The sequence below is a fragment of the Pipistrellus hanaki genome (assembly GCF_964339955.1).
Source record: "Pipistrellus hanaki genome assembly, chromosome: 17".
NCBI lineage: Eukaryota > Metazoa > Chordata > Mammalia > Chiroptera > Vespertilionidae > Pipistrellus > Pipistrellus hanaki.
The window spans coordinates 18,932,170-19,076,348 of NC_140519.1; the positions used below are offsets into that span (position 1 = coordinate 18,932,170).

The 144,179-nt window shown below is 39.9% G+C and overlaps 3 protein-coding genes across 9 annotated transcripts; 1 reads left to right on the forward strand and 2 right to left on the reverse strand.

Moving 5' to 3' along the window:
• The first annotated feature begins 2,039 nt into the window (after positions 1-2,039).
• On the forward strand, positions 2,040-3,615 carry CRH (corticotropin releasing hormone). The gene is made up of 2 exons (XM_084864805.1): positions 2,040-2,168; positions 2,997-3,615. The coding sequence occupies exon 2, from the start codon at positions 3,007-3,009 to the stop codon at positions 3,583-3,585; it is 579 nt and encodes a 192-aa protein (XP_084720931.1). The 5' UTR covers positions 2,040-2,168; positions 2,997-3,006; the 3' UTR covers positions 3,586-3,615.
• A 3,098-nt stretch (positions 3,616-6,713) lies between these two features.
• TRIM55 (tripartite motif containing 55) lies at positions 6,714-46,365 on the reverse strand. 7 transcript variants are annotated; one of them, XM_084864377.1, is made up of 11 exons: positions 46,032-46,365; positions 45,342-45,514; positions 41,318-41,483; positions 38,720-38,815; positions 28,384-28,617; positions 28,019-28,041; positions 27,788-27,912; positions 26,265-26,548; positions 24,700-24,952; positions 23,275-23,362; positions 6,714-7,488 (listed from the first exon to the last, which is right to left on the reverse strand). In XM_084864377.1, exons 1-11 carry the CDS (start codon positions 46,197-46,199, stop codon positions 7,383-7,385), a joined length of 1,716 nt encoding a protein of 571 aa, XP_084720503.1. In that variant the 5' UTR covers positions 46,200-46,365; the 3' UTR covers positions 6,714-7,382. The 7 variants fall into 7 exon arrangements, with proteins under 7 accessions (XP_084720503.1, XP_084720501.1, XP_084720498.1 ...); XM_084864375.1 differs by lacking the exon at positions 23,275-23,362; XM_084864372.1 differs by lacking the exon at positions 23,275-23,362 and having other exon boundaries at positions 24,665-24,952.
• Positions 46,366-65,907: 19,542 nt separating this feature from the next.
• Positions 65,908-99,441, reverse strand: DNAJC5B (DnaJ heat shock protein family (Hsp40) member C5 beta; the record flags this gene model as incomplete). Its single annotated transcript, XM_084864406.1, has 4 exons — positions 99,314-99,441; positions 77,570-77,783; positions 74,117-74,288; positions 65,908-66,002 (listed from the first exon to the last, which is right to left on the reverse strand). Exons 1-4 carry the CDS (start codon positions 99,430-99,432, stop codon positions 65,908-65,910), a joined length of 600 nt encoding a protein of 199 aa, XP_084720532.1. The 5' UTR covers positions 99,433-99,441.
• Positions 99,442-144,179: the final 44,738 nt, after the last annotated feature.

Below are 144,179 nucleotides of genomic sequence, written 5' to 3' on the forward strand. Positions count from 1 at the left end.
CAGAGAAGGGTTAATGAAAGACAGTCAGCAAAAAACTTGAGATTCATTTCAACTTGAAGCAAAAATTGTGGTTCTATATGCTCCCTACCAATATAAAACACAGCTTTTCTCTAAAATCTCAATTATTATTCATAATCCTAATCTTTTATTAACAATTCACATCTTTCCTGGAAACACATTTATTTCTCTGTTCTCTCATGTCAAAACTGCATTCCAGCCCAGCCAGGTGTGGCTCAGCAGTTGAGTGTCTAGCCAGGAACCAAGAGGTCACAAGAACCTTGATTCTTGGTCAAGGCATATGCCTAGGTTGCAGGCTTGATCCCCAGTAAGGGGCATGCAAGAGGTAGCCAATCAATGATTATCTCTCACCATCGATGTTTCTATTTCTCCCTTCCTCTCCCTGCCTCTCTGAAATCAATATTATATCTATCTATCTATCTATCTATCTATCATCTATCAATCTATCTATCATCATGTTCCTTAGTGCAATGATCCGACTATGGGCTGACTTCTCTGGAAACTGCCAGAATTTCTCTTTTTACCTTCCTTTTATTTCTAATAGCAGTTGTAGATTGGCATAGAGCCAAAGTGGGAGTTGAAATGTGCATTGCATCATTTGTCATGTTAGCTACAAAGGAAGCAGCAGAGGTACCAGAAATGAAAACGAGGAAATTTCTGATAAACAACTCTGATGGTTATCTAGAAGGTGAATTGAATCATAGATATCAGAATTTGACACTGCATTTTGAATTGCACTATTAGAGATAACTGCCTCCCACCTAGATAATGATATCAATTTAATTCCAAATGTGAGTGTGGGTTTATAGTCATTCCATTCTGTGGTAGTGTCAGAGAGCATTTATTTAACAGGCTCCCATGGAGCACATTTGAATTTGGAAAAAGAAATGATTAATTAAACATAACCTGGGTGCCCTTGATATGGATATTATCATAGTATTTGTAAGTAAAATGAATGAATTTACCTTTTAACAGGCTCAGTAGGCATCAGTGCAAACATGCCCTGTTATCAAGCAGTTTAAACCTTTTCTAATATAGAATAGGAAGTTAATCGATGCTTTTCTCATTGGGCTTGCAATTAAATAAAGATTGTTTAACTCAAGCACCACTTACTGGTCCTTTCTCTAATTTGGTAATTTAAAAAGTCCTCAATTACCGAGAGAGGAGACAGAGGAGGAACAGTAAGCTTCTGGAAAAACTTAAAATCTTTGCTGCACCCCAGACTGCCCCCGGTTTGTGCCCCTTCATCATGGGAGTAGCTCTTGCCATCATTTAAGAAGCTTGACCTGCATTTTAAGAGACTTACTGGTATTATTGGTTTTGCCTCTACAGACTTATAATTCCATTACCTGTTCTTAGGAGGAAAAAGTAAACAGAGGCTTAAAAGCTAAGTGCCTCTACACTCTCATCTTCTTGTTCTTCATTCTTATCCAGGCAGGAAGGCCATGGGATACTTTGTCTCTTAGCAAAGGAATATTTTCAGATATCGAGGTATTGCACAAGACAACTGGTCAGAGAAGTTAGGAGGGCAAGGGAAGAGGAGGATCAGGAGCCACCCCTTATAAGTGGTTGCTGCTTTCCCTGCAGGACTGTGCATTGATAGACTTCCCTTTCCCCCCCCTCTCCCTTCCTTCCCCCTCCCATTCTATGTCTCTTTTTCTGATCCTTAAATTGGCCTTTCCTAGTAAAAGGTCAATATGTTTTCACGCTTGAGAAATTTCATTCAAGAATTTTTGTCAATGGACAAGTCATAAGAAGCTCTTCCATTTTAGGGCTGGTTGACGTCACCAAGGAGGCGATAAATATCTGTTGATATAATTGGATGTGAGATTCAGTGTTGAGATAGCAAAAATTCTGCCCCTGGTTTCCTGGCAGGGCCCAATGATTTATGCAGGAGCAGAGGCAGCACGCAATCGAGCTGTCAAGAGAGCGTCAGCTTATTAGGCAAATGCTGCGTGATTTCAGAAGAGGGTCGACGCTATAAAATCCCACTCCAGGCTCTGGTGTGGAGAAACTCAGAGCCCAAGTCCGTTGAGAGACTGAAGAGGAAAAGAAGAGGGGAGAAAAAACCCACAGGGGAAACAAAGGAGAGAGAAAGAAAACCCCTGAAGAAACCGGGAGACATTAATCTGCAGCAGCTGCCTCAGAAGGTAGGAGCCTAGACGGAAACTTCGCACTGCCTGAGCTGCTACCGTGCGCTCTGCGGAGCCCTGCCCCTGCCCTTACCCTTCCAGTGGTGTGTGTGTGTGTGTGTGTGTGTGTGTGTGTGTGTGTGTGTGTGTGTTTGCTGACTGCCTGAAGATCCCGATAGTGGCTGGGATGTGGCAAAAGCAAACTTAGACGGCTACTTATCCTTACCCGAACTTCCAATTATTCCTTTCCGGCTGTGTAGAGGAGCACCCCATTGATCCCGATCCCCGAAAGAAGGGCGCTGGATCAGGGATGGATGAGGAGGAGGAGGACCAGGCGCAGCTTTTAATTTGGAGGGAAAGGCTGAAACATCCGAAAGGGAGTAGGAGTTAAGAGCGGCTGAGGTCTTCAATTTGTAGATCCTCTCTAGAGCTCGGGAAATCAGTTTTAGAGATCGTTAGGAAGGGGATTCGGGGACTGTGCCTTTGGGGGTTTCGGAAGGAGAGGGGCCATTCCAGCCTGGCGAGGCGAGGGGCTGAGCTTTGGTGCCTAACCCCGCAGGCGTTTGTTTTTCCTGCTCCCCCTTTCACTCCAGCTCTGTAAGTCCTACTTCGGGAGCTTCAGCACTGTGGACAGCGCCCGCCCGAGCCCAGCCAGGTCTGAGTGTCCGGTGGGAAGACGACAACCCGCCCCCCGCCGCCCCCCCCCCCTCCACACACACACACACACACACACACACACACACACACACACACACACACACACACACAAACAAACATACACACAGCGCACCTCCCAGTTGCGCTAAACTGTGACCAACTCTTTCTTTCTCTCTTCCCTTCTTCTAGTGCCTCTAACATGAGACTGCCGCTGCTGGTGACCGTGGGCGTCCTGCTCGTGGCTCTCCTGCCCTGCCCGCCAGGCAGGGCTCTCCTCATCAGGGGGCCCGTCCCAGGCGCCCGACAGGCCCCACAACTCCCCCAACCCCTAGATTTCTTCCAGCCGCCACCGACGCAGGTCCTTCCAGTTCGGCAGGTCCCGCTCATCCTGGGGGAAGAGTACTTCTTCCGCCAAGGTAGCCTCAATAAGAGCCCCGCTGCTCCCCTCTGGTCAGCCTCCTCGCCCCTCGCCGGCCGCAGCAGCAGCCAGCTTTCCCCTCAAGAGGTAGCCACCAACTTTTTCCGCGCGTTGAGGCAGCTGCGGTCGCTTCCCCGGCGTCCGCTCGAGAGACCTGCGGGTCCCGCTGAGCGCAGTGTTGAGAGCGCCCTCAGCGGTCCACAGGAGGCCCCGGAAAGGGAGAGGCGATCCGGGGAAACTACCACCTCACTGGATCTCACCTTCCACATCCTCCGAGAAGTCTTGAAAATGGCCAAGGCTGAGCAGTTAGCACAGCAAGCTGAAAGCAACAGGAAACTGATGGATTTTGTTGGGAAATGAAACGGTGCGTTTGGCCAAAGCGATTCTGCGTTTGGCCAAAGTGGTTCTGCATTTAGCACAAAAATAATAATAAAAATAATAATACAGTATTCTGTACCATAGTGTGGCTCTGATACCATTTGTTTATTTTTATATAGCTTGAAACGTAGAGGATGTATAGCAAGAGCGCCTGTTCTCCTTAATTAGAATGCACAAAGTATATTCATGTGAAGTAATAGCAACAAAATAGTATTTGTATTGTCTACTTTTAGTTTCTATTTCCAGGTGTCTTTAATGTGTTTAAAAGAGTATAGACCCAGGAGGAAACGTTTTTGAAGAAGAAGACAGAAATCACCCATATGATTCTGCTGTGGTCTGAATCAAATAGAATGTCATTCTCTTTGGTGGGTGAGATAAATCATGTAAGCTCTTTGAAATCAACTTTTTCTTGTAAATGTTTCAGTAATAAAACATCCTTACAATCCTTGGTCAATTTGTTTGTGTAAGAGAATGTTCAATAGTTATCCTATATAATAAAAGGCTAATATGCAAATTGACCAAACTGCAGAAGGACCTGTTGCTTATGATGCACACTGACCACCAGGGGGCAGACACTCAGCACAGGAGCTGCCCCCTGGTGGTCAGTGTGCTCCCACAGGGGGAGTGCTGCTAAGCCAGAAGCCAGGCAGCCTCTTCCACCTTCACACAAGTGCTAAGGACCCCTCTGGGGGGATATTTAACTGCCAGCAGGTGGATGTGGACATCCCTTGATGGGTCCCAGTCTGTGAGAGGGAGCAGGCTGGGCTGAGGGATATTTCTTCCCCCACCCCCACCCCAGTGCATGAATGTCATGCACTGGGCCTCTAGTATTTTTAATAAATGCTGCAAAGGTAATCCTGACTACTTTTCCTTTTCAATAATAGTAGTAGAAATAGTCTCAGCTATTGGACTCCTCCACACTTACTTAGAAACAAGTAAAGACAAAATCCCTTGCATTTTTTTTCTACTATAAATACAAAGATAAGCCATGGCTAACACAGATCCTGCAGTCTCCCTGGATTCATCTCTGTACTTCAGATTACTCTTCTAAGACTGAGTTAAAAATTTGAGAAGTTGCTTCCAGTCTAAGACTTGTTAATTCTATACATGGAAAATCTACTCATAATGGAAATAACATTTAGCCATGATTAACTATAAGATGTAAACTAATTGGGGAGAGTTGGGGAGGAGCAAAGGGAAAGAGGAGAATGGTTGAGGAAGGGCACTTTTACAAACTATAGAGCCAAATTTCTCATTTTTTTTTTTTCTATGAGAAAGTCTCATACATTATTCAGCCATTATTTTGCTATCATAAATAATTTTTCTAAGCTCTTTTCCAATGCCTACTTTTTTTAAAAAAAATATATATATTTTATTGATTTTTTACAGAGAGGAAGGGAGAGAGATAGTTAGAAACATCGATCAGCTGCCTCCTGTACACCCCCCACTGGGGATGTGCCTGCAACCAAGGTACATGCCCATGACTGGAATCAAACCTGGGACCTTTCAGTCCACAGGCTGGTGCTCTATCCACTGAGCCAAACTGGTTTTGGTCAATGCCTACTTTTAATAGGAGAAACTTGATAGCCTCTCTACTTAAAACAATTAAATTTAGTTGCTATGAAATGGCTCTTGAGACAATTCCTATGCATATTTTGGCTTTAATACCTCCACAAATACCTTCCTCATTATGTCTATGCCAATAGTAATCACTTTAATTTTAGTAATATAAACTATCTCTATTCACTTCTGAATTCAAACAACACATCTAGTTAGTTTTACAATGCATTCACCTTTGGTAGTTTAGTTACAACTTAAAAAATGCAATTGAGCCCTAGCTGTTTTTGCTCAGTGGATAGAGCATCGGCCTGTGGACTACTACTAGTGGTCCATGAGTTACAAAAGGTTGGCGACCACTGGTTTAAGGAAACCTTTGAAGCAGCAATTGCCAACTGGTGGTCCATGAGGTTTGAAAGGTTGGCAACCACTGGACTAAAGGGTCCTGTTTTCAATTCCAGTCAGGGTCACACACCAGGATCCAGGCTTGATCCCCAGTGGGGGGTGTACAGAAGGCAGCTGATCAATGATTCTCTCTCATCATTCATGTTTCTATCTCTTTCTCCCTCTCCCTTCCTCTCTGAAATCAATAAAAATATTTTTTCAAAAAAGAACCTCATCCAAAATTTAACATCTTACACAATTATTAACACAAAATTAACCATGGAGTTAATTGTAAAATATCTACACTAATAAAAGAGAAACATGCAAATTAACCATCACTCCATTATGCCCACCAGCCAATCAAAGCAAATATGCAAATTAACCCAACAAAGATGGCAGTTAATTTGCATACACAGAGGGAGTGAGGAGTGAAGACTGAAGACAGCATAGAAGGAAGAGGGAGGGAAAGTGAGGCTTTGGTGGCAGTGGGAGGGAAAGCAAGGGGGGTTGGGGAGATGCGGGGGTGGGAGGAAGTGCAGGGTGGTGGGAGAGAAAGCATGGGGCAGCAGTGGGGGCGGGAGGGAAAGTGCAGGGAGTAGAGCAGAGGTGGTGGGAGGGAAGGGAAAGTGGGGGGAGGGAAAGCAGCAGGAGGGAAAGTGCAGGGGGCAGAGGTGTGGTGGTGGCAGGAGGGAAGCCCTCTGGAAGCTCTGGTCTTGCAGGAATCTTCCTGCAACAGGCCTTTACTAAGACTATAAAACTCCTAGATAAAAAAAAAAAAATCAATTGATTGTTTAATACTTCAAAATTAATTTGGATGTATGAGATGCTTCTTCCTTGGGACCTTTTAAATACTTGACTAATGGATTAATAAGATAAAACACTGAATAAATCATTGTAAGACTAAGTTGTTAAAAACAGCATTTATTTAAGAGTTCATACAGAGTAAAGTATTTATGTTCTGAAGGAGGCATTATGGTGGCACAAATAAAACATGATTTAAATATATATATACATATATAATGTAGCGTATATATATGTATACATGTGAATATGTGTGTGTGTGTGTGTGTGTGTGTGTGTGTATACATACATACATATTTAAATACATGAAGTTGTGTCTCATTGGATACATGAGAAAGTAGATGGTTCCTGTAGAAAGGTTTTTCCCCCCCAATTAAAGTGCTTGTTATCTGCATATCTAAAACTAGATTAGAAAATTGTCACAAGAAATGTCCTAGGCCTTTAGCCTTCTGGACTACGAAAGTGTCAGAGTCAAAGAACATTTCTAGATATACATCCAGCAACATATATTATGGAAAAGAGGAAACCTTTATGAAACATATCATACCTTTGGTCAATGATTTACCTTTTGTTCACATATTGATAAATTAGTCATTTCTAAATTAATAGTGAATTTCACTGACCATCTGCATTGTTAACAAGGAAAGAGAAAAAGAGCTATTATATAATAACAAAAGCCAGTGCCTATTAGAGACAAGAGTGTAGTGCTCACTTTTTTCAACGCTTGCCACTTGTTACTGACACATGCTCACATATACCACACTGACACATTCTTTATACTGTTTCCCACACAATGAAAGATTTGCATAATATCAAGTTTCTTTTTCCCCAATGCTTTCTGCAGCTGTTTTCCCTTAATGTGTTAGATAAATCATCTGGAATTAAAGATTTTTCTTCTGTTGCAGAAATCTTGTTCTGAGGTCCCTTTCATCATTTACATCATAGTAATTTCATCTGGGTTCCCTGCTACTTGTGTGCATTTCAGCCAGGCAGACAGAGGGGCAGCAGTTGGAATGAACATCATTCATTCAGGGAGTTCAACCAGGAAAAGGAGAAGATATGGCGAGCTGGCTCAGAATCAGCTCCATTCCCACTCCCTGAAGCTGCAGCCTGTCCCTGGAGGGGAGGGTCCTCAAATCCAATCTGCAACAGAAGGAAATGTGAATGAGAGAAGGAAGAGGCTAGTCCTTTTTGGGTTGGTCCAGTCACTTTTCTACCGAGGAGAAAGGATCATCATAATAATAATTATATAGAACATAATTATTATTAGGGATGGGAAGCAAGCTCAGGTTATTTTGGCCATGGTCAAGAGCCATGAAAAATGCACACTCATGATCCAAAAAGGGGCAGCAGTAATGCATGCAGTGGGAAGTTCTTGGGAAAGAGTCCAGGCTATTCTATTTTTTTTCAAAGGCCACTTGTACATTATTTACTGAAAGGAAATTGTTATGAAGCTAATGGGAATTTGGATGTACAAAAATCTGTAGAATAAATAAAATCCCATTTTAAATGACATTGTTACATCACATGATATTGCAGGAGAAATCTCGGCACTGCTAAAGTAAGAATTTCTACTAGGATGTGAATATATATAGTATAATTTTTGCAAAAATGCAGGCTTAGTTTTGAACAAATCATGACTGAAAGGACTTTTTTTCTTTAGGCCATAAAATCTAATAACATCAATACTTCTAAAGAAATATTTGTCTTTTATAGCTACCACTATATAAAAAAAAACACTTCTCTTCTATAGATACATGACACATACAAGTTATAATTTTGAAGTAATTGTTCAATCTAATCTATAAGTGAAATTTATAGGGTAGGTCAAAAGTAAGTTTACAGTTATATGTATAGAAGATAATACAATAATCAAATAATAATAATACAAGAATAAACTCCATGTTTCACATATTTACAACTATAAACCTACTTTTGCCACACCCTATATTTATGTTGTTTTGAGTTTATAGAGAAGTCTTGTTGAAATGCAATTTGATGTATAAACTCAAACTCCTTATACTTAAAGGGACCATGACAAACACAGGTCTTCCTAGGAGAGCTACCAAAGACAGGCTAAGACATATTCTGATGACTTAGATTATCCCACTGGATTAAAACGCCATTGATTTCAAAGCAATGAGGTAGGCACATGCATTCAACTTAGATACTCCTTGTGAGTTTATGAAGCTGCTATATGAATGGACAATACCTATCACAGGCAAAGCAGAACTTGGATAAATACTAGTTTGCAGTAGTTTTGTTACCACTCAAAATAATTTCAAGTGAAAAATGAGTGCCTGTCCTGCACTTTACCAGATTTTACCCTAAATATACTGTGTTTCCCCGAAAATAAGACATCCTCTGAAAATAAGACCTACTTACAGGTTTCCTTCTCAGTGAAATATAAGGCATCCCCCTGAATATAAGGCCCCCTTAGGCTAAACATGAGAGATTTGGTCCACTGATTCTGAAAGAAATGGAGTCACAAGAAATTCACCAGGAAATTCAGGAATTGGATTGTTATGATGATGTTCCAGAAGATGAGGACATGATTGTCATTGAATAAATGAGTAAATTCTTGATACTGTAGGATTCGTCTGGTTTGTGTTGACAACTACCGTACTACCGTACCGTATACAGGTAATAAATTTCCTTTATTTTCATTTAACAATAAATGTGTACTGTATTCTTCTTCATGGAAAAATAAGACATGCCCTGAAAATAAGACCTTGCGCATCTTTGGGAGCAAAAATTAATATAAGACACTATCTTATTTTCGGGGAAACAGGGTATGTTTTGGGGTACTGTTTCAAGTTCAGCAAAATTATCCCAAGTCCTTATGACTTTGGAATTATCTCTCCATGGCTATGTTGTTCCCTAAGATGATGAAATCATATTAGCCACACTAGAACAAAACTGAGGCATGTGGTTTTCTATGAAGAAACAGTTGAGACATCAAGTGCAGTTGGGCTTTTTAAAAAAGGTTGCTATTGAATTCTGTTGGTAATGGCTTGGCTACCTCAATGTGTTTGAAGTTGAGGTGGAATGAACATAATTTTGACAAAATCCTGTGCCTATTTACATACATCAAATTTGTCTCCCCACCATAATCACCTTATTCTCACAAATCTTAAAACAACAACAACAACAACAACAACAACAACAACAACCACCACCACTAAGTAAACTGGGCATATAATTGACGTATAAAATAGTTTTTTCTAACCATTCTGAAGGAGTGAATATGAATTCTGCCTAGAGGTACAGACCAAATCCATTTTGTAGCTTCTTTTCCTTGAAGACAATTTCTAATTTTAAAAAACTACCACAGTAGCTGTTCTAAAATATCTAAAGGATGATGCTAGTTGGGTAACATATTTTCTGCAGAGAGATGTAGTCTGTGTGAAACTGCTGGTTGCTAACCATTTGAAACTGCTTTCAGAATTTCCATATATTTTTGTGGTTTTCTGTACTCGAGTTTAAAATCTTTCATTTTAAATGTTATTAGTTACTAATACCCTATAGTCTTCAAAACTTGATATTATACAGTCTGCTGCTTTCACACCCTCATGTTTTCAGTCAGTTATGAGATTTCCTTCCAAACAATATGGAACTTATCTTTCAGATAAGCTGTCTTTCAGAGAAGAAAGGCCAGTGCTAGAGTGGGGGTCCACAGCAGAGGTTATCCAGAATATCTTTAGAAGAAAAATATTTAAAAATCAGGGGCAAGGATGTGAAGAAAAAGAAACTCTTTTGCTGTTGATGGGAATGTAAAATGGTGTAACTGTGTGGAAAATAGTAAGATGGTTCCTCAAAAAATTCAACATGAAATGACCACATCACACAGCAATTCCGTTTTTGGTTATATACTTAAAAGAAATTAAAGCAGGGACTCACACAGGTTTTTGCACACTTGTGCTTATAGCAGCCCTATTTACTATAGTTAGGAGGTGGAAGCAACCCAAGTGTCCATCCCTGGATGAATAAACAAAACGTGGCATGTACATATAGTGCAATATTATTCAGCCTTAAAAAGAAGGGAAATTCTGGCACATGCTGAAGCATCCATCTTATATAAAAATGGTTGTTTGAAATTTTAACCCTGCTATTTGGCTTCTATAAATCCTTGCTTGCTAAGACTACTCCCTCTTCAGAGAGGCCATTAAACCTTCCCCAGACAAGGTTATCAGTGCCTCTGGTTGAGGTCTAAAGGCCCTAGTACATAGGAGCTCTTTAAGAATTTACAAAAGGGGGTGGAAAAAAACCATATTTGGGAGACAAAGAAGGTAAAAACATATAAATAGGGAGAATTCCTGCATTTTGGGGCCCAGAATTTGAGATACATTTTCCTCTGGACCTAGGCGTCATAAATAAAACTCCATCTCTCTAAATATTGCTTTGTTCTTCTCGGTTCTCTGTAACAATGCTACTGAAACAGGAATTTTTAGGGTTGAAAAAAGACAGGTTTAGGAAATTTTAGAAATTAAGAGGACCATGGAAGAACACAGGGCTGCAATAGGTAAATTTCCATAGAATGAGGGAGCTGGAAACAGCAGAAGATCTATATTTATAAAATAAAGGGAAGGAAGCTTCTCATCCAGAAGAAGAAAGCCCAAAGGAAATAAGAAAACAAGGGAAGAGGGGAGGAAAATCTCACATGTCCCATGTGAGGTTTGACCTTGAAGCTCAGAAGTTACTATAGTAACCATTCTAAGGGGAAAGTGACCAATCAGAGGGGATATCAAGGCACACAGATCTACAGCCTTTATAAACTGTGGAAACAGCGACTCAGTAGGACTCTTCCCCCTCCCCACATGGGAGTCTGTACTTGTTATTTAATAAATTTCCACCTTTGCTCTACCACCTTCCGTCTGTGGACAAAGAACCATCCTGACCAGAGGAACATCCATTTCACTACAACATGAATGAACCTTGAGGACACTGGCTAAATATATTAAGCCCATCAGAAAAGGACAAATACTGTATGATTCTACGTATATGAGCTATCTAAAGTAGCAAATTCATAGAAACAGAAAGTAGAATGGTGGTTGACATTGGCTAGGGGTAGAGGGCAATGGGGGTTGTTTTAGTTTGGGTACAGACTTTCAGTTTTGCAGCATGAAATGTTCTGGTGATTAGTCATACAACAAAGGGAATATACTTAACATCACTGAAATATAATTTAGAAATTGTTAAAATGATCTTTGTTATATATTTTTACCACATTTTTTTTTAAATTAGGAGACTTCACGTTAAAATCTGAATTTGTAAGTTCTCTTGACAAAATGGAAATATAGCACCCAGAAATAATCTGCATGGAGTGCTGAGAAGCGATGCTCCTTTGAACTGAGTTAGTGTGTTCGTTCCCCTTCTCCCCCCCCCCCCCCCCGCCCCTCTCTCTTTCTCTCTCTCTCTATCCTGCTTTGCTTTCCACAGTGCCCACAACCCCCTTTTGCCTCCCTGATGCAAGCCTGGTTTCAGTGGCTATTTATCATTGTGCTTGTACAATTGCTGTGCTTAGAACAGGGTTAAGAGGAAAGCAAATTATATCTTGTATTTATGCATCTGTCAACATTTTCTTTTACTTGACCTGCTTTTCCATTAATGTTACCTTCTTAGTCAGAAGGGCAACACCAGCTTGGTGCTCTTAATAGAAGGCTAGGTCTAGTAGGAAGGTGTCAAAGAAAAGAGAGTAAAATGCTCAGTGGAATATTTGACTTGATTTTCATGCTAAGTGTGATGAATTTTTTTTTTAAACCCAACATGTTTCTTGTGGCAAGATTCTTGAAAATCAAAGCATGAAACTGCTTTCGTTGTTCAACTGAGGCCAGATGTGTTCCTGGGCACTTAATATAGGAATATAACTGGGTGCAGATTGGTGAACATGCTCTTGCTTTGGCTTGTGGGCAATGTCAGCAACCCCTTTTTACCTAAATGGCCCACCAACTGAACAAAACTAAACAGATGCTTTTCTGACATTCTTTTTGGCACAAGTCTGGGTAGCCACATTTAGGAGGAGAATTATTATATTTTTGACTGACCCAAAGTAAAAGGGTGAGCTTTGCCAGGTCATTTTGATCAGTAATCAGTTCCCTCAGGCTGCCTTTAAGCTTTCCTAAGACTCCATGAGGTGCCAGCCTCAGCCCTTCCCCACATGATTATCCCCTATATCACCCACGATCCTGACCCATTAAAATTTATCAATCTTCTGTCCCCTTCCCTCCGGCTTATCCAAGCGATAGTAATTAATCCAATTAACTGAATTGCAAGTAATATATTAATGGGTGACAATGGCTTGATGTACACTCCTGCAAGATAACATTTTGCCTAGAAATGTCCATGTCTTATCCTATGACAGTCGTTCACTTTTTCTTAACCCAGGAGTAGATGTACAGTGTATTCTGTTTGGGTTGTTTGTGGACTTGTGCCATGACTGTTTTGGACATGTTAGCCACCATGCTAGGCCACTGACAGGGATTCTAGGGACAGTGAGGAAGTTTGTGTACAGACCCCTTATTCTTGGGCCTATGTCCCCTCTCTGTTGCTGTGTCAATCACAAATCCAACCTGACAGCAAGATTTGGTAACCACTGCATGTGAAATGCCAGCCTTTCTAGGCCAATTCAGAAGAAACCTTGCCTGTTTATAATGAAATACATTTGCCTTAAAGGAATGTGGACAGGAGGGATAAGGTTAGACTTAAGGCTTTTGAGTGGGCAAGCGCACTGCACCTGCTAGGCTGGGTCAGAGAATCAAAGCCAGATGCTGGAAACAGGTGTCAGTAGGAACTCTGAATGAGCCACATTTAGAATGCTCATTCAGAAAGACTAAACCCAAGCATTGGCCTGCTCCCCTACTTAGCATTCCTGAACCTCAGACCCTTGGATAGCTCAAGCATTATGAATTCCAGACTGGAAAAGAAAGCACAGCCAAGAGCTTGGGCCAGTTGTGATGTCTGAGAAGTAACTGAGGCAGCTCTGTGACTCACACAGGCAAGAGGCTAAGCCCTGGAAACTTTCAGGTCTGACATTGTGGGCATTTCTCTCACAGGAACGCAGACACTCCTGCTTGGTGGCAGAGCAACCAAGATATGTTAGGAATGAAGCACAGAACTGTGAAAATATAGCACAGTCTCCATGAAAGCTAGAGGAAGAAGAAAATAGGTATTCCCCTATTCCAAAAGGAGCTCTGGAAGGAAAACGCTCGCTAAAGAGCATTGTTTTTTTTCCTTTAGAGGATTTATAGCTATACATACTGAAGGGATGGGAGAAGGGAATTAATTTGGGAGCTTCATTGACATTAGTCACTTCCCTCTGCTAAGGGAAGAACTGAAGCCAGAGTAATTTCCTCAGGCTTATGAAACAAGCTCTTAACCCAGGGGAAGAAGTACGGTGTATTCTGTGTGGTTTGTTTTAAACATGGTGTCTAGGAATTGATGGGGTCAGGTGGGAAGCTGGAAGGAGGTAAAACACATGTGTCACAGCCTAGCAAAAACTTAAAGCCAGCTCTTTTCTCAGATATGGACCTGACCATCGTGTGTCCAGTGTAGAGTGTGTGTGTGTGTCCTCACTGTTTCTGAAAGAACTGAATTACAAAGAACTGCTAATTAGATCATTCTTCAGTCAAGGGCTTCTTTGTCTTGTGTTAGACAAATAGGTCAGACAGGTTCTCAAGAGCTATGGGAGGTTGATAGTATTATTATACCCAATTTACAGATGAGAAAACTCAGTCTCAGAAAGATTGAAGAACTTGCTCCAAGTAATTCTAAGATAAAGTGCTGAGAGTTGTTAATAGTGACCACAAATTCAAAGAGAAAAGGAGCAGCTCGTGTTGTTGAGCAGATGAGACTCAGGATGGCCCACTCCACCCTGGAAGCCAGCTAGAGAGGCAGGCTGGCCAGCAGCATGGGGTGCAACCACAGCATAGGAATGCTCTGATTTGCAATAGACAGTCTCATCCCTATAAGCAGTGGAGGCCAGAAATGACCTCTGCCCTCCGGAGGCTGTGCCAATATGTCATGAGTAGTGAATCAAACCAAGGGAACCTTTGGTCACACTATTTTTGCTTCAGTCACATCAGCCCAGGTGAAGTGAGGATTCACCCACTTTCCCTGGATGTGGGCTTGGCCTCTATTGTACTGTACACACACACTCCATAGGGAAAGATGAGGGATCATTGGGCACCAAGCTCGAACTGCTCTGTGATCTTGAGCAAGTCACTCATCCTCTATGATCCCTCAATATAAAGGGGGGAAGTTTAGCAATTCCTATGTACAGGGTGGTTGGGAGGTTTAAATGAGAGACTCTCTATGAAAGACTTTGTAAATGATAAAGCAATATGTACACATCAGTTACAGCCGTTGCCACATAGAATTGGGTTTTTTTAGATGCGTTAACATTATGGTGGATTAATTCTTATTTTTGTGGGCTGCAGTGGGGACAAAGGCATTTTGGAAATCACCGAGATACATAAATAAGGACAGGAAAAAAATCCACAGGATGTACAACACTGATATAGGTCTTAGATTTAATGAAAATAATAAAACAATTTAAAAACACAGGAAGCAAAACTCAATTAGCAATGTCATAACAACTTCCCCAGAGAACTCTCCCTGGTACCTGTGTTGCAGTTTTCATGGAATTGTAGAGCTGTAAGCACAGGTTGCCAGGGGAGATGAATTCATTACATTGCTCACAAATAATTTACATTATATTTTCCCTTTTAAAATGGATACATCCATTTAGCTTCCTATTAGAGTGACATTTTATTAAGGATGCTATTTGATCCTGAGAAATTTATTCTATATTTTCTAGTATAGTTTTTTTTCTGTCCTTCTATTGTAGAAAAGCCCCCAATTGACAATTATTAGAATGTCACTTTTCCAGCAAGACTAAAAAAAAAATCCCAGAAAAAGAAAATTGTAATTATAGGATATAAATGAAAGAGCATTAATAATGTTAATGTAATGGCCTCACTAATGCTTACTTGTTTAAGAAAAACCTTACTCTCTTCTATAATTTTTCTATGTAAAAATGCGTCTATTTCATTATTATAACATCTTATGATATCCAGGATTACTAAATCCTGGACAATGTTAAGCAGTAAATGCAGGCCAGTCCTGACCACTGGTTAGTTTTCTATCTATTTTTTATAATCTTTGAAATTCCAGCACAGTCAGGATACAGGGAGTATCAGTGATTTGTAAGCTCGAATCTCCTAATTCAATCACTCTCGGTAGGGATTTCTGTTAAAAAATAGTTCGACACCCTGAATCCCTCAATTAAATTTAGAGAACACAGTTACATTTTCATTCATTTCTGCTGTTCTGGAAAATTAAATAGATCATTTCAAAAAACACAGAACTTAGAGTCACACTCGTGGGAAATCATGTTTTTTATTTCCTGCTTTATTTTTTTTAATGTTCTTATAATAACTTGTGAAATTAATCTTGCTCAGAAAAGAAGCCTTCCAGCCCTCTAGCCTCAGGTATCTCCCACCTCTCAGTTTCTGGTCGCAGCTGGAATTGATATTTGCCCTTGAAATCAGAGTCAAAGACCTGGTCTCAAAGGTTATTTGCATGAAAATGGTTTTATTTGTGTGTGACACCTTGTGGAGACCCAGGGTTCCCCAAGGATACTTGGGCCTGTTGCTCATTCTAGTTTAGGAAAAAATGAATATTAGGATGATATAACATTTGATTAAGGTCTTAGGTCTCTGGACACATAGTTTCTGAGAGCCTAGGAACTAAACCCTGAGCTTCAAGACTAAAGAATCTTTGTTAGCTCCCAAGTGTCTTTTTAACTATTTAAACCATAGTTCTTTCTCTTTCCTTACCTTTCCTTTTCTTTCCTCCTTTCTTTCTCAATTGTTTAAAATTTTTTTCCTCTGGAAGTACCTTTATAGAGCCTGGGTTGGGAACTAAGATGGCCATGGGCTAGTTTTGTTGGTGACATTTTTCATACTGGCCTTGATTTCCACACATCCTTCTGCTATTTTAGAATGAAGAGCTCACAGGTTGGGGTGAACCACATTGTTCCTCAGGTTCTGTCTACACATCTTATGATATGTAGAAAGAAACACTTAGGACAGAAAGGACAAATTGTATTTCCTTAGATTTGGAATCTTGGACCTTCTTTTCTAAGAAAACAAGCCCTGTTTTGGAAATCCCTGGCTCTTGACAGGGTCACCTCTGTGGAAACAGGTTTAGACAGGATAAGGAGTGAACTAGAGTGCAGGTGTGTCATGAAAGTATACAGAGCCATTAGCTCATAAAGCAATTTACATCAAAGCTAAAAATATGAACCCACAGGCCAGTGACAACACCAGATTGTAAAGTTCAGCCTAATCACTTAAAAGCATCGGGAACCTCAGCCATCCCGGCCTTTGCTATATTTGACTTTGTGCCTGGCTGGAGAAGGAAGGGGAGACAGACTTGTTAGATTTAGGTCATGAGGCCTTCCCTATGGCCAACCATTTGGAATGCCTTAAGGATTGTCAGCACAAGTTCCTTCCCACCTGCATCCTCTCTTTTCTAAGCTGCCTTAAAAAATAGTATATTTTAGACCCCTCTTTATAGCCATTCAAGTAAGCAGACAGAAAAAGAAGAAAGATAGAAGTTATCTTGTTTTAAACACTTACCTTGGGATTAATTCTTCAAGAAAATGTAACAATATAGCAATGCTAAGTGTGAATACACCTTAACAGAATTCCAAAATTGATAGAACTTAGAAGATAATAGATAAATCCACAATTATATTCAGATATCTCAAAACCCCTCTCTCAGCAATTGATAAAATAAGTTAAATGGAAATTGGTAAGGTTATAATACACTTGAACAATACTACAAATCAACTGACCTAATTGATATTTGTAGAACACACCACCCAACAACAACAACAGAAAATACAATGTTTTCAATTGCACATGGAACATTCACTAAGTTAGATCATATTTTGGGCCATAAAACAAATCTTAATACATTTAAAAGGATTGGAATCATATAAAGAATACTCTTTCTTCACAACAGAATCAAACCAGAAATTAAGCAGAAATATGTCTAGAAAATTTCCCAATATCTAGAAATTAAATACTATTCATCTAAATAATGCAGGGGTCAAAGAAGAAAGCAGAAAGTAAAATAGAAAATATTTTGAATTAAATAAAAATACAACATATCAAATTTTGTGGGATGATCTAAGCAGTGATTAAATGAACATTTATAGCATTACGTGCTTTTATTAGAAAAAAATATATATTTAAAATCAATAATCCAAGCTTTAACCCTAAGGAACTAGAATGAGATGAAATAAATGAAGTCCAAAGTAAGCATAAGAATAAAAATAATGGCCGAAACTGGTTTGGCTCAGTGGTAGAGCGTTGGTCTGCTGACTGAAAGGTCCCAGGTTTGATTCCGGTCAAGGGCATGTACATTGGTTGCGGGCACATCCCCAGTAGGGGGTGTGCAAGAGGCAGCTGGTCGATGTTTCTCTCTCATTGACGTTTCTAGCTCTCTCTCTCTCTCCCTTCCTCTCTGTAAAAAATCAACAAAATATATATTTTTTAAAAAGAATAAAAATAATGAAGAGCAAAAATGAATGCAGTAGGAAATAGATCAAAAATAGAAGAAGAAAAAAAGTAAAATAAAACCAATAAAGTAGAGGACTTAAGAGACTTCTATAAAGTTATAGTATTCACAAAAGTGTGATATTGGTAGATAGACAAGCATACAGGTCAATTGTACAAAATAGAGAGTCAAGAAGTAGATCCACACATATGTGGTTATTTAAATTTCTACAATCATCAAGTGAGGAAAGGATAGTCTTTTCAACAAACAGTGCTGAAACAATGAATATCTATATGGAAAACAAACAAACACACAAAAACTAAAAACCTTTATTCTTACCCCACACATATAAAAATTAACTTAAAATGATCTTAGATCTAATTTAAGAGCTAAAACTATAAAAATTTCTAGGAGAAAATCTTTTGATTTTGAGGTAAGCCAAGATTTCTTAAATCTCAAATCAAAAGGAGAAAAATGACAAATTGGACTTCATTAAAACTAAAAATGTTTGATCTTCAAAATAAGAAAATTAAAAGGCAAGCCATAGACTGGGATAAAATATTGCAAAACATGAGTGATAAGAGTTTTATCCAAAATACATAGAGAATTTTATAATTCTCCAAGATGACAAACACTGAATAAAAGACATCAGCAAAATATGGGAACAAATAGTTCATTAAAGTAAAATTTTAAAATGACTAAGAAGCACATGAAAAAATGCTAAACATCATTAGTCATCTAGAAAATGCAAATTAAAACTACAAGAAGATACCATACAGATCCATTAGAATGGCAAAAATGTAAAAGATTAGCACAATACCAAGCTCTGTCTAGGATGTGGAGTAACTAGAACTCTCTTACATTGCTGGGAGAAACACAAAATTGAATAGCCAGTATGGAAAAGTTTGACCATTTCTAATGAAGTTAACCATGAATTTACCACATAATCCAGCAATTTTACTCCTTGGTATTTATTGAAAGACACATTCACAAAGACTTATATGTGAATATTCATAGAAGCTTTACTTATAAATAGCAAAAACTGCTAACAACACAACAATCATCCATCAAGTGATGAATAAATAAATTGTGGCATATCCATTCAATAGAATATTACTCGGGATAAAAAAAAAATGAGCTTCTGATATATGCAACAAAATAGAGAAATCTCAAAAGCATTATTCTAAGTGAAAGAAGCCAATCACAGAAGTCTACAGAACGCATCTTTTCATTTATATGACTTTCTAGAATTGGCAAAACTATAATGACAAGCAAAATATCAGCTGGGATACAGGGAGTTGACTTAACTGCAAAGACACATGAGGGAACTTTTTGGAATAACTGAAATATAATGTATCTTAATTGTGGTAGTGGCTATATAATGCTCCATATTTATAAAAAAGTTCTTGAATTTTACACATAAAATAGTAAAATTTTAAGAATCACATCTTTCATCTTTTCATTCACCTAATATTTTGTGACTGTCTCTAATGTGTACATTCTGTCTTTGCTCTTCTGGGCAATGGATTCTAAAAGTCTTTTGGTGGATTTCAGAGTTGAGTCATCATGGGCTTTTATGGAGTTTCTGGCATCTAAAGGGGTAGTAAGAGTTGTGTAAGCATTCCGTTAAATGGGTGTTGGAAAAACAGTTTGGGAAATGGGGATTTATATAAGAGATTCAAGATAAGAAATATATTTTGGAAAATGCAAGGGGCTATCAATTTTAGTGAGAATCTTTTGTTGTTATTGTGAGAGTGGTTTGTATCAGTCCTAAATTCATAAATCCTCCCAATGAAAACATCCTGAAACAATTTATTAAAATTTTAGTACTAACATTGGGTAAATAGATGAATCTTCTCATTGATAATTACTTTATTTTTCTAGTGAGCAAACTGAGGTTCAAAGAAATATCCCTAGAGTCAGGTGTAGAAGCAGAAAGACTGGAACCTAAATTCTTTCTCCTAATATCATTGATCTTTTCAGTGCCTCATATCTTAGGAGAATGTCTGACCAACTTATTTGTCTATTTTCAGACTTGAAGAATGGAATGTAACAAGTGGATATTCTATTATTGAAAACAACAAATAGCTATAAAGTTTTTTGGGTCTTATATAACTACAAATTCATGCTCTGGTAAAATATATGAGCTGTGGTTCTTGATAGAGGCAGAAATTTTAATGTCCAAGTCCCTATTAACAAAGTAATTAGCCGTTTGTGGAGTGTGTGTGTGTGGGGGGGGGGGGGGAGGGGGGGGTAGAGGATGAGATGGGGGAGATGGGGTGGTCTTCTGACCTTGAGGCAGCTGCCATGGACAAGATTAAGTATCAGCCAGAGCAGCTGCAAAGTTAATCTACCAAATAAGGAGACATTTATTTGGAAGTCCCTGTTCTCAGAACAGCTCCTATTAAATGGTTTGGACAAATTCTTTCACCCAAGGCCACTAAACCTCCCTGGGAAGAAAGAAAGGGGAACAGAAACATTACTGCTCCCACTTCTGAAAAAATCTAATTGCCACTGACATTCCCAATAAAAATACCCAATTGTCCATGGGGGTGTGATGGGAGTCGAGGCAATCCCTGTGTTAACCCCCAGGTGTAATTTTCATATAAGTAGTGTAGAAAGAGGAAGGGCAGCAGATGGAAGCAGATTGAATCAGGCATCCCCAGGAAGTGAGGCTCAAGAGACTGCTTTCTAAGGGAAGCCAACCTGTCTCACAAAGTCTTCCCCACCTTATTATTATCCTGTCTTCTGAGGTTAACTAGGCCCTGGTGTAATTTTTTCAAAATAAAATTTAAAATCAACACATGACATACATCAGTATCATGTCCACCAAACTCTTTGCGTTGACTGAGTATATAGCAGTCATGGCCTAGAATGGTGGAACTTAGAGGGCAATTTTGTAGCTAAAGACCAGTTCATGTATAGAGGCTTTGCATAGTTTGACCTGTGACCTCTTTCACAAGGTTTTCTGGGAGGAATGGGGTGTGAACAGTTTCAAAGTGTATCCTGCAGAAGGATGTCTTCTATGAGATCCAACTTGATATAGGGCTGAATTCAAACCTTGTTGAGAAATTATTTTTTCTTTGAGAATGAGGATGGGGAAGGCAACAGTGCTCTTCTGATCTATCAAAAAGCTAATCCCCATTCCCCACTCATGGAGGGAATTGATGTCTAGTTCTTGCCATGACCAGCTTCTAACACATAATCTGCCTATGTGATTAGGTGAAGAGAGAAGGTACATGATAAAGTAGAGATTGCATGAAATCACAGGCAGCAAAAGTAAAGGCAGGTGAATGGCCATGAGGAAAGCACCTGGTGATAGAATCTGGTCTTAAAAGATTTGCAGTCTGGCTGATGAAGTCTGAAGTGAGTTTACAGATGAGCAAGCGAGCTGAGATACTTCTGAGTTTCTGAGGCAACCTCCTTCCCTGACATGGGACCAGTGAATCAAGGAGAACTTTGTATCACACTCTAAATGTTCAGGGGAAGACTAATGATGAAGTATGAAATTCCAACAAGCTAACCTTGTATTGGACAAATACTCCATGACAGGAATCCTGCCTTTGCTGAGAAGACAGCTAATGAGGCAAAAGGGAACTGTATGATGGGGAGCTTCCAGAAGAGTTAGTGAGCTGGGTTCTGAGGTGATGAAGGTGAATCAGGCCTGCAAAAAGTTCAGAGGCCAGGAGTCTGATACTTTGGTGAGGTCTCTAGCTATCTGTCCATATTTTCTTTCATGGATCAAAGAATGATACTTCATCATAAACAGATTTTCTTCTCTATGTAAAAGGCCCTTTCTCAAACACCAAGAACTACACGAGCAGGGCTCTTTGCAAAGCTGAATGTCAATTCACCCTACCCCCTCTCGTCCCCACTTGTCTCACCCTCATCCCACCAAACAGACACATGAATGTCAGTGTACATGACATGGGCTCAGTGGATGGCAGACAAGAAGCGTGACTCTCCCCCTGCAGACTCAGAGAAGTATTACAAGGATGTATGGCAACCAAGCCCCAAATCTGACTTCTCAGAATGTAAGCTAGACTCTCCAGACAATTATTCAGATCCACATTAGATTATTCCAGTAATACATGGAGCGTTCTCTCTTCCCGTTTACCCCCACTGATTCCATGGCCAATACGTCCTCCCACTACACTTCCACATAAATAATGACAGCAGGAGGAGTTAAGCACCTGAGCAGACTATAAGGGCACTCAGAACATTCTAGGGGCACAGGTTTCTGGCTTACTATTAACCAGTGGGGGTAGGTCCCACTCACACACAGTTAAAGACATGACAGGAATCCTGCCTTTGCTGAGAAGACAGCTAATGAGGCAAAAGGGAACTGTATGATGGGGAGCTTCCAGAAGAGTTGATGTCAACCCTGGAAAAAGTCAACGAGCCAGAAATAGCTGAGGCTTTTCAGCACAGTCACCCTGAATTGCTTCTGGGTTATAGGCACAGGGAGCTGGGTCTAAGTTCAGCAGGGTCATTTACTAAAAGTTCATTGAATCTTTAAATTTTATTAATTAAACTGGTAACATTCAAAGGATTATTAAAGGAGTAAGATGTCAGTCCCTGAGCAAACCTCCCAACAGTAATCAAGAAAAGGATTGACTTCGAGAGAGGTGTCTTAAAAACATCCTGCTGTTTATTGGCTTTATGACTTTTTCTCTGGTTCTAATTCTTTATGGCTGGTAAGTGAACATTGATCTCTGACTCTTTACTCATTCAGAGCTCACTTGGCTGCAATCCCCCTAATATTGCTGTACCCAGGGCACCTTTCCCTCAGGGCCCCTCTTTCCCAGGAAAGACTGTAGAGTCTGAGGGTTCAAAGACAACTGAGAAATCACCTAGTCCAACTGCCCACTAGACCTAGAATTGCCTATGTATCCCCAACAGGAGTCATCGGGCCACCTCCTGGGCCCATCTGGTATAAGCAGATGAAATGCTGCTACTTAATCTATGGAAACCCTACAAAGTCCTTTGTTACTCCTCCCTGTATTTTAAGAGCAGTGAATTCCCACAGCATCATGGATGCCTTTTGAAACTGCCCCCCACCCCCTAATGGCCATTTGGAGGGTCCATTGTTACTGGATTACTGAATAATTGCCCACGGAGTCACTTCTGAATCAGGATCCCCTCCATGCAGGATTAGATAATGGAGCAATTCTCCTCAGGAAGGTGCCTTGAGGTGATTGCATTGTGGGAGCTCGATGCCACAGTATTGTCTAGGAACTTGGTTCTTTTTAGGTGGCTGAGCCTCAAGGTTGGGGAGACATTCATCTCTGGGCCTACAGAAGAGAAACATGATAAAAGAAACTACATGAGATGTTAGTCAAGGGGGAAAAAAATGTTTCCTACCCATTAAAGTAAAAATCAAGCACTGAATCTGACTCCAGATGTAGTGAAGTATAAGAAAAGCCAAAAGTGCTAGGCAGATTGCTAACTCCTGTGAGGAAACAAGAAGAAAACTTCACTGATATTATCACAAATCATTTTCCCAACATCATTCAGATGGACTTTTCATTTTGTTTCAGAGCCCTATTTTGTGCTTCTCACAGGGTCTGTTCAGAAAACAGCTCCTCCTCACTCAACTTCCACTAAAGCTGTAAGAATTCCCACATAGTTTCTAAGAATAATCAATGCCCACTCCATTTTTTTAACCTGAAATCCACTTCAAAAGTTTTCCTCAAGCCAAACATTTATTTTTGTCATTTTCATCTGTGAAAATAAACATATGGCACAAAAGCCTGTTGGTTACTTTTAATTTTCCAAAACTCACTTGGTTTTTTACCTCATGAAAAGAAGGTTCACTTGAGCAGATACAGTCAAGATAGTAACCAATTTTCTAATTTTTGAAAAAATGTTGTTTGTTGTTCGTAATCACCTGATGACCCAGGAGCATAAAACTAGAGTATTTGTTTGACAGCCCCCTTGAATGACACTCACACCCACACAGCATTTAAGAATGCTCAGGAGTATTGAGTAACCATGAACATTTTTCCTCAGGAAGAAATTGTAGATTTCTTCTGGGGAATCTTTGAGCCATGCAAACATCTATCAGTGTTAGGAGGAGACACTGATGTCAAACTTTCATTATAAGGAAAAGGAAAAAAAAATAAGTAAGTGTTCCTTTTTTAAAATTTGATGGAAGAAAACCTGTGCTTTTCTGTTCCCATGGGGCACATGCTTAGGAGAAGCACTTATTTAATCAAGCCAAGACTATCTTTGCCTAGCTGTAGCCAGCACACTCCCAGAATCCATGAATCACGGGTTATTTTCCAGAGCAGACTTAGAACTCAATTCAAACATACTCCTTGAGGATTGCTGGGAAGGGCACAAAAGCAGGTTATTAGTCTTTGGATGCCCAAGGCGGTCATAGAGTAGGCTGAGCAAGGGCAGGTGGCCTTGCAAAGGGGAACAGGGACACCAGCCAGTCACTTCAGGCAAAGCAGCTTTCAACTGCATGCCTATGGGCCAGGCTCTCTGGACCCCCTCCCCTGGGAAGCCAGGTGTGAGGTCACCACTCATGCACAGAGTGAGGTCAAATTGTTTCTTATTTTTTGTTTTATGTAAGGTTTAAGAAACAAGTCAACATAAGGCTTAAACAATAAGCCAGGGTTGGGGCTGAGCTGTTCCTAAGATTTTTACCAAGGCCATGGTTTCTGTCTGCCCCTTTGGAAGCCCTGATTACTAGCAGGACCCTGGGTGGCACAGGGGAGCATTCAGACACAAGAGCATCAACACTAACCTGAGAAGTAGCTGCAGATGAACTAGTTTCCTTACCACTCACTGCTGCCCTCTCACTGGCTGCAGCTTCTGCCACTTCTGCCTTCTGCACACTCGAATCCTCAGAACCAGGAGGCCCTATGTGCCCCAGACCTTCGCTCACTGGGATGGAAGGTGGGTTGGTGGTAGCTTTCCGGGTTTGGCCTTTATACCAACTAGGGTAAAGCAAGGGATCCGCAGTGTCCGTTGCTGTAGGGACTGGAGTTTCAGACTCTGTGGTCTGCAGAGAGCCAGTGGATACAACCTCCCCCTTAATCAGGACAGGTACATTCAAAAGTAAAACAAGAAAAAGAAGAAGAGGGGAAAAAAGGCAGTCGATTTTAGTTCCCTTCAGGTTTGACAATTGTGAGCTGTGTGTGCAGTGCCTACTTCAGTGCATGCTTAGTTCATCCCACCCTTGGCAAGCGCTAAGGGCAGAAATGCTAACAGTACCCTCTTTGTGGCCTCTGCAGTGACCCTTCTTCTTTTCTGGGCTTGTCTTCCACATGATGGTAGCCTGACCAGGAACCCTAAAATGAAGGTGACTTACAAAACATTTGATATGGGGAAAAGGTCAAACTATTGACCAAAATTAATTTTTAATATATGTGGGCCCCCAAAACCTCTTTTCTAAAACCAGCCATTGAGCTTATTCCCATTTAGTTATCATTCCTCTTTCAATTTCAGTGCAATTGGTATACTCAGATTTTCAAGATTTTAGGAACTGTAAATAACAGTATTTTAGCCTGGTTGTCTATGGAGGCAGAACATAGATTATATACTTCCATCCCCCAGTTCTTGCTCTGAGATTTTGTTTATATAGGTAATTTCAATCCACTTTGAAAGCAGGTGCAAAAACAGGGCTCTCTTGTGATGAGTCTGCATTGTCCACAAATTCAGCAGGTTGGGACCCATCTGCTGAAGGTGTCATGTAGTCAGCACAAAGGCTTGAAAACTGGTCAGTGACATCTTAGAAATGTAAGGTCAACCAATCAGGGTACAACATTTGGGATGAGCTAATTGGCTTACAAAATTTTTAAACAATTCTGTCAACACATAACCTTATCAAATGACATACACAGAAAATGAGGCTATATTTGCACACTGAATGAAAGTTGTGTTTCAGGGTAAGTAAGAGGGATGTAAATTACCATGGCTTCTCTATTCACTTTCTATATTATCTGTAGAAAATGCAGAGTTTCAAAAGTATATTCATTGTTATTTTTCATCCCAAATTGCATACTGTCACCATATACCATAAATCTGTATTCAGAGCAGACCTAATCTTCATGATATTGGCTCTCTATGAATATGTTACATATCCACAATTTCCAAAAGAAGATTGCCTCAAATTCGAGGGTATTATTAATGGAAAACCATGTCAAATCAGTTATAACAACTGATCTGTTGAATAACGTACAGGGACTTTTCTCCCAGACATTATGACTGCCCTGAAATCTTTTGTCTTTCACATACAAATGTCTGGCATATAGTAATCTTTTCCTCAAGGCAGAATAAATTGTTTAGGCTGTTGATCAAGGAAGCACACCAGCATGTCCTGTAGAAAACTCATGAACAGTTACCTGTGTCACTGGGGCATCTGCAGCAAGTGGCAGGGCTGGAGGTGGCTCTGGAGAGGAAACAAGAAGTGTTTCTGGGGCAGCCTGGACCTCTGAGGCCAGCTGAGAGGGCTCCAAGGCTTTCTCCAGACTTTCATCTTCTTCTGATGGCTCTGTTAGAACATGTTCTACCTCTTCAAATGTTACTTCTTCTTCTTCTTCTCCTTGCCCTTCTCCCTCTCTGTCTCCTCCTCCTTCCTCTTCTCCTTCTCCCTCTCCTTCTCCTTCTTCTTCTTCCTCTTCCTCTTCTGGTAAGGTAATGTATTTTTGAATGATTACAATGACCACTACTGCCATGGAAACAATTAATGGCCAGGGCTAGGGAAATCATCTCTAACAGAACTTGACTATCGCACAAGTACACCATCATGCTGGAGTTTTGCGCTTCTAGTTAAATGTGGACAGGACAAATGTGAAGGGTGTCAAATCATCACCATCCTCCTTGCTCCCCTCCCCAGTATGATGTCTAGGTCTCACCACAACCATGCACCATCTCCCTGACCCCCAGAGCCTGTTCACGTTATTACCACACACTGTCACATCCACAAGCTCCTGAAAGGTTAGGATTGTCACTTATTTATCTCCATGGAGTCAAATGAAAATGCAACTCTCTTTTTTATCTAGTCTTATTGTAATTTCTTACTTCCTTTGGTCAGTGAATGCTGACTTTTGCCACAATTAATGTCATCTTTTCCTAATCCATTACTCTTAATATACCCTCAGACAATACTAAGGAGAGACAATATTAATTTTTCAAAAGATCCATCCAGAAAATTTGCTTCTAAAGTTATATCTGTGGACACTAATACAGCTTCCTGGCATTAACAGTCATCTAACTGAGGTGCCTCATCACCTAAATGGGCAGGATGGATCAACATCATCAAAGACTTAGTCAGCTTTAAGGTTATTTTCCTCTTTTCAGTGATTTCATTAGGACAAATTTCCAGGAGTGGGATTTCTGGGCCAAATGGCAGAGATGCATTTATAACTCATGGAGTACATCTGGTCACATGGACCAAGTTTTATTATCAGGTTGTGACTTATTCTTGACTTGCTACTATTCTTGCCCTTGAAAGTTTGATTAAGTGGATGTGCTACACTATCTATCCAGATGTCTTCTATGTTTTATTTTTATCTCATCTCTAAACTTGCACCTGATGACATCTTACATCATTGTGGCTAACACCTTGTGTAGGGTTGAAGTTGAGATTTGATCATCACCATCAACTATTAAGTGTTTGACTACCCAGAGTCAAATGCCCAATAATGGCATTATAATGGGCACTGGTGATATGCAAAGCTAAATTAACAGTCAACAAACTGTATGATTTTGTAATGAAATAGAACTTCACATTAGATTATAATCCTTGTAAAATTGTCACCATCCATTCTAAAAGTGACTCTGAATCCACTTTTCCTCCCACTGAACTCCTCTGCAGCTTTCATGCACTTGCAATTTTGGCCAAATGGTCACAAGAATAACAAACCTCTGTAAAAATCAATTTCGCGTATTATCTTCTCTTCTCTATTGAGATTGACTGTGAAGTGGTTCATGTTCTCATAACCATGCTCTATTTTCTCCATCTGAAATGCTTTTGATGCTTCAGAAATTCTGCAACAAAGACAAGTTGCTACTTTCTGTCACTGTTTATAATTTGATAGCCTTGGATAGAAATGAAAAGTATTCCATTTTTTTCCATAAAATGAAAATTACTTACTTTTGTAACAGGGTTTTGGCATTCTGTGAAAGCAAACAAAAGAAAGCATACTTAAATTCTTTTCATCAAACATGATGTTGAGACTTAATTCTTTCCTTTGCTGACTCTGAAAATCTCATAGTTTAAATTTTAAATGCCATAAATAACTGCTCCTTTATACCAGAACCATCTTATATTTAAGCAATGTCATGGTCCCTTAAATTTATGCTCATGCTTAAGCAGATGGAGAATAAGCACATACTGAACTTACATTTTAGTTGGTAAAATCGATCAGAATGAGATGTACATAACAAAAATGTGATAACAACTACTTCTCCAACACCCATCTGCTTGGTAGTTTCCTCTGATGCCAAAAAGAGACTTACCTGCAGAAACACTGCCATTTCTGGCTCATCCATGAACTGGATTCCTGACTCGACCAACTTTGATACATTCTCCAAATGATCAGAATACTTTTTGATCAGAGCACGGACATGTTCCAGTTTTTCCCCTTGAGTTCGGGTAATGGCTTGGCTCATCTCATTCTTCCTCTCCTCCAGGATGCCATATAGGTAGTCAAACTTCTCACAAAGTTCCTGTTTCTGTTTTTTGCAGCATTCCTATTAGTTGGGTTAGCTAATGTTAGAGAGTGTTTGGAAAAATCACCTTTTTGGGGAGATAAGAAAATTTATTTATGTAGGATACTTTTCCCTTAAGCTATCACTGACAGATACCTACTATGTTAATACTTTGAAAATCCCACTTTTATCAAATTTGATACTTGGCCAATCCAAAAGCATACAAATAGGCTAAATAGATCAATTATTTGTCCAACTTCTGTTCTTTATAAATGGATAATTTCATACAAATTAAGACAGGTTTTATTTTAAATTATATATTGGTTATATAGCTTATAGGTTTATATTTTGCTTTGAAATGATTGTGTGTGTGTGTGTGTGTGTGTGTGTGTGTGTGTTTGTAAGGAAAAAAACTATGGTACTTCCTGGTTTGTACCCTCAATCTTTCTCTGTCCTGTCTATACCGCTACTGTTGTTGTTCAGTCATCCCATGTAGATTCTGAAGCTTCCAATGGCCTTGGCATCTGGGATGCCCCCTTCAAGCCAACAAACACACTGCTGCCAAATTCATTTTCCCGGGATACAGTGCTTTTTCTCTGTTATGACTCCCCATTGCCTAAAGAATAACACTTTAACTTTACAACCGGCTTTCAAATCTTTTTATGACCTGATTCCAGCTTTCCTTTGCCACATTTTACTCTTCTCCATCACATACCATACCTGTGTCCAGCAAAAATGAATCACTTACTTTCCTTTCTCATGTTCTCCCTCTATTTAGAATGTTCTTCCCCAATTCACAGCTGCAAACCCTACCAGGGGTCCTCAAACTTTTTAAAGTGGGGGCCAGATCACGGTCCCTCAGAGAGCTGGAGGGCCGGACTATATGAACTACTAATTCCTACTGTAACACCTCGGCTGCGTTCACTGCCCAAAAAACCTGGCGGGCCAGATCAGACTCCTCTGCGGGCCGCATGTGGCCCGCGGGCCGTAGTTTGAAGACCCCTGCAACTATCTTGAAGACTTGTTGAAATATCACTTCTTTTATGGAGCTTTCCTTGATCTCTATGGTCAAATGTCATTTTTAATCTTCTGAAATTCCATAATACTTATCACTTATGGCATATACTTGCATTCAGGTGCTCTATTTATCCAATACTGTCTAAGAGAGTGAAATATTGAATCTAGTCTTGGATTCCTGGGGGGAAAGGCTGTATGGGAAGTCAGCCTCGTCCACTTGCACTGTGTGACTAAAGCATCCCCAGTACCATCCAGCTCCCTTTATACTCTGAATCCTTGTTTCAATCCAGTTAGCCTGGTCATTGGCCTCTTGGTGTTTTAAGCTCCAGTAAGCTGGATGTGTGTATGTATACCTGTCTCCTTGGACTTGACCATCTGGGTCTAGGACCTTTATGGCTGAGAGCAGGTTTTAAGCCAGGATGATCCAAACTAGCTCTCCTGCCTGGTGGGTGCTTCCTAGATCCAGCCAATGTATCTCTGACATATCCGACCTTTGCATGACCCTGATTACCTGTTCTTTTATTTTAGTAAACATTATTCTCTTTGATATCACGTATTTCTTTCTTTACATGAGTTTCTTAAATATCTAAATTATAGTCTCCTTAGGGATAGAATCTGGGTATGCCTAGGACACATACCACCTTGGTCAGATGTTCAATAAATATCTGCTGAATAAATTTTTTAAAATCATATTTCATTTCCCCCCAATTTCTCTATTATTCTCAGACTAAGAGATGCTCCACAAATGTGCAAACAATACATCCTTCATTCCACTGCCTCCACTCTATCTAATAAAGGGGGATATGATAATTGACCCTTATGCTGTCATAAAGATAGCAGCACCCACAGCCCACAAGGAGGGAATATGCTAATATTCTGAGAGACTGCCATGTCCTCAAAGATGGCAGCACCCACACACACAAGATGGCAGTGCCCAGTCCCCTCAGCCCTGCTGGGGTGCCTGTCTCCAGAGTCCATCGGTCCCCTCAACCCCTCAGCCACCCACGGCTGGCCCGAGGCACAGGAAGCCTCGGATGTTGGCTGCCCAGCTGCCCACAGCTACCCAAGGCTCAGGTAATCAGGGCTGGCCAAGGCTTGCACTGCCTCCAATGGCAGCACCAAAGGTGTGATGGGGCGTCACCTACCCCTGATGGCCAGGTTGCCTCCCACCTCTGAGGGCTCCCAGAATGAGAGAGGAGGCAGGCAGGGCTGAGGCATCCCCACTCCAGTAAATGAATTTTCATGCACTGGGCCTCTGGTTGGATAATATAGTTAGTTCTCATAATAGTATTGCTGTCATCCACCCATCTATTCATTCATTTAACAAAAGATTCTTAAGCATGTCATTTGTGCCATCCACTGCACAAGGCTCTTGGGAACCTAACAATGAAGTAAACATAATTCCTGTTGTCAAGGACCTCTCAGTTCACTGAATGAAAAAGACTATGGACCAATAATATAATATAGCTTAGTAGGCTGAATAATTGAAATATATTAAGGATTTATATCAGACTTCACAGAAGCATAGAGGTGGGGCCTTAATCAACCCTTTGTGTGGGTGGAGGATATTTAAGGGGAACAGGACGAGGATGGTGATATTAGCTCAGAAACTGGTTCCCAAATTTGGTAAAAAAGGATGAACAGGAGGAATACAGGAGGGGATGAAAATGTATAGTCTTGGTAGCTGTCAAGTAATAGGACAGGGGCCCACACAGCATGTCCAGTCATGAAAATTGCTGGACTTGCCCTATCCCATCCATTTCCAGCCCTTTAGCTTGAGATTTAGACTATTTTGCAGCCTAGGAACTGAACCCTGTTAGTAGCTTCCCAATCAAACTTTCTTTCTCTGTATTACCTCCTGTTCTAAGCTTACAAGCAACTATGTGTTCACTGCATTCCTGAAATATGCCTTTGATGTTCAGATGCTAGACTGCATACTGTGACTATATGATGGTTTCTAGCTTATTTTTCTAAAATGAATTGTGCACTTAAAACATTCATAATAATGAGTATTATATTAGTATGTAATACTAGCAGAATGTCTCTTTTTCATAAAAGTTTTCTCCTACTTGATTTAATATGTGTAAGAACATTCTTTTCAGTGAGGCTAATGTGAAGTCATGTGTCATGGCTAGTGTATTCTCTCAGGTCAAAGATTAGATCACTAAGTTGGCCAATATAATTTTTATTTAGTGGCTTAAGTGGAATACCACGTGTTATTTTACTTCTAGTCTGTTTTTTTTTTTTTTTTTAATGATTTACACTTTGATTTTTTTAAAAATAAAATTGCTATCATTTTCATAGCAACTATCATTTGCCTATACTTTACAGTTCAGGAAATGCTATCCCATGGCTAGACTTTCAGAAGCTCACTTTTTCCCCAGGGACTTATTGCTGTCTGAAATGATCTTGTTATTCATGTGTTTATTCTCTATTTCTTTTACTAGAATAACATCTTCCTGAAAAGCAGGTGCCTCCTCTGTTTAGTTCACCAATATTTTCCCAGCATTACCTGTGCAGACAATGCCCACATGAGAAATATGGTGTGAATGATTGAATGAATGAATGTAATCTAGGAATGGTCAGTCCTCATTCAAAAGTTTCTATTTTGTTCTGTTCCAAAGAAATGGGTATTTAACTGGATATCCCAAGCCTCTTCTTAATTCAATGCTCAAAAGAAAAAAGAAAAAAAAAATCACTATGCAACCCTAAGGAAACCATTTTACCTCAGAATAGTTTGTTGTTTTTTTTTCTTCTCTTCATCTGTACATTAAGGGATGGGATTAAATAGTTGCTCAGATTCCTTCTTTCTCTACAGCTCCAATATTTTAGTTTATGAAATGCCTCTTTATATCTCAAATGCCTCTTTTGATTCCTGGCGAGTTTCAAAATGGTCATTTATAGCCCTAAGATATAAATTGCATGCTTTAGCCCTGCAATGTCAGCTTGGCATTGTGCCATGGTCACGATAGGAAAAAACCTGAGACAGTTGTGACCACTGCTCTTACCATGTAAGGAGCATGGATTTGTGACAAAAATAGAGCTGAAGATAAGCTTTTAGCCCCACCACTTGTCATTGAGCAACTGGCTCTGCCAAGCCTACCAGTTTTCATGTGTCTACCACGTTCCTCCATTCCAGATACAGCTCTGGGTCTGTAAGTGCCCACCCAGCTTTGCTTGAAATACAGTGCTTCAAAATTCCCTTCAATAAGTAAAAATGAAGGTTTGAAAAGTATACAGCAGATTAATAATACTAGAGAAAGAACTGTATTAATGTAGGAAGATTCTCTCAAAGAAACAACTCCTCACTTATAAAATCCCGTTACAAACACTAGGATGAGAGCCCAGGTCTCTGCTAGAAAAGCACTGGAAAAGAGATGGACACGGTAGAAAGACACTGTATCTCCAGGCACATGGGCTGGAGTTCAGCCCTTCCCCAGCCATCGGCCTCTGTGCTGTGTTCAGTGGAACAACTCTGTTCAATGGCCTTGGGCCTCGAGACTCCCAAACTTATGCTTCCCCCCCCCCTACCATATTGTATCGCCCCCACTTCATGTTAGAAAAATAATGTTATAATTTATGAAAATTCTAATGTTTACTCCTGGAGTTCTTGGCATTAGGGGTTTTGTGGATTCGTTCTGATCATTTAAAAGTTCTTTGAGTAAACTCCCTGGAGGTTGAGGGCCAGGTGAGCCCATCCTGACTCAAGCCCCATGGTTCAGTAAAAGCCACAAGACCGGGGCAAGCTGAGCAGCTGTTTAATTCAGTCCCATGTGCTCTGGGTAGTCAGTATGTTTTCCGGAAGAGGGTCAGTCTCCCTTGCTTGCCAATATTTTAAGTTACCATAAAGATTCCTAGATAAAGATAGAACTTCCATTCATTCTCAAATATTTCCTCTGCAGGGAGTTGCTTCACCCTCCTATCATAATCGACCAAGAGCCTGACATGCTTATTCAGACTCTTTTTAAAAGTTGCTACAGATGTTCCAGTGGTTTAAATTATCATGAACATCATTAGAATAAAATGACTCTGAGGATGATACAAGGTGACACTCATTGAGCCCCTGGCCTGTGCCTCTTACACCAATTTAGTCATCACGACCATGCTGCAAAGAAGACATTATTATCCCCTGTGTATTGTTAAAGAAATTAAGGGACAGAGAGCTGAAGTAACTACTTGTCCAGGGTCCTATAGTGAAGTGACAGTGCCATAATTAAACTCTGATATGCACTCTTATGTTCATTGCAGCATTATTTATAATAGCCAAGATTTGGAAGTGGCCCATATGCCCATCAGGAGATGGGGGGGGGGGGGGAAGCTGTGATACATTTACACAATGGAATACTGCTGAGAGAGAGAGAGAGAGAGAGAGAGAGAGAGAGAGAGAGAGAGAGAGAGAGAGGAAATCTTACCCCTTGTGACAGTATGGATGGACCTGTAAAACATTATATTAAGTGAAATAAGCCAGTCAGAGGAAAACAAGAATCATATGATTTCACTCATATGTGAAATCTAATGAACAAAATGAACTAACAAGCAAAATAAAGACAGACTCATAAATAGAGAGCAGGCTAACAGCTGTCCGGGGTGCGGGGCAGAAGGGGGGTGTAGGGGCTGGGGGAGTAGAGAGATGGAACAAAAAAGAAAAACCTCATGGACACTAATGTTTGGTGATTGCTGAGGGGAGGTAGAGATGTGGGGAGGTAGAGAAGAGTGTAAGGAGGGATAAATGGCTATGGATGGAGATTTGAGGTGATGAACACACAATACAGTGTATGGATGATATGTTGTAGAATTGTGCATCTGAAACCTCCATAATTTTGTTAACCAGTGTCACCCTCCCAAAAAAAATATTATACAATGAAAATCAAACTCTGAAATATGTTCTTTTAAGCACATGTTATATTACCACTTGAATACTGCTTAAAAAATTAGGGCATGCTTATTAAAATGATTCTTATTATAGTCATGGACAATATTTCAAAGGTGTTTGGGTAAAATCACTATTTTGGAAATATAGTGGATTTTTTTCTCACTGAAAAATTATTAGAGAATTTTATTAAAGTTGACATTTTTCAGATATTGCTAATGTTCAAAATCAAATATATATTATTCAATTTGTGGCTGTTTCCCCTAGACAGGCATCCAGGAAAACAGGATTATTTCTAGCCTGCCTGCCCACTAGCCTCAGGAAGGCTAATATTAATTGTCTGCTCTCTTGGGGTCCAGTGATATAGGATAAGTGCCATTTATAAAGACTATATGGGGGAGATTACATTTTCTAGAGATGAAGAATGAAAGTCAAGCACATTTTTCTGGAAGCAGAGAGCTCCCAAAGTACACTTCTCCACTCCCACTAGCAGTCCCCCTCCTCAGTCCCAGCCTGTCCCAGGACATCTCTGGGCCTGGTAAGGTGAGGGTAGGTAGCTCCAGACCATTCCCTTGCAATACAGAGCCCTGGGAATGTCCCTGCCTAAGCCACACCAGCCAGGAGGGCAAGAAGGACTGAAGGGTCTTTCATCCATCATCAGAACACAGCAACAGGGAAAACGCCACTCCCCTTCTCACACAGCTCCGACTGCCCTTCTGTGACCATGCCACTCTCATCAATGGGAACTCACCTCAACTGAACACATTACTTTTAAAGAATAACAAGGAGTCCACAATGTGATTTCTCCTAAGCTCAGCAGCTCGCCAGGGCCAGTCCTGGCCAGGAGCCTGCCCCGGCCAGCTCTGCAAGACACTGCATGATTAGGGACAGAATTAGACATGTAAAGGGAATGGACACTTGACCAAGGGCAGATGTCAGGCTCCTTGTGGGGAGAGGCAAGTAATTAGGGAAGGACAGAGCCACTCCAAGGGCTGCTCCGTTTCCTGTCCCTCAGGGGTTCCTCACCAATCAGAAAGGAGAATTCTTTAACAACAGCTCCCCACCTCCTGGTCCACAGCCACCATAGGATTTCCAGCAGGTGGTGAGCAGAGCCAGAAAGGGAAACAATCCCAGGCTGAACAGGGACACAGGAGTTTTGGGATCCTGACCTGCTTGGTAGGGTAGGACAATTTCACTCTGAGCCAAGGACCCTGTGTGCTTCACTAGCTGGCTTCTGGGCCAGCAGGAAGTGAGCCGTTGGTACTCTGCCCACTGATAAGGTCCTACCTCTATAGGAGAGCACCTTAGAGATTACATGTGTACACAATGTGACCATTTTGTGGCAGCGTCTCTATCCTCAGGGCCTCCTGCACACCCCACTGTATTTCAAGTAGGAATCCCAAAATCAGATACTTCCATGGGGCTCTGAGCCAATCCCTGCATTTCCTGATAAGCCACCTAAACTGATCTGAAGGAACTGTGCTTATCTGAGCCATATTCACTCATTCATTCACTCACCCTTACTTATTTTATTGGTTATTAAAAATGTCAAGCTTGCTTTAGAAAAATGTGGAATACATGTCTGTGGTCCCACTATTCACTGCTCTTAACCTGGAGTTTCCCCTTCCCCCATGGATGAATCTGGGGTTATTTTTTAATATATACATTCCATATCGTTTTATATACCACTTTTTCATCAGATTTTCTTAAGATAAAACCCTAGAGTTGAAATAAACAGGTAAAAGAGATAGGCACTTTTAAGACTCCTGCCACCCTAGCTGGTTTGGCTCAGTAGATAGTCTTGCCTGTGGACTGAAGGGTCCCAGGTTTGATTCTAGTCAAGTGCATGTTCCTCGGTTGCAGAATGGATCCCTGAGCTCAGATGGGAGGCAACCAATAGAGGTGTCTCTCTCATATCAATGCTTCTCTCTCTCTCTTCTCTTCTCTTCTCTTCTCTTCTCTTCTCTTCTCTTCTCTTCTCTTCTCTTCTCTTCTCTTCTCTTCTCTTCTCTTCTCTTCTCTTCTCTCTCTCTCTCTCTCTCTCTCTCTCTCTCTCTCTCTCTCTCTCCCCCTTGCCCCCCTCCACTCTTTCTAAAAATAAATAAATAAATAAACAAATAAATAAATTCAATGGGAAAATATCCTCAGATGAGGATTAGCAACAACAACAAAGACTCCTGCCAATTTGCAGTCTCTTCTTGAAGCTTCCAGGAGACAATCACATACATCCTCTAGTAACCTGTGAAAGTACTTATAAAAGTACTATGTTTGAGGAATGTTTTTATCAGTAATGACAGAGATAATAATTCTGATGGTGGCTTCCAGGAAGGTCTTCCTGATATCTGCACTAAATCCATTCTGCTAACATAACTTCATTCCTGTTCCTTCTAGTCTTGTTCTCAGTGGAAATAAAAACAACCGCTTCTTATTGCACCTGAGCTCCCTGGAACAAAACTGTTGTCTAATCTCTCCGTGCCCTCTCAGTGTCCTCTGACACTGGCTTTGCTCAAGGCCAACTGTCCTGACTCACAGGACTTTTCTCGTGTATGTGTCCCCAACCTAACCGTCCCTCACAGAAAGCCCTCCCATGATAGAGGTATCTCTGATGAAGGCCAAGCAGAGACAAGTATAGAGATTATCTCACTGGCCCACAAGCAACACACTCCTATTTATACACTCAAGACTCAGTGTGGTACTACACTGGAGTGCTGACTCATGGCTTATTGATTGAGTTGTATTTGATCTTTATTATAAACAAGTAAAAAAAAGTTAATATTGTCCACTTCAGAACATGTTTGGGCTTTTCACCAAGAGAAAAATTTTCTTCTATAAATGGATCCCAGATTTATGGGTTTTCACAGGAATATGAGTGTTGAGAAGAGAGAAGATTAATTTTCATGAATTGTAAATTTAAAATGAGATGATTAGGGCCAACATCTTGAAGTCATCACCTAGGAACTGGCCTTTGGCTTTTGATAGGATGTGCCTTTTTAATGATAAAATAATAAGACTAGGGCATTTGCTGGGTACTCACCATATGCCAGGCACCATGCTAAGCATTTTGCTTATGCTCCTTTAATTTCTCACAGTAACTATGAAGTATGTAGTATGATTACTCCACTTTTACAGAGGAGAAAACTGAATGACTGAATGTACATGTGCTTAGTTTTTTAAAAGTAAGAAGCAGAATGAGAAATACAACACAATGCCATTTATAAAATTAAAAGACATGCATATAAAACAATACATATTTTATAAGGATATAGGTAAATGGAACATCAAGCATGTTAGAATGGTTATTTACAGAGAAGAGAACAGGAGTGCAAAATAGGGATAAAAGGAAATAAATAGATAACAAGAGGGGCCTTGCCCACAAATATGAAGACAATAAGCCATGAACTGAGCAATACAATGCCTCAACTCTCTGCACCTGAAGTCTAACTAAAAAACAAATTACCCTAAAACTTTGAACAGGGAGGGAGGAATAAATGGCTCCAGAATTCAGGGCCAGAGGCCTAGATGTCTTACACCTGTCTCTCTGCAGCATGGCTTAACTAGTCTGTGAATCTTCAAGTCTTGAAAAGATATTTGCTACAGAGCTAAACCTTTTTAGGTTCCAGCATTTTGCCTTGAACAATTACACAGTTTGTAATTGACCTTGGAGAAAAAGTGGATTTCCCATGTTTTTAACATGTCAAACCTAAGTCTGAACTAAATAGCCAGCCATTCATCCACTTGTTCATCAAGTTTTCATTGAGTGTTCATTATGTGCCAGGCAAAGGGCAAACAGAGTTGAACAAACCAGAACTTTGGCCTCCATGAGCTCCTAGTTACTAAGCCATTCCCTAAGCACAATCAAGCAGATCTCTCTTCCTGCTGGCCTTTTGCAGCCCCACTGTCAGAGCACAGATATGCAGCTCAAACTAGAACAAGAATTCCTAAAGCACTTATATTTCTTAAGATAATTTAGATTTCCACAAAGAAATTGTGTTACAAAGGTTGACAACACTCATTTTCGTTATGGGGAATTACTTTCCCTGTAGCTAATCTTTCAAAATGGGTTGAACAAGAGGAACAATGCATATAACAAAAACCTAGTAAATGTGGTAAAATTATAGGAGGTGAATATTTTAGAGACGTATCAGGAACGAGGTCCTTCTATAAGGGGAGATTGAAATGGTTTTCTAGTGTGGTGCTAAGAAAGCCATACCCTTAGGAGTTCAGTCTTAAGTTATACTTCTGTGGAGTCTTACTTACCTCAATAGTTTTACAGGTGTCCTCCAACTGGCTGATCACTCCCTGGACTCGATCATTGCTTCCCACAAGGACAGCAATGCCATCACTGAGCTCAGACTAATGAAGAGAAAAGAGGGGTGCAAGATCTTAGGGGTTTTCTAGTCAGCACTGGTTGTGAATTAATCATAGTATTGTCCTCATGGGTTCGTAACCTAGTCCTAGGATCTATACAACCCAAAGGAGGAACAGAGAGTCTCAGGACATCTGTGAACTTTCTAATCTTGTAAATAAATTCTGTATGGATGAGTATAGAAATGCATTTGTGTGGGAAGAGGCTTCATATCTTTCATCAAATTCTTACCAGATTGTGACCCTGTTAAAAACATTAAGAATGATAATTATAGGCCTTAGATAGAAAATAGCATATTCAAGCTAAAGAATTCTAAGTATTGTTTATAAATTGAATGGAGCCCATATGTGACATCAGGAACAGAAAATAAATGATTTGCTGAGTGCAGCTGAGGATTAGTTTTACTAGGGAAATGTATATAGTGATTACTCATTCATCTATTCACTTATACTTCTTTACTTATACTTATTCAACATATATTTACCATGCACCTTCTATGTGCTAGGTGTACACATAATCATGTACTAGACCAGTGTTTTTCAACCTTTTTTGGGCAAAGGCACACTTGTTTCATGAAAAAAATCACGAGGCACACCACCATTAGAAAATGTTAAAAAATTTAACTCTGTGCCTATATTGACTATATATAAAGTAATTCTCTTGAATAGGAATCAAATAAACACAAAGAAAGTATTTTATAATTACTTTATTATGAAATATTAAGTAAACAAAATAGTGAAAAATTATAAAATTCTTGTCTTGTCTGCACCTACGGCACACCAGGCAACATCTCGCGGCACACTAGTGTGTCGCGGAACAGCGGTTGAAAAACGCTGTACTAGACTAAGTCACTACAATGTAACTTGAAACTACTAACATTCAACTGGTTCTAGGAGAAATTCCTCTTAGGCTCTTTGACCCAAAGAGATTTTATTGTTTGTACTTACTCCCTTCCCAAGGTCGGCTAAGGAGCACAAGGAACACAGAATGAGGAAGTAAGAGATCTACCTGCTTGGTCCAACTCTGCCTTTAACTTCTCTATGATGTTGGGGAAAATGTGTAATCTAATTTACTCACACTCTAAGTGACAAGAGTAGTGGTTGTAAAAACAATTTAAAGCTGCAGAATGCTTTCTTCAAATGGAACAAATGGATGAAGGTGAAGCTATTTTGGCCAAACAGGAGTGGGGTAGAAGTCCTGACATCTATCCTTCTGGGCATCCCACCTGAGTCTCCAGGGCTCTGAGGGAAGCAGTGTGAAACTGGTACTAGTCAGTTCCAGTACACTAAGACTAGGGATAGAAGAAAAGGAGGGATAAGTCACAATTAGATTAAAAAATAAATGTTATAGATGTCTTATGAAATACTGTGTTTTTTAGCAGTACTTACTGTTAGGAACTGGTGTTGCCCAAAAGTTGGGCTTCCAAATTTGATCCTCAGTAAAACACTGAGCAAATGTGAAATCTATGATTCTAACAGGAAAAAAAATAAATAAATAAATTGAGGTGTCCAAAGTGGCTACACCTATTTGAGCACATGACTCCACATTTATTTGGAACAAATGGTTAAGTTCCTACTTATCCATGGGTGAGACCATATTGGCAGGTTGGTGGTAAACTGGTGAAGATGTTGCAGTTGGTCAGAATGAGGGGACTGAGACTGAGGCCCTGGGGTGGGGGCACTCAGAGGAGACCTTGCATCAACTGGCCTTGGGCGAAAGGCTAGAAGGTGGGTTTAACCTGGTGTTGAGGGCCAGCCCAGCAATGTTTTATTTGTTTTTAAAATATGTTTTTATTGATTTCAGAGAAGAAGGGAGAGGGAGGGAGAGAGAGAAAGAGAGAGAGACATAGAGAAACATTAGTGATGTGAGAGAATCATTGATTGGCTGCCTCCTTCACACCCCACACCAGGAATTGAGCCCACAACTCAGGCATGTGCCCTTGACTGAAATCCAACCCAGGACCCTTCATCTGGCAGGCCCAAGCTCTATCCACTGAACCAAACTAGCTGGGGCCCAGCAATGTTTCAAATTGTTCTTAAAGAAATGCCATTCATTGTATCTCTCCTGTACTAGGAGTGGAGAAAATCGGGGATGGGGATGGGGGTGAAGGCAGGTATGTGGAGAGGGGAGGGGGAAGAAATCTTTTGTTGTTAAATGAAGAAAAACATTCTGTGACTGAAGTAAAAAGGTATCTTTTTCTTATCTGTAGTCTGAACTTCAGATAATGTTTGAGCAGCTGGAGCTCAGATTTCCATAACACTGTTCATCTCAGCAACCTCCAAAGGTCGCAAAAACAGCAACCCTTTCCCTCCAAACTCCTCTTGACCACCCCCCTACCCTGCCCACCCCAATTCCCTAATCCCTTCCATCTCTGGCCTTCCCCACCACCCTCCAGAGACTCAAACGTGAAGTCAGTGCACACAGCATCCCTTCCCACATCCTTTCTGTCTCAAGGGTCTGCAGAGGAGGGGCAGGAGGGAGTCCATTACCTTCTGCCTCTGGAACACATGAGTGAGGGGAGCCACCTGGCAGTCCTTGTGTGCCCCAAAGATCTTGCACAGAGAGCAGGTGGGCACTTCGCAGTTTAGACAGTAGATGTTGATGCGCTCCTCTTCATGCTCCTCGCACCTGGGCTGGTCGGACTTCTTTTCTGGTCTGGGAGGAGGTAGCAGATAAATGTGTCAGCTCCCACTGGGGCAGAGCCGAGATGGGTGATCAGCATCGCAAATCCCAACTAGCCCCTGTACTCAACAGTAGCCCATTCCAGAGGGCTCCCAGAACCCTCCAAATCCAGTTTCCTTACAGTAATGTGCCTGGGGTGGTGGAGACTGATCTGTAGCATTTGCCAACTTCCATGGTGTTGAGTATTCCCAGCATGGCAAATTTCAAGTTATGGTGTGTGTGTGTGTGTGTGTGTGTGTGTGTGTGTGTGTATGTGAGATCAACCAAAGGACTTATATGCATGCATAAAACTATATCAAAGGACACAGGAGGGGATGAGGGAACGTTCTAGAGGGTGGGAGTGACCAGGGAGAAGTCAATGGGGAGAAAAGGAGACATTTGTAATACTATATGTAATACTTTTCACAATAAAGAATTTAAAAAACAACAAGTCCAAGTCTTGAAAGTGAACACTGGGCTTGTGCATTAGGAGCATGCTCCAGCACTGTCTCCACCAGTAACCCAGAAAGTTAAATGTAAATAACTTCCTGAGGACTTGGCAGTGGTTAGGAGTGGGCAGTTTGTGCTCAGGGAATGTGAACAATTATACCGAACAGGCAATCAGAAAAAATGCAAAACACTGTTCTGGAACATAGTGAGCGTTGGAAGTGCAAATCTCACAGATAATCCCCAAGTTTTAGTTTTCCCAACAGGTCAGCAACAGCTAAAACTGTTCAAGCTACACCAGCTAATAATGGAGCATCGGATTTGTAAATGCTAGAGAGAAGATGAACAAGCAATAAAGAAACCATGAGGGAGGGTTGACAAGTCATTGCTACTTAAGGATAACCTGTTAGCTGTGGAATCACCTGTAGTGTCCAAAATTCATAGCGCATGATAGCATTCTGTATATTCCCCTAACCGTCAGCATGGCTTAGATGTTATGATCTCAGGTATATTCAGTATATACAGTCACTTAAGACATGGAAATGGCCATAGGTTCTATGTTCAGTTTTTTATTGTGATTGTTTTTAGTAATGCTATAGACTAAGAATTACTTCTCATTATTAGGCTTTTCTTATTTAGGAGGCAATGTAGGCCCACAAGCATTCCCCACTTATAAATGAGTATGTAATGAAAATCTTTAGACAACTTAAAAGATATAACAGACTTGGGACAAGCATGGTGGGTAGAAGAAAGATGTAAATGCCCTTTCCTAACAAGAGGATAGCCAAGCTCACAGTTGTGGTTCAGGGCTCAGTGCCAAATGCTGGCAGTGGCCCTAGCCATTCAGTGCAGGCTAGACTCAAGGAGTCCATGGACTGCACTCTCTGGTCTCTGAGGTTGCTGTGACCATCCTAGAGTTTTCTGAAGGGTGGGCATCTGGTCGTAAAGAGGCATTTCAGGCATTTAGAGTCAAAGCTTAATTCCAATTCAGCTTCTCCATATGGTAGCTGCATGGCCTCAAGCAAGTAAAAGTTATTTTACCTCTTTCAGGCTCCGCTTTTACTCATATTTTAAAAACTGAGCTAAAGGTCTTCTAATTAAATATGGCAGAATTTAAATAAACATGTGCATTTGTTTATTTATGTTTCCTGCTGAAGTCCTACTAACACAAGAGGTCTGATGGTACTGTTTGGATGTTTAAAATTATACATATGGATTACTATGAGTAAAATATTGAAAACTTTAATAAGGTAATAATAATAATAATAATAATAATAATAATAATAAGCCACAGCCTCACAGGATTGTTGTGATAATTCAAGAATTATACATGACCCATGTGTAAAGCACCCTGAACAGTGGTTGACATATACTCTATATGTATTAGTTTTACTTCTTTTATTTTAAAGTTAATTATTATGTTTATTATTAATATCAGCAAAATTAGTTCCTGCTCTTGTCATTCCCCCCCCCCCCTCATAACTGTGCCTAGTTCAACACCATGCAGAGTTCTAGATAAAAAGGCCAAGTTTTGTCCAGACCAAGCCTTTCTGTAGGAGGTCAAAGTTCATCAGCTTCTTTCCTTTCCACTCCCAACCTCAATGACTGTGAGTCAGAGCTGGGTTCATCTCATTCTGTATATTCCAGGTTATTCCAGAGTCACCTAATATATCCTAAGACTCAGGATTCTGAGCTGATAAGGCTTCCAGCCACTAGAGAACAACTGGGTTTCTGCCCAAATATTTGTCTGAACCCTTTGAACAACCTGTGGTTTTGTTACCAAATAAAAATGTCCCAAAGGCAAGTCTCAAGTTTAAAGAAACAACAGCATAAGAATTTAATTATCATGGAAATATCCTTAGTACACTCAGCTATGAGCTTCATTGTGGACATTTGGTTCATTGCTTTTATACAATTTGCTCACCTGGACACTATTTTTGACATATGTACCACACAGACTTTATAGTTAACTAATGTGTCTTGTAGTTTTACTAATGCTACTAGTTTTAACATCTCTTCTCTGGAGTTCATAACAACTATTGTTATTTCACATGTTTCAAGGTCTTGCTGTGGCAAGTAGAAAAATGGAAAATCATTATAATAACTAGAACATGTAGGATGGTACTGTAGTAGGCATGGAATCAGTTATTATATAAGCTTCGTTAATAATTGGTTGATAATTCATTTGCTGGTTAACTTTTAAAAGAGATAGTGTGTATATTAGCATTTTAAATTAATTAAATATAATGAAATCCAAGCAACAATAGGACTTTATTTCTCCTCAAGAGACTTTCGACTCCAGGGAAATAGTCGACTATGTATCTCTGCAATATGTCATCAGCAATCATTCTTCTTCCCCAGTTCCATCTATATCCTATCTAATTTAGTTTTGAATCATAAGCAGAAACTAATAGCTATAGTGATTATATTAATTGTATGTTCAATTTATAAAGCAGCTTTCCCTCTAAGAGTGCAAGGCTCTCAGAGGCATGCAGATGTTCCATAAATACATGCCTTCTAGTTAGAATCATAATGAGGTCATTTCTAAATGGTCTTAATATTGCTATCAAGCTTTGTGGACCCGCCTGACCTGCATACAATTGAAGGAGGGCTCTTCATACCATGCCTTCTAGGAATGAATTCTCACAGTGTTGTCTCTAGGAAAAGAACTCTGTAGCCAATATGATTTGATGAAGAAGAAGCCTCCTCCCCTTTAAATGATCAGATCTATATACTGCATATCAATCAATAGGTAAATACTAAGAGTATGCAATCTAGAGATAGGGAAATATAACCTGAACTCCATCTTTATTTTTCCCCCATGTATCTACATTTTAAGTTGCTAAAGTGTTTATCTAATACACTAATTGCAAAGACTATATCTTGCCTTGCAATTTCCAGAGTCAATTCCATGACATGTTAGAGAATTTTGTTTTTATTATCATCTAGATAATTTTAAGATGAGATTGTCTGAACTAGGAATGGACTATTTGGGAAAATGCCATTTCTGTAATTTCCTATAAAGTTTTATGCGATAAATTTTTGGCTATGTTGAATCTGGAGCTACAAAAATCCTGTGAAGTACAGAAATGGCCACACTGAATGTAATACAAAGCTTTGGGTGGAGCAGCATTATGTCTCTTTCAATGTCACCATGTGGACTGGATTAGTGTTGAGTTACTTCATTCTTAAATTGATACAAAAGCTTGGTCACTATCTCCCTTCTCCCTTCCCATGAGCAAACTCTCAATCCCACTGGAAAAGACTGACTTAGAAAAACATTTTGCTATAAAGCAATTAGCCTGTGATTGCTAAACAAGCATTCAGTGTAGTGATCCACTAAAAGAACCAATCAAATAAATAAAAACAAGCTTCCAATGGGTTTGATACATGGAAGAACCATACCTGGTGGACTCCTGCTTATAGATGTCAATGATATTTTCCACCAGCAGGTTCCTCTGAAGTCCATATATCCCATGTCTGTCCAAAACCACTTCGTGCCTACAGGATGGGCAGCGGAATCGGCCTCCTGATGCCACCGTGGTGCCTCCTCTCGTGGGCAAGTATGGGTTAGAGGCCTGTTCTTGCCAAGCAAGAAAAGAGGAATTGAGTAATGCCATGGGTAGCTTTTCTGAGACGCCTCTTCATTCTCTGTTACTACAACCAACATCAACTTCTACTTTAGGCTTGCCATAAGATAATCCCTTTGGGCCTTATCAGCAAGTAGTCCTAAAACACAGGCCCAGCTCCCATCCACAGTCAACTGCAATGTATCATTTTCACCATGAGGTAATTTTCCATACAGTGTTTTCATAACCAAAAGTTCCCTGTCAGAAACGCCAACATTAATGTATTGGATAGTAATTCATTTACAAATTTGAAACAGATTCCATTTAAACACACACACACACACACACAAATTTGATTCGTAGCATTGAAATAAGAGGAGGTTAACAGCAAAGCACAAAGAAAATCATCAATTTTTTTTCTTGAAAATGAATGCAGCCTTTTAAAGTTTTCTAAAGGAATTCACCTCAAAGTTAAGCACTTGATTCCAAGGAATCTTTTCCACCCCCACATTCCAAACAAACCTACCTGGAAGATATCACTGGCGCATTTCCTACACAGGTTATGCTGACAGGGAAGAATGACTACAGGCTTCGTGAACATCTCCAAGCAGATGGGACAGATGAGTTGCTTCTCTAAGTTGTCCATGGTCTGCTGCTCTTTGGAAAAAGACTTATAATTCAAAGATGCGCTCATCTCCTAGCCGTCAGAGTGTGCACCGCCGGGGAAAGGGTGCTCCGAATGGTCTCTACAAGTGCTTCCTGGAAATAATTCCAAGGATTGTGTGATCAAGTGTCCTTCATGTTTCTTTCGGTGGAGGACATTGTTTGAGGCCCAGGCTTGGAGTGGGAGCTGGGGCTGTTTTTAGCAGCGGGGGGTCATGTGACAGAAGGCTGACTTGCCCATATAAGCCAGTGACAGGAGGATAGATTCTGACAGGTGACAGACCACAGGAGCCAACATTCCTGCCCCAGGGAGTGAAAAGAGTGAGTGGGAAGGAGGATTACAAACTCCATTTAGAAGGGGTTGTGAGGAGAAGGAGGTCGAAGCAGACAGTTGTCAACAACAAATGCGAAAGAGCATGCTGAGGAGTTATGGAGCCCTGCCCTCTGTGATTTTTTGGTGAGGAAGTGGTGACGGCTTCTCCGGGCCCGGGAAAAATGCAGCCCAAGCAAGAGCCTGACTGTAAAATGAATGACATTTCTGTCCTGAGAATTTAGAAAGTGAGTTATCATCTCAGGTGAAAATAAACCATTCCTTGAAAATCATTATCCTAGCTTCACAAGGACAATCATTGAAAAGACTTGCTCAGTGTTAAATATTACATCTTCGCAAGGGTTGTGGTATGGAACACATTCTAACTTAAAAGCTGATTTCAAATCTTTTCACTATGAAAGTGTCTACAAAGTAAAAAACAAACAAACAAAAAAACACAAAAAAGACACACACACACACACACACACACAAAACACACACACACACACACACACACACAAAAACCCAAATAACAGTGGATGCTTCAATTCTTTTTAAAAGTTGTGTAATAAAACTCCAGCGTGTTCTTTTCTGTTTTACATTGATTTTCCTCTTCCTTAACCTTTTGTCATCCTGTACCCTCTCTCCCACCCCTATACACACCCCAAAATACAAAGAAAAGGGAACAATCTTTAAAAGGTTAAAAAAGTTTGCAATGACTGTCAATAATGAGGTAGTAACTGGCATCTGGGGTAGCAGACCCATTATCTCATTTTGACATATGACGGGTGACAGATATCAGTGCCATTGCCAACTAACAGGAAAATGAAGCCTTGCTTTCATACCCGTTTCTTATCTGGAATTATCTGGAATTATCTGAAATACCTACACCCCTTTGCATTTGCTTTGTCCTCCAAGTTGATTTTTTAAATGCTAGCTTCCTGGTGGTTTCTGATATTCTTGGTCTGGTCTGTTAGTTGCCAAGATTTTTGTGAAACAACTGTTTCATTAATATATATTTCATTAAAAATTTTAAATTAGATTAAAAATGGAAAAGAAATGCATGTCTATTTTTTATGTGATGAATTTTCAGCTTCATTCCTCTTTGATTTTAAAAACCTCAAACAATGAGGATACTTTGTTAACATATCCCTGATGTGCACTTAATTACCGGTAGAGACTAGGTAGGTGTGACTGGCTAAGTGCGGTCTTAATGCTGTGTTTACTGAGAGCTTATTGAGAATCTAAAAAGCTCCATTAACTAATAATAAGTTATATATATTCATAAACATATCAGGGATCTTTGGAGAATTTTATTATTCTTTTAAATACCTATTTAGCAACTATAGTGAAGAAGGGAATTGATAGAATCTTTTACTGTTTTAATTCAGTCAGCCTGGGCAGTTAATTGTGTTTATCATTGTGTGAGCTATGAAGGTCTGAACACAATAAAATAAAGTTTCTATTCTAAAAGCCCTTGCAACCTAAAAAAAAAAAAAAAAGCACTTAGCCCAGCTGGTGTGGCTTAGTGGTTGAACATAAATTTATGAACCAGGAGATCATGGTTTGATTCCTGGTCAGGGCACATGCCCAGGTTGTGGGCTCAATCCCCAGTAGGGTGAGAGATGGGGTTATAGGAGGCAGCCAATCAATGATTGTCTCTCATCATTGATGTTTCTATCTCTCCCTCTCCCTTCTTCTCTGAAACCAATAAAAATATATTTTAAAATAATAATAAAAGCACTTAAGCTAATGATATACTATAGTATAGCAGAGTTTATCCTTATAAGAGGAATTCATTCTTTCAAAAAACATTCATTGAGTATTTATCATGTATTTCCATTGTGCTGGGCTCTGGGAATTGAAAGACGAAGTAGACACAGGTCATTGTCCTCAAGGAGCTCAGTCTAATAGTAGAGATGAGGCCTGCATATGCAGAACCAGAGTACAGGACAACATCTTTTAAAGAGCTACAGAATTTCAGAGCTGGAGGAGTTAGGAGGACTTCGTGGGTGGGGTAGCATTTGAATTGATCCACTGAGGAATTTAGGTGGGTCATAGGTGGGGCTTCCTAAGAGAAGGCACAGAAGCAAAGACTGTGAGCACAGGAGAGCTGGGAATGCCCAGAGTTGTATGATGCTTTGGGCTGGAGCGCAGAGCACAGTGCTGGCTCATTGGCAGGCCAGGCACACCAGGCTAAAGGGTTTTCAACACTTAATAAATTAGACAACAGGAAATTGTTAAAAGTTTCTCAGAGGGATGTTTCCATGATGTGCATTGGCTAGATTACAGTCTCACAGTGGTGGTTGGAACAGATAAAAGTGACAGTGACTGGCTAAAGACCAAATGAGAGGTTTTGCCAATAGCATGGGTGGAAGGTCACAGGCGATGGCAGTGGGGAAGGAAAGAGGAAATGGACTTGGGTTGACGACACAAGTAGAACTCACAGAGATGACTCAGATGCCCTGAGTCTGAACAACTGAGCAATGATGTAGGAAGCTGCACAGTGAGTCAGAGACAGGCCTATTCAGCACTGATGGCCTCCTTGCTTTGTGATCTCAGGCAACTGACGTCACCTAGCTGTATTTCAGTTCTCTTATCAATAAGTGAGAGTACTTCAGAACCTAATTTAGCAGAATTAGTAGGGAAACCCCCTTCCCCTCTGAAACAGTATTAATTTTGACATAGAGAATTCCCAATTTGATTATTTAACGTAGAATTGGTCCCTATCCTCTCCTTTTTTCCCCTCTACCCCTTCTTGCTCTCTGCCTTTTACTGTTTCTTAGAATTGCCTCTGGAGGCTACACAGGAAACTAGAAAGAATCCCATAGAAATATGAGTGAAGTTGATGAGTAATGATTTCCTTTTCCTCCTCATCTGCTTTTCTCCATTCCTCCATCCTCCCTACTCTCAGAGACTAGCAATCTATAGAGTGGGCATGTGAGCTGAGAATGGGACATGGGAGTAGCACTCTGTTCTAGGGAGGAACCAGAAAATCTTAGTCCACTCCCAAATCATTCACATAGTCTGATAGACAGGTAGATTTCTGAAACTGAATCAGAATTAAAGTCTGGTTCAAGTCATTGGGATTTGGGGTGGATTTGGGCCTCCACAGAGACATGAAAACCAGCTTAATCTCTGGAAGGTTTCCTGGACTCTATAGGAGGTGGTACATCACTTCCTCCCCTTTACCTACCCCATCCCTCCCCACACTAGGACAAGGGGTTGAAGCCAAATGGGAGCAATTAGTTGGAAGCCCCAACTGCCCCTCATGCCTAAGTCTCACTAGACTGGGGCAGGAGCATGTTTAGACATTTAGAAGCTGAAGCAAAACCACCACTGTTCTCACCTCCTCCAGTAGTTTCCCAATCCCCCAGGTAAATCAGAGGACGAAAGATAGGTCTCAAAGAACCTGAGTAATTCATCAAACAAAACAGAGAACTGATGGTCAGATAGAGCTAAAGGGAAGTAAAACATAGATATGGTTTGAAGTAAAGCAGCGAGGACTCAATTCAGGCATCTAGAAAATACAGAACATTTTCCTTCTGTCTCCAGTATCAATCTTTTCAGTTTAGCTGTCTATCTGCCAATAGACAGTTTGTATATGTGGTTTTAAATTTTTTAGTGAAAAAAAATTTACAAAATCTAAAATTAAAGAGAAATGAACTCCTTTGAAAAGTACTTAACAGAAGCCAACACTATGGCATTTCTTTCATTAGATAGTTTGCAGACTCTGGCTGAAAGCTTTCTCTCTCCCCTCCCCATATTGACAATTACCACTTTTCCAAATCTGTTGTTTATAAATTTTACTTCATCATAAATATCTCTGAAGAAATGTTTGAAAACCAACATATTGTACTTCCCTCTGAATATTCCTTGGCATAATCCACATGCCAGAAATAAACAGTGACTACCAAAAAGAAGCAAATATTTTAGCTAAGGCTTCCCATTGGCCATGTCTGAACTCCTCACCTTGGCTCCAGGCCCTCCTTGACTCTGTCCTCAGTATATACAATTCCTCCTTACCTCCTCTCCACCCCAGTGTCCTAATTTCTCTAAATTCACTCTTGCCTTCTGCAATCTATTTCTCTTATGTCACTCCCTACTTACATCCCATTAATGGTCATATTACCTCTAGGAGAAAGATATTAATTTTCCCTGTGGTCCCTAAGGCCTGATCTGGCCCTTATCTATCTCACTGATCTAACTATCCAATAGAAATAAGATCTGAGTGACATATATGAGCTATATGTATGATTTAAATTTCTAGTAGCCACATTGAAAATCAGAAACAAATGGAATTATTTCATTAATATATTCTACTTAACCCCCAAACATATAAACTATTATCATTTTAACATGTGATCAATATTTTTTAAACATGAGATATCTGTAAATAGATATGGTTTCACTTCTTCCTTTCTAACCTAGAAGTGTTCTACTTCATTTCTCTTGCCTTATTACACTCACTAGAAACCACAGAATGAACATGCTTGCTTTGTTCCTGATCTTGGAAGAAAAGCATTCATACCATCAAGTATCGGGTTAGCTGTGTTTTTCATTGATGTTCCTTATCAGTTTGAAGAAGTTCCCTTCCCTTCTAAGTCTACTGACAGTTTTAAAAATCTGGAATGGATGTTTTATTTTGTCAGATACTTTTCAGCATCTATTGAAATGATCACGTGGATTTTCTTCTTTAGTCTGTTTAATATGATGGGTTAATGTTGATTTTGGAATGTTGAACCACAATTATATTCTTGGAATAAATCCCACTTTGTCATGAATTCCATTCCACATCCGAGTTGCTGATACTGAGATCTTGTTTAAATTCTTGCTCACTCATCTGCTCTAAACATGTGTTCTCCATCTGGATTTTTGGATGCATACCTTCCCATTCTTTTGACTTATTGATCATTTCTTGTTCTTTCAGTAATTTATATTTTCACTGCCAGCTCCTCCTGTCAGCCATCTAAAACACCCGAAATTTGGGACATGTCATCTTATAAAATGATACCCTACTTTGTTTCCCCCAAAATGGTGAGGGTATATTTGAAGTGAATCACTATGCATTTCATTGAAAGACTTTATTGAAAAGAATAAAATGATATAAAAAATGAAAGATATACCAATAAAATACAACAGAATGTACATATTGGTAACAAAAATGTATAGGTAACCTGGAACCCTAAAATGGACATTGGATAAAAGAATCATCATTTGTTAATTGTAATCCTCAAAAAAAATTTATAATGCCTCCGCCTTTGTCTAGAAGATTTATTTTTGTGTTTAGAACTGCAGTATGAGTTCTACAGCTTTTTTTTTTGTGTGTGTGTGTGTGTGTGTGTGTGTGTGTGTGTGTGGCTGTATTCTAGAAAATTAGGGTACGGAGAACTTATTGCCAGAAGAGCTTTTGTGTGTATTCTGCTCAATTTGAATCTTTCAGTGAGTCTATGTGTGTTTTTGTTTAACTTTCCTCTAATTAAATTAAATCCCCTTGGTGCTGATCTCTCTTTAACTCTCCACAGTTATTTCCCAGGAGAAAACTGGCATTAGAACTCTCCTCCATCAGCAAGCACTGGGTTCAGGCCGTTCTCCACTTGGTCACCTCTCCTTACATACACATTACCTTATATTCAGATTTGTCTCTAGAGCCAGCAACCTTGCTGTACACAATTGAGATGGAGCAGAATAGTCCTCGCTTCCACAGCTCAACCTAAATTTAAAGTAGTCAACACACTTTTGCAAGTTCTCTGGTTTTTGTTTGTTTGCTTGTTTTTGCTAGTGTTTATTTTCCATCTGTCAACTATTCTAACGACGGACAGCTTAGACCTGGATGAATCCCTGGAAGTGCAGCCATCAATCGGAAATCACAAAGGAATTGAAATGGCAAGATGTGGCTGCAATCTGTCACCATTTTAGAAGAGAGAAAAACAAAAACAAAAAAAAACACACCACGATTTCGTGAACTTCCCAAATAAGTGGGTCTAAACTTTTAAAACTTGAAGGATAAACGTCGAACACCCATAACCCTCGTCTGAAAGTTTTCTAGAGAGGTAACTTCAAACTAGCTGCACCCTTCACTTTCCCTATGGTTGACTTTCAGCAACATTTTAATTGAGAACAGAAAGAAAAACAAGGTTAGAGAGAAAAAAAAAAAAAAAAAAGATTGGAGGATGCGGGCATCGATCCCGCTACCTCTCGCATGCTAAGCGAGCGCTCTACCATTTGAGCTAATCCCCCACTGCTGGTGAGAGCGCCTTATCACTTCCCCTAGAGAGAGGTCAGCATACGTAGTCATAAAGATAAACATCCTTTGATCTCATTCCTAACCTTCGTTCGTCACAACCGAGGCCAACGAAGCAAAACAAGTGCCTCTCCTTCGAGCCGGAATCGAACCAGCGACCTAAGGATGACAGCGAATTTACACCTACAGTCCTCCGCTCTACCAGCTGAGCTATCGAAGGGAGCAAAGGAAGGTCGTCCTGACTCTTCTCATAACTTCCAGATATTTCTTGGCTTTTGTGTACTTTCTACCACGTTTCCTTCTGATTCCCAGATCCCTGGAGCATAAAACCTTCCACGTGGCCCTCCCACCTCCTCCCGCAGCCGGGGGCCCGCTCTGCCGGGACGCTGAGGAGGAAGCCCGAGGCCCCGGGAGCCCGCGGAGTGGCCGCGCTGCGTTCTCCGCGAGGCTCAGGGGCCCGGAAACGCCCGGGACGACTTGGAAACGTGCAGAAGGCTGCGTCCTGGCACCTCCTGCCCAGCGCAGACTCACTGCCGCGCTCGGAACTTGGAACTGCAACGCCCGCTTCCGGGTTCGCAAAAGGCTTCCCATGGGAGCCCAAACTGGAGCGCAAGTGCTAGAAATTCCAAATGTCCTTTCTAATGTAATGTGTATTAGGGAAATGTAACCGTGGAAATGAATTAAACCTCAGAAAGTTGGTGGAGGGAGTAAAAAGGGCACTTGTCTCCTTCGAGCCGGAATCGAACCAGCGACCTAAGGATGACTCATGATTCAGAAATCAGCTACAGTCCTCCGCTCTACCAGCTGAGCTATCGAAGGGACGGGCAGCCAGTGCCCGCCTCCTGAGACTCAATATAAAAAGGAGAGGCGTCCAACTTTCGACAGAGGCGGCTTTGCGCAGGCGTAATACGGGGGCAGAAGAGGGGGCGGGGCGGAACGTCCTGGTGCGCGTGCGCAGAAAGTTGTCAGGCTTTGCTCGCGGGAGCCCTTCGCCCGGGGTGTTCGACTCTGGTATCTGAGACGTGAGGTTCCCGGACTCAGGGACTCAGACGCCAGCCCTGCGCGCCTGGCGCCCTTTTCCTTTCCTGCTGCCTATCGGGTGGTGACCGCTTGATGAGGCTCACGATTCTATGGTCTGTCTACCCCCCGGTGCTCCCCAGCGGAAGGGGCCAGTGGCGCAATGGATAACGCGTCTGACTACGGATCAGAAGATTGTAGGTTCGACTCCTGCCTGGCTCGGCGTTTTGTCACCTCACGTTTTAAAACCACAGTTCATCCAAACAACCCCGCACACTCGCCACAGATCATCCAAATAACCCCGCACACTCCCCCCCTGAGATCACTCCTTCCTCTGCCTCCTCCAAAACCACAAATGCCCAAAATGCCCAGAGTCATTTACGGCTCTTGGGCCCTTTGCACCGTCCAACTTGGCTGAGAGTTTGGAACACTAAGGCCACACACACCGAGGTCGGACGGGCCACTCCCGTGGGCCCAGGTGGGAGGCCGCCAGGTGAGGCCCGCACACACTTCCGGTGACAGCGGGTCCCACTCCAGGCTACTTCCGCCGGAGGTGCAGGTGGACAGTCACCGCGTCCCCGGAGAAACCCACACCCGTCCGGGCCATGCGGAGGCCGGAAGTGAAGGTGATTTAAGTGACTTTTTGACCTGGGGCCTGTTTTGTTTATGTAAGTTTTAAAGGTATTGAGTCCCTCCTCCGTGGTAAACACAACGTGAAACTGACGTGAAACTCATCCAAGGGCTGCGGTTCTGCTCTCAAGAGTCTTTTAACCCAAGAGGGCCTTATATTGGTTTAAGCAAACAGTCTTTTTTTTTTTTTTTTTATTTTTTTTTTTTTATTGTATTCATCTTATTTGTGGAGAGGAGTTTAGAATTCTTTCTTAAGACACTCCAAGGAAGATAGCAATTCCCCAAAATAAAAGTTTTAGTAAAATGCAAAGTTCGGGAAGAGATAAGGAAAGGACTGGTTTTCAAGTGGGAAAACAATTTCCTTTCCAGGCTATACAAATATGGTTAAAAGAAGTTAAAACTTTAGAGCTTGGGGGACAAGCACAGAGACTATTTGAACAAAACAATGGTGGGTTTTATTTCTTACTGAACATTTTGGCATTTTCGCAGGTAACAAATTCATATATCTTTGAAGTTAGTAGTGTTTCTGAGAGTTTAAAAAAAAAATAGTATTATCTCTGTGGGAAGTTGGGAGATATGTTATACCTGTCCCCTCAATTTATGGACAGATACTTGTAAACTTAGGCGGAGAGAAAAGAGCCTCCATCTTATTTGTACCTTTTCACTTTATGGTTGCAATGTGGCAGGAACCCTGGACCCTTGTCTAACCCCTTTTGGATGCACCCTTTCCTCCACCAGCCAGCCAGACCACATTCCAAGAGGGCCAAGATGGTGAAAGATACCTGGCTCTCATACTTGTGACAGAAATTTACATAGTTAGTGTAAGCCAATTTTTATAAAGATACAGGGTGTCCCAGGAAAACCAAGGAAATAAAACTGGGCCTTCTTAATGGTTTTTCTCCCAGTGCTTCTCAGCTCCTCTTAAACTTCTCTAGTGTATCGATTTTCAACAATGTGCTTCAAGAATTTGTAAAACATGCCAAAGCTGGTTTGGCTCGGTGGATAGAGTGTCGGCCTTCGGACTGAAAGGTCTCAGGTTCGATTTCGGTCAAGGGCATGTATCTTGGTTGCGGACCCATCCCCAGTTGGGGGCCGAGGGGGGTGCAAGAGGCAGCTGAATTGATGTTTCTCTCTCATTGATGTTTCTAACACTCTGTCCCTCTCCTTTCCTCTCTGTAAAAAGTCAAGAAAAAGAAAAAGGAAAAAAAAAAGAAAAAAGAAGAAGAAATTGTAAAACATGCAAACACCTGACTAGTTAGGGGCACTGACCTCTTTTCCTTTACATTGTCAAATAAAAATATGACAACAGCCAACAACAATAGCCATGAGTGTGAATGAATCTAGTTATACCTATTTTTTTTTTGTCAGATTAGCAAAAATGTATTTTTTTTTTTGTTATGCCACAGAATTTTAGTAATTTTAGTTTAGGTGTACCAGGAGATGAAAAAGATTGAAAATCGCTGCTCTAGTGCAGAGTTGAAAGCATGGTGCTGCCTCCCCCCCAAAAAAAGTTCCTGACCTTTATCTCTCACAGTCTGTTGCTGTAGACTGGATACTTGTGTCTCCTCAAATTCACGTGTTGAAAACCAAATGCTCAGTAAGAGGTGGGGGCCTAGGGGAGGTGATTAGGACATGAGGTCAGAGCCCTTACCAACAGAATCAGTGTGCTTATAAAAGAGGGTCCGGGCAGGGGTGGGCCATATTGGGTCAATAAGAGAAAAAAGGGGACATATGGTAATACTTTCAACAATATAGATTTTAAAAATAAAAATTTTAAAAAATAAAAGAGGTTCCAGAGAGAACCCTCCCTTCTTCCACTATGTGAGGACACAGAAGTTAAAAAGTTTGCAAGTGGGAAGAGGGTCTTCACCAGAACCTGACCATGCTGGCAGCCTGATCGCGGACGTTCAGCCTCCAGAACTGTGAGAAATAAATATTGTTTATAAGCCACCCAATCTGTGGTGTATCTTTTGTTAGAGCAACCCAAACGGACTAACCTTTATCAACTAGAGCACATGTGTCAAACACAAGGCCCGCGGGCCAAATCCAGCCCGCCAGGCCTTGCAATGTGGCCCGCACCGCGCTGTCATCACTGCACTCCGCTGTCAGTTTATGACATTGTCAGTTTATGACTGTTCAGTAAACCATTCGGCCCGCGATTTAGGCTGGATTTTAGATTTTGGACCCTTCTCTGATTGAGTTCGACACCCCTAAACTAGAGACTCACTTCTCTTTTTCAGTCCTGACTGCAAAACTCTTCTTTGTCTGGCCCCAGTTAGATGCACACCACTGTCCCATGAAATGTGTCCGGAGTCAAAATTATATGCAACCATCAGGGCAGCTCGCCTCTAGGCTTATGGTTGGGAATATATGATTGTATCCCCTCCTTCCTAGGATCCCAGTGAAAAGATCATAAAGATATACAGAAAGAAAAAAGACGTTTGCAGTATGGAAAACAACAGAAGGTACAATCAACAAACCTGAGATTTTGATTTCTGTGATTATATACCAAATCACTACATCAACAGAGCTTGATGAAACAAATCTCCAGCCCCTCACCTTCATTAAGGAGGCTAACAGGAGCCATTTGTTACATGCAAATAGGTAATTATAAAGATAACTAGAGGCCCAGTGCACAAAAATTTGTGCACTTGGGGGAGGGACACTCTTTTGCAGTCTGGGACCCTTTGGGGGATGTCCACCAAGCAGGCCTGAGCCGGCAGTCAGACATCTCCTGAGGGGTCCTTAGCACAGCCTCGAAGGCAGTAGAGGCTCCTGCCACTGCCACTGTGCTCATCAGCTGTGAGCTTGGCTTCTGGATGAGTGGTGCTCCCCCATGGGAGCCCACTGATCACCAGGGGACAGCTCCTACATAGAACATCTGCCTCCTGGTGGTCAGTGACCATCATAATGACCAGTTGTTCCACCATTTGGTTGGTTTGCATATTAGGGTTTTATTATATAGGATTAGGAATTTCTAAAAACCAAAAAAGAAACAAAACAAAGAGCTTTATAGAGAGCTCATGGTCTGAATGACAGCAAACTGAAATTGGGCACAATTGATAGCATGTGTTACAGGCTAATTTGAGTCCCCCCCACCCAAATTATAATATTAAAACCCTAACTCCCAGTACCTCATAATATGACCGTTTTTGGAGATAGGGCCTTTACAGAGGTAATTAAAAGGAGTTGATTTGGTGGGCCATAAACCAATGTGATTAGTGTTTTTATAAAAAGAGAGGCACCAAATGTACACACGTAGAGAGAAGGCTATGTGAACACATAGCAGGAAGATGACCATCTGCAAGCCTAGGAGAGAGACCTCATAAGAAATCAAACCCCCCTTCCCCCACCCCTGACTCCCTACCCCTGACATCTTGGTCTTACACTTCTGGCCTCTGCAACTATGAGAAAATAAATTTCTATTGCTTAAGCTACTCAGTCTGGTATTTTGTTATGGTAATCCTAGCAAACTAATATAGGGATGGTGAGGAAAGAGAAATTTGGTTCTTTCCTGCATTTTTTGGTATTGTTTGCATTTTTGTTTGCATGTAGTAGAAATGGTTTAAAAATAGAGGAACTGATACCCAGAGATGTGAAATGACTTACCTTCAATAACAACGCACAATGGCAGATGAGGTCTCAGATATCATGAGTCACCAGTCAGGACTCTCTCCTTAGTATTACTTGGTCCCCCTGCCCCCAGTTAAACAATTGAATTATAGAGAGTGGACTACTGGACTGCTTCCTAGGAGGAAGGAGGTTGAAAGGTGGCTTTTGAGGCTAGACTTGGTCGATGACCAGGACATTCTGGGAGTAAAAGAATGTTCCCTGGTCATCAAACGATGACCAGGACATTCTGGGAGTAAAAGAATGTTCCATTTATTAAAGTGAACTCTCTTACCTCTAGAACTCTCTTACCTTGTTAACAGTGGTGCTCCACAGAAGTTATGTCAAGGTACTGCTTGAAACGTACCTTAAACATATGCATAAGAAAGCATTTTCAAAGAAACTGTTCTACAAATCAGGAACTCTATCAAGAAATAATAATTTCTTTAGGATGACCCCCCAGATTGAGGGAGTGGGGCTGAAGTCAAATTTACTGAATTCTCATCTGTGGCTTTCTGTAAATATGTGCTGTGTCCAAAAAAAAAAAAAAAAAAAAATCTATTTGTGAGAAACCATAGATTGTTTCTGAGATCAGAAAGGGAGCCATTCTGGAGAACTCTAGGAGAGATGTAGTTGATTCTTGGTACTTGCAATTAGGTTTTATAAAATCACCACAAATATTGACTTAGTGATACTGAATATTGCTCCTAGAGGAATATAGGGTTAAGTTCCTGAGAGCCTCTGTACACAACATTTTCATTAAGTGATCAATATATGCATTGTTTTATGTGTGTGTTTCTGTTTAGACGCTGTATTTAGAGTATTATTGATTCATTAACATTGAACTCACAGCCAAACAGAGGCTTATATAACATACATATTTTCTTCATAAGGTACTTTATAACTTCTTACACTTAGGGAACACTAGGCAACACTTCTGCAGTATGCCTTTAAACATTTTATTTTATTTTTTATTTTTTTAAATTTTTTATTGTGTTTACAAATAAATTCATCCTAAATACAATAAACTTTTTATTCTCTCTCTCTCTCTCTCTCTCTCTCTCTCTCTCTCTCTCTCTCTCTATATATATATATATATATATATATATATATTTATTTTTTATTTATTTATTTTTTTAATTTCAGAGAGGAAGGGAGATAGTCAGAAACATCAATGAAGAGAGAGAATCATTGATCAGCTGCCTCCTGCTTGCCACCTACTGGGGATCGAGCCCAAAACCCAGGCATGTGCTCTTGACCAGAACCTGGGACCCTTCAGTCCTCAGGCCAACACTCTATTCACTGTGACAAACCAGCTTGGGCACAACAAACTTTATAAATGAAGGCATTTTGCATAGAACTGTTATGCTAATAAGTTAATCAATATGTCAATATTTTCATTGTCTGATGGCTTTCATTTGTTACTTTTAAACCTAGACTAGCTTTAAAATGTTACTTTCTGCAATTATAAGTACCCCTGAACAATGACAGTTTTGTAAATAGTTAACATATATGTGTACAAATAGTTAAAAAACTTTAAATGTTGGCATTTCATTACTGAAGTAAAAATCTGCCCTAAAAATTTTCCCCAATTCCTCTTCACCAGGAAAAATGAAACTTTGACTGACAAAAATGATTTTGGACATCTCAGGAGTAGAGATACTTGGATACCAGAGCAGATTGCTCAGAAGTAAAGGGAAAAACCCTCACAAGGTAAGACCCTTCTTTCTGGCCCTGAGAACAAAGGTGTGTCTGGTGGGCTCTCAGGCATTGGCAAGCTGGTAACTGGATTTTTAACTATTAGAAAGCTCAGTTGACAGCCCAGTGGTGAGCAGAATGTGTAACATCTGTAACTGCTGATAATATGATTCTAGGAATTTAGTTCTGCTTCTTGGGGACAGCCCTGGAACAGCATGAAAATTCCAACAAGTTGTGTCCCACTTCTACCCATTCATCTGGCACTGAAGATGTTTAAGTCTCCTTTTGGAAAAAAGCTTTTCTCAGAAATATTATATATTGTGAGAATTAATCAACTAACTAATAGGTACTTATTAGTTCCCTACTTTGTTTTTAGCACGGTGCAAAATAGAGATGTAAGATGTAGTTCTGGAAATCAATGCCAATCTGAGCCATCTACGATTTGGAAATGGGTGTGCTTAATAGAAACTGGTTATATGTATAATCTAATTTTTTTGTGCTTCATAGTCTAGAACTGCTCAGGAACAATGTGGAGATTAATTAAGATTTAGGTGCATAGGAGGGCTGCAGATTGGAAAGGGGGGCTTTTGGAGAGCAGGAGGAGGTTTCTCTGCTTGAAGAACTGGTACCCTGGAAATAGACATTTTTCTTTCTATCAGTGAGAAGGGAGGGCAGGATGCTGAACTTTAAAAAAAAAAAAAAAAAAAACACAACTCTGTAATTGGATCAGAGCTTTGATTGGGTGCCAAGCTAACATATCTAATTTTCTCATTAATTTAATTCTAAGCCTCCCTTAAAAACTAAGGATTCCGGCAGCATTTGTGTTTCTAACACAGGTTAACATATTCATTTTACAAAATGTCCCTGATGGTCTATCCTATATCGGGCACTGTTTTAAGTACTGAGGATTCAGCAGGACATAAAAACAGACAAAAAACTATTTGCCCTTGTGGTGTGGGAGACAGACAATAATCAAGACAAAAAATATGTTGGTGGAAGGTACTAAGGAGAAAAAAATAGAGAAGAATGGGTTGAGGTGGGTGTTATAATTCTAAGCAGGGTGGTCCAGGAAAGCCTATGGAGACATTTCAGAAAAAGTCCAGGGAAGTCTCCATGCTCTAAGTACATTACATTTCTGAATCAATCTAACTCTGACTCAGAGCTGCAGTTAAATACCATTCTCGGAGCTGCGGAAATATACCTCAGCCAGGTTTTGAGAGTCCCTCCCCATCCTTTGGTTGTAAGGGATCAGCAGGGGGTATGTCTCTATCCTTCAAGTGAGTTTTAAGCCCCCAATCTTGCCTCAATCTGGTGGTGGTGTTTTTTCCCTGAGGTCTTAGTTTCCAACCCTGTGTGGTTCCCTGGAGGAGCCAGATGTTGGCACAGGAATCTTTCATTATAGCTGCAAAGCCATGGCTAAATTTTGTCAACCAGCCATATCCAAGTGTTAGCTCATCATAGCAGCTCTCTCCTGTAGGGACACAAGTGTGGGCTACTCTAGAAATACACACACACACCCCAAAACTCCCAAGCCCATCTTTAATCTAGAGGCCATTCGTGATGAGGGTGTTTCTCTCCCTCAGATTTCGGTGCACACATTTCTAATAGACCTTCTAAATAGCCCAGGCTCCCACACAAGGCCTGCGTATTATTTTCCAGGTGTCTGGCTACTTTTTTTTTTTTTTTTTTTAAACCTCTGATGCTGTGGAAATAAGAGAGTGACTTTTAAAGACGAAACTCGGTAGTAGAATGCTTATTCCTTTCACTCTGCTAAAGCACTACGGATAAAACAAAAATAATGTTTCAATAAATTACCTTTCAATACATTTTAAAAATTTTAATATATTTCAATACATTTTAATAATGAATGTGGTCATTATAAATTATTTCTATTGGTCAATACACTCAGAGAATTGTTTGAAAAGTAATTTTGTTCCCCCTTTGCTTATTACCCTGTTTCCCCGAAAATAAGACAGTGTCTTATATTAATTTATTTCTCCCAAAGTTGCGCTAGGTCTTATTTTCGGAGGATGTCTTATTTTTGGGGAAACACGGTAGCATGGTGATTATTTGTGTTTGAAGGGGAAAAAGATGTTTTTTTAAGAATATTCTATTACCCAGACTATTTCCAATCTCTCCTCCCTCACCAGTTGTGGAATATTTATAATAGTTCAGTTTATCTAAGAGACCAGTAAATGCCTTTTAGTTAGCATGGAGAGATCTAGAGAGTATCATGCACAGTGAAATTAGTCAGAGAAAGACAAGTATCACATGATCTCACTTATACGTGGAATCTAAGTAACAGAATAAACTGATGAATGGAGTGGATCCAGAGACATGGAAGCATGGAACAGAGTGTGAAATCTCAGAGGGAAGGTGAGGGAGGATAGGTGAGTGGAAGGTAATCAACCAAGGACCTTGTATGCATATACTGATCTCTGAACTCATAATAATCTGGCCACTCAGTGTATATCCTATATAATAAAAGGCTAATATGCAAATTGTCCCCTCTACCAGGAGTTCAATCAGCAGGCAGGCCGGCCAACCATCCATATCCCCTGAGAGAGAAAGAGAAAGAGAGAGAGAGAGAGAGAGAGAGAGAGAGAGAGAGAGAGAGAGAGAGAGAGAGAGAGAGAGAGAAGGGGGGGGCAGATTATTATGTGTTTAGAGATCATAATAATCTGGCCACTCAGCATATGTATGGTCCATAGACACAGACAATGGAGTGGTGAGGGCCTGGGGCAGAGGGTGGGGGCAGGCTGGAGGGGGATATATATAAGTTTCAACAATAAAGAATTATTAAAAAATAAATAAATAGAAGACCAGTAGAAGTTAAGGTGGAGAGTTGACAGTGGTGAGCAGAGAGATTAGGAGATAAAAAAAGAGAAATGAAGGTCAAGTGGAAGAAAGGTAGAAATGGGAGAGGGAGGGGGACAGGAAAGGGGATGGAGTACTGAGAAATGGGGAAGAGAAGCGACAAGGAGACAATGAAGAAACAACTGGGGATCACTGATTCATTATTAAACTTCTGAAGGTCAGAAGTTTGACACAGGGTCACTGGGCTAAAATCAAGGTGGTAACAGGGTTGTGTTTCTTTCTGGAGGCTCTAGAGGAGAATCCATTTCCTTGATCTTTTCAGCTTTTAGAGCTGCCTGTATACCTTAGCTCATGGCCCCATAACCTCTTCCCCCTTGAAATCATATCTCTGACCATTCTCTGATCTTCCTTCCAGTGCATTTTTCTGACCCTTCCTCTGTAGTCGCATCTCTCCCTCTCCATAGCCAGGAAAGGTTCTCTCTCCATTTTTAAGGACCCATGGGATTAGATTGAACCCAGTTTTATAACCCAGGATAATCACCCCATCTCAAGGTTCTTAATAATCACATTTGCAAGGTTCTTTTTACTATGAAAGGTGATATATTCACAGGTTCTGGAAATTAGGACATGCACATTTTGGGAGGCCATTATTGTGCCTGCCACAGAGATCATGTAGCCTTCATTGGAATTCTCTGTAGGTGAGATGATCATGTATATTCAGGCTAGGCCATATCAAATGTGTTTTGGCCTGCATGTCATTTGAAATGTAGAAATAGAATGCCATTTATTCTCAAAGAATTAAGAAATGCATATTTTGGTGAAGAAAAATGCATATTTTTATTAAGTTCTAATGTAAGACAGCAAAAATAAATGGATGAACTATAAAACTTTATATGAAATCCCCTACGCAGGTATCCTAGAGATCAGGATTAAACAGTGAGCCACTAAAGTGGGTGGTTCATTTGACCCTGCATGAACCAGGGCCATGCAAAAATTGCTGAGTATCATGGTCAGCATATCCCTTCTTTCCTTGATGTTTCTCTGCTAAGATGTTTGCGAATTCAGAATAACTGCTGGTGATTCTAGATGGCAGCTGCTGCCCCTTGACTTCCAAAAGATGTTTAAGTGGCCCCTCCTCAGATTAAGAGTTGATGATATTTGTGTCTGTAGCCAAGGGACATTCTATGTAATTCATTTCCTCATTTATAGGTGTTCATGTGCTTGCATTTGCCATCCATCCTTGTAACTAGAAACTAGCCTTTGTGAGAAATATTGGTCAGGACCCCTTTAGGAATTTAATTTCACTATTTGATTCTGATTCTGATTCATGTCCTGTTCTCATCTTAACCATTCTTGTACCAGCTCCTTGAGCAAGCTGGGAATGGAAGTAAAAAACTCCATGTAAGAGAGAAAAATGAGGTTTGGGAGAGAAAGAGAAGCTGAGATTTATGTGTAGGTTGTCATTATAAAACTAGAGGCCCAGTGCATAAAATACATGCACTCAGTGAGATCCCTCAGTCCGGCCTGCACCCTCTAGCAGGCCTAAGCCATCAGTCGGATATCCTGAGATTTGCTGAGGAGGCGGGAAAGGCTCCCACCACTGCCACGGGCTGAGCAGTGCTACCCCTGTGGGAGCACACTGACCACCAGGGGTAGCTCCTGCATTGAGCACCTGCTCCCTGGTGGTCAGTGCATGTCATAGCAACTGGTCATTCCACCGTTTGGTCGACTTGCATATTAGCCTTTAATTATATAGGATAGGCCTGACCTTTGCAGTCTTCAGGAAAGAAATGTAGTGGTTCAAATTATCCACAGGTAGAGCTATTTACCTCAGAGTTCTGAGCTTGTCATTTGGGCTGTTAGTATTGAGTATGTTCATAGGTCTTGTTGAGTGAGAGTTTATATACAGAAGAAATTCACATCACATTTTTCTATGAGTACCAACATATACAAATTTATGCAAGATCACCTTATATTTGTTAAACACTTGACTTGTTAGAGTTCTTTAACCTCAACTCTTTCATCTGGTCTTACTAAAGATGACAGCAGATATGAAAACAGAGTGATAGGGAGATTAGCTATATTATTCTCATCTCACTTGATCAAAGGGATAATTAATTAGAACTGAGACTAGAAAGTTTCTTAACTTTCAAACCAAGGCCCTTTCTACTTGATTCTGTCAATAAAAAAAAAAATCCAGTAACTCAAGGGTTAGAGCAGAGTTTTAATGACATCAGAACTGTAAGAGGCATCACACCAATTCTCACAATGTATATTTAACCTTAATTAACTGTTATTTGGTGGTAGGGAAATAAGAAACTGGGGGGGGGGGGGGAAAGACATTTTATAATATCATATAAAAACACAACACAAAATCTTGAAAATGCAATGTCATAGAAAGATCTAAGGAAGACCTTGAAAAGCAAACACTTTTGCTGCTATACTGTTCAGAAATAGCACATAATGAATATCTGGATCAAATAAGTAAATGTAAAGATGACCTCTAAGTTTAAATGTTTAACATGCACAGAGATAAACATTTTCTCATCAATGTAATTAATCCCACCAAAATGGGATAAGTGATGTGCCTTTAAATTTAGGCTATAGAATTTAGAATTCCACCCTTTACCTCTTGTGTTGTTGTTTTTCTTTAGTGTAGCTAATCTAGGCCAGTTATACAGAAATAATTTTTTACATAAAAATAATCAACACATTGTTTGGGACTGGCTTGAGCTCATAATGATTTTCTGGATCATTTATAACATTTAACCAGGTTGGAGTTTTGTTTTTGTTTTTATGCCAGTCTAAAAGTACACACAAAACCTGTTTTTTTTCTGATTTTGTCAGTTTTCAACAAGTTAAAATTTTAAATCTTTCAAAAATATACTTTAAAATAATATGGTTTGTCTTTTTTACCTAATAAATTTTTCTGCCTCTTTAAATGTTTCGGTAGCCATATTGAATATTTTCCACACATGAAAAATTCCTCCTATATTCTCCTATATATTTTGCTGATATATATGGCAAATATGAATCTTGCATTTAGCTAGATAGATGAAAAGTGGCCTTTGATTCAGAATAATTTTTTAGTCTGTAAGGAGTGAGGTCTGGCTCACATCAAGGGCAGGCTCATACAGCCTGTCCAGTGCCACTGTTTTACCTCATGCAAGGAGCATAAAACAACTCTTCAAGTCTTTATTCGTTGAAATGGAATGTTTCAGTAGAAGTTCTACTCAAAGAGTAAGTTTGCATACTGGAAAGTTATGTAGGGAAAGTTGTCTTTCCCTAACCTAAAAATAAAATACAAATGTGGAAAACTTCACAGCATTTCATGCCCCTTGTCCTCTCCCCATGGCCACCTGGAGGCATGGGTGAACCAAGAGGAGGTACTGCAGACCTTCAATGGGCTCAGTATTAAGAGTCTGTGAGATAACTTCGAGATCCTTCTTTGATTAGCTGTGTTTTCTCATTTGCATTTGTAGGCTGAAGAACAACTGGAAAGTCCAAATCTAAAAATAAACAAAGCAAAACAATAAATACCCTCTTATCATGCTATGTTTTCTTTAATGGGGCAAGTGGTAGATATTTTTGTTGAAATGATGATTGGTAAATCAATTCAATTTGTAAGATATTGAGGATGGTTATCATTTAAAGGACTTCAGAAGGAAGGAGACACTGTCCTTACTCTTCTATAGAAATATACTTCTTTAGAAATATAAAACCAAAGCACTGAACCCAACTTTCAGTTTGAGGCAATTGCTGAACTTGGTTTAGTTTTTACCATCTTATGAGAATGAAGATAGGCCCACTACATACTATATAGACTATAATATATATAATATGAAAAATGCCTTCTAGAATTGTGCAGTGCACAATAGCATAATATAAGGCTCTCATTGGGAGAGAGGCCAAAACCCAGAGTTTGCTTAAAGAGTCTAATAGGAAGCTCCCTACATAAAGCCAGTACTGAAAATGGTTATGTGCTCTGTAAATCACCACACCTCTAAATCTGCAAGGAAATTTATTAGTGTTGAGTTTTGGTGCTGAGACATTTACTACATTTGCTGTTCAGCATTCACCACACTTTATAGACCAGAAAAAGGGCACCAAGGAAGATATTAAATTCTTCTTCTTTTTCAATGATCCTTACTTCCCTTCCTACTCCCTTTATATGGGGGCGGGGGGGGGGGGAGTCTACACCTAAACCTCACACCTTATACAAAAGTCAACTCAAAAATGGGTATAGACCTAAATGTTAAACATAAAACTTTAAGAAAATAATGAAGAAAATCTTCACGACATAGGCTTAGGCTAAGAGTTCTTAGATATGACATCAAAAGCAAAATCCATGAAAAACATTAATAAATTTCTCATCAACATTTTTTCTCTGCAAAGCAGCAGGGGGGGGGGAAACAATATATAGCTATTACATTTTTATAAAAGGAACAAAACCCTCTAAATAGTTACACAAAAAAAATTTATTTTAAGTTGTAATCCTTGATGAGCTGGTGTCAGGAGGTTGCCAAAGGCTTGCCTTTCTTTGACTCTGTACCCGCCTGTGGTGGTTGAATTTTTATGAGTATGTCTTACTTTTCATACAAGGTCCCAAACATCCCTATTATTGATAGCTTTCAAATGAGGGTGGGCCTCAGTCTGTTAGAAAAATTATGGGGAGATGAAGGTAGATACCTTGGACCCCTTTCAACTCTAAAATCTTAGGATTTTGTGATTAGATTAAACATAGGATAATAAAAAATCCTCTAAGTGAGAATATGTTTGCTATATTTTATTCTATTTCAGAATAAATAGAATAAAATATGAAAAAGCTCCAATGTCTTACATGTGCCTTCTAACGAACTCAAATCTTGATGTATGCTGCTTATCATTTGTCATGAGTAACTTGATATCCAAGTGACTAGTAGCTACTTTCAAGTGCCCTTTCTTAAACAACTTTAAGTGGGCCTTCTTTTGCAGAATGGAAGAGACCATAACCCATTAATAGGATCAGGGTCCAGAAAGTATAGTCTTCACATGAAATCTTCATTTTCATCCTCACAAGCCTTAAATTGCACTAATTATACCAGTAAACTACATTAAGTCTTTGAATTAGTGGAATAAAAGTCTGAGACTAACTAATGTACTTCACTTCAAATAAGGCATGAATTCTCATAATGAAATGTTAGACTGAGGAGCAGTGGTGGTGGATTTACTGCAGTTAATGAAAGTTAAGCTTCAGGGACCCTAGAGATATGTTCACATTTTTTGTAGATTTGCAAAAGTAAAATATTTTAATCTTAACAAAACACTGTCTCTTTCCACTTTTCCTCCATCATGCTTTTCTTCTTGACGAGTGGCAACAGAGGGGCTATGGACATTTTGGAGATTCAGTTAAGGGGAAATATAGTTGGGGATAAGTTTCCTTTGGGTTTAGTGAGATAAGATTTTGTGGTTTGCAGCAACTCTGTGTATAATTATTGGTAGCCATACTGGCATAGGGATGGCTTTAGGGATAATTTGTAATTCATTATGACAATTCACTTGTTGAGGGGGCATGAAGATTCACATCAAAGGAGGTGTCACACAATATGAATATGTCAGTGGACCTGACCCTGGCAGTTTTGGGAGATGGAGAGAAAACAAGGTTTGAAATGTGCAGTCATAAAATGGTGTGTGGAAAAATGTTTCCAAATTTTATGTTATATATGAAATCAACTAATTTTCACAGATTTGACAACAATCCCTAAACATTTAGCCATTAGCAATAATGAGTTGCAAAACTGTAACTTTTCTCATCTACAATCATAAAAACAAATTAAACATGCTAGAAGAAAGAATTATTTTTCTATTCTTCTTACAGAAAATGATATTATAAAAGTATTGTTAAATGAAAAGGCCAGCAAAGAATATGCACTCAGAAAACATAGGGTAAAGGTATTATAGGGATGTATCAGGCAGTTAAACTACCGCTGTTTGAGAGAGAACTCAGGAAGAATCCAAGAGGGCTGCACAGGTAAACACCTAGCCACAGCCACACACAACAATTTCAATAAAATACAACTAAAATATAAAATGGACATTACCCAGAACTACAGGAAAGTCGACTGACTGGAAATTCTACAACGAGAAGCAAGGAGAAAACCAGAAGGAAGCGCGGAGGAGCTGTAAAAGCCTAAGGTACGGAGACACACAGCGCGCACGCGGAGAGGACAGAGCCGGAGAGAAAGGGCGGGGTGGCTGAGTGCCTGCCTGGCATTCCCTAGTGGGAAGGAGATAAAAGCCGCGACTGTGCAGGGCCCCAGTTCCGACTGCTCTGAACCCCAGTTCTAGGCCAGACCCCGGGGACCCAGGCTCAAACAGAGGGAGCTGGGCTGTAAGGCAGAACCCCAGGGGAGCGGCGAAAGGAGGTCCCAGAGGTGCGCACATTGTGCGCAGAGAAGGGACGGTTGGCTGTGCCGCGGGATTGCCCTGGCAGGAAGGAGACAGGGGCTCCAGACTGCTCTGAATGCCACCTCCAACTCCACTTCCAACTGAACTGAACCCCAATATCTGGCTCATTGGGGGAGAGCCTAGACTGTTTGGTAGCAGGTGAAAATCGAGGGCACCTTTCTCTCAGAGGTGCTTGCAGAGAGTACTGAAGGACCCTGAGACTCAGGAGCCGCATAGGGCGTGGCTGACAGAAGCCAAGCCTGTAGGCTCCACCCTAAAACTCCGCCCCATCAGGGAAGCTGCGAAAATGCAACAACGAAATAGATCACAAAAGAAAGAAATGGAGGACAAAAAGCGACTGGATATAGAGTTCAAATCTACGCTTATAAGGTTTTTCAAGAATTTCCTAGAAAAGGTCAATAAGACCTATGAGGATATGAAAAGGGATCAACTAGAATTAATAAGGAATCAACGAGAAATGGTAAGGGATCAACAAGAAATAAAGAATACATTGTCTGAAATAAAAAATATTATACAGAGTCCTAAAAACAGAATGGAAGATCGCAAGAATAAAGTCAAAGATTTAGAACATGAAGAGCCAGAAGACACTCCTCCGCAGAAGCAAGAAGACAAGAGAATCCAGAAAATTGAAGAGAATGTAAGAAACCTCCGGGACAACTTCAAGCGAACCAACATCAGAATTATGGGGGTCCAAGAAGATGAGAGAGAGCAAGATATCGAAAACATACTGAAAGAAATAGTCACAGAAAACTTCCCCCACCTGGTGAAAGAATTAGACTTACAAGTCCAGGAAGCGCACAAAACTCCAAACAAAAGGAATCCAAAGAGGACCACACCAAGACAAATCATAATTAAAATTCCAAGAGCAAAAGACAAAGAGAGAATATTAAAAGCAGCAAGAGCAAAGCAGGTAGTTACCTATAAAGGAGCACCTATATGATTGTCAGCTGATTTCTCAACAGAAACCTTGCAGGCCAGACGGGAATGGCAAGAAATATTCAAGGTGATGAATAGCAAGAACCTACAGCCAAAGATAATCTACCCAGCAAAGCTATCACTCAGAATCGAAGGCCAGATAAAGAGCTTCACTAATAAAAAAAAGCTAAAGGAATTCATCACCACCAAACCAGAATTATATGAATTGCTGAAGGGGGTTCTTTCGGAAGAGAAAGTAAATAAAGATAAAAATTATGAACAACAAATACGTAACTATCAACAAGTGAATCTAAAAACCAAGGAAATTAAAAAAAAAATCTGATGAACAATATTAACTGTTGAATATAATAGAATCAGAGGTATGGAAGGGGAGTGAACTGACGATTCTTGGGGAAAAGGGGAGAGGGGGATGTGGGAAGAGACTGAACATAAACTGTGCACCTATGGATGAGGACAATGGGGGGTGGGGAAAGGGCAGAGGGTGGGATGGGAACCTGGTGGAGGAGAGCAATGGTGGCGGGGGGGGGGGGGAGGAACATTTGTAAAAATATGAACAATAAAAATTTATTTAAAAAAATAAACTGCTGTTTTTCTGGATTTGGTGATATTTATGTTATTTGGCAGTTTTTAAGCTTTGTACTTTGTTGGGATTTCTTTTTCTCATTCTAAATAAATATTTACTTTCTGATTTAATTTTGCATTTGTAATTTTGTGTTCTTTTTTGTAAAGAGGACTGTCCCCCAAATTGTATAAGTTTCAAGCCATACAAAACCTGAATTAATTCTGCATTGGAGCTTTTAAATACATAGGAATGGAACAAAACTTTTTCCTCTTGATTAAGTCTTCTTTGGGAGGGTAGTCTATTTTATTCATCAGTTTATTTTCTCCATAATATTCCGCTTATAAGTGAGATCATGTGATACTTAGTAATAGAGTAAAATGGGGTCATAATTTACTTAGTCTAGAATCTGACCTCTGTAATGGAATTGCTAGCTCTGGGGGGCATCAGAACTGAGAACAGTGAGACACATAGATTTATCACCAGTCACCCTGCAGGAAGGAAACCTGGCTGGAATTTGGCACCAAGGATGAATTTCTGTTCCAGAAAAGAGATCTGCAAAAAAATGTCCGCTGAAATGACCTGGTGGAACTTTGATCTAATTTAAAAGAAGAAAAACTTTGCCTTGGCTGGTGTGATCAATGGTTAGAGCACCAGCTCACACACCAAGGATTCGTAGGTTTAATTCCTGGTCAAGGGCATGTATACTTGGGTTGCAGATTCCATCCCCATCCCCAGTCAGAATTTTAAAAATTAAAAGAGGAAAAACTTTGAGGCTTTTCAGAGAAGTGTGAACACTGGATTTGTGATATCAATTCACTAGTTTTGGGTTCCACAGTATAAAAGACAAGTTAAGGTTGCTCTTTACAGTAGATGATGATGACAGTGCTCCCCTTCCTATCCTCTGTCAGTGAGTGAGTACTGGACAGGATTGATGGATATTATGGGAGATCCGATGAACAATGGGACCAGAGACCTCTGACATGATCTTTCAACATTTTACCTGCCTCAAAGAGCCCATTAATACACTGGGCTCATCATTCTTAGACAAGTTATGCCAAGGCCATTCACTGGCCCTTTTCTGAAGAGGAGTTTGCATATTTATATCTCTTTTTAGTCCATGTATGAGTAATACTGCTTGCTTGTGCTTTTTCATATTTATGCCTCCATTAAAAGACTTATTCTTTTATATCCCAAGTAAGGCAAAGGAAACTTGTGATCACATTTCATCTTGGGCCCACACTTTGGCTCTAGGGGCAGTAATAAAAAAATTGTAATAGCAACCCCCATTTGCTGGACCCCATAAGAAGGGGTCACAAGTTACAGGAAAGTCCCTTCCATCCTCTCTGACCCCCCATTCCTAAAATGGTGTGAGACTAAGCATGATTCACATGATTGAAGACTCCTTCCTTGAAGCTGGAGTCAGAATGGGTAATAACTGGATACTACTCAGCAACACATTTGATTGGGAATAAAAGATGCATGCAAGCCTTTAAGCAGTCTGCTGCTTGATGTCATGGAATTTGTTTCATTGGGATGCAAAGAATCAGAGTATAGTGCAGTCCACAGAGCACCATTCCTAATTTCAACAGCTCTGACAACACTAGGCCACTGTCTGAATTACCAAGTAATTCTCTTATCTGGCTGTCTAGGGTTCTTTGTGATTTAGTGATAGTCCATAATTCAGAATAATGATGCATTCTACAGGAGAAAATGACAGTAGAATTATGGCTACAAGATAAAGGACAATGTCAGGCTTGACTCAGCTTGTTTAAACAAAGTCATTTTTTCAGAGAATGTGAAATATTCCTGGTGTTGTAAATTCTGTGAGATTTTATCATTTGCTACATTTTTTCGTTATCATTTCTGGGCAAAGTGAACTCAAGTAATATCTCATGGGTATCTTTTCTCATAATAGATAAACATGTAAATTGACCGTACCTTCACTACGCCTATAGCCAATCAGAGTGACTATGCAAATTAACCCAAAAAATAATGGTGGTTAATATGCATAGATAGGCGCATAGGGCCCGCATTCCAGGAACATCCTGGCACCCAGGTCACTGTGTGGTAAGGCCTGGTGCATGAGCAGACCCCCTGCGATCGATCACCCGGGCAGGGAGCTGGGGTTCTGCTTTCAGCCTGGGCAGGAGCAGACTCCCTACGATTGATTGCAGGGAGCTGGGGGTCTGCTCTTGCCCAAGAGGCTTTTGGCCTGGGCAGGCCTGGGCAGGGGCTGAGCCGGTGATCAGAGGGAGCTGGAGAGGTCCTGCCCAGGCCTGAAGCTTTGGCCAGAGGCTTTCGGTCTGGGCAGGCCCAGCCCTCGATTGGTGTGAACTATAGAGGAAACACCTTTTCTGACTGCACAATGGCTAAGCTTCCTGCCACTGGTATTATTCTTAGTAACTTGGGTAATAAGAATCCAAAAAGGTGATCTAGGATTTTCCCACCGCACTTCTGGAGGAAAAAATGAATATCTGCTGCTGGAGGGCTAAGAAATGTCATATCCTCCCCTAGCCAGTTTGACCCCAAAAATAATGCCTCAGCATGTCGTCAGCAGGGTCTGGGTTCGATTCTGATCAAGGGCATGTTCCTAGGTTGCAAGCTCCTCCCTGGCCGGAGCCCAGATCAGGGCTCATGCAGGAGGCAACCTATCAAAGTGTTCCTCTCACTTTGATGTTTCTTTCTGTCTTTCCTTTTCTCTTCCACATTATCTAAAAGTCAATGGAAACATATCCTCAGGTGAGGATAAAAAAAATAAAAATAAAGAAAGATGCATATCCTATGAAAGACACATCTTGAAAATGCCTACAGAAAGTTATCATTTTTTCTTGGTGAAGGGACTGGAGTCCGTGTTGATGAAAACACCTTGGTGGCTGTGGTGACTGGCAGTGGCTGCAGCAGCGGGATGGGGCTGGTGCCTCCCTCCCTGTGGAGTGCGGGCCTAAGCCATCAGTAGGATATCCCCTGAGGGCTCCCAGTATGTAAGAGGGAGCAGGTTGGGCTGAAGGACCCCCCACCCCCAGTGCACAAATCTTGTGCACCAGGGCCTGTGTGTGTGTGTGTGTGTGTGTGTGTGTGGACATGTGGGGGTGATTTAACAAAGGAAATAGCCCTATTGACATAGGACAATATTCTTAATGCTGGTTTAGGGCAAGCTTTAAAGTGTAGGTTTGGAAGGAAGCTACATTTCGAGGGAAAAAGACCATGCTCCCCCAAATCTACCCAAAACTCATTATCAAATAATCAAAAAGAAGAAAAGTGACAGGTTGCTGACTTTTGATGTCCATTTCCTTCTATTTGAATAAAGATCCTAAAGTAAGAGGCTGAAATGCTTATCCCGGGAGAAACTTCTACCTTGGTTCTCCTATCCCTGGGCACTCCCAATCCTCCCTGAACCCAGAGCTCACGCTCTTGTAATGAGACCATGAATTATACTAGCTTTGCATATTGGACTAGATCAGCATATTTCTTTCTAATGGTGTCAGGCTCTGTTTTTCTCTGTTGCTGCTAAAAGTAACTATTCTTTCATCCTCTGCAAAAGAAGCTGACCGTCTGTGGGGTTCCCCCAACTTGGTTGATGGATATCTCTCACTTTAGTGATAACCATCACCATGGGACCTGATGTTTGGCCAGGCTTATGAAGGGACACCCACTACCTCTGCTCTCATCGTACTCTACCTTTTTCCATGTCAGTCTTGATCTGCTCCTCAAGATCCTCTGGGGACACATAGAAGTCCTCTTCTGGCTCCGATGATTTGGGCCGGCAGCGTCCACAGCAGCAGTTGCAGCAACAGCATAGACAGCAGCAAAAATAGCAGCCGGTCAAGAGGCCAATAATGACAAACAGGGCCTAGGAGAAACAGGAAAAGCAAGACAGGGGTGAGGGGTAGTAGGGTATGTGATAACTCCAGAAATTAAGTGTGCACTTATGTACCTACAGAGACCTCAAGACACTGCGGTTCACCCTGCACTCTCATCCCTATTGCATGCAATTTTTTTTTTTTTTTTTTTAGTTTCCTTGGAAACAAAATTCCACATAGAGTTTTACCTAGTAAGTTAAAACCCAGAGGAAATGGCTTGTAGCCAAAGTAATGATGCATGACATTTTCTTTTTTAATCTTAAGTTATGGTGATCATTATTAAGAGTAAACCAAACAAAACAAACCCAACCAACCAACAAGCAAAAAAGATCTATGGGTCTCATGATCTAACCGAGGAGACAGAATCATTCTCACCAGAGGAGCTATTGACAGCTCCCCCTTCCTCACCCACATTCCTCTTAGTCTCTGCAGACTTTCTCTTCTCCTTATATCTTACACTCTCCCCTGTCTCTATACTGGCTGGTAGGGCTTGAGAACGGGTCCTGTTATCTCTGTTCTGGATGTTTCAGTAACCTTATAACTGACTTCCATGCCTCCTAATCCACCCTATGTGTTGCTGCTGAAGCTTCCTGAAATATATATATATATATATTCTCTTGAAATCATGCAGCTAGCTACTCTGCTCTCTCTCCAGTAAGGCCAGAGCTCTTTACTATGGTCATCTGGCCTTTGCCAACCCTTCTCCTGCATGCCCTGTTCCTGCCATATCTGCCATAGCTTTGCTCTCCATGTGGATTCGTCTGCCTAGATGTACCCACCTAGCCATGTTAGAATTACCACTCCATATTTCAGAGTCATCTCAAAGATCCTCTCCTTGACATGTTTCCTGATCCCCTCCCCTCCTTTGTACTCTATACAAACTTCTACCGTGGTGCTTAAGTGGTTTATACATCTTTAAATCAGAATGCAGATTTTATCTAATAAAAGGAACAGAGGGGATAAAGATCACTGCGTGTGTCTACAATTCTTCAGTGACTTAAGGTGGAACCTTTTAGGTTGAGGAACCTGACCTGCCCCATCCCGGCTTCCTAGCCCAGCACTCCATCTAGCTGACTCTGGCCTCAGTTGTTGGGGTGGCTTAGAGTGAGGGAGCTTTAGTTACACCCTCACACCTAGCATCTTTTTGCTCTGAATAGTCTACATTTTCATAGACTTAGGTAAATTACTCTAAAAATAAAACAGCAGCCCAGCCGGTGTGGCGCCTTGGTTGAATGGCTACCTATGAATCAGGAGGTCACAGTTCAATTCCCAGTCAGGGCAGCCTGGGTTGCGGGTTTGGTCCCCAGAGTGGGGCAAGCAGGAGGCAGCTGATCAATGATTCTCTCTTATCATTGGTGTTTCTATCTCTTTTTCTTTCTCCCTTCCTCTGTGAAAATCAATAAAAATATATTCTGAAAAGACAAACCTGCAACACCCTCCTCCTCGGCAGCTGCCTCTAAGACCCTCCTGTGCAGTACTCTTGAGTCATTGCCCCAACAAGCTCCTCCTCTCATCCTTTTAAAAACGTTTACTATGCAATTCCCAGAATTTTCTCTTCTCTGAAAATTTTCTGTAATTCATATACTGTTTTGTTGTTTAGTTGTTTCAACTAGATTGTCTGTCTTGTCTTATCATTTTCAGTGCTTAGCACAGTACTAGGTGCAAGTGGGTGTCCAATATTTTTAAAATGCATATTTTAATAGTACAGATTTATTTGTACAGTGCATACTTAATACATGATCTCTGTGTGCCAGGCCACTTTCATGGGCACTGTGCAATTAGGCTTTGGCACAAGCAGAAGGGGAAGGTAGAATTTTTTGTAGCCCTATTTTTAAAAAACCACATGAGGAATTACTTTATATACCTCTTATACTATTAGACATCTGCTTGTCTATGAATTTTGATCAATTTTGTCAATTTCCTGAGCAAAGAAACCTATTCTCATTTTTATGCATGTGGGCTCCCATATGCAATCAAGTGATAGTGTGCAAATAATCTAGAACTCCTGATGGACCTTCCTATGGGAGAAGTGTCATGTCTGGAGGCTAAGTCCCCAGGCAAGCCCACAAAAAGCCCATGTTGTTATAGGAACGTTTAATCTATCATCAGAAATGACATTGTCAGTAAGTACACTCTCATTCCAAGTTCCAGATCTGCTTGGCAAGAACTTGTCTCCCTCCCAAGTCCTCAACAATAGAGAAAGGGGATTTTGGTGGGGAATCCTACTTATCCCCAAGAAAAGGAAGTATTCGACTGCAGGAGGCAAATGAGGCTTTACGTTGCAGACTCTCTCCCTGCTTATTTACAAAAACATTCTCTTCCTGCATACATAAAACTCTTCAATTTAGCAATATTTATTTTAGTGAAAGAAAGTTGCCATCAGAATACTACAGAGCATGCCTTTTTGAAAATCAGCAGCTGTATCAATTATTAATTACAACTCATAAGTATAAGTTCATATGATTTCATAAAATGTGTGAGCTGCTCACATGTATGTGAATTGTCCAATAATATGCTGGTGGGCTATAAATATGTTCATATGCAAATACATTTTTATCAGAAGATACTAAAACTCATAAACAAATATAAAACCATCACCAAACATACATATAGTAGGGATTACTAGGAAACTGCACAAAATTACTATAAAAAATCAGTTCTGATTGCAGTAAGTCCTTAAAAGTGTTGCCTTTTCTTGACCAGATATCTTTTTTCTCTCTCTCCCTCTCTCTGTCTCTCCAACTCCCTCTCCTCCACTACTTAATTATCCCCTTTCCCCTCATTTCCTTCACTACCTCACCGCAGGCTCCACGTGAGCCCATGACATCATTACCACACACTCTCCCAAGTATTGTGTTTGCTGATGTATTCTGTGCTATAAATAGTAAAGTACATAGCTAAATTTGTTAATAATAATTTATTAGACAGTTGTCACACTAATAAATTATTTTCCGTTTTGAGCAATGAGTTAGTTCTTAATTAGTCACTATGGAGGAAGAGAAGGCAGTCAGAATTAACTTGAAGCTTCAAATGCAAATATAATTAAGGTCTGGAATTATTTTAAGTTGTGCTGTATATTATAATCATTTGATGAGCTAAAGCAAAAACAATCCTCAAATAACAATTTTCCATCAAAGCTATATCTCCTTTTATTTACAAGAGTTTAATAATATATAAGGTTAGGCTTTCTTTGAAATCGAGTCTAAAAGCGTGGATAATATCATGATATAACAGGAAATTGGTTTTGAAGGGAAAAAAAAATATGATTCACCTTTGCCCACCAACTTGAAAGCATAAAGTAGGTATTAACATTTTCATCTCCAAATTGCTCGGCCACATAGAGTCCCAGCGATCCGTACTTGTCATATATGATTCTCTTGGACATGTCAGTAAGTATTGTGTGGGCATTGTTGATTTCCTTAAACTTGTCAGCAGCAGCTGGGTCATCTGGATTTTTGTCTGGATGGTGCTTCAGGGCCAACTTTCTTTAAATAAAAAATAAAAAAAAAGTAAGGGAAATGTCATTGGACAAGAATTACAATGGCATTTTAGAAGGGCACTATTCACTTGTACATCCTTTATTGACCTAATACTATGAAATGAGCCCTTGCTGGTGTGGCTCAATGGATAGAGCGTCAGTTGGACTGTGGACTGAAAGGTCCTGGGTTCTATTCTGAGGTATCTCTTTCACATTGGTGTCTCTCTCACATCAGTATTTCTCTCTATCTCTCCCTCTCCCTCCCACTCACTCTAAATATCAATGGAAAAATATCCTTGAATGAAGATTAAAAAATAAATACTGTGAAATGACAACATTGATTTAACTGAGCAAGTGCTAATTAAATGTCTCTTATTTGTAATGTGTAGGTACACTAGTATTGTTTCTCCTCTCACACCCTCAAAGGGATTCTCAAATGCATGGTTGTTTGGGGCTGAGACATCTTGCTATTGGCAGGTATTTGAAGTTTATTATTACCTGGAAGTTGATCACTATCCCACCTCACCATGCAACATGAATGGAACTTTAAAAGCAAAAGGACCCGTTTACATCAAAAATTTCATTTTCAACTGGAAGAATTTTCCAGAATTAACAAATCTTCACACAACATATTCTAAAAGTTAAATTCACCTATCAAGCATTTTTTCTAATTTATATTTCCTTAGATACATTATAACCCCCTCAACAAATCTTCCACAAATCCCTTTTGTTTTTCTGAATAAATACTGTAACTTACCTTGTATTCAAATGTATATTTTACCTCTTTTCAAATTGGTCTTTCCACTTCAAATAATCCATAGAAATTTACTTGTGAGTAAAATCGGCCCTGTCTCTGTGGATCATAAAGCAGTCTGTAAGGCGTGTGGGTATGCATTGTGCTGCCTTGTTTGTATGTGTGTGTGTGTTTGGGGGCGGGGGGATGCTGATTGGGAATATTTTTTATCTTCAGTTATACTCAAGTACAAATAAAACTGTTAAATGGATGTAAGAAGTGAGCTTATAATAATCTGGCTCTGGCTGATAGCCCTCTCTGGAGAGATTTAAATATTGATTAAAGCCATGAATAGAATTGAGTCTAAGGTAGTTTTTCCAATACAAAGTCAATTAATTTTATGATTCTCTCCTGTAAAGTCCACATGACTTATTCTCCCTTCTGTGCCTATCATAGGTATATGTAGGAATACACCATATGGTTTTGTTTATTTTACCACAATAATAAGGGCAGAAAAGTAAAGTATATCTTATAAAGCAAGCTATACGATAAGTTGGCGGGGGATTGGGGGGAGTCACACCTATTTTATGAATGAAAATATTGTTAGGTTAGGAAGTGAATGATAAAGTAGCTCAGTGTCAGGATGCTTAAAAAATACAAAATATTTAAAAATGCAAATCTTGATATGTAATCCATTCTAGCTTTGAACTCAGAATAAACAAATGATGGTTCATTTTAAATTTGATTAACCAAAACATTTTTCATCTTTTTGAGGCATGTTTGGGGTATCTAGAAATTCTTATAGATGGAACCATTGGAGACATTTTTATGTGCAGAATTTATCATGAGATCTTGTGCTAATAGCACAAAATGCCTATTTTGGCATTAAAAAAAAACTTTTATATTTACTATATGCCAGCATTATTGTAAGGATGTTATAAATATTAATTCATTAATATTCACCAAACTCTATGAGATAGGTATGATAATTTCATTTAACAAATGAAGGAATTTAACCAACAAGAAGTTAAGTAATTTAACCAATTTCACACAGCTAACAATTAGAGCCAGATTTTGAAGACAGGCAATCTAACCCTGAGCACATGCTCTTAACCACCAATATGCTGCCTCCTATATATTTTTAAACTTAAGGAAGTAAGGCACACAGATTATTATTAGGCCATGGTAAGGACTTCGGCTTTTGGTCTAGGGTAATGTGGGAAACCATTGGAGTGTTTTGAGGAGAGTGGTATGATCTGACTTTAGTTTTAGAAGAAACATTCAGTCTTGGAGAGGACAAAGGTGAAAGCAGAGAGACTCTTTTAGAAATTTATAGGGATTCAAACGAGTGTGGTAGTGTAGAGAATGTAATAAGAAGTGGTTGGATTCTGGATACTATATTTTGAAGACTAGCTGGACTGGATGTGAAATGTGAAAGAAAAAGAGGACCCAGGTATACACCAACAATTTGACCTGAGCAATGGGAAATTTGGAGTTACTGTTAAAGGGTTGGCAAGACATTTTTTATTTTTTATTTTTATTTATTTATTTATTTTGTAGTAGGAAATGGTTTGCTAGGATTTGGAATTCTCCTTTGGACACCTCTGAGATGCCTATTAGACTTCCAAGTGGAGATGGAGGTAGAGATATCTATGAGCCTGAAGTTCACATGAGAATTATGGGACAGATACGTTTGGGAGTTCTCAACAGGTAGATAGTATTTAGAGTCATGGAATGGGAAAACATTCCCAAGAGAGTAGGTCCAATAGCAGTCCAAAGACTGAACTTTAGGAAGGAGGAACCAGCAAAGGAAATGATAAAAAGAAAGACTAATGTTGTAAAAGGAAAAAATCCAGAGAATATGGGATCTTGGGATCCAGGTGAGCAAAGGATTTGAAGAAGGTAAGCTGTGTCAAATGCTATTGACAGGTTAGGTATGATGAAGATTAAGAATTGATCACTGGATTTTAGTTATATAGAAATCTTTGATGACTTTGACATGCACCCCCCCTCCCCCCTGCACACACACATAAACACATGCATCTAAACACACACAGAGACAATCTATATATATACATATAGACCCTTGGGAATTGTCTATGGAGCAAGAAATGTATAGAATTTAGGGTTGAAAGGAAGTGCTTGGAGTACATTTAAATGTACCTTTACTCACTTATTTTAAATATATTTCTTATAATATATATATATATATATATATATATATATATATATATATATATGTGTGTGTGTGTGTGTGTGTGTGTGTGTGTGTGTGTATAGAAAGAGAGAGAGAGACAGACAGACAGAGACAGAGAGGGAGGGTAATATGCAAATTAGGCTATGATGCTGTAACGGTCACAACCAGCTCAGGAGGAGCTGCATGTGTAGATGGGAAGGGACTGTGTGCTGCCCCCAGCCCCAGCAGACACACACCCGTGGTGGAGATGTACTTTAAGCGGCCATGGCGCAGCTCAGAGCACCTTCCCAGTGGGTGGCAGTGGCAGCTATAGTGAAGCAACCCAGGTCCTGGGTGCCTGGCAGCAGCCAGAGTGAAGCAGCCCAGGTCCTGGGTGCCGGAGGAAAGTTGGTGCTGGCAGCCAGGGGAAGGAAGGCCTATTCTTGCATGAATCTTTGTGCATCGGGCCTCTAGTATAAGCGACTGAATGGCCAAACAACTGGTTGACTGGTGGTTATGACACACACTGACCACCAGGGGCAGACACTCAACACAGGAGCTGCCCCCTGGTGGTCAGTGCAACTCCCAAAGCCAACCTCCTGCGGCTGGCCAACCTCCTGCAGTTCCTCCCCCTGGCGAGATGGCCCTGATCACTGGCCAGACTAAGGGACCCCACCCATGCACGGATTCATGTACTCTAGTTGTGTATATGTCTTTATATAGGGAAAAATAAAGCATAAAAATAAGTAGAATAGAAAGGGAAATGGAAGGTTATATCTATAAGCATAATTAACTGGGTTTATAGATGTACATTGGGATTATAGGCAATTCTATGTTTTGTGTTTTGTTTTAATAGCTGAAAGTTTAGAGTTTGTTCCTTTATATGACTCATAACAAATTAGAAGAGGGAAAAGGAAGAAAAAAAGTCCTCAAACTTTCATGATACAACATTCATCATCAAAAAACCTCCTGTGGCCGAAACCAGTTTGGCTCAGTGGTAGAGCGTAGGTCTGCGGACTGAAAGGTCCCATTTTCGATTCCGGTCAAGGGCATGTACACTGGTTGCGGGCACATCCCCAGTAGGGGGTGTGCAAGAGGCAGCTGGTTGATGTTTCTCTCTCATTGACGTTTCTAGCTCTCTATCTCTCTCCCTTCCTCTCTGTAAAAAATCAATAAAATATATTTTTAAAAAAACCAACCTCCTGTGGATTCTTTAAGCACATTAATTTTAATGGCTCAATATTCCTGGGATTCTCACTCTGCACCCTGGAATACAATTGCAGCATTTCCCCTACTAGCTCCAGAGATCATGTCCAAACCAGTCAAATGCAAGAGCTGTTAACTTCTGCATAGAAACAAAGAAGTCCCTGGAAAATGGCTCTTCACATACATTTCTTTGTTTCTAGCGTTCAGTTGTAGACTGATGCACACCGCCCAGGAGTTGGCCAGAGAAGCCTGGCTTCCTATCATATTTTAAGCTGCTTGGATCTTTGTCAGCTCACAAGGGCAGATGCTCTCAACCATTTATCACATTCCTCTAACAATGGAGTTGGCAAAGTCAGAGAGCTGGAACACCTCCATTTGTCACAAGTCCAATTCGTGGTTGCCAGCAGCATTTTGACTCCTCTTGGCAGATACTCTTGGCTCTGAGGAATCCTCTGGAAATATGGCTAACAAAGACAGCTGCCAAAATTACACAATTGCTCAAGGAGAGAGCTGATCAGTGAACCACCCCCTTGGGAATTGTCTATGGAGCCAGAAACGTGTAGAATTTAGGGTTGAAAGGAAGTGCTTGGGGTACATTTAAATGTCCCTTTACTCACTTACTTTAAATATATTTCTTATACTTTCTAATTTTATACTTAAAAGTGACATAATATTAAATCACAGCCTGTAGTTCTAAATCTCTCTATCCCATTAGTCACCTATTAAACTGGTACATCTATAACTAATATTAGAAGTAGCAACAGTGCCTTTATTTTTATTTCTACTTCAAAATCCAATGACAGCTATAAACTGAAATGCATAGTGGATTCAGTGAGTGACAGATAACCAAACATAGGTTTATAGCTGTGATTTCCTAAGGTCCCTAAGAGCTATCTATTTTGAGGCAGTGGAATAATTCTAAGAATTGTAATGTTTCTCCCAATTCTCTTCCTTACACCACCTAACACTCAGGTGAGATCTACCTACTACTCTACCAGTTTCTGAGTCACCTAAGACTTGATTCTGACCATGTTACTGTAGCTCTAGTCCAAATTTATCTCCATGGGATTGGAATGTCAGGCTTTTCCTCTTTGATTTTCTGCAGTTTTTATGTGATGTGCTTGGGTATAATTTTATTTTAATTCTGCTTTCCGAAACTGGTTTGGCTCAGTGGTAGAGCGTTGGTCTGCAGACTGAAAGGTCCCAGGTTCGATTCCGGTCAAGGGCATGTATATTGGTTGCTGGCACGTCCCCAGTGGGGGGTGTGCAGGAGGCAGCTGGTCGATGGTTCTCTCTCATCGACGTTTCTAGCTCTCTATCCCTCTCTCTTCCTCTCTGTAAAAAAAAAATCAATAAAATATATTTAAATAATTCTGCTTGGCTTTTACTGGGCTTCTGGTATTTAGGGATTGATATCATTGACAAACCTGTAAAGTTAACATATATTATACTTTCAAATGGCTTTCACCTTAATTCTCTTTCTGCTTTCCTTTCAGACTCCAATTGGATTTATCCAAGGCCATGTTAATGGATCCTCCTATGTATTTTATCTTTCTTGCATTGTTTCCTCTCCTTTTTAAATTCTATTTGTTTTCTGACCTATCTTCCAGTCAGCTCTCTAATCTGTTAAACTGTACCTTTGAGTCCTTGATTTTGGTCATTGTATTTTTTAGTTATAAAACTCACCTGTTTATTTTTAAAATCTGAAATATTTTCATAATTTTCAATTCTCTCTGAAAATTCTCATTGTTGTAATTTGTCTTTCTTGATCCTGATAGTTATTTTTAAATCTACATCTGATCATTTTAAAAATATATATTTTATTGATTTTTTTTACAGAGAGGAAGAGAGAGGGATAGAGAGTTAGAAACATCTATGAGAGAGAATCATGGATCAGCTGCCTCTTGCACACCCCTTACTGGGGATGTACCCGCAACTAAGGTCCATGTCCTTGACTGGAATCAAACCCGGAACCTTTCAGTCTGCAGGCCGGTGCTCTATCTACTGAGCCAAACCAATTTTGGCTACATCTGATCATTTTAATACCTGAGGTTTCCACAGTTCTGTTTCTATTTTCTAATTTCTGCTATTCTTGTTCATATTGTCTTAGCTTGAGTACCTCATCATCTCTGTGTGCCAGATATCTATTTTAAAAACTTTTAAAGAAGTATTTGGAGAACTAAGATGTTATCTTATACCAGACAGCATTTTTATTTCCTACTTTCAGATGTCTGGAGGTATTTACAAAATTGGGATCATTTTAATCCAATATTAGGGATTGAGATTTTCTTGGTCAACTAATGGCTCAAAGTTTGGTTACAATGCATGCAATACTGGTGTTTCTATGATCTTTGTATGTGTAATAAAACTACAGTAACATTTAGTAGTTAAAACAACAAGCATTTTACTTATTTGCCTATAATGTTGTAATTGGGTTGGACTTGGTGGGGACACTTTTCTGGCTGTATCTGGCTTTGGCCAGGACTGCTCAATTGGAGATGAAGGTTCTGCTTCCGAGGTGGCCTTGCTGACCTGCTGGGAAGTGGTATTGACTGCTGCTAGAGTTCAGCTGGGGGCTGTGGGCTGGGGACTTGCTTCTTCACATGGCTAGGAGAGCTGCCTCACAACATGATGGTCTCAGGATAATCATATTTTTTTCAGTGGCCAGCTTAAGCCAGGTTGCAAAAGTAGAAGCTGCTAGGGGTCTTCAAACTACGGCCCGCGGGCCACATGCGGCCCGCAGAGGAGTCTGATCCTGCCCGCCAGGTTTTTTGGGCAGTGAGCGCAGCCGAGGTGTTACAGTAGGAATTAGTAGTTCATATAGTCCGGCCCTCCAGCTCTCTGAGGGACCGTGATCTGGCCCCCACTTTAAAAAGTTTGAGGACCCCTGTACCTTTTAAAATTGTAGTAAAATATTACTTCTTCCACATTCTATGAGTTAAATCAGGTCAGAGAACCAGCCAGATTCAAAAGGACTCCACAAAGACATGAATACCAGGGGGCATAGTGTGGGAGGCGCTCACCAAAGTCTTTGTCAACCACAGATGGCTTACTACCTTGCTGCCCTTTCTCCTGGGGTGCTGCAGTTGGGAGTCTAAATAGAACCGCAAGATTCCCATTCTTGTTGGACTAGGGTCCAAAACTTTTCCCCCTTTGTAGAGTCCTGCTCAGTTTATAGCTTCTTTTCTCCCCTATTATGACCTAGTCAGCAGTAATTCTTTACTCTCAACTGATTTTAAGATGTATATTTAGAAACAGAACTTTCCTTTTAGTTTTTCTAGTTGTTCTTAGCAGAAGGGAGAACTGGTACAAATTACCTAACCAGTGATAAATCTTAATTCAGAAACTTCTGCTTACTTTTTATGTTTATGTTTTCTCCTTTCAAATATAAACTGTGCAAAAAACTTTATACCGCTGTTATATAAATGAGCCAAAGCACTCTATGTTGACCTCTATGTTGTTCATTTGTTTCCTTTTTAAAACATTGGTTTTAGAGAGGGAAAAGGGGAGATAGAAACATCAATTGAGAGAGATACATTGATTGGTTGTGGCCCATAGGGGCCCCACCTGGGGATTAAGCCCACAATATAGGTATGTGCACTAACCAGGAATCAAACCTGCAACCTTCATTGTATGGGACAATGCTCTAAACAACTGAGCCACACCAGCCAGGCCTTTGTTTACTTCTTGATTGCAGGCTAAGACACATTAGCTCAAAAGCTTACTGTGTCAAATTCCAATTTTTATACATTCAAGTATTTTAAAAATAACCCAAACAAGATTATTAGCTTTTTAGAGCCTGCCTGCTTTGTATATTGCAAGACCTCACCCTACAGATGCTGGCCACTGATAAGATACAACCATGTGGTTATAAGATTCAAGCTACCATGGCCCATTGGAGCTCTCTGACTTCAAGACTTCTCACTAAGCTTCTGAGTGACACCATCTAGATAGTGAATCTCCTTCCCATCTTCTCCTTCTGTTGGGAGTGCCTTTGCCCTTTTCCCATTCTGAGGGTGGCCCCATTCTGTTAGTCTCTGAAAGGTCTCATTCTATGAGACGCTTCCCCTCTCCTGTGTTCCTGTGGAAACACCACTCAATAAAGCATGTTGTGTGTTACTGGGTTTCTTGATCACATCTTTTCCCTTGATCAGCCCTCAACTCTTTCAAACCCCCTACAAACATTTCATGTATTTGTACCCAGTACAGTTTCATTCCCTACAAAAAGCTCTAAATAAATAAATAAATAAATAAATAAATAAATAACCAATATGCTACTGAGAGCTGAAACAAGAGTATTAATGGGGTTCAAGGAAGCAGGATTCACTGGTCCAGGATTAGTGTAGAGTCAAGGGACAGAATAGAATTTAAATAGCAAATAATTATGCCAGTACTACCTCTGCTACACAATTATTTCTGAACACCTGATACCATAATGTACAACTCAAGTAATTGAATCATACCAAAAGCAAAGGGCCCCCTGAAGGCACATTACACAGTCCTATGATTTCTTCAAATTTATAGATAGAATATTCTACAATCTCATCCCGGAAATTGGGTGTTGTCTTGGATCCACAGTCACATTTATGATTCAAGACAGATTGCATGAGATAACAATAGGGACCATAAATGGTGATCTGTTTTAGGAAATTGGTCTTTTCCATCATGTAGAAATACATTGAGAGTCAAGTGCTGACCTCTAGTGGCGGTCAAGACAGTGACTCCACTGTACTTCAATGATTCCTGGCAAATAATCCTAGATTTTTACTCGACTTTAGGAGGCAGTATGCTCGAGTATGTTTTTTAAATGAGAGTTAAAAATACTTAAACTTTTGAAAAGTTAAAATGCCTCTTGCTATTATTATTTACCTGATGATTAGTGATATTGAGCACCTCATGTACCAGCTATATGTCTTTGGAAAACCATGTTTATTCGAATTCTTTGCCCATTTTTTAATCAGATGGGTTTTTGTCTTTGTTTTTTTTTTGTTTTTTTTGCTATTGAGTTGTATGTATTATATATCTGATATTAAATTATTACCAGATATAGGGCTTGCAAATATTTTCTCCCATTCAGTAGGTTGCCTTTTCATTTAGTTAATGGTTTTCTTTGCTTTGCAGAAACATTGTAGTTTGATATAGTCCCACTTGTTTATATTTGCTTTAGTTGTCTTGCTTTTATTGTCAAATCCAAAAAAAAAAAAATCATCACCAAGACTGATGTCAAGGAGTCTACCACTTGTGTTTCTGTCTTATAATTTTATGGTTTCAGCTCTTACAGTCAAGTCTTTAATCCATTTTGAAGTAATTTTTGTGTATGATGTAAGATAGTGGTCCAGTTCATTCTTTTTGCATGTGGCTGTTCAGTTTATTAAAGAAGCTGTCCTTTCCCAATTGTACATTCCTGGCTCCTTTGTCATAAATTAAGTGAACTATACAAGCAGATTCACTTCTGGGCTCTCTTCATTGATTTGTATGTCTGTTTTTTTGCCAATACCATACTGTTTTGATTACTATAGCTTCATAATAAGGTATGAAGTCAAGGATCGTGTTGCCTCCAGCTTTTCTTTCTCAGTATTGCTTTGGCTAGTCGGGGTCTTTTGTGGTTCCATACCTGTTTTATGATTCTTTGTTCTATTTCTGTGAAAATTGCTTTTGGAATTTGATAGAGATTGCATTGAATTGCTTTGGGCAATATGGACATTTTAACAATATTATTCCAATCCATGAGCATGGAATATCTATTTGTGTCTTCTTAAATTTCTTTCTACAATGTCTTATAGTTGGTTAGTTTTCCCAGATCCTGAAAAGATTTATTTTGATAGCTTTTTTCAGATATTTAGAAGCTTTTATGAAGGATCAGAAATTTGGAGTTTCGTATGCCATCAATTTCACTGACATCACTACCTTTTAATAGTTTTAATATCACTTTCACTAAAATGTATTAGAACTTATAGAAACACATCCCTTTGAAAGTATACTCTTATTATTTACTAGGCCTTCCTTCTCCTAGCTGCTGGCACATACTTCCCTCTGGCACCCAGGACCTGGGTTTCCCTCACAGCCCTGGCTTCATCCGAAAGGATGTCTGGAAGGACATCAATCTAATTAGCATATTATGCTTTTATTATTATAGATGCTTTTGTTTTAAGATTACTGATAGACATAGAGCAGACTTAAGGAACATTTTGGTATGCAATAGGTGTAACAATTTTTATTGAGGTCAAACAGTATTGTATCTTCATATCCTTGCTTTCAAATTTATGTTCATATAATTTCCTTACGGGTGTTTTAGATTATTTGGTTTGACCCCCATTGCTAAAGCACCCAGGAAGCATTGCTTTTCTTGCTGATTTATTAGTTTATGCTTTCATACATGCATTTATTCACCAACTAGTTATTAAGCACCAAGTCCATCAGGCATAGCTAAAGATGTAGGGTATATGGCAAGTAACATCTGCTGAGTAAAGCCATGATTTTTTTAAATCAAAAGATGACTTAAGAAGCAGTTCGGTTTAGTAGTATTGCTGCAAGAAGTGCATTACATTACCTTAGGACCTATAAGAACTCCCTTGTGTATCTATTTTAACCATTAGATGTATAATATGAACTTTGCTAGTAGATACCAGAATCCATGTCTACCTCAATGCAAGGAAAGATGTCACATTACCTGGTATGTGCAGTCATTCCCTAGGAGTGCTGAGAGTGACCCCACTTCCTCACACTGTCTTGAACTTAAAGCTTGGTGCTCATTCTGGATCCTTTCTCTACTTCTGTATTTAAATCCCAGCCTGGGACTAAGAACCCTGAATTTCATCTCCAAGCTTCCTTCTCAGATATTGACCTTTGCATCCTCCTCCAATATGGCCCATCACTCAGGTTCTGGCCTTTGAATCCTTTGGATTCATGGCAGTTGTTTTAAACTCAGAAGTGTTATGGTTAAGAGTGTGGGCTCTGGACTAAAGCAACCCAAGTGCCAGTACTTTCTGTGTGTGACAGCTACTTAACCTACATTTCCAAACCTGTTTCTTCAAGTGTAAAATGAAGATAATAAAAGTACCTATAATACAGAAATATGAGAATCAAATATAATAATGACTACAAATCATCATGTAAGCTTTATTAAAATTAAGACTGCATTCACTTTCTTGGGGGAGACTTCTCTAATCCCTAATCCAGATCAGCTGTCTTTGTTATATACTCTTGTGGAACCATGCTTTTTCCTTCAGGGAACTGTATCTCATCTGTAATTAGGCACTCATTTTTGTCATCACTTGATTAATTTCTGTTTCATCCTCTAGACCTCAGGTTACATGAGATCAGTAACCATGGTTTACTTATAATTGTAATCCCAGAACTTAGCATAGTTCCTGGGACAGGAATGAATGATGGAATGAAGCATTAACTTTCATTTAAATGATTAACATGAATCCTATGCTCAAGTTAATCCATTGTATCCACAACTGACTCCTTTATTTGGCTTGTTTTCCAGTATGTATTTTTTAAACCTTGCTAAATCTAACTTTCTATAAGATAGGCTCTTTAAATGATACAAATTATAGATATGGATAGGTATAATATGAGTAAGTATCCAATACTAAATAGGTATTGAGTAAATGAGTGAAAAAGAAGTCAGTGATCATTATTGTGCCCAGGAACAATGAAGTTGAAGTTGCATGAAGAAATAAGATCAAGAGGAAAATTTGCCATGGGAGAAGGGAGGGTATGCAAGAGCTGGAAGATAACTCTGACTTAGCCTCATATTCTCTTGTTGTTAGTGGAAGGTTTTAGAATTCAAGAAACAAATTAGTGCTTGATAGAGATTAATTTCAATTTATCTTGTGAGCTTGAATCATCATCTTGCCTTGTAAATATTTACCATTCTTCTATTAGCTATGTATTCCCCTGACATTTATACTTTATTCATCATCAGCCTCTGTTATGACCTGTAATTGCTAATAAAGATGGGTAAAAGCACCACCACTTGGGGTTGCCACAAATCACTATGGAAATGACACTCCTTCCTGATCCTTGTGAAAATGACTTTTAACTCACTTTCGTCTACTCTGAGGCAACTCACCTCTTTAGAGATGGAAGATGAATTCCAGAAAGTTTCAATGTGAAATTTAATGAAATAGAATAGAAGAATCAGTGTAATTTCTGCTGCTCTATACCAGGATATTTGGGACCTTGCCAACAAGCAGAAACTAAGCTCATCAATGAGGCACAGAGATCCAGGTGCTGATGTATAAAACTAGTTCACTCTGATTTTATGGTCTCTGATGTGTTAAGGGAGAGTTAGATCTCATTCAGAAAGTAGTCAGCATTTTGTTAATTTCTTGCACCAAGGGAAAGCAGTCAGCCTCCCTTTTAGGCATCCAATTCCTTGTTCTTATCTAACTTCAACAATGCACTTATCAGTGTAAATAAAAACTAACATTGAAGTTACACACGAGATTTTTGAATACTCAAGATTCACATTCTCCAAATTGCATAACTGGCTGTATTTTCTAGTTTTCACTTTCTTATCCACTAACTGCTTTTCACTGGAAGGTCCCACAACCCTACAAAGTTCCCAGCAGGTCCCAGACTGAAACCATTGCCTTTCCTTGCTGGTCTGCCCTCTCTATTTACTGGGTCAGTAAATGACTCCCTATCCAGCGAGGTGACAAAACCTTTGAGGATGATCCTGAAGAAACTGAGAATATAATTAAAGAGAGAAAACAGAGGCCAAATCTATTTGCTGACCAATTTATTCTTATATTTGGTACTATTAGCATGGTGCTAGGGCTGGAAGAGTGAGGAAGACAAAGCACAGTGCCTTCCCTCAGAGAACTGATGGAATGGGAGAGGCAGGAAAGGAAGGAACTAAAACCTCTCTGATGCTCTGATGGACATCACAGTGGGCCATGGAGCACACAGAGGGCCTCAAAGAACGCCCCCACAGGTCTCCTTGCCCCAACCCCCTGTAATCATTTTGGGTGTAATGTTTGGGTCCCTCCCTACCTCTCTCCTGCATTCCCTCTCTGATTCTAACTTTCTGTTTATATGCCCCTTAAAATTTTGAGAGACCATTCTCTCCACATTCTAAACATGTTATCTAATTTTTGTGTTTATTTGTTAATGTTTACCCGAAGATATTTTTCCCTTTGATTTTTAAAGAGAGAGGGAGGGAGGGAGGGAGGGAGGGAGGAAATGAAGCAGGGAGGGAAAAGGGAAGGAGGGAGGGAGGGAGGGGGTGGAGAGAGAGAGAGAGAGAGAGAGAGAGAGAGAGAGAGAGAGAGAGAGATCAACGTGAAAGAGACACATTGATTGGTTTCCTCCCTCCACATGCACCCCAACTGGAGCCTGAAATTGAACCTGCAACCCAGATACATGCCCTTACCTGCAACCCTTCAGAGTGTGGGCTGATATTCTAACCACTGAGCACACCAGCCAGGGCAGTGTCTACATTTTTTATGAGAATAAACATGTGAAGAGTACAAAATTTTCAGCTTAGTACAAACATTGGCATATTAAAATAAAACAGTTTTAATACCCTTTAAAATGTATGCAATGGAATTTAAATGTCACAGAAATCTAAATATCACACACACACACACACACACACACACACACACACACACACACAACAGTTTCCTTGCACCCAGGCCCTAACTAGTTTGAGGAATGCCATTCTATAAGGGCTATTTCTATTACTTCTTGTGTATATTTTGTATGACTTCTTAAGTATTCTTTGTATCACCCAGTGCCCATGTGTCAGACCTTGGCTAAACACTTTACATGTATCATCTCTTAATCCTCAGTAGTCATCTGAGCTCAGTACATTATCTGTATTTTGAAGAAAGTGAGTCTAAGAGATGGGATTTAAGTCCAGATTTTTCTGACTTCATGCACTGTGCTCTTCACTTCTACTTTATACTTAGAATTCACTGCAACCAAGGGATTTGGGTGTTAAAATCTATGTGGGACACTTTGAAGAGAATGTATAACTTCTAACACTACTCCCAGCACCTCCTACCTGCTTTGCTTTTCTGCACAGCACTTACAACATCGGATAGACTGTATGTTTTACTTATTTACTTATTATGAAGCTTTCCTACTTCCCCAGCCCAGAATATAGACTTCGGGAGTACAGGGATTTTGTCTGTTTGCCTAGGACTATGGCCCTTTGAGTGTAGCTCTTCCACAAAATACCAAGGCCTGGGCAAGTCTATTTTGAAATAGTGGCATTAGAAGAAGTTTAAAAAATTTGGCTCTCAAAACAAATTTCAATCATTGTACTGCTGATATTTGGCTCTGTTGACTAATGAATTTGACAACCACTGGCCTAGCATATAGTTGGTACTCAATAAATATTTGTTGAATAATGAACAGAACTTGCTGCTACAAGGCCATTAATGATTGTGAGAGATTCTAGACATACTAGGGGCTGCTAAGTGCTCTCATCATCCTTCTTGGTTTCTGTTATAATCAGGTAGCTATATGAGGTATAGATCAACATCTACTGACTTTGGACTGAAGGATTCTTATGTACCAGTCAATATCAAGAAAAGAAGGATCTAATCACACACCTAACGTGCTTGCTGAGCAGCAAACTGTATTTACCTCATTCAGGTTACTAAGGAGAATATAGAACAAGTAGCCTTGTTTGTTATAGAGCTATGGTAGGGAGGTGCATGCATCTTTGAGCCAATTCAGCCTATTATTCATGGCTGGGAGTCTGAGCACATCCAGGCGTGCTTGGAGGCCTATAGGCAGTTTCTCAGAAGTCCCCCAAGCCTGAAGAGCCTTCCAGAAAGAAATCCACATCATATACCCTTCTGTGGCAGCCACAGCTGGGAAATCTGATAAACCAGTTGGGGTGGCAGAGATTCCTTGAAAAGAATGCCATCTCAGGAAAGAAAGAGCCCAGCATAATGAGCTTGACCCAGGAGCAAAGCTTTATGGGTCAGAGAGGATGGAGAGTCTAAGTATAGGGTCATTACTGCTGGTCTCTGACTCACCTCTGAGCACATGTTTGGGTCCTTTAGAAAGAGACCTATAAGAAAAGATGGAAGGAGCTTTCCTATCAAACTTTGACAGTCCCTGGAGGCTCTAATAGGGGGTATCACAAGAAGGAGGGAGCTATCCCCTATTGGCAGCCTCTACCTCTTAGTGGCACACAGACCAGCAGGCACTGGTGATTCCCTTAAGTTTCCAGGTAAATAGCATAAGTGGCTTTTTGGCCTGGAAGAGTAATTTGAAGATTTGGTCTATTTAGCAAGGAGACCTGCTATCCCTGCCGAGCCTGGTGGGGTGGCACAGAATAGCAGCAGAGCAGCCCTGCCCAGCTGAGAACCAGCGGAGCTGTAGCAGCAGAGCCTAGCACGCCGAGTTGTGCCTGCAATGACCAAGGACATGCTCACTGAGTGAATGAAAGCAGGATCATAAACAGGGTGGAAACTTGGTTTGTGGAGCAACACTGCTACATGAGGATGAACTCATTCCTGGGTCCTGGGAGACTTTCACAGGGGAAACCCCTAAAAGGACTTGGGTGGTGAAGACTTGACAGGGAACTCAAGTTCTTGACTCACTTGAAAAGGGCCAAAGCCTGGTATTGGGGATTAGAGAACAAGCTTTGAGTTTCTTATGTCACCAACCCTCTCGCCAGTTGTCCCACCATTCACTAGTGTCTCTCTCCTCCTCCCTCCCTATCCTCCCCAACATCCTAACTCAAAGTCCTGTTGCCTCAAAAAGACTACTTAAATTAAGCGAAAGAGGGGAACATGCCAGTTTAAAGTTACAGCAAATATGTGCAAGATAAGTAACCGCTTAGCCTTTCCAGGTTTATTTTATTAACTAAAATGCATCTCCTTCAGACAGCATGAAAAGGGGGAGTAAAGACTCTTAGACAGTGGGAGAATAGGGAAAAATATTTTCTTATCTCATGCAAACACTGTTATGATTAAGTAGTGTTACCCAGCCATGAAAAAATTGGATTAAATGAGCCTTCAATTTTAAGCTCCTTGGAATTATTATACTGTACATTGTGAAAGGCAGATTTATTCCATAATGAAGGCCATGGATGAGGCTCATACGATGAGTCTCACCCTGTGATATGGCACTTTTGACATGGAGCAAAACATCACTTATGCTAGATATATGGTTTTTGAACAGTAGCAGCAAAGGCAGGATAATTTTAGACTTTTAAGGATGCTGAGGATATCTATCCATTCATAACTGTACCTGGTATTTTCACCGTAGTCTTCCACAAAGAGCTCCACACATTTTGAGAGGAAAAAAAAAAAGATCTCGTTTATCTTTACAAAATCTCAATGAGACAAGAGCTTCAGTACATGATGGATTGACACAGAAGCCTTCCTCTTGTCACTCCTCCCAGCCACCCTCTGAGGTAGCTGGGGACTCCTATTTATCAGCTAACAAATTAAACATGGTTATACTATTATAGCAAAAAAGATGACATATGAAAAATAGATGCTTTACTCAGAGAAAGATTTTATGATAAAGACTTATAAATAAACATAAGAAGGGGCTGAGCTAGGTCTATGAGGCTGCTATTTATGTGAATGTTTAAGGGAACAAAGAACTAGAAATAATGGTAATTTCCTTCCCAACTCTATACCCACGCTTAGAGAACATTGCCCCTTCTTCTTCCCACAGAGTTGGATCCTACATCCTTGTGAAGGTAGTTGGGTATTTGTGATTCCAGAGCTCTAGTCAGAGCCAGCTGGACGTGGCTGAGCGTCTGACGCAGCTGGGTCTATAGATCCTTGCTCCAGGAATTTGGAACAGGGACATAGCAAAAACTGGAAAGGGGGCAGAACAAACATAGTTTCCCTCTCCCCATCTCTATCTACTTTTCTGGGACCATGGGGTTTTCCTGAGAAGCTCTAAGTTGGTTTTAAAAGGAAGTCTTGATTTAAAACAACCTAAATATTTATCAACAGGGAACTGATTAAATCATGGGACATCTTTGTTATGGTACATGATGCTGCAATATGAAAAGAATGAAACTTTTAATGAACTGATCATTCCTGAAAATGATCTCCAAGGTACATTGTTAAGATAACAATGCAAAGTGCATGATAGGAGTTATAGTACACCACCATTTGTATAACAAAGAAGGAAAATATAATATATGCTTAGACCACTTACCTTTAATATACTTATTATGTCAGGGCTTAAGTCTATCATTTTATTATTTGTTTTCTGTTTGTGCCCTCTGTTTCTCACTCCTCCATTTCCCTTTTCTTGTCTTCCTGTGGCTTACTTGAATAAAATTTTCATATGTATATATATCACAGTCTACTGATATTCTACTGATGTTATTTTACCAATTTGAGTAAAGTGCAGAAACTTGACTCCCATCTGGGTCCCATTATCCTCCTCAATTTAAGATATAATTGTCTTGAGTATCAGATAATGTCATAATTATAATTTTTATACTAATCATCATATGTAATTTAGAAAACTCATGAGGAAGATAATCTATTTTATTTACCCATATTTCTGCATTCTTCATTTTCCTTTCTCTCTTCCTGATGATCCAAGATTCCTTTCTTTATCATTTTCTTTCTTTATCTGAAAATACTTTTATTTTCCCTTAATTTCTGAAGTATAGTATCACCAAATATGGAATTCACAGTTGACAGCTCTTTATTTTTAACACTTGAAAAATGTTGTGTCACTTCTTTTTGGCCTCTGTTGTTTCAGATGAAAAATCTGCTGTCATTTGAATTGATGTTCCCTCATAAATAATGTGTTATTTCTCTGTCTGCTTTTGAGGTATTTTCTTTGTCTTTGGTTTTCAGAAGTTTAATTATGATGTGTCTTGGCATGGATTTCTCTAGATTTATCCTATTTATGGTTCACTCAGCTTCTTGATCTGTAGGTTTATAGATTTTGCCAAACTTGGGGAATTTTTAGTCATTATTTCTCTGAACACTCTTTTGATCCCATTCTCTTTCTTTTCCTTTTAGGACTCTAATACTATACATGTTGGATCTTTTGTTATAGCTGTACAGGTTCCCGAGACTCTGTTCTTTATTTTCAGTTTATTTTCTCTCTGTTGTTCAGGCTGGCTAAGTTCCATCTATCTGTCCTCAACGTTGCTGATTCTATCCTCAGTCAGCTCCCTCTACTACAGAGCTCTTCGAGTTTGTTGGAGCATTTCTGCTATTTTTCAGTTCTATAATTTCCACTTGGTTCTTTTTTTATAATTTCTATTTATTTGGAGAACTTTTTTTTTTCTTCATTTGTTTCAGGAGAATTTGTAGTTGCTTGCTGAATCTTTTTTTATTATAATTACTTTAAAATACTTAGCAGATAAATCCAATATCTGGTTCATCTCAGTGTGGAAGTCAGATGATTATTTTTTTTCTCATGTAATTTGTGATTTTCTTGGTTCTTGGTACAATGAGTGATATTTATGTGGGCATTTTGACTGTTGTATTAAGAGACTCTGATTCCTATTTATATATTTTTATTTTAATGGGCAGCTACTTTGGATTTAACATGCAGTTTCTAGATTGTGGTCCCTAACCAATTCATTTTCTCCTACCTTTCAGAGTTCTCTTTTACTTATCTCTTGCATTATTTTTAAGACTTTTTAATCATGCTTAACAGGGAGGATCAGAGAGAGACAAACTTGTACTGTCTTGCCCAGATGAGAAAGTCTGGATATATGCTTATATATAATAGGTAGATGATCTCTCTAGAAGGGTACACAAGGAATTGCTTTCCCCCAAGAGAGAACTTGGAGATGTGATGTATGGGGGAAATTTTTTTTATATACCTATTTGTTTTATCTCATTTTAATCAGGTGATTATATTATCTATTAAAAAATAAAAATAAGATGTAAATGAAGAAAAAAAATGTCTTCTAACTCAGCCTTGTTTTCAAGAGCACAACCAAGGATTATAACAGAGGTCCAGCAGCGCATGGATTCCACAGTTGGTAATTTTATTCAATTTCACTGACTCTTAATTTCACTACATTTTGACTGCTTTAATTCAGATCCTTGAATATAACAATGATATTATGAGTAGTTTTTCAGCCTGCTCATACACTTTGAATAACTTCCAGAATACAAATGTGTAATTTAGATAGAAGCAGATGCTTTTGGCAGCATGCTAGTACCCTAATCAGCTGAAAAAATAATATTTGTATGACATTAAAACAAAATTAATAGGAAGATGTTGACTACATGAAAAGACTTTAGGTTGTAATTATTAAACTTGCAAACAGCTCGGCATAATTAGTGTCTTAATTAGGATATGACCTGAAATTTTAGTTTACAAGATTAATAAAGGCAATTAAAAGTCACATTTGTAAAGTGGATTTTAAAACTTACAAGGTAGTTAGTTAGACATCACTGTTTTTCTTAATTTGGAGAGAATCTTTGTAGATATTAAGCTTATAATGCAATTACTTTAATTCCCAACTCCCACCCCCAGCACAATGCCTCAGCACCAAAGCCTTAAAAGTCAATTTTAGTGACCCTCATCCAAGGATATCCAGGCATAGGGCGGAACAGCTCCCAGAACACACCTGGATAGCTCTAGGACACAATGAAATGGCAAAGACTCTTTCCCCACTACCTTAAATAAAATATAAACTGGAAAATTGATACTGACTTTAATCAAACTTTACCATTTTCACAAAACTGTCTGGATTCAAATGGCAATGTCCTCCAATGCCACTTATTCTTCAACACATGCTCCTTGAAGGCCATTTGGGTCCTACAGTTTACCACATAGTGAAGGTTCCAATGCAAAGCTAAATAATTTTTCCATCAATAGATAAAAATAGGAAATTCAATAAAATTTGGTGGTCTAGTGACTTAGGAAAAAATAAATGTGAAATCAGACCTTCATTCCTCATGTTAAACTCTAAATTGACCAAAGATTTAATATAAAAAATATAAAATCATAAATGTACTAGAAGAAATGAGTTAATCCTATACAATAAAAGGCTAATTTGCAAATTGTCCCCTCGGGAGTTCAACCACCCACTATGATGTGCAAACCACCAGAAGGTGGGACTAAGGAAGGCCAGGGCAGCCAGGGGAAGGAAGCTGGCCAGGCCTAGGGACCCTACCCGTGCACAAATTTCATGCACCAGATCTCTAGTATTCTTATAATATTGTAATTGGGAAGGCTTTTAGCCATGACAAAATAAAATCCATACAGTAAATGACTAAAAATTTATCTACTTAAAAATTCTAAACTTACATACTAAAAAAACCCCACAAAAAACAAAACAAAAAAAACAACAACCAAAAACCATAAGTTTTAAAAACCTAATTCAAGGTCAAATAAGAAGTAACTGACTAAAAATAAACTTTCATTTATATTTTGGTTAATTTTTCTTTTTAACAGCACAACTTTTTTCCTCAATAAATAAGGACATAATTGAAAATGTACATCATGTTTTATGTACAAGGAAATTAACTCTAGGGAAAAATTAAAAGAATGTACTACATGTTTTTTAAAATGGCTAACAAAGTAATTAGAGAATATCCTTATAATTAAAAATCAAAATATTTAATAACACCAGTATAATTTTATGATAGGACCTTGTTAAAGTGAAAAAGAATATAGATTAATCCAATTTAAGTTTAAAATATCTAAACAGGAAAAAAAGACTAAAAGGAAAAAATATCAATGATAATTATCACTAGAGATAGAATTATGGATATATGTTATTTTTATTTTTAGTAGTTTCCAATTTTTCTATAATAAGTAAATTATTTTTGTACTCAATCCTTTTTTAAAAAAAAATTCTTAGAGGTTTAAATAAAAAGGTATTTCAAATTTTCCCAAAAATAGCTAACCTGAAACTAGATCAGGTATGGAAGATCAAAACTGAAGAGTTAAAGAGTATAGCATACAATACAACAACAAAGCCCCCTTTAAAAAAAAAAAAAAAAAAAAAAGATTTGTTGAAACGATATTATATGGGTTATGGGCTTAATCACAACTCCTATTCATTCACAGTGAAATCTCTCTCTCCATCTCTCCTTCTCTTCCTCCTCCTCATCATCTTCCTCCTCCTCCTCCTCATCCTCTTCCTTTTCCTCCTCCTCCTCTTCCTCCTCCTACTTCTCTCTTTCCCTCTCTAACCCCCACCCCGCTTCTTTCACCCCTACCTCTTTCACCCCTACCTCGCTCATTGTAGGCTTAGAACATAGGCTGCCCTTTCCTAAGGCCCAGCATCATGAGACAGTTCTTTCATAAAATCAATGTCTGCCTCTCTATTTCTAACTACCTGTGTTTATGGAACAGGGAACATGAGCTTCCAAACTGAGATTACCTGGTGTTAGGAGAGAGCAAGTATCTTTAATTGAAGGCCCTTGCCAATCACAAAATAACTATCTCTAGTAGTATAGAAAATGTCATCATTGAACTGCCTCTGTACCTGTAGGTTTTCTTAATTTCTTCATTTGATGCTCCCTTCTGCAGACCAAGAATTTCATATAGAGCTTCTCCAGAGGTTGACATAGTCCGCTGTCTTTGGTTAGGGACGTTACATGCCATTTTCTCCAGCTGTAAAACCAAAAGGGGGAAATAGCCATGAAGGCTATGCATACTGGATCCTAAAAGAAAGATAGTTCATTTCTGGCCTTTTGCAAAATGACAACCTGAAGTACATTTTTATACCAGCTGCAAAGCGAGGGGATTAAAGGGTTAGGATTGCCATAAGGAGAACTTAAATCAGTATGAAAAGCTACAGGCAGCTATGCAAATGGAATATGGCTTTGTCCATATGGCAAAATAGAAGCAAAATGTTATATAAGTATTCAACTAATTCAGAATTATTGAGAAACAATCCTCATAGATCTGGCGTGTGTAGATTTCTTTTTTAACAAATCTATAGAGCCGGGACCAGTTTGGCTCAGTGGATAGAGCGTCGGCCTGGGGACTGAAAGGTCCTGGGTTCGATTCCTGTCAAGGGCATGTACCTTGGTTGTGGGCGCATCCCCAGTAGGGGGTGTGCAAGAGGCAGTTGATCGATGATTCTCTCTCATTGATGTTTCTAACTCTCTATCCCTCTCTCTTCCTCTCTGTGAAAAATCAATAAAATATTTTTTTAAAAAATCTATAGAATTTGTAGAACTCCTTCTTTGCCTGCTTTCCAAAGATAGCCAAAAATGGAAATAATCATCCATTTTGCCTTGACCTCTTGGCCTAACATAGGGCAAGAGTTTATAATAAGTAAGTAAGTATTAAGGAAAAAATCCTGGCCTTATCTGGGAGCCAGGGTAGAACTGCTGGGCAGCTATGTGATACCAGAGGCCCCACAGTGCTCATGGATTCTGCCCCTGAGATAGCTCCTTTCCCTGAAGTCTATCCAGAAAGAGTTGTGCTATCCCAAGTCCCAAGGAACCATCTTTCTGCTATGTTCTGGCTCTAGGAAGGGTCAGGCAGAGTAGCAAGCACACCTAGGGGCATTCCTGCATCCACCACTTAACCTCTCCAAGCCTTAGTGTCTTCTCCTAATGTAAGGATAAAAAAATACATCATACAGATATCTTAAGGATTTAGAAATAATGCATTTGATATACCCAGAATATAGTAGGTTCAAAGGAAAATTAAATATTTTTATTAAATGTGGCACAGTGTATAAATCAGAGAGTGCACTGTAGTCAGACCCTCTGGGTTGGAATGTTGGCCTTGCCATGATCCAGCTATATGACTTTCCCTATCTGTAAGTAATTTACTTATTATTGAAAAATTGGAAACTACTAAAAATAAAGATAAAAAATGAGCCAAAATACAATTAATATATTAAACAAAAATGAACACCATTGTTCATTGCAGAATTATTCATAAAAGCTAAAAGGTGGAAACAATCCAAATGTTCATAATGAGATTAATGAAAATGTGGTGGATACATACAATGGGATGTTTTTCTATGATAAAAAGAAATGGAATGACACATGCTACATTATGGATGAACCTTGGACATTATGTTAAGTGAAATATGCTAAGCCAGTCACAAAAGAACAAATATCGTATGGTTCCTCTTATATGAGGTAACTTGAACAGGCAAATTCATAGAGACTGAAAGTAAAATAGAGTTTACCAGGGGCTGAAGAGGAGTGGGAATGGGGAGTTATTGCTTAGTAGATACTGAGGTGTTTTTTTTTTTTTGTTGTTGTTGTTGTTGTTGTTTTTTGGGGGGGATAATTAAAAAGTTCTGGAAAAATACAGTGATGATGGTTAAAAATCATAGTGATTGTACTTAATACCACTCACTGTACAATGTTCACTGAGTCTGGCATCTCAGGGGCCTCTAAAACCATCCTGATCCACCAGGCAACATTGGGAAAGCTCTGCTCTTGCCTGTGTTGGTTTGGTCATTAGCCTGCTGGGAGCAGAGCTGGAAAATTGGCTCCCACCAAGCCCACCTGACACTAGGATGTATCCGTTGGGCTCTGCTGCTGCCACCACTATTTCTATAGATTCCCCAAGTTGAGTATGAGTGTCTCCACATCTCTGACACCACATTCTGGGCCCGGCTATAGTCATTTGTTCACATTCATTCACTGGTAACACTTGCTACACAAGGCCCAAAGCCAAGATATGAATGATGATTTTCAAGGAACTTATGGTCAGAGGAGCAGACAATCTAAGTAGTTTTTATGTGTGTGTGTTTTTCTGTTGCTATTGTTCTGTTTTTCTGGTAAAATATAACATAAAACTTACCAGGATAATTGTAGTGTGGTTTTTTTTTTTCTTAAATCAATGCACGTACCGTACTCTTCCTTTAAATTGAATGTGACTTCTAGATACTTGGGGATGAGTACTTTGCGGGAAATTACAAGTGTATACTAAGATATTCAAATCAAACAGATTCAGATGTATTGGGTAGACATTACTAGTATATGGATAAAAGGAGCAATGATTCCCAGTAGGGGGTGCATGCCCGGGTTGCCGGCTCAATCTCCAGTGTGCAGTGTGCTGATCAATGACTCTCTCTCATCATAAATGTTTCTCTTCTCCCTCTCCTTTCCTCTTTGAAAGGAGCAGAGATAAATTTGGGTCAACATGCCTCCATAAAGAAAGTATAGATAGCTAGTCAAGAGCACTAAGAAGAAAAGTATTGCAAATAGTAACCTTTGCTTTATCTATTTTTCTCCCTATTCAACATTCAAAAGGAAGTCGTAATTTGAGGGGAAAATGTATTCGCTCTTCATCTGTATCATGAAATAAGACATATGTCAGGGTTCCCAAAAAATCAACTGATAGTCCTAAAATCAATTTTAACAAGGCACAGACATACACAATCTTCACTTTGAAAGCATCCTACTCCATGACCAGCTTTGATTCCGTCATATTTGGGTGTTGCTGTCACTAATCCAGGAAAAAGATGTACATAGTATTGAAGATAATCTGCAAACATATTATGTTAACACCCACAGCAGACAATTCAGTTACTTACTTTTCAAAATCTGCAGTGCAGGCCTGGTCTTTAGGGAGATTGCAAATTAATATGGGGTGCAAAACTGAAAGCCAATAATAAAACTAATGTTCAGGGTTAAACTAGTACTGTGTATAGAGGGCAAACTGAACAAGAAGGAATCTTCTGGAGGACAGGGATTCAGCTTTGAGTTCTGGCATTGTGCCTGGCACTTATTAGGTATGCAATAAATGCCTGTTGGGTAATTAAATGAAAGAAGATTTTCTGGTTTGGGGGTTGAAAGAAGAGAGACATTTTGACAGTTTGACTGGAACATTTTTTTCCCCCCTAAGGCTGCCTCCTTCAAAGTTATTTCAGGTGTGGAACAACAGAGATGAGGTCAGTTAGGGACTACCATTTCCGGAGAATAGTACTGGAAACAGCCTGGGTTTTATCCTTCCCTGTCCAATGGCCATCCCTCTACGCACTCCTCTTCCCAATGGAAAAAAGGACAGCAGATTGCATCTCTCAAATAATTTCATACATGGAAACTCACACCAGCAAAGACATCATAACTAGCTATTCCTTTGGTTTATTTTTTTTTTCAAGTCATCTCTTTAATTATAAATCTAATGACATTGTAATCTGTACCTAAGTGAAATATGATAGCTGATTTTTCTCTGTGATGTGGGTTGAATAATATTCAGAATGGGTTGTTATAGGGAGTTTGGGAATTTTTTATTCTATGGATCACCTTCTTTACCTTATTCCCCGAAGATTTCCTTTCAGGCAGATAAATGTCTTTAATTAAAATTGGTCAGTGTGGTTAGTGGTTGGCTAACTACAAACTGAAACATAAAGCAACCAAAAAGACTGCAAGGTTGCTCTCTGCACATCCAACAGCAACAACCTCTTTTTCTGTTTTCTTGCTGAGCTAGAAACCAGACTCTTCATATATTATTGATATAGACAACATTTAGTTTCAAATTCAATAGAGTAATGCATTGAAAACCTTAGTTGTTTTAATGTGTAAAAATATATTATGCTCTGAGAACATACAAACTACAGAGTAATAGTGAAAACATTCCCTAAAAGCTCTCCTTAAATAACCTTAAATCATGGAATCATACCCTTATTTAACTCCTTATATAAAATATAATTTTATGAATTCTTTTTCTGTAGCCTTTGAATCCTAATATTCCTATGCAAAATTCAAGTCATTATTATTTATTCATAGTCTCTCATCTATAAGCTATCCAATGAAGTAAAAAATGTTGTCATGCAGTTATTAATTTAATCTTGACCATCCAGTGCTTGATATTTAATCTTCTGGACTTAAATAAGTTATAGCTGCATTACAATTCATTAATATCATAATTTCTTAAAGCATTGATTACTATATCGTCACTACCAAACCATATATGGCTACCTTGTCCCTTATAGGTATAATTGAAAGAAGATTTAGCACACTGATGATGATAGGTATCTGATTCAAAACAAGCGCATATTTTAAAGGCTCTACAAATGCTGTTCTAAATTCTTTATGTTCACTTGAAATGTTCCTTTCAAAGTAAAAGAAGTTTCATCTATATCTATTATGTGAATTCTGAAAAGTGGAAAAAAACTCAAACAATGCTTTTCTTGGCAGGGTCCCTTCATAATTGAGAAAAGGAAAATGGTCAGGGGAGATAATCATTAAACACAGCAAAAACACTTTTGATGGCTTGGATTGGGGAAAACAACATGCTCTACTATTCTGTTATTAATTCCTTAATTCCTCCATAGGACTCTATTTATTGGAGCAAAATCTCCTTATTCAAATTGTGTATCTTAAAGCTAACCACACATTCAAACTGCTAATTCTATTTTAAAATAATAATTATTCCTAGCATGATTACTTATTTACTATTGAAAAATAATTCTCTCTTAATTGCACTAGTACTTATATAAACAGCAACCTCAAGACACACAACTCAGAAATGTTACAATACGCACAGTACCTGTTCCTATAACTCCGATTCTGTGTTCTCAATCAGGAACAACGTGACGTTTTTAACTGGTCTGAAAATAGCTGTGCAAAGAAATAAAGGAAGGCAGAACCGAAAGGAGCTGTTCCATACCTATTCCACTGTTTCAAAGCAAGCAGTTGCTCCTTTCCATCGTTCCCATACGGAGTTAAGCAGGTCAATGGAGTCAAGTTACTTTTCATTTGTTACTCTATCAGCCAATTGGTTATCCCTCTGGAAAACATAACAAAGAGAGAATAAAACATGCATGACCATAAAGGTTGCCATTACAAGGCATCTAGTGATACCAAAATAATGCTACCTCTATTTTGTTCATTAGTCAGCTGGTACTTGGTTTAACCAAATGCTGCAATGGACCTGCCACCAGATTTTCACCAGAACTTTAAGAAAATATGCTAATCTCCTGACATGCAAAGTGAATTCTTATAATTTTTATTGAGATATAATTAACAAAATATTATATTAGCTTCATATGTACAACATAATGATTGATTTTTTTATATATTGCTAAATGATCACCACAATAAGTGTAATTATCATCCATCACCTTACATTAGTTACCAAAATTTTTTCTTGTGATGAGAACTTTTAAGATTTTTTCTCTTAGCAACTTTCAAATGTGCAATATAGTATTAACTATAGGCACCATGCTGTATATTACATCCCCATGACATATTTTACAACTGGAAGTGTGTACCTTTTGATCCCTTTGATCCATTTTGCCCAACCCCCAACCCTCATCTCTGCCAATCTGTTCTCTATGAGTTCTGTTTTGGTTAGTTTTCTTCTTATCTATGTATATAAAAGGCTAATATGCAAGGTGTCCCCATGGGAGTTCAACCAGGAGACCTGGAGTTCTATTGTTTACTATGACGTGTGTTGACCATCAGGGGGTCCTGGCCAGCAGCAAGAAGGCCGTGAACAGCCCTGATCACCAGCCAGGCCTAGGGATCCTACCCATGCATGAATTTCATGCCCTGGGCCTCTAGTTCAACATATAAAAGCGATTGTATGTTATTTGTTTTTCTCTGTCTGATGTCACTTAGCATAATGCAATCAAGGTCCATCCATGCTGTCATAAATGTCAAGATTTCCATTTTTTTTTTTTTAAATAGCCAAATGAGACCCCAGTGTGAGTGTGTGTGAGTGTGTGTACCAGTATATGTGTGCGTGTGTCTCACGTTCTCTTTATCCGTTCATCCATTGATGGACACAGGTTGTTTTCATTTCTTGACTATTGTAAATAATGCTGCAGTGAACATAGGGGTGCATATATCTTGGAGAATTCGTGTTTTCTTTTCGTCTGTTTGTTGTGGTTGTTTCAGATAAATACCAAGAAGTGGAATTGTTGGATCATATGATAGTTCTATTCTTAATATTTTGAGGAACCTTCATACTTTTTTTCAGAACGGCTAGGCCCATTTGCAGTCCCACCAACAGTGCACAGATGGTTGTGTTTTCTCTACATCCTTACCAGCCTCTGTTATTTTTTACCTTTTTTATAATAGACATTTTAACAGGTGTGAGGTAATATCTCATTATGGATTTGATTTGCATTTACCTGATAATTAGTAATGTTGAGCACCTTTTAATGTACCTGTTAGACATTTGTATGTCTTCTTTGAAGAAATATCTATTCAGATTGTCTGCCCATTTTTAAATCTGATTGTTTGGGGGTTTTTTGTTGTTGAGTTGTATGAGGTCTTTGTATTTTGGGGATATTAATCCTTTATCAGATATATGATTTACAAATATTTTCTTCTATTTGGTATGTTGCCTTTTCATTTTGTTGATGGTTTTATTTTAGTCCTACATGATAATTTTTTATTTACTTGCCTTTGTTTTTAGTGTCAAATCCAAAATATCATTGCCAAGATTAATGTCAAGGAGCTTATTGCCTGTCTTTTCTTCTAAGTGTTTTATGGTTTCAGGTTTTACATTTAAGTTTTTTAATCCATTTTGAGTTGATTATTGTGTCTGGTGTCAGACAAGAATCCAGTTCCATTCTTTCATATGTGGCTGTCAGTTTTCCTAACATTATTTATTGAAGAGACCATTCTTTCTCCACTGTATATTTCTGGTTCCCTTGTCATAAAGTAATAGGCCACACAAGTGTAGCTTTATGTCTGGGCTCTCTATTCTCTTTCATCTTTGTGTCTGTTTTTAATGCCAATAATATATGTTATGATTATTATACCTTTGCAATATAGTTTGAAACCAGAGAGCATGATGCTTCCAGCTTTGTTTCTCTTCCTCAAGATTGCTTTTGCTATTCAAAGTCAAAGTAGGCTCTTCTAGATTTTATTTTCTTTAGGTCTAAGGCTAGAAATAATCATTTGCTTTAAAGTTACTGGAAAGACAATGTAACACTAATAAGGAGGAAACTGTAATTGCTCAGTATTTAATTCAACTATTTTTATATCTGAACATTTTATCCTAATCTTAGTCAATAAGAACTAAGTCACAGTTACCCACATCTTAGTCAAGGTGACTGAGGGTGTTTTAAAGAATTAAGGGACTTCTTGTTAAAACAATACTCAACTCTCATACGCAAAAATGAGAGAATAGGTTCTGTGATTTCAGGTAAGATCCTACGGACAGAACAAGTCTTAAATCAGCTGAGACAGGTGTTACTCCTAAATTTGACACAATAGGTCTGTCTGTCTCCTGAAGCTCAGCAGAGTTGAAAGGTGCTGCTTAGCTTGACACCTAGCCTGGGGCTATTTGTGTGAACATTTTAGCTTTCTGATCTCTAGATGGCACTGTTTTGTTTTGTTTTTAGATACAGTATAAAGCAGTGTTTCCCAAACTTCTCTCATGATGAGAATCACCTGGTGGAGTTGTTAAAACACAGATTCCTGAATCCCAACTAAGAAGTGCTAAACTAGAATTTTTGGGAACATATAGGTAAAATTGCATACCTAACTTAGTGCTCTGTATATAAAATCTGTCTTAGAGCACTAGTTAAGTATACAATTTTACCTATATGTTCCCAAAAATTCTAGTTTAGCACTTCTTAGTTGGGATTCAGGAATCTGTGTTTTAACAACTCCACCAGGTGATTCTCATCATGAGAGAAGTTTGGGAAACACTGGTATAAAGGAACAAAAGGCTATTTCTCATAGATCCCAATTTCCAGCCAGAGTTTAGGAAGCAGCCCTTTGTCATGCAGAGAATTAGGGGGAGGGGAGGAAACTAAAGACATTTAAATCTAAATTCCATAATCTCTGCAGATTTAGGACAATATCCTTTGATGAAATAAAACTTGATGGGTTAATATGATGAGATTAAGGGTGACTTTTTTTTTAATTACAGCTTTTCAAATTCAGTGTAATAAATTATTTAGTAAAATTAATTATTTTGCAAAATTAACTTTCTTCTTATATCATTTTAATTTTTAAAATATTGGAAAAAATGAGTTTTGAAATTTCTTTAAGTATTGCAAAACTCATAGGTGAAGTAGAACTGTAGCTATGTTTCAAAGAGCAAACACAGTTTCTTATTTATCTGGTCATTCAACAATTAGTCACCTACTAAAATCCAGGGGCTAAATGCTAGAAATATATACTAGTAAACAAGCCCAACCAGAGATTCTGGGTTTGTGGGTTACAGAGTTACAGCCTACTAAGAGAGACAGATATTAATGAAATGATTAGTCAAATAAATATAAAAGTGAAACAAGGCCATGCAAATCAGTGGAACATGCAAGATCAAAGAAAGCCTCCCAGAACAAAAATAACCAAGCAGGGATATGAAAAGAATTAGATGTTGAGGTTGCTGGTAGAATCAAATATATTCTAGGCAGGTGAAAGAGCATGTTCAATGGCCCTCCTGCTAAAATTAAAGAAATAAAAGAGATGTGCTGACATGCTTTCATACACAGTGCATAGGATGGCAGCATATGCCTATACAAATATGACTTCTGATATATCCTCTGAAGATACAGCCAGAGGTTAATGGGATCATATTCCACTTAAACAGGTGAGGCTTTCCAGAAGTAATGAGCTTCAATGATGTTTGTAAAAGGAAATAACTGATGGTAAGCCCATAAATAATTTCCTGAAGCAAAATGCACTAAATATATTGTAAAAGCATTGCCAATTAAGTCATTCGTGTTTGAAGAGGCTGATTTAGAAGATATTGCAAGATTGAAACAAAGTGGTCTTTCTGTGAGATAGAAAATTGGAGAGAGAATGGTGTGTGTGGGTGGGGAGGTGGGGGGATGGAGTAGTGGGAAGGTGTTACATGCCAATTTCCCTGGTATGTTCTATTTATGGAATCTGCACTATTCTTTTATTCAATATTCCTCTAGGGTACTTTTAGAGACACTGTATATACCTGTCTCAATTATCGTACAGGTTTAGGGTTATTATAAGTAATGGTAAGTGCATCAGTACAGAATTTGCAGCAGGTGCTAGACAAGTTTGAATATTCAGCCAAAATAATCTGTCATAAACATTAGGCTACATACTATTTAATTTAAACTTCCTATATTATCAGGTACAAACACTACTCATTATGAACATGTGATGTGCAAGTGCACATAACCCCAACAAGTAAATCCTAATCTAAACAGCCCAATACAATGAATAAAGACATTATTATTGCTCTCGTTATTATTATTAACCCTCCACATTGTTTATCTATAATAATAAAAGTGTAATATGCTAATTAGACTGGACGACCTTCCAGACAAAGCTGGGGCTGCGAGGGAAGCCTGGGTCCAGGGTACCAGAGGGTTCAGGGGGAAGGAAGGCCTACTCTTGCACGAAGTTCGTGCATCGAGCCTCTAGCATTATTATAATAATTATACATGGAATTCAGGCCATCGCTGTAAATTTCAGAGGAAAGAATCATCTGCGAAAGCTTTATTCTGTTAAATTAATTTAGAAAGAAGAAAGATAGGTGATAGCTTTGATTTTGTACAATTAAGAGGCTTTTGGTTACCACTCTGATGGTATCTCAGACGTAACTACAGAACAATCCTGGCAATTCTTCTATAAAATCAAGTGTTTGTATTTCAGAAGAGCAAATTTGTTAATTCCTATTAGGTTTCATAATTTTCTGGAGTTAAAAAAAAAAAAAAAGTTCCTATTGAGGAAGGTTACAAAGAGGATGGGATTTTAATGTGCCTGAATCTATAAATACGGAGAAAGCATGAATCACAGAAGGCTGAGGGGGAAGAACTAGATCGAAACTCTTCTTAGGGTTACTTAAAAGAGATTTTAGGAATTTTGATGTCTGGCCAGATTGTCCCAAAGCAAAATCTTGCAGAGTGGGGCCAGGTTCAGACACTTTTAGGCTCAGAGCAGTGCTAAAGAGCTGCAGGGTTGAGAGCCACTGATAACCACTTCCCTTATTCACTCCATCTGACGAGCAGGGAGCTCTTCAGTTAAGTAACATGGAAAACACCTGCCGACTAAGCAGCCCTCTGGAGGAATTTTCCATTGCCTGGATATCCTAAGAAAACATTTACTGAAGGTAATGGCTCCCATGTGATGAAACACAAAATAAAATTTGGCTTCACATAGTTTAACTCAGGAAGGAATATCCAAAAACAACATGCCTGTTTCTTAGACTCTAGGCAAGTCACTGTAAGCCTGTGTCTTTTGTGCAAAACAATAAAATAGGAACTCTTTTATCACTCAGACCTTTTGTCAAATGTCTAATACAGTGTACCAAGAATGATACTTGGAACTTTTGTAAGCACAGATCTAACGATAGTTCTCTAGGGTTGGGGTTTGAACAATTGTTAAGTAGTTACGTACTCTCTCTATACCTCTTCCCCACAACACACTCCACCTCCCCCCCCCCCCCCCCCCCCCCCCGGCACCTCCCTGCCTCACACACACACCAACTCAGAACAAGGTATGCTAAAAGTGCTTTAAGAAATTACACTTTTAGCATAAGTGGTTGATCCTCAACCTATGAGTCAGGAGGTCACGGTTTGATTCCCAGTCAGGGCACATTCCCGGGGTGTGGGCTCACTCCCCTGTGTGTGTGTGTGGTTGTGTGTGGGTGTTGCGGGGAGAGGTGAGGGAGTGCAGAAGGCAGAGGATTAATGATTCTCTCTCATCATTGATGTTTCTATAGCTCCCTCTCTCTTTCTCTCTGAAATCAATGGAAGATATATTTTTTTTAAAAAAGAGAAATTAAAAGTGCAATCTGATCAATTTCATTCCAAATCTATAATTCATCACTGAATGGGATCCAGTGAATGGCAATTACTCCCTTATTATCATAGTGCAGGACACTGCTGGGGGTTGTGAGGGATTCAGAGATGGTGATGATAGTGAAAATAGTAACTAACATGTAACTAGATCATTTCATCGAAAACCTACAAAAGTATAAGGTTGGTACTTCCACATCCTGATTTTACAGAGGAGGAATCTACACCTTCTGATAGTAAGGATAGTCTGGCAGAATGTTCATGGTTTCTGGAGCAATCAGGAAGCTGTGTCCAGCTCACCGAAGGGCCTGGAAGGAGCAGGAGCAGGAGCAGAGCAGCTGGGAATGAATCTTGACAGTGGCAGTGAGTTTAGACTGCATCAGAGAGCTTTGCTTTAGGAGTTGACAGTCTCATTCCAGGGAACTGCTGCCTGCTGTACTCCCTTGCTTATCAATCTGCACCAGATGGTGTGTGTGTATTAAAGCTCAAGAAAGAAAAAAAAAATGGAGTGATGGCTTTAAACAAGGAACTACCAATAGGCACGTTCATTAATGAGGCCCCAGCGTGTAGTTCAGTGTCAAGGACAATATCTATTTGATTAAACAGAACTCTGAATGAGACCTGTGCTACTGAAAAAATATTGACTGAGTCTTCTCTCCTGCTAGGAAACGTAATGTGTATTTCACAGATGTGAAATTCAAGCACCTCGTTGCTTACTCACAGTAAGCAATTTCTGTAACAAACCAAGGAGGCTTCAGGTCCAACAGATGTGTTTATTTGACAAAATGTCTATAAACAAAACCTTGATCCTTGACTTTGCCAATAGTTGTTCTCTTTCCACATTAGCCCAAGATGTCTCTATGTTAAGTAGCTAAAAAAGATAGAAGAGAAAAACTTTTGCTCAAGATTAGTTCTTTCAATAGTGTTTCCAGTATAAACAGTGATTGTTCTGCACTCGGATGTGGCTAACTGGCCTACAAATTGTAGAGTGCACAGAAACCAAACTAGTTCTCATTCCTTTTTATTTGGCTTTTTAGTAGTAGTTAAGACTGGATTAAAAATATATCTTTATCTTAATTCTAATTAAGCCCCCTTTCAAATGAAGCTTCACCCAGCCCAAGTAACAGACAAATATTTGAGAGAAGGAAATGCTAAGGATGCCCTCTAGAAATTAATAAATGTCCTTATATCACACTTGGTAATTTCCCAAGTATTTTTCACATGTACACATTGTTTGGTACTCAATGCCCATTTTAAGAAAGAGATAACTGACTAAATGTTGTCACGTGACTTCCCTAAGCGTGAACATGGATAATGAGAAGTAAAAGCTGGAACGGGAGACCAATCTAAGTGTTCTGCCTGCAAATCCTGTTCTTTTATATCCTTGTTAAATAAAAAGGCTGAATTGAGCAATAGAATTGTATATGACAAAGAGGATCTATCTTATTCATGTATATGGCCAAACAACCCCAACAATGGTCACAGACCTAGGAAGCAGGGAAGCCCTGTCTGCCTTCTGGATCCACCGCACCATGCAGACCATGTCCTGCACCAATTTCTAGTGTCCACAGTAGATCTTCTTAGTGGTACATTTCAACCTAGTTGTCAGAGGACAATGACCTTGTGCCTTTACTATAGATATACATTCTCCCTCATTTTATCAGTTTTCATGTTCAGATGAACCATTGAGGCCACTAAATAGTAGTCAGTTCTTTAGCAGTGCTTTTGTTCTTCAAGGCCTTTTTCTATCTTGTGTAGTAAGTGGATGCTTTGTTGCTGTCAACACGCTATTGGAAAGAACAGTCTTGCTCTCTGCTGATTGCCCCTGGCTGGTCCCCAGAGTCGAATGGCTAACACTGAGCTGCCTCTCCCAGGGGAAGAAGGTGGACAGGCCCTTTTCCAAATGAGTCGCATAGTTGGTGCATATTCTTCTACAACTGCACACACACGTCCAAGAGTTCTGGACATGCAGAATTAGATGAGCTCTGATACTAGTGGTGTCTCGCCCTGCTGCCCAGGGGGGCACTGGTCCACAGGCCTCAGAGCTCCAAAGCCAAGCCCAGTCTCCCCTTCCTAGGGCCTTCACCACTGCTGAGGTTCCCATAGATATCCCCAACTGCTCTACTTCTGCTCCTTCCAGGTTCTTTGACGAATGTACAGTTTTCCTCAATTCTTCAGAAACCATGAACGTTCTGCGGAACTCTCCTCACTGTCAGAGGGTGTTGGGATGAGCTGGTCCATGACTACATACACACAGCCTGGTCAGCTGGCCACTATCATCACCAGAGCCTCTGCATTGCCCATAATAACCATTAGGACCTCTGCAATCTCTTAACCTTTGTTCGCTGAGGGCCAGGCCTCACTTCCAGACACTAAGTAGAACAATCTCGTGGAACCAGTTTACTAGTAAAATGGCCCTGGAAGTAACAAGCTGGTCCTAACACAAGGTAGCTCTTACCGTGGACACAGTCCAAACCTTCCCACAGGGCTGACCAGAACTAGACAGTCTCAGGATGGAGTGAGAGGATGATTGACAAGTGCTTCCCCACAGAGGAAGCTGCAACCTTGCCCAGCACCTTTCGGTGTGTCTCCTAGCTCCAGGCCCCAGAGATTGGATATCCAAGTGGTCTCAATAGCCTTCTCTGTAACTTTCTTGGATGCCTGAGCAAAATACATAGTCCAACGAACAAATATTCAGTTCAGCATTAGTTCTCACATTAAAAAAAAGAAAAAGAAGACTGGTTTCCAGGATCTCAAATTTAGAGCAAGGTAGTCAGCTATTCAGTAGGTCTGCATCGCCCTCTGGCGTTCAAAAAGAAATGAACTGTAAACATGAGTTTCAACTTGGAAATACTCCTCACCCCAAATCACCCTCCAATGTGTCCCTGGCACCTCCCTCTCTCAGCCACCTGAGATTCCAAGAACTGCCAAGAAAAACACTCACAGAAACATTAGGGTAGGGCAAGCTTTGCCTAGAAGGGGCTCCACCCTCTTGTTGCATTCTTCTGAAGCTGAAGTTTTGCAATAGTGTCAAGTCATTGGGGGATATAAAATATTAACTTACCAAAAAAATCTCATTTGAAGCTTTTATCTGAAAAGAAACTTTGGGCAATTGTTGAGCTTCTAAGGTCTCAGACCCAATCACTCATTGGCTGGACAGGACAAAACCTGAGAGATCTAAGCAGCAAATCCACAAATGGTAATGGATGTTCGTTAGCTGCTGTTGGAGGGGGGCAAAGGCCAAAAGATGTCCCCTCTCTCTGGGTACATGCAGAGGTCCCAAAACAACAGGTCTTAGTCGGGTTTTCCTTGGCCAGCAGGGTAGAGAAAGTATTTTATTTAAAGGCAGACACACATTCCAGTCTGAAATGGCTCCCCTGGAATCCCACTCAGCAACCATGACCCATGAGGCAGCTGAGTTTATAACCTTTGGTCACCACCTAGAAGAGGCAGCAACATGTCTACACTTAAAAGCATAAACCACACTACAAGACAGCCTACAGTAAGGGCCAGACGATGGTATAGAACAGGCGTCTTCAAACTACGGCCCGCGGGCCACATGCAGCCCCCAGGGGAGTCTGATCCTGCCCGCCAGGTTTTTTGGGCAGTGAGCGCAGCCAAGGTGTTACAGTAGGAATTAGTAGTTCATATAGTCCGGCCCTCCAGCTCTCTGAGGGACCGTGATCTGGCCCCCACTTTAAAAAGTTTGAGGACCCCTGGATAGAACATCCGAGATGGAGGAGATAGGAGGGAAGGTTTCTGGAGCCAGGGCACAGGGAACAGGGAGCTCCCCCTTGCAGTTCACATTGGGGAACTTCCACTTGCCTCATGCCCAAACTTGACGGTGGCATGACAGGGCATCGGTTTCCTAGCACTGCTGTAACAAGGTCACACAGAATGGGTGACGTAAAACAGCTGAAGAGGATTCTCTCTTAGTTCTGGGGGTTGAAGTCTGAAATCAAGGTGTCAGCAGTGTTGGTTCCTCTGGCAGCTCAGAGTGAGACTCTGATTCATGACTTCCTCTTAGCTTCTGGGGTTGCTGCAATCCTTGGTGTATGTACCTCAGTCTCTGCCTCCATCACCATGGCATTCCCCCTGCGTCTGTGACTTCACATGGTGTACTTCCTCTGTCTCCTCTTCTTACAAAGACACCAGTCACATTGGCTTAAGGGACCACCCTACTCCAGTGCAACCTCATCTAAATTTACACCTGAGTAACATCTGCAAAAGTCTTTTTCCAAATAAGGTCACATTCACAGGTACCAAGGGTTAGGACTACCACTGTTTGTGACACAATTAAACTAACAACAACAGGACTGCAAAGTCAGGCAGAGGTTATATTTAGGCCTCTTCAGTGGCATGCTGGGAAATGTTTAACCACCAGATTTCCAGGGGAGAAAAGGCCCTAGTTTGAAGATTTTCATGCTGTAACTATTTCTTCCCAGGCTTATTTAAAGCTACTAACATGACACCTAGCTTGCAAAATTCCAGAAAATTTAACAATGTGTGGCCCTCATCCACTAATGCTAACTGGCATGCCATTGGGCCTGTTCTATTAAAAACATCCATGACTAAAAGAAGTTACCTATTAAAAATTTTATATATTTGCATATTGAGGCCAAAATGCTCCTACAACTTTTGATCATCTATATGTAAAGTTACTTATTTTTATGTGATTCTTATCAAATTTTCAATCTGAGCATGCCTCTGGGCCATTCTGTTTTCTGGGTCACCCTTCCCCTGAAGCAGCATCAGCATTATGCTCCTCTCAACCTTTACAAACAACTCAGCTAAACCCCCACCTTCAATGTCCCTCCATCAACCTCCATCCACAGGTTCCTTGTCCTCCCTGTAGCTATCCCCAAGTCTGATAACTCACCCATATTCTCTCAGGACCCTAGCCCTCAGCTCTCATTCTCTTAACCCCAACTCCTGTCAGCAACCTGGGGCCCTTCAACTCCAGAGTGCTCCTCCTATGTCCCACTCAGATATCTAGATGTCCTCCAGCTCTCAAACCTTCAACCCCAGCCTTATACTTTCTTCCCACCATTGCCTACTTCGTCAGCTAACTCCATTGCACACGTGGCACTTACATCTCACTTATACTTGCCAGCTCCCCAAATCTATCAGCTGTGTCCCTTTCTTCAACCCTTTCTCTGTTGACCCCAGGGACACCATTGTAACCATTCCCTTGTCAATATCCCTAATTCCTTTCACCACCCCAGCCAACATTCATTTGTACATCCACTGGTGTGAATGTTGTCACCATAGACACATGGTCTCCAATCCCAGCTGCAACTCAGCCTTATCTTTCTGTGTGTCTCAGGAGGGCCTGGGTTCTTTTACCATTCTCCACCAATCTTGTGCCTCACTTTCAGCAAAAGACATTACTAGTATGTTCTACATCACAGGAAAAAATACAGAGCACTCTAATGTTAACAATGTGTTTTCACATAGGTTTGTTTGGCCTATACAACAACTGGGACAGGTAGACAAAGTGTTGTTATTCCCATTTTACAAACCAAGAAACTGAGGCTCAGAGGAGTTTCATGTCAACATCAGACAGTTACTAACAGAGCCTGGGTAGGCACATACATCTCCCAATTCCAGGAATCTCAGGTCAAACAATAAAGTGGATGCTTTGTCCAAAGGCACAAGCAAGTCCTTGGCAGCCAGAACTAATGCCTGTATCTCTGGGTATCTTCCAAATTCTTTATCCACCTCTAGAGTGTGCTGCCTTCTCAACAATGGTCTTATTGCTCTCAAAGTATCTGAAAGTCACTTACTCTTTATGTTTAAAAAATTAAGGAGTGATCTTGAAAGCAGTAGGAAGTTTTACCTTCCTTTCTTTTGAAAGTTGCCACCAGTGATTGTTTCCCTGTGTAAATGTTTATCTGATAGAGTGTTCTCAAAGCCTTGGCTGAAATAAGGCCCATTTACCCTTAGCTCCTGTCACCTGGTTCACAGGCTCAGGAAACAACACCAGAGAGAGGAGATAGAGGGAGCCAAACTAGGTCTGACCTGGAAACATCATCCCACAGAGCCTAAATGCGCTCCCGTTTGCTTACAAAAGTGCCGTGGAGAATCCACTGGGTGGTGGAGCCTGGCTAGAAACATAGATCTCACAATTCCAGGAATCTCAGGTCAAGCAATAAAGTGGGTGCTTTGTCCAAAGGAACTTAAAGATGAGCTGATTTTCTAGAAATACATGATACATGCCAAAGCCACTTCCATTGGGAATGGGGACCATAGAGAGTCACTCGCTATATTCCAGACAAATAGGAATCTCAGCTCTTTCCCTGGCCTTCTGGTGAAGCATGCAGACCAAAGGGAATCTGCTTCTGTTCATAGAAAATGACTTCCTATCCCATTTTCTCTACCAATACTTTACTTTGTGCTGCACCTACATCACTGTACATCACTGTATGTGCGGCAGATGTGAACAAGGTGCTGACCTTCCTTGTCATTTGGAGCAGTCTGCCCCTCAAACACTGCCTTGGAAACATGTTGTCCTTGAGCCTTCCTCCACACAGGGTCGAACCTGAGGCCGCCCAACCCCCACTCCATCAGAATTGATATCTATAGGGTACATCAGGGGGCCTGGGAAATGGATGACTTGACTTTTAACTGTGAACTTAAATAAGACACACCCTCCTGAGTCTCAGATTCCTCCTCTTTAAGACAAAAGCTGTGCTGTGGCCAAAGTTAACTCAGCAATAGTAGAAAGACTACTTAGATCCGTGGTCAGCAAACTGCGGCTCGAGAGCCACATGCCTCTTTGGCCCCTTGGGTGTGGCTCTTCCACAAAATACCACGGCCTGGGCGAGTCTGTTTTGAAGAAGTGGCGTTAGAAGAAGTTTAAGTTTAAAAAAATTGGCTCTCAAAAGAAATTTCAATTGTGTTGATATTTGGCTCTATTAGATTAATGAGTTTGCCGACCACTGGCTTAGATTGTCACAAGCAGACTCCCAGGGAGCAACCCAGAGAGTGCTGTAGGAAGAGGGTAAGGGGAGTCTCCTTTAAATAAGATTGATCTGGGACTTACAGTGAGTTTTCAACTGGACAGCATTTCCAGAAAGTGCTAGTGGGGATGGATAGTGAGGAGCAGTGACATGTCAGGCATGAGGAGCAAACCAAGTGAAGGGAAAGCCTGGGCCTGTTTCTTGGGTGAATCAGCAGACAGCACATACCTGCAGAATTATTGATTCATGCACATTTTAAACTGGCTTTATGGGAAGGTTTGGGGGAGGGATGGAACAGGATTAGACTGGCCATGGGGACAGTTAAGGGAATATGGGGTGTTCCTGGTGGCTCTGAGGACAGTGTTTTAAGAGGGATGTCTCACAGTACCCACCCTTGTCTCACTGACTACTTGATCACCCCTAACTGCTGGCCTGCCTACCCATGGTGGCTCTCTTATCCTGTCTCTCCCACAACAGAGTGGGGTGGTGGGAAGGACATAGGGTCATTGTGAACAGTAAGTGATATCATCTGTGCAAAGCATAAGCACATAGCTTTCAATAAAGGGTAGGAACTATTAATATTCTATGGGTTGCCTCAAAGACAAAGGAAAGCAGAACCTTCCTCATAGCTCTAAGTTGCATTCAAGTCCAATATGTTCATACAAGTGACGATAAAAATGAGCCCCCTATCCCATTACTGCCCTTGAGCTTTGACTAACAGATAATGCCTTTAGACCTGTCCCACCTCAAGCATGGAGCCTCGGGATCTGTAGGGATAACAGCACCAATACAGAGAGGCAGTGATTACACAGGTGAAGAATGCCAGATGAAGTCGTTTAAACCTAGATTAGAATCCTGGTTCTGCCATTTACTACGGTAGCTGTGCTGCAAGTTATTTCAGCTCTCTGAACCTCAGTTTCTCATCTCTAAAATATACAAACACTTGTTAAATGAATATCTAGAGAAATGGGAATAAAGTACTTTCCACATGGGTCTTTGTGGCAATTAGATTATTACTAGGCCTATTGGTGATATTGGTGTGATGGTTCATGTTACGTGTCCACTTGACTAGGCATGGAGTGCCTAGATATTTGGTCAAACATTATTCTGGGTGTGTCTGTAAAGGTGTTTTGGGATGAGATAAACATTTGAATCAGGAGACTTGAATAAAGCAGATTTCTCTCCACCTAATCAGTTGATGGCCTGAATAAAACAAAACAAAACAAAACAAAAAAAACCCTACTGCAGGTAGTTATACACCACTTACCAATGGGGATACCTTCAGAGAAATACATCATTATGTGATTTTTCTCATTATGCAAACATCATATAGAGTATAACATAACCCTATATCTGCCCGAGGCATGGGGGAAGAGAGCAGAAGTGACAGGAAAGGACAGAGCACATCTACTGTGGTTGGTCAGTCTGGAGATGTACTACTTCTTGATGACATGAGGGCCTTAAATTGATTTATATGAAAAGGAAATATGCAATAAAAAGAAACTGTATGTTCATCGACTTTGTTCCAGGTGGGAAAAGAACATAGGGCCCTAGGGAATATTTTATCTCTTCTTGCACAGACTTTGAGACAGGAAAATAAAGGAAGCTAGCTGGGGATGCTGTCAAAGAACACAATTTGGTTTTCTTGTGATGACCTTAGCTACCAGACAATAGACACCTTGAAAGGAATGCCATCAGGCCTCTGAGAGCCATTAATGACTTGGCAGGCAGAAGATTTATCTCCTAATCAAGACTTGCAGCTAAAATCTGAGTTGAGGAGAAAGCATAGACCCAAACTATGAAAGGCAATAGAGGATAAAATGTCCCAACAATTCTTAGAAAAAGACAGTAGGAAGACTATCAGAACAATACTTGTAGGAACAGATGAACACCTAGGCACCCTGTTGACTTTAACAAATGAGATTCAGGCCTCATATCAACTGACATGCCCTCTGAAAGCAAAGCATCTGCGGAGCTCTTGATCAGCCTTATTGAAAGTTCCATCTCTGAGAAATAGGAAAAATCTTACTTGCAAAGACCTAGTCGCTGATTGGCAGTGATTTAGAACACCCTTGGTGTGCCTGGAAAAGTACAGGACTTTCAAAGCACATTTTACATATTTAGAGAAAAGATTGGTGGAATATGAATCTGATAAGCCAAATACCTGCCACCATCACAGATGACTCCCAGGTAGAAGAAAAGTGGTGGGATGTGCTAAATTCTTGTGGCTGCAGGGGGAGTCCTCTTACTGCTGATCTGAAAAGAGATTTGTGTGAAAAGGTGGAAGGAGAAAGTCACCCTGAGTGAGACCATGAGTGGTTTAAAACAGCAAGCACATCAAGAGCTGAGGAGAGTGGGCAGGACTGAGGACAGGCAAGAGACTTTAAAACCATTATTTGACTTAAATATTCATCAATAGGGGGCTTGTGAGACAACGGCCAGTGTATATCCATGGTAGACATCAAAGGTAAGGAAATCAATGTACATGAGCTGATATAAAATGGCTTAATACAGTTTCACAGTTAAAAAGTAACAAGGCATAAGAGTGTGTATATTAACCTTATAAAAAAGAAAGTGGATACACACAGACAGAGAGAGTGTGTACATAATACATGTTCTCACATTTTTGTGTACGAAGAAAATTTCCGGATACGTATATAAAACGCAAAGTTCCAGGGGAGAAAAAGCCCAGGACTGGGATGCATTGTTTCTCAGTGCATAACATTATACTACTTAATTTTTTTTTTTTTTTTTTTTAGTACATGCCCATATAATTCTTCAATTAAAATACTTCTCTTTCATTAAATTACTAGAGGCCCAATGCACGAAATAATAAGAATGTCATGAAAAAAAAAAAATGGATGAGGAAAGCTATCTTCCCTTTGAAGAGGAATCGTGCAGGAATTCAACTCTCAGAACAGAATTTCATGAGTAAAACCATAGAGGCAAGAAAGTGCTGGGCAGGCAAGAGAGTGGAAAGTGGAGAGAAATATCTGGTCCATAAGCAAGAGAAGACTGGAAGAATGAGAGGCAGAGGGGAGGAGTGGCCAAGCGAAGCTAGAGAAGGTGAAAGAACTCAAAAGCCAATACAAGGAGTTTAGTCCTCATTTTTCAAACAATGGGAAAACTGGTTTTGAACTGGCAAGTGACAATGTCTAGTACTTATTTTAGAAGGATGAGATCAACAAAGTGCAGTGGAATGCAGTTGGGAAGCTTATGAGAACCTGGCCCAGGGCAGCAGCAGCAGGCAGAACTGACAGGGAGCAACGATTCAAAAGAAATGTGGATATAAAAAGCCCAGGGCTTGGTGGGCAAATGCAGAGGAGAGACCCTGGAATCAGAGAGGACTCGTGATTCTAGCTAGGATGACTGTGAGTATGCCGAGGTCATTGGCTGAGAGCAGAGTCCAAAGAAAGAGCAGGTTGCAGGAAGAGAATTAATTAGGTGTGGAACATGTTGACTTTAGGGTATCAGGTCAGGAAGCCCATGTCCATAATTAAAATCAGAAACCACTCTGTTAGAGTTGGCCTTGTTCTTCCTCGTGTTTCCATGACTCCTATTTTCCACATCCCAAAGAATTGTTGCCTTGTGTGAAAGAAGGGGTTGTAAAAGCAAAGGGATGGTGGACATAGTCTGTGAGTGGTAGAAGACCTGTTGCACTAGAACTTGTTTTTTTCTCCCCAATCTGGTGTCAGTCACTATTCTGTTTCTCTTCAAGAGTCCTCTCAAGTCCCAACTCTGCCACGATGAGCACCCCAAGCACTTGAGATAGTTTTGCCTCTGTTTGGCCCTGAGCCCTGGGATACTTTGAAATCCACGGTGCACACATTTTTCAATAGTTGTGCACTTCTTTCTTTGCTTTTGAATTTTTCACAGGTGTATTTTTTTTTGTCTCTGTGTGTGCATAACTAAATTCTTAAAGAGCCCAATTGATGCCACACATTTCATTTTGTTATTGTCAGAGTACATGGTCCATATTATGTTTTCAAAGAATATAAATGAGATTAAAACTGATACTGAATTCATTTGGGGGAGGAGGCAGGAGACAGAAAAGTAACTTCTTTGAAAGAACAGAGAACAACAAGGGGGTAATGTGTTGGTTAGAATGAGATGGTATCAGTTTCTAACATACTGTATAAAGGAACATAGTCTAACATAAAAAGTGCTTTCTACCTCTTCTAATAATAATGACTTTGCATTTTAAATGTGCTTGAAAGGAGGAGAATACTGGCATTTTAATTACCAAGTGATTTGTCTTCTCAACTGGCTAAAAAGTCTGTTTTCCTGAGACCACCTTTTGTTGATAAGCAATATTGGTAAAATAAAGAACATGTCATTTACCATTAATTATACTCAGTTGTCTTAAACAGTGCTCAAATTGGCAAGACTGAGGGTTGTCTTCGATTTCTTTTTAGTGCTTCCTTTTAGTTAGAGGTCCACTTGTGTGGCCTTCGTGATGTTTGGGCATAATTCCTGGGCAGAAGAGGTGGGACAACCCCAGGTGTTGCCATGGCCCTATTGTGCACTTGTCATGATGTCTGTGGGGGAGGTAGGGTGAAGAGGTAGGAAGCTGGCTTTGTGTTGTCAATTGACAAATACCAATAGGCCTATGAATATCACAGAGATCTCTCCAGCTGTCCTTCCACCAGTTTCTGGCACTCTACCATCAACATCACTATTTAATATAGAACACCCTTCCCTCTCCCCACCCTCACCCCCAATTAGGATCACCCTTTACCCTGTTCAAGGGCATTGGAAGAATGGGAACTACCACTCAGCTCTCAAAAGAGGATGCGATTAGGAATGGCAGAGGAAGTGACTCGAAAGTAAATCCGAGTCTACTCTCAGGAGCAGCATGAAGCTTATCTCTGGAGGTCGGCAAAGACAAAGGGAAAAGGCACTAGAGTATTTGCTTCACGGTCCTGCCAAGGGCTCCATTCCTGCTCCTTTTAGTGCACTCTGTCCTCTGCGGTTCCCCAGGCACAGGGTAAACAGCAGGAGAGCTCTGTCTCAGCCCTGGAAGCGTGTTGGCTCTGGGTCACATTCCTTTCCAGACTTCACAGGCCTTGGGTTACAAAGGCCTCATTGCACAATTCTTAGGAGACTGGGCATGGGGGCTGGGCTGGGACGAAGGGGAGTGTTCTGCATGTGTCAGAAATCCAGATATGGCCAGCTGCCAGCACACCCCAGGTGGTGGCAGCAAGAGAAAGAATCAAATATCTCAGGATCTCTGAAGAGGCAGCTTTCTTTTAGTTTTTGTTCTTTCAAAGCTGTTAAATGATACTTGTCAAAATGCATCTTATCAGATAAACTTGACAGAAAATATTTCAAAATTTCACTTGCATACCTGTGTTTCAGTTTACTGCAGAGATTTAAGAATTCAAAACCCACAATGAAGAATCTGAAACTAAAGCTCATTTTATCCCTCCATTTTTTTGCAATCAGCTTTCTCTTGCAGTTTTATGCTGTCGTAAATGCAAAATTACTCAATATATTACACAACTTTTGAAATTAATATGGAAGCTGAAAGATGTTGCTATAGTCCTGTTTAATATCCTTTCCTGTTGGTAATCACTTCATAAATCTCTTTTATTAAAGACAATCTATGTAGAAAACCAACAACATATGGAAGATCCTTACAGGATATGCACTTTTTAGTTGGCTAAAAAAAAAAGTATCTAGTGGCCTACAAAATACTCATTTGGCTAAATAAATAAGGTCTATCCATGTATTCAACAATTCTTAATTTCATTTTCTTTAAGATTTGGGGAACTTAAGCTAATATTAATATATTTGCAATAAATTAAATCAGAGAATGCTCTGAGTATCTGTATCCAGTGAGTTCCCAGGCTCACACTTACAGACTAATTGGAGATGCAAGACATATATTGCTCTACATAAAACAAACCCTGAATACATCTAAGGCAGCTCCTAAATTACCAAGTTAATTCCAAATAAAGTATTAATTTATGGGATAAATCAGGGAATGCTTATATAGGAGACATATTAGGTAATAGGTCAATTACCATGGATGGTATAATGACTCCACATCTGCCCCTCATATCACAGACTGTACACATGTACATGTAAACAAAGTTACCTACCAAAATCAGAAAAGGCAATGCCAAAGGAAGACTATATATTTATTATAAAGCAAAAGCTCATTAATTGTATAAATGCTTCCTTCCTTCCTCCCCCTGCTTTCTCCTTCCTTTCCCCCCCCCCCCCACCTTCCCAATGGAATACTTCTATTCAGACCTCAAGTCATAGTAACCAGTCAGTCTCCCTGGATTTACTTTCATTGCTATATCAGCCTTGTGAATAGGGTCTTGTGTGCCTTTTCTTGACCTTAATCAAAATTTAGAACTGTGGAGACTATGTGGAGGCTAGGAGAGCTTTGGTGAATAGTGTCTGAGTTTACCAATAACCTCATCAAGGTGGCAAAGTGAGAGTTCCTCATCTTAGAAAATTCTAACTTGGAAATTAAAATAACTAAAATACTTCATTCAGCATGAATTCAGAGCAGGGAGAACTGAAAAGGCCACCAGGCGGACAGTGAGAGGACTTAAGCTTTAGTCCAAGCCAGATCTAGCCAGTTCAATGATCGGTGGAGACACTTAACCTCTCTGTACTGGTTCCTCTTTTGGAAATGAGGACGTTGGAATGATTTCTTAGTTCTCCTGCAACATCATAGCCAACACATATAAATGTAGATGAGTTAGGACATTTTGCATTTTATTATCTTAGGGGAAACATAAACTTAGTTTTTATAATAATAACTTACAAAAGAAGTCTAAAACCTGGACCAATGAGGTATTAATTTTCAAGGACTTAAGAGGTTGGATCAGAATCTAATTGTGAAAATCATGGAGGTTTTTCTAGCTAGTTGACTATGTACTAGAGTTAGTGTGCAAGTACATATTTTTTTATACAGACCTCTGGATTAATTTACATGCTTTGGGTTATTCTACTTTTACAGTGTGAGAGTATTGGCCTTACTCCTGAGATATATTTACTCCTGATGTGCTAGAGGCCAAAGGGTGTAAAACTATGTCCTGAGATTAGGTGCCCTCCATTGTCCATTGCTGCTGAGGTCCCCTGCGGATAACTATTCTACCTGTCACGACATTGGACTGCTGCTTCCACTGAAGGAGTGTGGCAATAAACTCAGATTTTGCAAGGAAATCTGAGCGTGCTTCCTGAGCCTTGCGCTGGGCTTTGGGGTCGCAGTGTGCTGAGACCCGAGGGAGGCCAGTGGAGATGAGTCAGGGCCTGGCACCCTCCCCGTGCTCCGCCCTACCGGTAAACAGAACAGCTATTTGCCATCACTTGGAGCCTCTCCGGACTCTGAGACTCCAGGAAGAAACAAATACTTTAGAAGCCAAAACCCCAAGGCAAGGTAAAGAAAACAGAACTGTCCACATCCCCAGCGATGATTTCCCTGGTGTAAGTTTCTCAGAGGAGGAGGAGCCGGAGATGGTTCCAGCTGCACTGTTTTATTACTTCTCAACCAGGAGGCCCTTCTCTTTCACTGTTTATAGGGGGTGGCCTTTTGCCTTTTAATTTGCCTCGAGATTTCAAAACCAGACTTTCGAATTAATCTCGGTTGCTAACCCTTAATAAATTTTGTTTTCTTCTTTTATTACTTTTGTTTGTATTTTTTGGTACAGTCTTCTATTAAAACACTTCTTTTAGTTAACTTATTTTTTATTTAGTTTATTCTTCTCTGTCATTCTGGGGAGAATTATTAAAAGGAAATCATACTGATAAAGGAATAAACATCACTAAGCAACAAATATGGACTACTTTAGAAAGCAATTTTACACTGATCTCTTGAGATGCCAGTGTCTTTTGCATTTTCCCAGTGGTTGGGGAGAGGTCAGTAAAGGGCTAACAGTCTTGGAAATGTCTTTGTGGTCTGGCATTATGACAAGAAGTCTGGCTGTTAGAAGGACACGTCCCAACTCTGCTTCTGGTGGGACTGCCTTTGACCTTTGGCCTGCTTATGTGGAATGTTTACATTACCCTAAGTATCTGGTGTACAACCTCTGTGCATATACTATTATTCCTAAGCCTAGAGACACACTCACAACCGTGGCCCTCTACTCCTGCTCCTTTAGACACCAGGTATTTCTGTTCTCAGCTTAGCAAACGGCACCTACCTGAACTGTTGGCATGGTTTGCTGATTCCTTCTAACTCTGTCAGGTACAGTCTCACCTCTAATATACCAATAGCTGAACCCCCATGGCCTCCCCAGTAGTCAGGTGAAGCCTGGGCTGGACATTGTGATGTCACAGATACAATCCGTGCCCCTCCCAAAGGCCCAATCCAGAACCTCTGGCTATCGCACTCCTCTCCCATTCATGGCTGGAGGTTGGAAGGTCAACCTCCTAATTTCTAAACTGACCCCGAGAATTCTAGAATCTTACTGTGGAGACCTGGTGACTAGATTCTGGTTCATCTCCCTTATTTCACAGATGAGGAAATTGAGGCCTCAGGTGGCAGAGCTAAATCTAAACCCATGATGCCCTCAGTGTTTGGACCCTTCTTGAACATACTACCCTCACACAGGGCTCAACTCTCTGGATTTTGTCAACACCAGTTTTCTGGTAGGCCGCTGATGAGATGATTTTTACCTGACCCCACCATTCACATAATGGGAATTTGCATTATGGGAAGAGAACAGTCTCAGTGAAAATTTTTCCAGTGATTTATAGGTGCCAGGAATCCCTATCTCTGGTCCTAGCCCTAACTCAGAAATTTCAAACCACCAGATCAATTCCCCTTTAACAAGTAATGTGATTTCCGCATAACCAATGTTTTCAATGAGATTTGACAAAACTAGTAAGGAACAAAGCTCAAAAACCCAGGATTAATGCTGACTAGAGTTCTAGTATTTGTTGAGCATGTAATGGGAAGGAACAATCAGTAAATAAATATTCTCACTGGAATTTAGTTCTTTCTTCTTTCATACCCTTCACCTTTTCTAGAAACTATCCCCACATAGTGTTAAAAAATTATCTGCATTGCATGAGATGACTTGTATCTGTCAAATCAGGGGATTGAGCTTTCAGAATTTCACAAGAGGAGAACACACATTGCACTTTTGTAATGCCAACAACTAACATTTTATATCATGCTTTAGCATTTACAAGCCATATTTACATATATCATTTTATTTAATCACCACAGCTCAGTGAGGTAAACTATTTTTTTAGTGCAATTTTATGTGTGAGAAAATTAGCTTAGAGAGGTTGTGACTTGCACATGATCACAAAGCTAATTAAGTGGAAAGGGTCATATTAACTACAAACCAGATCTTCCAACCAAGCATTTTCCCTACCACAGGGCTTCTCCGGGATGGGAGGAATTGTCATTTGGCCCCAGAACACAATTAAAGTCAATCGCATTAAGAAACCTTTGAGTAACAAAGGAGAAATTATTCCCATGGGTGATAAATATTGCTTTACTGACCTCGTAAATGTTATCATAAAAACTTAGAGAAATAGTTAATGATCATTAATTTCAAAACTTATTAATATAATAATTGCCCTTATGCTGACAATTCCACATCTGTGAATTCTCCTAAGGGAATTGTCATGGAATATTTAGCTATAAGACATTCTTTGAAGCATTGTTTATAATAGAAAACAAATTAAAGCTCAACATTAGAAGAGTGGTAACATGGATTATGTTTAACTCATGAAAATAATGTTGTATATGAGGTTTTCTATTAATCATTTATATGCCATTTTGGAATATTGCCATCTACACCAATATCTACTTAACATTTTCTTTTAAATAAACTTGCATATTTTATTAAATTATTTTTAAATATATATATATTTTTCTATTTCAGAGAAGAAAAGAGAGGCAGAAACAGAGAGAAAATTGTCAATGATGAGAGAGAATTATTGATTGGTTGACTCCTGCACACTCCTTATTGGAGCTCGAACTCAAAACCAGGGCATGGAATGGAACTGTGACCTCCTGGTTCATAGTCAACACTTGATCACTGAGTCACACCAGCTGGGCGACATGCACATTTTATTGAAATAAGAGTATTGAACCCTGGATGGTGTGACTCAGTTGGCTGGAGCATCATCTGGTGCACCACAAGGTCAGAGGTCCGATTCCCCATCAGGGCACTTACTCGAGTTTTTGGTTGAAACTCTGGTCAGGGAGCATACGGGAGGCAACCAATCAATGTGTCTCTTTTCTTCCTCTCTAAAATCAACAACAACAATAATAAAGGAGTATTAAAAGGTACTTTTTATCACTATACTAGAGGCCTGGAGCACAAAATTCATGCATGCTTAGTGTACCTAGGCCTGGCAGGTGATCAAGGCTGATTGGGGCCTTCCTTCTGGCTGCTGGCTGCTGGCTGCCAGCTGCCAGCCAGGGCCTTCCTTCATTCCGTACCATCCCCTGGTGGTCAGTGCACATCATAGCGAGAAATCGAACTCCCAGTCTCTCAGTTGAACTCCAGAAAGAACAATTTGCATATTAGGCATATATATGTGTGTGTGTGTGTGTGTGTGTGTACACACAGTAGGGGCCCAGTGCAAGAAATTAATCCAATGAGGAAAGGGTCCCTCAGTCCAGCTTGTCCCCTCTCACATACTGGGAACTCTCAGGGAATAGCCTATTGATGGCCTAGGCCCGCTCCCCATTGGGAGCGGAACTAAGCCTCAGTCTGGCCTCCCTTTTCAGGAGGCGACTGAGCTGATCAGGGGAAGGCGTCAGCCCCATCACCCCTCTGCTGCAGCCACTGCCAGTCACTGCAGCCACCAAGGTGTTTTCATCAACACAGACTCCAGTCCCTTCACCATGAAAAAATGACAACTGTCTTTAATCATTTTCAAGATGTGTCTTTCATAGGAATGACATTTCTCTATTTTTCTTTTTATCCTCACTTGAGGATATGTTTCCATTGATTTTATCCCCTTCTCTCAGATCCCAGTTTCAGCCCCTGCCCAGGCCTAAAGCCTCCATGACAGGCTTGAGGCTTGGGAAGGTGCTGGGGGGAACCTCTTCTCAAGTCTAAAGCCTCTGCCCAATGGCCAGCTGGGAGTGACCTGGGTGCTGAGGAGGTTCCCAGTACTCAGGTATGTATGCAAGTTAACTGCCATCTTTGTTGGGTTAATTTGCATACCCACTCTGATTGGCTGTGGTATAGCAGAGGTATGGTCAATTTACATGTTTCTCTATTATTAGGTAAGATAAGTGGAAATACAGTATAATTACCTTAAGTGTCAGACAACCTTAAAAATAAATATAAAGAAAACAAAGTAATGCTATGAATGCTTTGATTTGGTCCTGATACCTAGCAAAAAACAGGACTGATTTAATCAATTTGCAATTAATACCCTTTATTTCTCTCACTTTACCTTTCTGCATTAAAAAAATCTCTTTTTTTCATTACTGATATACTACAATCTCAATAAGGAAAAGAAATGTGTATCTGATCCCAAATCTCAGTTTTGTATATTTATACATATCTATGTATACTAAATAATTGTCAACTTCCAAAAGTGATCCTTTGATGTACCTTAGAAAAGAACACAGCCTGGTCCTGTAGCTCAGTTGGCTGGAGCATTGGCTCCATACGCCAAGGTTGTGGTTCAGGGCATATACAAGAATCAACTAATGAATGGATTTCTCTCTCTCTCTCTCCCCCTCCCCACCTTTCCCTCTCTCTCAAATCAATATATAAAAAATAATTTTTTTTTTAAAAAAAGAGCACAGCTATCGTATAGACAGTTAATATAGGAGAATCTATATGAGCCCATCCTGATTTTCACTAGTGGTTCTCAGGAACTGTGCACTGCCTAGGAAGCATTCAGAAACTTGTGGGTGTTTTTGGTCCTTGCAATAATGGAGGCGGGGGTGGAGGCACTAATGGCTTTGCTGGACATGGGCCAGGGATATTAGGCAGCCTTTGATGCCAGGCATGGTCCCAAGTGACCAGAAATTAACTGGTAATTCCAACTGACTTTAAATGTCTTATAGAAAATCCAAGTAGGTGAAAAACCTACTGAGCCAGACCTAAATCCATTTAACATGTAAATGCAAAATTTTCCCACAGCTTTAATATATGCAGATTTTTCTAGAAATTCAACTGCTTTGTACATCAAGGAAAAACCTTACTTTATTTTGTTCAGAACTTTACCAAAAATTGTCCATTGTTGATTTTGGAAAATGAACATCACCAATGGCCATGCTGCTGGCAGTATTTAAGTCACCATGAAAGTCACCTTAGCTACAGCTTCACATTCTCGGCAAATAGCCCATGTGTCCTTCATGGCAGTCAAGTCCAAGCATTTAACTCATTGAAACGCATCTCCTTTTATATAAATTATTTTCTTTTGTCCATTAAATTATGTACATGCCATCTATGACAAGGGAAATTAAAACTTAGTCATTAAAAGGGAACGCTGGGTCTCATAGGGTTGAGCATCACTCAGCAATTCCAATAAGTTATCTGAGTCATTCACAGGCATGCCTGAGGGTATCACCGTAATCTGCACATTCTTGATAAAGTTGGCTGTCACAGTGCTATCTTCTTTAGCCTTGTTACAAGCAAGGTTATCTATAAAATTACAGGTTTGATGTACTGGTTATATTTTTTCAATTATTCAAAAAAGTAACTATTAAAAGTGTTTAAAATGTGTTCATATAACACACACACACACAAAAAAAATCAGCTCATGCATCACCTGTGGCACATATTAAATATTATGCTTTAGGAAATAACAAGAGTTTCCATTTTAATGATATAAAGAATGACCCACAAGATATTAGTGAACAAAAAAGATAAGTTGCAAAAAAGTAGGTACCATTTTTTAAAAAATACACATATTGAAGAAATTTTGAAAGATCTACTCCAAAATATTAACAGTGGTCACATCAGGATGGGAGACTGTGTCAGGAGTGTGATTCACTTATTTTGCCTATCTACCTTTTCTAAATGTTCTGCAATAGAAATGTATTGTTCTTAAGCTAAGGGCTACTTGAAGTGCATATACTTAGGAGATAAAACTGGAAGGAGATATAGGATATTTATGTTCATATATACATCTCTGTAGTGTTTGACTTCTTTAAAAAGCATTCTAATTTTTGCTGTTAAAAATCTAATAAAGTAGAAAAAACAAAAATATGGAAAGGACTATACATGTAAATACAATGAATGAGTATCATTTCTTTAACTAAAACAGAAATACAGGGTATCTGAAATACAGTTGTAAATATGTGAAACATAGAATTTATTTTTGTATTATTATTTACTAGAGGCCCAGTATACTGGGAGAGGGGGGGGTGTCCCTCAGCGCAGCCTGCACCATCTCCAATCTGGGACCCCTTGGGGGATGTCCAACTGCCAGTTTAGGCCCAGTCCCTCTCACAATCCCTGACTGCTGGCTCCCAACCATTCGCCTGCCTGCTTGCCTGATCACCCTCTAACCATGCCCCTGCCAGCCTGATCAATGCCTAACTGCTCCCCAGCTGGCCCAATTGCCCCAACTGCCCTTCCCTGCTGGCCTGGTCACCCCTACTGCCCTCCCCTACAGGCCCAGTCACCCCCAACTGCCCTTCCTGCTGGCCTGGTCCCCCTCAATTACCTTCCCCTGCAGACCTGGTCCCCCCAATTGTCCTCCCCTGCTGGCCATATTGTGGCTGTGGGCACCTCCATTTTGAGGGTGTGGCAGTCAATTAGCATATCCCCTCCTTATTAGATAGGATTGTATTATTTTCCATGCAAATAACCATAAACATACTTTTGCCTCACCCTGTATAATAATAATAGATTTGTATATTCTGACTAGCTAGAGAGCATAATGTGAGGCCAGTATTCAGGATGCATCTTTTATTTATTTGATATCCAAAAATATTTATTACCATACCTATTCCTCCTACCACACAAAGTGGAAAGACCTATAGAGCAAGCAGAAATTCATTAGAAGAAGCATAAAACAGCCCTAGCTGGTTTGGCTCAGTGGATAGAACATCGGCCTGCGGACTGAGGGTCCTGGCCAGGTTTGATTCCAATTGAAGGCACATGCCCAGGTTTCAGGCTTGATCCCCAGTAAGGGACATTCAGGAGACAGCTGATCAGTGATTCTCTCTCATCATTGATGGTCCTCTCTCCCTTCCTCTCTGAAATCAATAAAAATATTTTTTTTTAAAAAGAAGCATAAAACAAACTGACAGTTTCCCTACTTTCATTAATATTTTTACTAGTGTCCATGGATTAAAGAAATAATCCCCATAACTTTTTTAAAAGTCATTTTGCTTAGAACAGAGCATTCTCATGGCAAGATATTCAAGGATCAAGTTCCCTTTTCCCAAAGTGATTTGTTTCCAGCTAGCATCTCATGAAAAAATTAGATTCTCTTGTGTTTTATCTTGGCTGACCATGGACTTAATCCTTTATGTTCTGCTGATGTATTGATTGCATCATTTCTCCTACAGCATAGGTTTCTGGAATGAAACATGTGCCATACCTATTGGATGAGGTGGGAAAAGCCTCACAGGTGGAGCCCACAGAGGTTTCTGGTCCCCCTGGGTGAGGGAATACCACCATATGCAGGCATTCTTCAGGCTAAATGAAGTTACAGATATCTGGAAGTTAGAGTTCAAAGGCTTCTGCTCAGTTGTGAAAGGGAATTTTGAGGCAGGGGGAGGGGGAATAAAGTTTTGTCAAACGTAAAGCCAGAAATCTCTCAAATTGTGGTTTGCAGACCACCTATACCAGAGCTACTCATTTTTCTTTAAAAATAATTCATGTAGGTTCCCACACAAATCCCTGGATTTACTGCCACTGAATTTCATACCTAAGCAAACCCTCCAGGGGTTTTTGCTGCACTGGAAGGTTTGAGAACAATTGCTCTAGGACACAGGTTTCCAAACTTCCAGCGGGACATCAGTGGCTGGAGTGCTTGTTAAAAACAGATTGCTAGCCCACCCTCAAGCTTCTGGTTCTGGGGGTCTGGGAAGACCCAAGACGTAATGTTAAAGATGAGGCTGCTGGTTGAGATCATTGAGAAACCTGCCCTCAGCCCAAGAAACTTGGGAGATTCTAAAAGCATTTCCAAATCCCCAGGAAATGCAGTTTGGGATCCTGAGTCTTCACCTATGAAAGAGACAGAAAAAACTTTCATATGAAGGAATTTTGTTCTTACTTTGTCTTTTTATTTTCTTAAATTGGGAATTTATTTCACAAATATTTTTATTTTCTTACTAAAATACTTGCAGTCTATCTATGTCCATCCATTCGGGACTCTCCAAGTTAAACAAAATCACTTTGCCTTTATTTAATAACTTTTATATGTGAGAATGTTGATGAATGGACACAACTGATGTCTGACTTTTCAAATGACTGCATTAATTTAATTTCAATGACCCACTGAACACAAGTATTAACATAACAACGGTTACCAGGAGCTAAGGCTATGGGATAGGTAAGGGATATGCACAGACTGGGCTAGATATTTTAATTCAGCCTTGGTGACTGGAGCTGGACTCTTCTCCAAAGGATGTTATGAGATTTCGACATGATCCTGGAAAAATAAATCTAAATCCAGGCCTTTTTCCAAGACAAACTACTTATGCTTAATAGAAATGTAAGCATGCCTGGAGAATCAGAAGGATATTTGTTACTAATGTTTGTTCCCAGGAGACACACTTCATGTACTCATAAAATGATAGTATTTTCTCAAAACAAAGGTAGTGCTGTATATCCCAGCATGATTCATCTTTAAGTTGTGCTAATGGCATTAGTAAAAGTAAATATCGGCCAAGCTGCAATAAAGCATTTCTAGCCTAATGAAAGTAGTTTGAGTTGAATGCTTTAAAATTATTGGCTTTGAAAGGTTAAAATAATAAGTGATTACAGATTGAAGAAATACAATGCTCAAGTCATTAACAAAGATGTTTTGTGCTGTCTTGTAAGTATCAGGGAAGTCTTGGTTTAAATCCTGTAAGGTGATCCCTATAGGACTGCTTTGCAGTGTGATTGTCTCTGAAGAACAGAAAGTTCTTGTAACACAAACAATTTAGAAAATAAAAACATATAGATGTTGTATTACATTTGTATAATTCCGTTTGGATGTGACTGTCTGGTCTTTTGAAAATGCTTTAAAGCAAACATAAGACATATTGTGAAGATCTGCATTCCCAAAGACTCATACTGCTCTAACTTTCCCACCAAGCTACCTTGTCAGAAAATTTTTCTACTTCTTACACCAATGACAGAGGCAGACACAATCATGTCTCAGGAATAAGGGAACATGTTTATTGAGCTTTGTGGTTAGGTACTTGACATACATTATATTTGTCCTCACCACTGTCTTGTGAGTTAGGTGTCTTATTAATGCCATTTTATCTATAAGGACATAGCTCAGAGAAGTACAGTTCTCCTTGAGCTCTATATTACTGAGTGATGGAGATAAGATTGAACCTGAGAAATGTTTGACTCCAGAGGTTGTGCGCTCTCTACCCCAAAATGAATCATCCTAGAATGAGCTAAATAACTTACACCTTCCCTACATCAGAGAAGGTAATATGTTTGGGCTTAAAAACTGGATGAGGGTTTCAGGGAGGAGTGCAAATAAACAAGAGACAGTAAAAGGTCTGGACAAAGACCACTGGTGTTAACAAGAACATGAAAGCAAGATTTGCTTCAGTTTAATCCAGAAGTGGTTACATACATGTACTTTATTTTTGCAAAGAAACTTTCTAGTTTAATTAAAATTTTGGAATTGAACTATTCCTAGTTTAGTTGAAATTTTATAAACTATATATTAAATGCATTAAAGGAACTAATAAATTATCAAAACATGAAGCCAGTCCCTTTGTTGAAAGAATGATATTTACATCCTAGCTTTCCTTCTTTGTGAAGTTGAAATTTTCACTTCATAATTCATTTACTTCCACAAATGTTGATTGTAAACCTACCATGTGCAAGGCACTATGCCAGGTGCTAGAGACATTGTCCTCAGAGAGCTTACAGCCTAATGTCGTATAAGTAAAATACCAAAAAATCTCTACCAGAAGGCTAATATCTCCCTTTCTGCCCTGAGCCCCATTCAATACGGCTAGTTTAAGGAATTTGCTCTTTTAACTATCCACTTTAGCACATTTCTACCACAGCCTCTCTCTTCTCAGAATTAAAACAGTGTCAAGTCCTTTCTATTTATAAAAAATGCAAAACCTCTTTTAACCCCAGACCCTCCTGCCAATACAGCTACTTTCAGTTCTCTTTCCTCCTTTTCCAAGCCAAGCTATTGGAAAGAACAATGTACTACATTTTCTTTCAAGCCACAGTGCCTACCTCCAAAGCAAGACAAAGTGCCCAGACTTGATAGTATATTATAACCCATTCACGGCATCACTCCCAAATGCTCTCAGGACTTCTTTCAGAGCTACAGCTATTATCATTCTAATGCCATTGCCAGGACGTCTGGAAACAGAGTATGCGCAATTCAGAGTCAGATGGGTCTGGACTCCTGATTATCCCCCAGCTGTGTTTCTGGCTTACCTGGGCTTGGGAATCATAAAGATACAAGGTTTTAACAGTTTCTCCTCCTCATGAGATCTGTGTAATCATCATGTTTTCTTGAAACCACTGATCTCTCAACTTTTTATTTCTACTACGCTATCTCTGATTACCTTCCCTTTCACTTTGGAATGGTTCCCCTCTGCATTTTTTCTCTACCTGAAGGAACTCCCAACTGAGTTCAATATACAGTTTAAATGCAAACCAAGTCTTAACCATTTCTGGAATTAAATTCTGAATACAAATCCTCCCCAGTTTCCTCATCTGTACAGTGCTTTTGACTATTATCTCTATGGATTTAAAGGAGGAAGAGATCACTTATGCTTGGGAGACTTAAGAAAGCCTTCATTCAGCAGGTGATCATTGTGCAAACCCTTGAAGGATGTGTGATATTTCTTTAGGGCAAGATGGATGCCCTACATCTGTCTACACTCCTGGCATAGAAACCCTGAGCCTACCAGAGTAATCACCTAAGGATCATGGACAGAGATGAAACTTTAAACATGTTAAATTTTACAATACTGCCCTGGCCAGTGTGGCTCAGTCAGTTGTTCCATTCACCAAAAGATCCTATGCACCAGAAGGTCACAGGTTCAATTCCCAGTCAGGGCACATGCTTAGGTTGCAGGTTTGACTGTGGTTGGGGCACATGCAAGAGGCAACTGGTCAGTATTTCTCCTCACATTGATATTTTTCTCTCTTCCTCTTCCTTCCTCATTCTCTCTCTCAAAAAAAAAAAAATCAATAAAAACATATTAAAAATCCTTATTTAGCTGAAACCAGTTTGGCTCAGTGGATAGAGCATCAGCCTGCAGACTGAAGGGTCCCGGGTTCAATTCCGGTCAAGGGCATGTACCTTGGTTGCGGGCAAATCCCCAGTGGGGGGTGTGCAGGAGGCAGCTGGTCGATATTTCTCTCTCATCGATGTTTCTAACTCTCTATCTCTCTCCCTTCCTCTCTGTAAAAAATCTATAAAATAAAATAAAATCCTTATTTTAAAAAATTTACAATTCTTAGTTATGATTGTACCTAGTCCATTCATTCAATAAATTTCTACTTCTATCTTTGATTTGAAATAGGCAATACCTATTGAGGTGCTATAATATTTATAATAGTCAAAAAAGCAAGCAAAGGATCGTTTCAGTAAGTGTGATTGTGAAATAAATTTCTAAAGAGCATACTTATTATTAATGATAGGCAGTGTATTATGTACTTCTTGGCTTGTCATCCTGTGTATGGAGTACATGTTGTAAAGGAAGAAAAGCGGGTAATTATATTTCACATGAACATCAAGTTGAATATTCCTTCCTTGTAGCTTTGTAAAGTAGACTGTGGCAAGATTGTCTATAGTTAATGCCAGGAAAAATTTTTTAAAATGTCATTTTCAAAATGTCTTTCAGATAAATAAAACCTGTTAAAATCGTTTTCAGTTATTGAACATGGATCTGTTCCCCCTTAAACTCTGTCGATAAGTCTGAATTATTTTATTATGTTGGTAATTTGCTGTATCAAATCTTGCTTAGCATGAAATTACATAATAAAGTTAATATCAGAAAAAATAAATATCAATATTAGTATTAATTAAGCCATTGTTGGTGGACTCAAATAAGTTTGCTATAAAAAAGTTTTGATTCTACCTATATTTGTCTTAACAAGGTGCAAACTTAGGGCTCAAAAATAAATAAGTTATTTTTTAATCTTGTTCTATAAATATAGAAGTTAATTTTTATCTTGGATATCTGTTTTAATAATTGCCTTCAAGATATTTATCAGAAAAGCATAGTTGAGATTGTGTCACTAAGATTTGTGTATTCTGCATTAAAATGATCTAAGAGGTTCTAATATTCATTAGTATTTCATATCTTAATCTCATCCCCAAGGAGTTTATTGCAGGACCTTGTTTGGGACTATAATTGTTGTGTTGGTTTTAATAGTATCACAAACTATTGAAGTTTATATAACATTCTGGACTGTACTCATTGGAGAAAATTTCTAGCATCTCTTGTGAATGTGATGTTTGAAATACTCTAACCTGATTTTGGAGATAGAGCCAATCACTATTTGGAGGGGACTTGGCATTTTCTCCTTCACCCACCCCTCACCTCAAATCCCATCCAGAGTCTTTCCTTGGTTCCTTGGGAAACTTTGCTATATGTATTAATGAGCTTTTGCTGTGTACCAAAAATTCTCAGTGGTTTGCAATAACAAAGCATTTACATCCTACCTATAGGTTGACTGGGCAGCTATAGCAGCCCTGCTCCTAGCTGTGGTCAGTTTCAGGAACGTTCCATGATTCTTAAATTCTGAGATCCAGGTTGAAAGAACAGTGGCTCCTGAGCCAAACTCTTCTTTAGGTAGAGGGTGGGAATGCAAAAGCCTGAGAGGTCATGTCAAATCATGCAAGCACATTCAAAGCTTTTGCTCACATTCCTTGGCCAAGACAACTCATATGGCCAGCCCCACCATCCATGGAGAGGGTAAGAAACTCTTCATATAGGTGAGGAAGGGAAGACAGAATGAGTACTTGCTGAATATTCCCTCATTCAACAAACCTTAGTAGACCAGAGATAACAAAAATAAACAGTCTTGCAGCAGGAAAAGTCGTCACTGGTCTGTAGAAACTCTGAAATCTTCCTGGGCAGATATTGCCAAAACTCCAACCTCGAGGTAGATTTCCTTGATCAGGCTCCAGTTCTGTTCCCTGGGAATACATCTTCTTACCATTGTTCTCATGGCCCAAGATTCTTTCTGGCCATATCTGAAGGAGAATATGTTCTCCCTAGCAGTGAGCAGCTTTCTCATCCTGCTACTGATGGCAGAATACTGGGGATGCTAAGGTTTCTTTCTTTGTTTAAACAAAATTTTGATTAAGAATAATTTTAGATTTACACAAAAGTTGATAAGATAGTTCAAGGGTTCTCATTTACCCAATACCTGGTTTCCCTTATTAAAAACATTAAATTAGTGCGGTACATTTGTCACAATTCATGAACAATATTGATACATTATTATTATCCTAAAATAATTTTTTATGGCACAAAGAATCACAGTCTCATTTGGGCCGGGGGCGGGGGGGGGGGGGGGAGGGGGAGTGGGGAGAAGGGGGTGGTGGGAAATGTCACAGTCTCTTATTTCAGACCAGGGTACTTGGAGATTTAAATTTATCTTTACAATTATTTTTAAAAAACACTGTGATTCAATTAGACAATGAAACAAGAACCAAATCCACAATAATTTTTAAGTCATGTCTCCTTCTCTCTAAACTTAATTACAAGTAGTTAGAGCTTATCAGATTTTGCAGAACCTATTCTCTCTCTCTCTTTCTCTCTCTCTCTTTTTATGTGCCATTTTGTCCAGATTCAAAAATACACTGGGTGCCACCTTAATCCTTTCAAAGGTTTACCAAAGAATGTGCTGCCAATTTTTATTTGATCTTTGTCCTGAGACAGGATCTTATTTAGCATTTTAACCAGCTTTTGTGGCCTTAAGCATTTCTTAATTTCTTCTTTTTCTATTTAAAGATAAGAAACAGTTTTATTTTTTAAATTTGCAAGTCCTGGAATTTCTGGAGTTACTCTTTACTCTTTCATCCCTGCCTGCAAGCAGGCCATTGTTTTCTGTAACAAAATCAGTAACCAACTCATTGCTGGTAACAGCCTGTCTTGAAATCTCATCACCAAAATCACACATTATCACATATATTTTTGTCTTCAAATTATCAAGGATGACAGTTTTACAAAATATCTGCTACTAGAGAGCATGGATCATCATTTTTCTAGTCTCCAACATTTTCTTACTACCTGCTATTCAGTTCCAAGACCAAGGACACATATTTTAAGTCTCCATCACAGCAGCACCCAATTTTTAGGAGACAATTCCTGTGAGTCAGTTTTTGCTTCACTAATGCTGTGTGATAAACAACCACCAAATCTCAGTGACCAATCAAACCTGCAGGTGGTTCAGTTCTGCTTCTCTGTCTCATTCCAGGCAGGGCCCAGGTGGATGGAAAAGGATCTTGTTATGCGAGAGGGCAGCAATGCAAAAGGCCAGGCCAAATCGCACAAGCACAGTAAGCCTTTGCTCACATTTTATTGGCCAAAGCCAGTCACACAGTCAAACCCAGTCAATGGAGGGAAGAAAGAGAGCAAATTTTATAATCTACCTCACCTTAGAAAGGGCTAGCCTTCATTATTTGTCATTTGGATGGTCACTAAAATCTAGGGGGAGTAGGGAGGGAGGGATGCAAATGTGGTTAGGGAAAATTTTTTTTTTTTTTTTAACTATCTGCCACTCACAATTCTAATCCCTCCTTTCATCTCCCTCAAGTAGCTCCTTACTCAAAAAAAAAAAAAAAAAAAGAGCAGGGCTGGGTTTCATCAATACCTAATTTCTGAGGGCGTGCAAAGACTTTCCAGCTTCACTCCTGAATGTTCCTCGGCACTCCCTGTGGGCCGCTGTCTTGCTCTTCACGAGTTGTGTCCAGCTCCAGATATTTCTCCTTCTGGCCCTGCTACCTCTGCTGCAGATGAGAGTTCTCTTTCACCACTTCCTTCTAAGGGGGATGATCCTCTTGTCTTTTTTTTTTTTTTTTTTTTTTTAAGGAATTTACGATTATCTGATAGGTCTCCAACTTCTTTCTTAGCCTTGGGCAGAGTGAAGAAGTGAAGGCCGAATTGCTTGGGCATGGTCCTGACCATCCCATCTCATTCCTCATTATCAAAGCCAGATGTACCTTTGTACTGCTCCTTCTGGGGTACTGGAGAGCAGGCCCTAAACTTGTCTTTAGCCCCTACATTTTTCTCAGTGCCCTTTTCTCCTCATCCCTACCAGTTCCAGTTCCTTCAGGTCATCCTCACCTCTAGCTTGGCTTCCTGCACCAGCTTTCAAGACTGGCACTACCTCTAGCCTACCCACCTCCAAGCTACTCTACTTCAAATTGACCCAGAATGTTCTTTCTGGGCGAAAATTTGATCTCGTGGCTTTCTTGACTTAAATCTTTCAGTGTTTTTATACTTTGCCTCTAGTAAATAAAAGATGGCTTTCTATGTGTGTCCCCTTTTGCCTCCAAATATTCAAATTCAGTAAAGGGTCAAGCTTTCCCCCGCCCACTCATACTCCCATACCTCCAGGCTCCTGGATGCAAGTGAAATGGCTGGACACTCTGCTGGACAGGCCTGTGGGACAGCAGAGTAGCCTGAAAGCCAGAGTGCCCCACAAGATATCCTTTGCCCTGGGCCAATGCATCCCTACCCCAAGCCAGACCTCCCCAAACAGGGAAATGCCTACTGACAGAAAGGTAATCGAACTACCGGATACATGATATTAGCTCCACAAATAGTGAACTCTTAAGGCCTGCGGCCACTAGTACCTGTCTCTGTGGTATGAAAAGTACATAAAGAAAGAGAAGTCAGGAAATCGGAAATAAATCACTCCTTTAGGATTTCAGAAACTAGAAGAAAACAGTTCCTGTCTGAGGCAGAGTAGATGCCCTCCTGAGGTACCTTCTTAAGATTCTCTGGCAGCACTACTGGGAGGTGGAAGACCTTTATTTTTTATTTTATTTTATTTTTTTGTATTGTTCATGAAGAGGTGCAGGGAGCTAGCATGATCACCAAGCTGATAGCATTGTTAGGACAAGTCCTTAAAAGCCATGTTTACTCATAAACAGACCCCTCTTTCTGGAACAATATTGCTGTTCTCTATTGAAATGATTCTAATCAAGGCTTTTTTTGTGTGTTTTGTTTTGCTTTCAAGTAGCAAATACATCAAGCTTACTCAAGCAAAACAGTGTGGTTTGTGTAAGGATTCTGAGATCTCTCATAAAACTCAAGGTCAAGAAAGTGTGCTGAGTGACTGAAATGAGGAATTGGCTACAGTCGTAAAAATTGAAGCCAAATTGAGCAGTCTGTGTTGGTATTGAGGTTTCCATGTAATTATTATTGCCACAGCCCAGGAGACCAAATGCTGGGCTTGTCAAGTGCTAGCTGTGTCCAGCCTCTCGGTCTCCCTGAGACTGACCCTCCCACCACTATGTACAGGGAACCAGCATGTAATAACTGGACAGCCACTGTGGTATGTGGAACCAGACCCGGCATATGATCCAAAGGCAGTTTATCCATTGCTGGCCAGAAACCCGTTAAGTGGGTTGGTGCAAAGGTCTCACCCCAATAATATCAATGGTAGTTAGCCAAGACAATTAGTTTGGATTGGGAAATATAGAAGGACTGGCCAGTGAGTAATAAAGGTGAATGGAACCAATTTACAGAGACACAGATGCCATAGTTAAGAGACCAGGCTGGCTCAGAAGGCTGAAGATTATCATTGGCCTCTAGCAGTTTCTTTCCCAGTTCTACCCCTGTTTCCCCGAAAATAAGACATCCTCTGAAAATAAGACCTAGCGCAACTTTGGGAGAAAAAATTAATATAAGACACTGTCTTGTTTTCGGGAAAACAGGGTAGTTTATAGGTACTTCCTACAACATATCACAGACTAAGTGGCTTAAACAACAGAAATTTATTTTCTCCCAATTCTAAAGGCTAGAAGACTGATATCAAGGTATTGGCAGGGTTGATTTCTTCCTGGCTGGTAGTTGTCATCTTCTTCCTGTATCCCCACCATGTCTTTCCACTGTCATGCCTGTGTCCTAATCTCTTTTTATAAAGCTAGCAGTTAGATTGGATTAGGCTTCATGCTGATTACCTCATTTTAACCTAATTACCTCTTTAAAGACACTATCTCCAAAAATAATCACATTTTGAGATATTGGGAGGGTTAGGACTTCAACATATGACTTTGAGGGGTCCAATTCAGTTTATAATAGTGCCCCTTCCTTTTTAAAAGTGTCTTGTGCAAGCCTATGTGGTCAAAAGAACCTAAAAAAAAACAACCAAAAACAAAACAAAACAAAAAAACCCTGTATTCTAACTCTCTTGTAAGTGGCAGAAAACCAAGTTCAAACAGCCTTTAGGAAAAGGGGAATTTATTGGCTCAAGTAACTGAAAAGTTAGAAGTATCACTATCCATAAGCATGTCTGGATCCAGAACTCAAGTCAATTTATCTGTTAGGGTCCTGGCAGGAAATGGATGATGCCATCTAATAGGTTTTTAAGAAGGGTAATTACAATGATAAGGGCAGAGTTCAGGAAGATTACCAGGGATCCTGAAGTACCAAAGCAAGTGACTGGAACGTTGTCACCGTTACTAGGCATGAAGGGGCAAAGCAGGAGTGGTTATTGAAACCTGAAGACAGAGAGCTGTGGCAGCAGTCCCCTGACAGGAACTGTAGCCGTCAGTAGAGAGATGAAGGAGACCCCACGGGAAGGGATTGGGGAATAAGTAATCTGATGTGCCTGATATGACAGTACTCCTTCCTGGAAGCCAGAGGGGAAGATAGGTTACTAGAGTCCATTCTTAGTCAGCAGGTAGAGAGGAGAAGAAGGAAGATATGGGGGCAAATACCCAGCCCCTTCATTGAGACTTGGTCTCACTCTCCATGCTCTGTGTTAGTGTCTTTCTAAACAGGGTCTGAGTTCATCACCCTTACAGCTTGCAACCGGTGGGAAGAGAGCTCCTCTTGCCCAAGTTTTTCCAACAAAAATATAGAATTTAGTCTCATTGGTCTGGCTTATATCGCCAAACCAATCTCCATTTTAGTCTTTATTTATGCCCATCTCTAATTCAATCACTGTGGTCAAAGAACAATTAAGCTGGTCATGATCACCTGAATTCCCTTGGAGCTAGAAGAGTGGTGTTAGTCCCATAGAAACACATAGAGTGGAGTAGGGGAGAATGGCTGCCTAAAGGCAAATTTGGGTGTTCTTAACAGAAGAAGGGATAATACATAGAGGCTGGACAGGCAATAACAACTGTTGTTACATTACCCAGTCCTTGATAAATGTGTAATGTCTGATTGCATTGATTGGATGCATATGTTTTGAGAACTATTCATTGAACATAGTTGAAGCTTAATAAACATTTGCAAAAACATGTTGGAATATCCTATATAATAAAGGTAATATGCAAATTGACTGTCATGTCCTTGCACAAGATGACCACCCCCATGTGGTCATAAGAAGGCTGCCACAAGATAGCCAGCAGGGGAGGGCAGTAGGGTGACTGGGCCGGCGCGGGGGAGGTAGGGTAGTTGGGAGAGACCAGGCCTGCAGGGGAGGACAGTTAGGGGTGAACAGGGCAGTTAGGGACAACCAGGCTGGCAGGGGAGGGCAGTTGGGGGGAACCAGGTCTGCAGGGGAGGGCAGTTAGGGGAGCAGTTAAGCATCGATCAGGCTGACAGGGGAGTGGTTAGGGAGTGATCAGGCTGGCAGGCAAGTGAGCGGTTGGGAGCCAGCAGTCCCAGATTGTGAGAGGAATGTCCCAGATTGGAGAGGGTGCAGGCTGGGCTGAGGGACACCCCCCATCTTCCCCACCCCAGCCCAGTGCACGAATTTCATGCATTGGGCCTCTAGTAAATGGTAATAATTTATGGACAGAATTATTTTTTACAATCGACTAGGAGATGTTTCTGAATCTGAAGGATATTTTTCCACTTCTAGTCTTTATAGTGATCCTTATGAATTTTGACTTATGATTATTAACTTCTTGTTTATAAAAATCTAAATTTATGTCCAAACACTGCCTCTTTCAATGTACTAAATTATTTTGTAAACCCTGTTTATTTGCTTTCATTAGACCACAGTCTTGAGAATTTCTGGCTTGTTTACACACATAACCAAGTATTTTTTAGACTCATTTAGCAAAAGACCATCATAAAAAGAGGCAATAAACTGAAGTAAGATAAGTAAACAATTTAAATTTTACTGTTAAGAGGGCTTCTTTGTTTCTGCCCATTACAGATGACTATCAGTGTTGCTAAGAGCAGTTTATTGAACTGATAGAAATGAATATTGTCTTTAACAAGTAAAGCTGTCTTTATCTGATCTCAAAGGTGAGCTTGTAAGATTAATTCTTCTGGTGTTTGCTTGTCATTCAAGCATAACTTTTCTTCTGCCCACACCCACTGGTTTTTTGTCCAGCTCCAGCAAGTTTTTGGCAGTGGTTCCATCAATGGCTCTTTGGATAAGAAGCCCTGCCAGTGGGGCTTAAGCAGCATTCTGCAGAGAGTGAGATCAGGGAATCAGATTGGGCTGACATTGAAAAATCAAAGAATT

What these genes read in the sequence shown, in the direction of transcription:
- CRH (XM_084864805.1), top strand. Translation starts at nt 3,007, where the DNA reads ATGAGACTGCCGCTGCTGGTGACCGTGGGCGTCCTGCTCGTGGCTCTC.
- TRIM55 (XM_084864377.1), bottom strand. Translation starts at nt 46,199, where the DNA reads ATGAGCGCATCTTTGAATTATAAGTCTTTTTCCAAAGAGCAGCAGACC. An exon ending in ACACCTGTAAAACTATTGAG is followed by an intron (nt 28,618 to 38,719) that starts GTAAGTAAGACT and finishes CCCAACTAATAG; the next exon opens with GAATGCTGCAAAAAACAGAA. An exon ending in CGAAATTGATTTTTACAGAG is followed by an intron (nt 26,549 to 27,787) that starts GTTTGTTATTCT and finishes TTACCTTACCAG; the next exon opens with AAGAGGAAGAGGAAGAAGAA.